The sequence below is a fragment of the Gobius niger genome (genome assembly GCF_951799975.1).
Source record: "Gobius niger genome assembly, chromosome: 10".
Classification (NCBI taxonomy): Eukaryota; Metazoa; Chordata; class Actinopteri; order Gobiiformes; family Gobiidae; genus Gobius; species Gobius niger.
Genome location: NC_136861.1, coordinates 19,556,593 through 19,687,319, shown reverse-complemented (window position 1 = coordinate 19,687,319; position 130,727 = coordinate 19,556,593). Strand labels below are relative to the sequence as shown.

The window sequence follows — 130,727 nt, the reverse complement described above, 5'->3', positions numbered from 1 at the left end:
CAAAAGTACAACAAAAAAAGTGGCGGCAACAAGAGGAAAAATCTTAGATCAGTCTTGTAGGTCTTAGATTTCAAATGCTTATAGGCTGTAAGCTCCAGTCGAGAAGCTTTTATATTTGGGTAAAGCTGAACTCGAGAAAATACGGGTGGTAAGAGGTTAACAATTATGCCTAAGCCCAGACTGTGCCGCTCCACAAAGAATATGAAATAATACATTTATTACTTCAAATGAATGAGCAACAAAGCAACTGATTCAGGTAAATGAGGACAATCTTCACTATTGAGCTGCTGCATCCTGATGTCTCTTTATCTTGAGCGCCCCTAGTCTGAATCGCTCCGTAAACACAGTAAAGTCAGATGAAAAGAGAGTTTGTTTGTTCTGGAGGGAAAGTGTGAGATGTGGAAGGCCCCGTGACAAAGTTCTCGCAAAGCACTCAGCTGTATCTACAATCAGAAGAACAACACTGCGACATTGTGGGATTTATTACTCTGCGAAGTGCCATCTATCCTCTGTACATATTCTTTTCTACAACATGTATCTAATCTTGAATTTAATCATAATTATGTTTAAATTCTTTAAAGGTGCATTATGCAACTTTTAATGTGGAAAAAACAGTTGATATTTGTGCTTATTTGACCTTGTAGTGACCCAGCGGCTGGAATTGTTTTGTAGGTTTTCTGGTTCAGCAGCAAACAATTGATCCTGGAGCGTCCTAGAGACCACAGTGATGGAAAGTAAAGGTGCTATGCTGACCACTCATGCAGCCGCTGGGTCACTACAAGGTCAAATACACACAAATATATTATGCAACTTTTTCCACATAAAAAGTTGCATATTGCACCTTTAAGCATTCTTTATTATTGACTTGGCATTCAGTTAAAAATAAATAAGTCACAAATTCAATTGTAATTGTAGAAAAATTGGAGTAGGTTTTCATCCAGCAAAATATAAGGGCAGTGAGATTTGCAATCGCATCACAGTTGCACCTTAAAGGGGCTAGATGCAAGTTCGCTATTTGATACTCACTACTGCCACCTCAGGTCATACGTGTAACTGCACCTTATTAAACTCGTGCATGACAGCACTTCGGACCCGAAGTAATACGTTTTTGAGTAACAGTGCAGGATTTTAAAGGCAGTTGTGGTGAACAGGTCTGGGCTCATTCTACACATTAGGACATTGTTGGAACTTGTAGGGGGAGGAAAATACACACTTTTTAAAATTTTGAACTCTGTATAGTCCCTTTAAATGGTTAAAATGTTTAATAGAAAAGGCCACAGCATTGAGAGCATATCCATTTGCTTCCATGGAGTCTTTTCATGTATAAAACCTCATTACCCTGTAGTTTGAATTGCGTCTGATTCTTGTATTAGTGTTTGCAGTTCACATTTCAATCTTCCCTCAAGTTTCCACGCACTGTGAACCAAATCTCGATATTAAACATGAATTTCTAATGGCGCTCTCAATGCTTGCTAGAAAAATGGCAGCTGAATAGATGTTGAACTTTCATACACTGTTTTGGACAATAATAGGCACAACTCCTGCGTGGTGGAGCTGATAACACATTTCATTGAGGACCACCCATGTGTTATAGTGTAACAGTTACTTTACACTGTCCTTTATGACCTAATGTTTTTGCACCCACACATCTTGAAGTCATTGTCATGCAAGGCAGGCCTTTTTCCAGTCTTGTAAATCGTAAAAAAAATAAAAAAAATAGCACATTTGGTGGCTAAGGTGTAGCTCTGGTGTCGGTTAGCACACTCCTGTAATGGCAGTGCTAACAGGCAGTGTATAAGTGGACACAGTGGTGATGACTTTACCGCGGAGGCCAGACTGATTTATGTGGGAAAGGCGCAGAGAGCACCCACCGAGAGTGTGGAAAGGATTAGAAAAAACCCTCTACAAAACAGCTCACGGCCAATCAGTAACCAAGACTCCCCACAGGCAGAAAATCTGGCCAATAACAAAGCAGCTTTTAGGACGGCCATTGTCTACTTTTCCTCCTTTCTTCCCCATCATATTTGTTTGATGTCTTTATTAACATTATTGTGTCTATCAGCAGAGTGGAGCTGTAAACTTGGACATTAGTTAAGGGTGTACTTGGATTGGAAAGCATCTTGCTGTTTAAACTTTTAAAAAAAAAGAGACTTTTGTTTTCTCCTTCATATGTTTTGAATTTATGAGCATGTTTTAACACAGCAAGCTCAGGGATTGTAAACCAGGTATTGTTTACCGACTGGTTACCCCCGAAAAATGAAATAGTTTATCGGGATTGCAATATTGGATGACGCAATATCCATATGACAAGAAGCCTCAATAAAAAACAATGTCTTCCATCTGACTGTACACGAATGGTAACTGAAAAAAGCTCACTTTCAGTCGTGATTGTGTACAATATTTTGCTTGAATTGAATAGAAGGTACTGTATTGAAATTGTTTAGCAAATAATCACAAAAATATTGTTCCTGCAGTATTCAAGATGTTTACCTAACATTGTGCTGCCCCGTACCCTTATGAGCATCTTTGTTGTTATGTTCATCGTCACCTTTCAAACTGATGTATTGATTGTCATCCCTAAACGGTAAAGCCCCGCTAAAAGCAGTCCTTTGACACTCATTTTTCTTTTTTTACTTGTGCAAATCACACAACGCACAGATTGAGAGGAGAGCGGGGCTATGGCTTTTTTAGTCTAAAGTAAACACGTGTGAATGATGGATCATTCTTCGGATTGTGGGAAAAAGTGTTTGACTTTCACACAAGCTCTCTAAACTCCCATTAAATCCTCTATGTGTACACACTTGTCTTGTTCCTGCACAGGACCAGAACAAAAGGAACAGAGAGGAAATTGTATTTTTAAGATTTTCAAAGCTTTTATGATCAATGTCTTTCTGCAATACCTTGAACCCTAAACAAGACTTCACTATGTTGAAGTTTGTGCTACAGTTGGTGAAAGGATAAAGCTTGTGTTAGAAGAACAGTGTGTGGAGACTTCGGAAAGAGGCATTTGTATAGCAGGGAGGTCAGGGAGTACATCCCCGAGCTGGAGGCTGGTCAGCTGGAGGAATTCAGAAAACGGTGGTGTTATTTCTGTGTGAAATGTCTGCTTAAGAGCAGAGTGAACAGCTGCCGGACAGTGCCCCTCCTCTGCCCTGCGCTCCTCCGCGGGGCTGTAAATCTGAGCAGGATGGAGGTGCTGCTGAAAGGGACGCGCAGTATCCCGGGGTCTCAGAGCGAAAGGTCAGATCTGTGCTTTGGGTCTAGTGCTGAGGATCTGAACTGTTTAGATGATGACCAGACGCACGCTTATGGTCAGGGCATGCAGCAGTTTGAGGGATCATGGATCATCTTGACCCTGACAGCAGTAAGTGAAGTGAGCACTAAAGGCCTATGCAACAACGGGGTGTATCTTGCCCAGTGCCACAGGGTCACTGTCACATGTGACAGAACCATGTTCAGATCAGTGTAATCTGGCTCACTGTGCACCCACTTCTCTCTGTTTCTCTTGGGGAATGTGGTCCCGACTCACTCATATAATCCACCAAACAGCTCACTAATAACACATGATGGAAAAATGACTCAATTAAAACTATGAGTGATCCCACATTTCCCTTTAAAGCCGAGCAGAAAAGCTCAGAGGAGTCCGCACCTCTCTGTTTGTCCTCTGTCCCTCCTGAGTCAATTGTTGGGGAAGCATGGTGTCAGGCCTGCGCCATCAATCACCTCCTTTCAGAGCGGGGCAGACAAGACGAGACCCGCCCCTTAGGACAGGGGGGTGGAAGTTCTCATGCCCTCCCCGCCTTCCGAAGCCCTGCGCCCTACAGACACTACTTCGACAGCTGGTCCGGCCATTAGGCCCCGGCCGGGTCCTGAGGGCCCCTCACAGCAGCAACAGCTGCCAGCCTACTGCCCCAGCCTCCCACCACAGCTCTATAAAATCTTTATTACAGCGCCAACTTATTGTCATTCCTTCACATCCCTCCAAAGGATGGGCTTCACGTCATAACCAGCCTCTTGAGGGTGGCAGGCTTTACTCAGACTTGAGAGTAAAAATATTGTTGTTTGTGACGCTCACTTAACTAACTGATGCTCACTGTTTCTTCAGCGCTTAACCAGGCTTTAGGAGCTTTACTCTCAGTGGGTGGCTTGGTCTGAGTTATTTTGATGCATATTTTAGGAATCCTCTTAGGTCCGATTTATTTGGTTATACACTGCATTGCACTGTGTGTCATCAGGATTTGGTGACAAATGTGTATAAAAACATAACACCTCAGAGCAGATTCATTCATTTGCATCAAACTCTGGAGCCAGTCCAATCAGGTCTGTCTGTGACTAAAGGCAAATGTGACTTTCCAAGGAGCGCTCATTGGCTGATAGTTGTTTACAGGTGACTTGAGTTCTCTGCAGTCTCTCCAGTGTGTTTACGTGTGTGTTCTTAAGGACCAGTGAGATTACCCCACACTTCCCTCTGGCTTCTTGTTACTCATGCACCAGTGGCAGCGTCGAGGTTCCCACACTTTTGAACGGAGGTGAGAGGAGCTGCACCCTCTGCCCCACCTGAGCTCCTGCGTGTCCCAGCACAGCCTCCCGGAGCAAGAGTCTCCCTGAAGAAAAAAAAGCAAGGAAAACGCTAAACCTGTCTCGTGTGCAATCTAAACAAAAGGCAGCCATTCACAGAGCTCCTGGGCCAATAAGGTGTAATTACAACTAAAGCGGCAACAATGGAATGATTAGCCTTCACCTGCCCACTATTATCCCACTACTCCACTTAACATTTCTTTTATTTTACACTTTTTTTTTAATAAGCATTAGACTAATGCCACACCTAATATCTTATTTAGTGTTTGCAAACAAAATGGCCAGGTAAACAGCCTTTAACCACATATTTTTAAGGACATGGGCTGGGACTGATTGCAGCAAACAATAGTGTGAAGCTAGTATTTTTTTTATAATGTTTTCAATGAACACAAACACAAAATGTACAATCAAAATACGTGCAGATTTACATGATATTGCACAAGTTATTTGTTTTAGTTTGTATTTATGGTCCATTCGGACATATAGGCAACTTTGGTCAAATTATTTTAACTGTGACGTCACAAAAGGGACAGCAACAGGTGAAAATTTAGGAAAGTTTATTTTTATTTATTGGTTTATTTGAATCAGAATCAGAATAGTTTTTATCACCATTGTTTGAGAACGGTGCAACACAAAACATATAACACAGAATCTAGATTTTTTTATAAAAAGCTATAAAACTTTAAACTATAAGGCTTTAGGGGCATGCATTAAGTATATTAAAATAAATAAGATAAAAAATAAAAAGTAAAATATGGTACAGTGGGATTATTTTTACAGATGTGTAGGTATATAAAGTGATATAAAGTGATATAAAGTGATAATGTAATAGCAGCGGATCTAAGTGTGGACACAACAAACAGTGCAACAGGGCAGATTACATCCATGAGTCTGTAACTAAGCTATTGGGTCTTGTTTTTGTTCACGAGTCTGACCGCGGTGGGGATAAAACTGTTCAAGTGGCGGGATTTATAGGTCTGGACCGTAGCCTCCTGCCTGAGGGGAGAGGGGTGAATAGTCCGTGTCCAGGGTGAGAAGGGTCAGCTCTGATCCGACCCACACACCTCCGGGTCCTGGAGTAGAACAGGTCTTGGAGAGATGGGAGCTCACAGCCAATCACCCTCTCAGCAGCAGCACAGTGTGTTGCAGTCCGTTTGGTCAGGACAGTGCATGTTAATGAACATACATGGGTCTCATGCATGTAAACATGCCACACCGGATGGTAGCCATGGGCTAATTTGCATCCGTTTTCGTTGCTTTTTTTGTCGCCTTTTTGTCACATTTCTGTTGTATTTTCATCCTTGTTTTCATCTCATTTTGATGCTGTTTTTTACAGAGCTTTTAGATTTGGGGAAAGTGTGCTCAGGTGGGGTTAAGAGGTATTATTTCTTCTTACCTTCTATGGATCTGTTCATGTGCAGTTGGGGGAGGAGGCGAGTTCAAGAAATCGATACAAACATGTTACAGCAGCTGCCTGAAGTTTTACAAATACGCTGTGGTGCTCAGTGTCCACTTTGGGGGAAGAAAACTTAAATGCTTTGTAATTTGAAAGGTGGGTGACACAGTCTTTCAGCTGGAGGCAGAGTGAGGCCCAGAGGTATGCAGTGATAAGGAGGACTGTGATGGGATAAGAAAAGGGCGGGCGCAGGGGAAGTGTTTGGGGCTGATATGGCCTAAGTGCCTAAGGGCTCAGTATACTTTTGTACTGGCCCAAAATGAAAGAATGATGATAGATTTATTAGATTTATTGGGTGTGACTAAATAATGTTCTTGGTTACATCAGCTCTTCTTCAAATAGACCTAAAAGTAGTTCTCTCCATGGGAGCGAATTAGCCTAAAAATATAAAGCAGGTCTGTTTTCTTGATTTTTTGATTAAGTTGCTACTCAAATGCTGTATCTACGCCTGATGTACTGCTTCTGCGCTAACTGTTCATTTGGACTCTACATTTGTTTTTTAGGATGATTTTAACACTTGTATGACCCCCCAGAGGGACTACGAAAAGGATTTATTAAGGTCAACAAGTACTGCTTTAAGGCATTATTTGTGCATAATAAATTGTTAGGTATTAGACAAGGCTTTTGCGAAAAAGCATTTACCCATGAACAGTAGCATCAGAGTTTAGTTCTTAACATGCAGTAGATCAGACTCTTATTCCGTTTTCTTTCATTATTGTTTATTTTTATCGTTCTCTAAAAAGTTATACGTTTTTTTTCAAATCATGAGACCACATTTTACACAATCGTTAAAGACGCTTCAAAGTAGTCACCGCCGCGCCGTGATCATAAAGGTTTTCTATCAGTTGCAGACATTCCTGACCTAACAACCCTAGGCTTGAGCGGAGAGAGGAGCGCAGGCCGTAATTCCACTTTTATTAAAATATATTGAAGAAAAACAACTTTCTGTGCCTAGAACGAGGAAGGAATTGACCCCCAAAACGTCATATTCATCTCTAGCAGACCACCACCACCGTCCAGCCACTACAATTTCCTTCCACATTATCTGTCTCTTTCCGCTTGTGTCCTCTTTATCTGTGTAGCACCACCTTTTGTGATTCCCTTCCAATGCCTTGAAACAAAAGTTTAGCCTTGAGCCAAATTTGTACTTCTCCTCCTCTCTGATTGTCTCCCCTTGTGTTTTTGTTTTCTGAGTCTTTAGTCGAGCTTTTATAACCTGGGTGGATACCAAAGGGCTGCTAATCTTTCCTGAATGACCACTACAGCAACTATTGAGATTTAGCAGTATTGTCCTGGTAACTTTATAACCCTGCCTTCAGCTGGGTCTGACCCCTCTGACCTGGTCACCGTCACCTAAGCAACTAATGAAGGAAGTGTGATAATGTCGGAGGCAGAAGAGGGAAAACTCTCCCTCCCCACTGTTCACTTTTATTGATTTTGCCTTTCTTTTCGGCTGCCTGTACACGAATGCTTTAAGTCTTGTCTTGCTTACTTTTGCTCACTGGTGAATGAACAGAGCGTGTTTGTTAGTGTGAATGTGGGATAATGTGTGAGGGCGACTTACTGTCCAGGCTTGGCTGACCACTTAAAATGGTAGAAAAAGTGTGATTGGGTGTGCTTTTGGTGGGATATGGAGGGGTGAGTTAGCGAAGTCTGTTATTTAACCTCTTAACCCACACCTGAATCAAGCACATTTTCTTCAGTTTGGCATTATCCTAAAAGCTTCTTTAAAAAAATAGAGACAAGCTTCGTCAAAATAGAGACAAAAACGAAAAGAAAACACAATAAAAGTGATTAAAAAAAAAAGGCTAAAAAATGTGACGAAACAACACATAACACAAGGAAAAAGATCCATTTTGTAGATTTGGGTAAAGCCAAACTGGAGAGAATGCGCTCAGTCAAGGTGAGTGGTAAGACTATGGCAGTGCTGGCCTGGCCTGGGACAGCATTGTGTCGCAACATATTGAAAACCAACTGAAGTTCACCATAGTTTGTACAAGAAATGAATTTCATTCTATAATACAATTCAAAGGGCACCAATGGTAGGTGGGATGGGCAAACAGAGACTGAAACAGCTGTGAAGTTCAACCAAAAGAGGTACTGGTCACCTAGTCCCAAGTTACTAAATAAATAAGTCCGGTTTAGTGAAGTTCAGGCTGAGACCTGGTTTATTCCTGGTTTGGCTTCGGTTTATTGCTGGTTATCTCAGGGAGTAACTTTTTTGTAGCACTTCGCCTCAGAAAGTTGGAGGTACATTTGTTTGTTTTATTCAACAACTTTTTATGAGATTTTGACAGTACTTTGTTTAATTGCTTGTACTGTATGTCTGCATACTGTTACAATCCGTAGTAAGTAACAAAAACCAAGATGGAAAAAGGTTAAATAAAGTTGTAATTTAATAAAATAAATGTAAAAGGTAATCTAATCTAACCAAACAAAGGCTATTTACAGTATTTACAAAAGGTTAATGGGACTAGATACAAGTTGGTCATTTTTATACTCGCTACTGCCACCTCAGGTCTTAGGCGTAACTGCACCTTCTATATTAAGCTCGTGGTCTGGGCTCATTTCACACATTAGGACATTGCTGGAACATGTAGGGGGATGAAAACTTTTAATTTTAACATTTTTAAACTCCGTATAGTCCTGTTTAACAAAACCAGTGTCACTTCATCTCAAGTCACTTAAAAGTGAACAAACCAAAAAGTGGCAGACACAACATGAAACAGTAACAGGAACGAGTGTCCAAAATTTAGCACTAACAATGAAGACAAGATTCTAAACACAGACTGGCACACTGGCCACAAAAGGTGGTCAATTGGGGCCAGGTGTTCAGATGCCCCACCAATGAGGACCAGGGACGATCAGCCAATCAGAACCAAGCTTGAAACCAGTCCTCCAATCGTAGGCCAGAGCCAGATATCCATGGAGGGAAAGACAGCATTAACCACACACACTAAACTAATACGAAAAGGAAGGAGACTGGAGGCCTGGTGTTTGTGAACCTGTTCACTAAAAATGGCAATAAAAACAATTATTCTGATTCTATTGATAACTGATAGCACCATTCCGCCCACTGTTCCTATTGATTAATTTTTTCCCCCCTTATTTGCACATTGCATGTACAATAATCCACCACGGCTTTACAAAGGAATGTGTAGACTCCAATGCCAGGAATGCACAGGCTTATTGGGCAGACTCATGAAGTGTAGATTTATCTCTGCTGCCTTCCCAGGATTCGGCGGAAGAGAGAGGCAGTCCAGACGATCCGCGCATTCCTGTGTCCCGTTGCGCTCTGTCCTTCTCTCTAATTTGGGAGCAGCTGTCGGGACCCTGCAGACCTGCGCCATCAAAGCTCACGAGGAGGTGCGAGTGAGGAGCAGCGATCCCTGTAGTGACACTTTCCTACAGGCCGCGGCTTAGACTCGGAACACCTGTGATGAAGGCGAGATTACAGAGCGCAGAGGAGTCACACTGAGCACTGCTGTTTCACCAAAGCAAGTCATTGGCTACGTTTAAATGGAGCCCAAAAATCTGATCGGAATCTGATTTCTGGAGTTCTCAGATTATTGAAGAGACATGTAAATAGCGCAATCTGACATACATTATCTAATAAAGATGTAATCTAATTTGAATTTAAGTTGGGTGAGATCAGTACAGTTATGAAGAAAAATCATGCACAGTTGACTAGTTTCTAAACCTGTGCCACATAGAGCCCTTTGACTCAAAGTTCAAATATGGAGGCGCAATCATTTTCATTGAGATGACTGAAGGGAGAGGTGAGGAGAACGTTCAGTTGCTCTAAAAATCCCAAACTGCTCTCATTTTAAAACCTAGAATTATGGATAATCAGATTTCTGTGAAGTGAATATAAACACATCAGATATGATTATTGGCCCATTATACCTAAATGATTGCTATTGTGAGATGTGAATAACAAACAGCTGCATAGTTGGAAGTAAATAAAAATGCAATTTGAAGGGTCACAATTAGCAAATCTCAAATAATAATAATTTAATACGGTGTAATGCCCTCTGCAAACAACAACACTTCTTGACTTTATGGGACTAAAAACCTTTAAACCTCATTGTTTAGGCCTTTGCAAACATGACCTCAAATGTGTATGTGTGATGCTTGGATGAGCTTACCAGTTCATACACATGCACCTTCGGGCGGCACGATAGTACAGCGGTTAGTGCTCGTGCTTCACAGCTAGAAGGTCCAGGTTCGATTTCCCACCTGGATGGGGCCTTTCTGTGTGGAGTTTGGATGTTCTCCCCTGTCTGCTTCGGTTTCCTCTGGGCACTCCGGTTTCCCCTACCACTAAAAACATAGGTGAATCCTCTAGCCTGGCTCCAGCTCTGGAGATGGGTCTCTACTGCTGCTGCTGCCCACTGCTGCCTACTGGTTGTCCAGTGGCGTCGAGGGATGGGTCAAATGCAGGGGACAAATGTTGTTGTACATTTGATGCATAATGACATCAATCTGTGCTCTTCCCTCCGAAAGTAGCCACAGTAAGTCATCTGCATTTGTTATTTGTTAAAAGATGTTCAAAAGTCATGTTTCACAATGTGCACTAGTGGTTCGGTCTTGCTGCACATTGCTTGTGCCGGTGTTGTGAGATTGATTCCCAGCTTTGCTGAATGCTCCCTCATCACTTCGTGCCTCATAAAACCAAACAGTCATACAACTTATTGGACAATCCGAGGTCTTTTTTTTTCACCTGTTGCTTTCTTTCATGCTTTGCACTTCTCCATGTCTGCACAGTGAGTTTGGAAAACTTAATTCATGATTTTTTTTTTTAGCTGTCTGATACTAAAACTAAACTAAAAACCCTCTCCTCATTGTTACCTGACAAGTATGCACATTCATAAATGTTTGGTCTGTGATAAGCTACTTTTCATTGCCCATAATACAGACAGATAATATTGACTCTATCAAAGTCTGACTCTACATTTTTACGTAATGATAATGATAATTTTAACATATTCAGTACCTGTCTGCAACATAATGACATGTATGAATGAATAGAGGGATATGAGTGCTTCCTGAACTCATTGTACATGTTTCGTGCCTCACCGGCATCTGTCAATGCAAAAACACCAACAATTTGAATGATTTTGAGAACAAAGACATGTGCATCATTGCATTTCACACAAAGCCGCCTTAATGCGTTGGTAATAGTAAGTGTGGCGCAGCTCTGTGTTTAGTGTACACAGGGGCTGAGGTTCTCACACTCCGCTGAACATGTTGGGACCTGGGATCCCCAGAGAATCCCAGATGTGGTCCACTCTCCGCGCTGCGCTAACCTCTAATTACACTATTGGCTCAGCTATAGCACGTAATTACTGTGATTCAAGCAGATAGCAATTGATTTATTTTCCTTTTTACGTACGCAATCTCGCAAGCAGACAGCCACGCAACAACCCAGCTTAGAATATACTGTTTATATGTGTTCACTTCAGTTCATTCATTTCATATCCAATCCTGGTTTCCCAGTCCTTGCTACAGTAACCATATTTAGTAGAAACATACTTGAGGGATGTTTGTTTGTTTTTTGTTTTTTTCACTGTCCATGGGTTTCCAAAAATGAGAACTGTTGCCATGACAATTAACACATTCACAACTAAATATTACATGTTGCGGCGTAAAATGACAACTTGAGTACATTTTTCAAGACCTATTTTGGGTGTGGGTGTAGTAATGGCGCTACTAGTACAAAGATGGAGGTTTTGAGACACTACATCCTTTTTATGCAGTTGATTTGTTTGTATAGCATACTCTATTCAATGAAGCACTTTTGAATATATTATGTCTTTCAAAATTACATCTTGAAAGTCTCCAATCTCCAACGTTTGACTCGAATTCTCGGTATTGCCATTGATAGGTCGGTTTTGCCGGCCAAAAGGACTTTTATCGATACCAATTAATAACATAAAATAAATATCTTATTGCTTTAGTTCTTGTTGTTTTGAGACTTAGCTGTGATTGGCTACTATGAGATTCGCTTGATCCAATCAGCAGCAACAATCCGGGGTCTTTACAGAGTGATATTACTGTGCTAATGAAATTTTTGCCAGTTCGAAATGACACTTCCTCAAATCTTTACAGTGTGTTTGTGTATTGGCAAAACTGCTTTCTTGATTAAATGTGCTCTAAATGGAAAGACGCTATGGGGCTTTGGACATTTCCCACAGATATGAGAAAATCTCCGGAGTGACCTGGGCTCTGAGGATGTTGTTTCGACAGCTTGATCCAATCGGCCAGTCTCTGTAAGCTCCTGTAGCACAAACACAGAGGAGGAAACGGCCCAAACCTACACTGCTACTAAGAGGGTAGCCTCCGGGGCACAGGGAGGAAGCGGGTCAATCAAATCACGACGGGCCCGGGGCTGAGGAGCTGGGGTCAGAATACGGCTTGTCTCGGGAATATGCCCTTTTCACATGGGGACAGGTTTTCAGTTCTCGGCCAATCACAGCTATAGAGGTGATTGCTCGGAAGGTTTATAGTGTACAATTACTTTTATCAGCCAAACCACCTAATGACAGGTTGGAGTTTGCCAGACCGTTGAAGAAATAAGTAAATAAGAGTGTAGAAGAGTAGAAGAGTAGAAGAGCAATGAAGATGTACGTTTAAAGTCAAATTATTACAAATATTGGTGTTATAGGACAGACAAAATTCTGAACATGTCTAAAGAATACACATGAGCAAAACAGTTCTTCAAATAAATAAAAATGAAATTTAAAAAATGGCTTAATTTTCATATGTCTACGTACACACAGATTTACTCACAGTGGAAGAACAAATAATTTAATAATTTAAGAGTTACTTTAATTTAAACAGTTAAAGGGGGGGGGGGAAGTACACCGTTTGGAATTTCTTACATTTCTGCCTAAATTGGTCACTAAATGTGGGACAGGGAGGAATAAGTGAGTACACCGCCTGAATCTCACTGAACTGCAGGAGTTTTGTAAAGTCATCCTGATCGTTGTGAGAGTGTTCCTCCCAAACTATTCGACTTTGGGTCCATCAGTCTACTGAATATTTTGCCAGTAGTGCTGTGGAGCATCCAAGAGCTCTTTCGCAAACCAAAGACACAACGTCATATGTGAATGAAAAATGTCATGACAACGTGCTTTCATCAATAGAAAGATACGTTTTTTTCCTCTTTACAAAACTGCTGCAGTTCAGTGAGATTCAGGCGGTGTACTTACTTATTCCTCCCACTGTACTTGAGTAAATGGCATAGAGCAGACTAATGGGGATTCAAATAAATAGACAAATAAACAAGTATTAGTCATAAACAAATAAATAACATAATGTTGTAGGTGAAGTACTAGTTGTTTTGAAAATGGCAGTAGAATTACTATTAGAAGTCGTAGTGATGGTTTAGAAGAAATGTTAGGTCTAATTAAAAAACAAAAAAAATCAGCAATAATTGAAAACCTATCCTTGAAACTGGGTGGCAAGACATTCTGAGAGCAGGGGAAGTACATGCTGCAGTGCCGACCAACAGCACTGCACCCTCCTCCTGTGGTTTTTGTAATTCAAGACCAAATGCATAAACTTGGGTCGGTGTTTAGATGGAGACTGTTTTGGATAACGGGGCAAACCAATCAAACAACGGCAACCTCAGCTTTTCCTTTGCAATCATTACACTTTTCAGAAAGTCCCCTTTTTGTCACTATTGCAGTTGCCAGAATGAGTCATGCCTGGATTTCCTGGACATCAGAGCTGCCCTTTTAAAATACATTTTCCATCTCGTTATGTCTTGGATGGAAAACTTTAATAACTGCTTTTAATTTGGATATTTTGAACTGGCTGTGTATAAAACATAGCTGTAATTGGGACTAATTGCAGAAATCTTCCACTGTTAAAACGCCATACTGCCGCCACACCTCCTGTTGTTTACTGGCATTTCGACAATATAGTTTGGACTGGACAGTGCAGAGTGAAGCATCGAAGCAGGTGCGCGTTCGAGAGGTATTTGACTGTTTAGGATTCTCTCGACTCATGTGTGGCTTTTAGCTTTCTGACCTTACTTTAACAAGGCCAAGCCCGTTTCATCTCTTCGTTTTGATGGAGGCCGTGGGCAGAAGAAATGTTTCGTTCAAAGCAAGTGAAAAGTCCTGAAGTGTCATGTGCGGCGGGTATACAATCCTCTTGATGACTGAAACACATGCACTGTGAGGGCCACCAGTGACTTTATGGACTCAAATGACAGACAAGAACTATACTGTTCTGTATTATAAACCCCTTTACTGTCAGAGCTGCAATAACCTTTACTTAAGTTTTTGACTGAGGTGCATTTGTATTTTAGCCTTTGTTTTAAGTAAGTAAGTGCGTGCTTTATTTGTCAATGTACAAGGAAATTGTGTTCAGGTGTTATTCCTGAGCCATGATGCCATTGTGGGCCAACCTGACCCGCAGAATCTGTTTTATTCTCCAGTGAACGTCCATTAGCCAGAACAATAGAAGGCATGTGTGGCTTAGCTTTGAGACTTGCACGGATACCTCCACTGTGTTACAGGTGTGGGGGGCTCCACACCTGAAGAGGCACCAACTCTTCAGTGTATCAGAAGAAGAAATGTGTAGGTCTCAAATGTCTTTAGCTCAAAAGCTGCTGTTTGTTTACTTTTAAAAAGCTGCTTTCTTCGGGACCATTATGGACTCTCTATAGTAAAACAATAAAACGAACCCCACAAAAACACGGCAAAGAGGGACAAAAGCATCCAGTAAAACAATGTGGAGCACAGAAACCACAAAAAAACAGCTGTACCGAGAGAAAGGGTGGTTGCTGCTTGTTTAATTGGACAGGAGTTCAAATCCCAGCTCCCACAGGTGTAGACTGTCCTTGGGCAAGACACTTCACCTGCCTTGCCTGTGTGAATGTGTGTGAGTTGTCAGTCGTAGGTAGAGATTGTGCAGTAGTGAGTATGGAGTGAATGGATAATGCATCTTTGAATATTTAATATTTATATCTTGGTCAGGAATGTCTATCTGAAGAAGGTTTTACATTGATGGGAGAATGCCTGAGGAAATCCACTCCGACTGGAGGAGAGCATGCAAATTACACGGAAAAAAGCCCACCTTCCATGAACTGTTCCCAGGACCTCATCGCCGTGAGGCGAGAATGCCGCCAATAGCCTTATTCGTTGTATTACTTAGTGTGTGAAAGACACACACTAAGTGACACACAATCGTGAAATGAAATTAAATGCATACATGATTTTGAACTGTTTTTTTAATAAATAAAAAACTGAAAAGTGAGGTGTGAAAAAGTTTGTGGAACCGCCTTTTGCTGCAATTACAGCTGCAAGTCTGTTGGGGTTTGTCTCTACCAGGCCTGCACATCTTGAGACTGGAATTTTTGCCCATTCTTCTTTGTAAAACAGCTCATGCTCAGTTAGATTAGATGGAGAGCGCTTGTGAACCGCAGTTTTCAGATCTTTCCACAGATTCTTGATTGGATTTAGGTCTGGACTTTGACTTGGCCATTCTAACACATGGATATTTCAACCATGGCTTTATGTTGCCCCATGGCTTCATGTTTAGCGTTGTTGTCTTGCTGGAAGGTGAACCTCTGCCCCTGTTTCAAATCTTTTGCAGACTCGAATATGTTTTCGTCCAAGATTGCCCTGTATTTGGCCCCATCCATCTTCCCATCAACTTCAACCATCTTCCCTGTTCCTGCTGAAGAAAAGCAGCCCCAGAGCATGATGCTACCACCACCATGTTTGACAGTGGGGATGGTGTTTTCAGGGTGATGTGCAGACAGTGTTACTTTTACCAAACATACCATTTTGCATTTAGGCCAAAGAGTTCCATTTTGGTCTCATCTGACCAAAGCACCTTCTTCCACATGTTTGCTGTAGCCCCCATGTGGCTTCTGCAAACAGCAAACGAGACTTCTTATTGTTTTCTTTTAAAAATGTCTTCTTCAGACCACTCTTCCATAAAGGCCAGATTTGTGCAGTGTATGACTAACAGTTGTTCTGTGGACAGTTTCCCCCACCTGAACTGTAGCTGGCCTTGTCTTGGTAGGTTTGCAGTGATGCCAAGGGCCGACTTAATCTACCCATAGGCCCCTGAGCTAACCATGAAATATAACTTTTATATCCACTTCATCAGATTTGATAAAATTTCAAGATGTGAAGTTGAGAAGTTGTATTGCATCTGTAAACTATAGTGTAGTTTACAGATGCAATACAAGTATGTGGTAGTGGTATACCATTACCACATATAGTTGCTTCAATTGGAAGTATATGATTTCCAATTTATATTTTGAAGTATAACACAACTTTTACTTTATTCGAGTACTTCTTTCACCACTGTTTGTGCTCGTTTGATGCCGGGCTATAGCTGCCTCTTTGTTCTCCTATGCTAGAGCCAGGTTGGTGTGTGCAGCTTTACCCTGAGCTGAGCCTAAGCCTGGGGTATGTACTGAAGCTCCGCGTGCGCTGGTGGCCTTCCTGATGTTTATGCTGCCAGGCGAGCCACTCTGTGGGAAAAACTCCTCTCCACGGTTGGGATCGATGCATACGAGATAAGATTGCTCTTTGGCCTTGGCTGAGAGCGCATGAAAATTCTTGTTCTTGTGTGAAAAATTGCCTTCTATTTTGTAAATGAAGAGCAAGGGTAAATCAGTTATTTAAAGTATCCCCAAACTGCCTGTAGGTTTATTCTGGGGGCCAAAAGCAAAGATTTGTGGTTGTGAATGTTCACTGTAACCATGGACATCGGCACAGTTTCCAAAACAGATTGCAGAGTTGAGAATGCCCCTCGCAATGCAAAGCATCATTTGATGCACAAAACACTAACCGCGTATGCCTGGAGAGTGCATTTTTGCATATACAAAAAAGACAATATTTCAGAAAACATTTGATTCAGAAACACCAAAAATAATGTTTGTTCTAATGGTTGGACTCAATATTTTTTTTTTTATCAAGTTAATTATGGCCTTTGTGATGAATTCTTAGTCACATCTAGGCATCATTTATTTAGGGGTTGCACTTATTTTTAGAGGTATATTTTAGAGGCTTCTTTGAGTTTTCTTACATTTTAACTTATTTGAAGTGGAGATGTGAGGCCTGTGTATCATTTCAAACACTTCAAAGACAATCGCAGTTTGGTTTATTTTTGGAGAATGATCTTTTTGAATACGTTTATGTCGGCTTAACTGTGTGAATAAACAAGTTTGACAGTAATGTAGTTTTTGGCTTTACACAGTGTTCCTGAAGCAACATCTTGCAGGAAAAAGGAAAAAGTGTTGCTTAAGTAAAGTGTGATTATTTTTGATTAATATCTTTAGTCGCATTCAACCTTTTGCAATTTATTAATCAGAATGAATCAGAAAAAAGTCCCAGCTCTAGTTTGTTCACAACAACATTCATACATTTATGCGACTATCATAGAAAACTGTCGCTCTGCAGAAATGAGAAAATATCCTAGGATGAGCATGGGTGGAGTAATGTGGGAAAAAGCCCTGACTGTCTAAGCCTCCATTTAAAAGGGACGTAAATTTTTGTCAATCAAACTCTGCCCTTGTACAGTTGTCATCTCTGAGTTCCCCGAAACTCAATGAAAAACGTACATGTTTGGTTAAGCCTTGTACATGTCCGAGCTTGATCTTCCAATTAAGCTGTACTACACTCCGATCCGAATCTCACACTCTGTCATGCTGTCTTGCAAATTCTCTGCTGCAGGGCTTCGCGGTGAGATTTACAACACAGATTTGTATCGTGGTTCCTCGACCTGCACTGAAAGATACCTCTGGGAACAGCAGCTCAACCCTGAACTCAACTCCTATTTGTATAAAGCATTAATGAAGGTCTCTTACTCTCTGCCCATTGGCAAATATACAGTATACCACCATGTACGTACAGACATTCCTCTGTTCTCACCATGGGAAATCCAAGCAGAGCTACTGAGATAGAGCGAGAATGTCATTGTTTGAAGCCGACAATCTCGCCAGAACAGCTATGATCTTTCTAAATGCGTAAGTAAAGATGTGGAGAGTTTTAACTAATTGAGATGCCTCTGAATTAGTGGGAGAAGTCGTAAAGACAAGCAGCCTGTGTGATTGTGTCAGCCTGTGCCCTGCTTCTCTTTTGTGGTGTCTAAATCTGCCTTGTGTGTGGTCTGAGCAGTTCCCGTCTTCAGGAGTGAGCATATCTCAGACACTTGAGTCTCTGGTGAGCGCGCAGCACACAAGAAGAGCTCCAATAAACAAGGCCCGTTTGATGGAGCCGCAGCGCAGCGCCTGCCAACATCTCTTTGTCTTTGAGCGGACACCACAGCCGACGCACAGACTGCTGTCTCCCCACTGCCCTCCGCTGTGGTGAAAGGCAGCATTCACTTTACAGACTCTATGTGTACCCTATACACTCAAACTTTCATCAGAGTTTGTGCTAGTGCGTTTGATTAATAGTCTGATGCCTGTCCATTTCAAAACTAAAAAGCACACAAGAAAAGTGCTTGCTACAAATGATTGCTCAAGTTTAAAGGTGCATTATGGAAGTTTTCATGCATGGTAAAAAACAAATCTTTTGGTGACAGTGAGTGTATGCGTGGTTAGTGTAGCGCCTTTACTTTTCATCACTCCAATTGTATTTAGAGTTTCTGGTAGGTTTTCCGACGGATGCGTCATCTGTGCTCGAATGTAAAGGTGCCTCATACAAGGGGGCGTGGCCTAGTCGAGGGGGAAGAAAACCTCTCATGGGAGTCACAATTTGTCACTCTTTTTAGCTGTTTTCTGGTGGACTATAAACATATTTATCACACACCAATAAAGTCACTGCACTTGTTGCTGACGTTAGCATATGTAGCATGAAGCTAAAGTTCGCTTCCTTGTTAGCATTGTCCATTTTTTAAGTATTTAGTACTTTGCTCCTCTCCATTTCTCTGTATCTTTATTTAGTACAAGAACATATTCATAATTTAGCATTTATTATAGTAATGGAAGAGAAATGGGTGAAAGTTTTTTCCCTTGTCTTCTCCCTCTGGCGGCTTCAAACACAACCATAGGGGCAATTTCGTACACTTTACATCGACCACTTACAGCATATTACTATATTTCTAGCACGTATGGTGCATTCCAGGCAACTGGTATCTTTCCCAATGGAAAATTTCGACTTACGACCTCAGAGTGCTTCAGGTGAATAAAGTTATATTTACAGCTAATGCTACAATAGCTCACAGTTTTATCATTAGCTGCGCTCCACCACTGGGGGCCGCCATTACTGTCTTCATCTCGTATATGAACTCGTAGCAGTTTTGAGGTTTACGAGTTCACAAGTTGTTTTTAACAGTTTGAGCGGTGTTCCAAGGCATTTTTCCAAGTGGGATGTGGGAAATTTACCAGTTACCAGTTGCCTGGAACGCACCTCGACTACTTCAATACCCAAAACTGCTTGTGCCCACTTACAAAAAGCTTTCTTTCAGTATTTAACTTTGCATTGAGCAAACTTGCCCACATACTGTAAGTAAAAGTAGGACAAGCATTTATGCATGTGTTCTTCAAAATACCTTTTCTCCTCCACTCTATTTTGTTCTGTTCTTTCAGTATGTTGTGCAACATGCAGGTGATTGGGAGAGGACTCGAGCACATGTTCTTCATCACTGCAGCTCCAGTGCTGAGGATTCACCACAAAAATGGTTCCAGACATCATTACACCATACAAGCAAAAGCGACGCAATAGGAGAGAGCCAGGTCCAGTAACTCTTTTATGATGCAAAACAGAAATCGGAATATACCATTGTTCTCAGGCCTCTGGGATATATTTTCATACTAGCACTGTAATTGGCCCGTATGAAAATATTAAGGGAGGTGTTTGCATCGGTAAAACGTTCATTTTGACAGCCAATTTTCATTTTTTATTAAAGGTACAGTCCTTTGCAATGGCTTCAAAAAACAGACTTAGTTCTGGGAGGTTTTGTATAGTTTTGGGGCATGTTGTTGAAATGAAAAAAGTAAAATCCTCTTGGCCCAGAGGTTAGTGCTCTCGCCTCACGGTTAAAAGATAGGTTTGAAATGTCAATGGGACAGGTAAAAAAGGGTTAAAGGTATGATGCTTTTTTCAATCACATGGATCTTGTTTCTATTCAACCAATTTGTTCAGATATTAAAAAGAAACTATGCCATAAATTAACACAGCATCACCACCCAATTCACTAAACGAATGTTCAGGAGCACTTGGAGTAGATTGAAAGGTACAATTAATGAAATGTCCCTTTCTGCCATTGTGTGTCAAAGATGTCTGCATCCTCGCTAGAAAAGAGGAAACTTTAAACTGAGCCCTGGATCAGGTGCAACCAGAAAGTCTATTTCCCACAGTCCGGAGCCTTGGCAGCTCCCGGCAGATATCTGACACTAATCACCCATTAAAAGAGTAATGCTGCCAGACCAGAGAGCGACAATGACAGCTGCTGGTACTACTTCCAAATGAGGGATTCGAGGAACACAAAACCTCTTTGAAATGAGTGCTTTTCTTGTTTTGAGTTTAAGAAATTGAAAAAGGACTGGAAAGGAAAGGAAGTTTTTCAGGCACAAAATATTATAACACACTTTACAATCTTTCGAATTCTGTTGTGGACTCAGATCCCAACAGTTGTAAAGCTAAAGGGACTCTATATAATGTTTTTTTTGTTTTTGTTTTGACCTTTTAGTTTTTATGTTGTACCCTCAGGAAAAACATACATGGAGTGTTGTTTTCTTTCATTTGCACGTGTCAGTAATCCTGCATGCCCCTTTGCTCTCTCAAAACGCCGGCCCGCACTCTGGCAGACGTCACACAGAGATTTCTCTAAATTTGAGTGCCTTTTTCTTATTGTGTCTTGCTTAGGTTTTAGCTTTGTTTTTTTGCTTATTTTTATTAAGTTTAGTTTTGTAAGCTGTCATTTCAAATCTCCTCGTCGTCTGTGTGGTCGTAGTGCTGCGTGTTGCTTTTCCGCATTAAAATTATCGACTTTCTTTTCCTCCTTTCCGCCTCCATTATTAGTGTGGAGACCTCTGTAGACGCAATTCCTTTCAGGCCTGTCACACTTTGGCACTAGGTTTAACAGCGTGCCAGGGAATGTGCCATTCCATAGGCGTCTGCTAGGGGGGATCAAGTCTAAGCCAAACAGAGTGGTTTTGGGGCTCTTTTAATGCCCCACCTGTTGGGTCTAAACTCCTGGATCTTATAGAATCCGGCCCGCACAGCTGTGGGTCAGATCTCAGTCCGGGCCAGGTCCTCTTCCCTCTTCTCTGGACGCGGATCTAACGGCCCACTCAACAATGGAGCTCCTCTGTGCTGCTCTGACCCCAGCAGGCCTGTAATCTAATGATATGGAGAGTGGCTACGGTGATCTAGTGGTCCGCGGAATGCGACTTGCACAAGAACAGTTGGAAACAAAAGTGAGTTATGAAGCGCAAGCGTCCAAAAGGATGTCTCTGAGGCGCACAGAAAACCATTGTTCTGCCCTTCTGTGTTGTGAAAGATATAGTTGCTCCCATTATTGACCATTGTTCTGGTTCTTGTTAAACTTACAAAGTCACACAAGTATTGGTGCATGATTGGCAGAAGTCTGTTGATTTGGAACATTTGGACTTGGTTTGTTCTTTTGGAGGCATGTTTGGACAGCAATGTGCATGTGGGCCTAAATAGTTGAGGTATATAAGGTGCAACTGTAGTCGTAGTAGTAGTAGTAGTAGTAGTAGAGCAGCATGGTAGTTCAGCGGTTAGCGCTCGTGTTTCACAGCAAGAAGGTCTCGGGTTCAATTCCCACCTGGACGGGGCCTTTCTGTATGGAGTTTGCATGTTCTTCCCGTGTCTGCGTAGATTTCCTCCGGGTAAAAAAACATGTACAATAGGTCAGGATGAATAAGAGTGTGTTTGATTCTATAAGCATGGGGGATGATGGATGGAAATTAGCTCAAGGCTACAATCTTGTGTGGCTTGTTCACTACCCAATAATCTTAAAGGAATAGGCCACCGTTTTTACATACTGAGATATGTTCTTACCTAACCTTAGTCGAGTTAATATATCCCCGTCTGGTCTTTGTCCGTGCGCTCTGTCACGCAAACAGAGCACATACGCAGCCTCTCCCACATGTCATATAACTCCAAAAAAGCTCACGATAGAAGCTACCAAGCTCTTCCACGTGTTCCCTATTTAAATAAAGTTACGTGAAGTGTTTTCATGCAGTATATTTACACAGAAATGTAACATGTCGATTTTATAAGCAGATAAAAGGGGGTACTATATTGTGAGGCGTAATGATACGAGGAGCACAACGTCCGTGCAGTAACTCCCAAAGACTTCCCCCCGCTCACTTCCGTCAATAACCTTTAGGAGTAGTAGATTCAGGGTGCATATGTGTGTAGCAATTTAAAGCACTCTTTTATACCATCCTCAATCCGTTTTGCTGCTATGGACTGTTGAATGTTTGCTGTGAATGATGCAGATCTTCGTGTCCAGGATAAGTTTCCTTTTTGCGGGACAATAAAGTACACCTTAGAATAGACTTTGTTCTGGGCTGGGGCAAAACTAAGAGTCGTTGGGTTCTATGTGCATTAACAGTGCTTTGTGCTGCTACTGATTCAGGCCAAGCCCTGGCGCGGTATATGCGCAGTCCTGCAGACGATATTTGAAAATCACTACTGCTATGGACAATTCCTGGATGACTGAGAGCCTACACAAAGAGCAGTGGTAATAGTAGAAGTGTGTGAGAAACCTCGAGAGCTGTGACATTCATTCGACTCTTTTACAACTCTTTATGACATCGTTGTATGTACTGGAGTATTCTGGAGCAGTTCAGTGTCAGGCTATCACTGCTGTCACCGTGTAAACAATCCCAATGGTTAAAAATCTATCCCAAAACATTCCAGTATGTGTTTTGTTTTCTCTCGAGTGGAAAATGTTTGACCCCTGTTGCTCCTCTCTGCGGCCTCTTGAGACTTGAGTTTATTAAGTAGACTAATGTGACTGGCTGCCTGTGAATGTCCATTTTAAAACAGTGGGGTTTGAATAAGCAGTGGATGCATGAGCTACACTTTCCCACAGTATGGCTGTACTCCGGCGTACTTGCTCTTTATAGTTCATGACTGCATGGAAACTCTTCTCCCACTGAGGGGCAATGGGCGGACTGGCGGACCGTGGCAACTCAGATAACACGACTGACCAGCAATGAAACCGATTAGGCCCCAGATAAGGCCTTGTGCATCCACTGGCAACACGAGACGTTACAGAAACATCTCAGCTTTAAAATTGTTTTCCCACCACACTTAACTGATGACATAGAGATTTGCTTATTTTTTAGTCTGCAACATGTTTGTTTAGATTTGCTTAATGTGTGCCCATGATCCGGTGACTGCAAGTTTGTTTGTTGTTGAGTTGTGATGGGGGCGCTGACAGTTTGTGCCAGTCCACTGTCTGGGCTGCACAAGAGAATCTGGTTTAAAAGTGACAGTCTGGAGGTAAAGTAAGTAATAATATATTTAGTATATATTATTTTTTGTAAAATTTCTCCTTCTCAGCTACTTATCATAGTCTAGTGTCCTCTGGCGTTGACCAATGAAACAGCTTTTCCTGTGAACCAGCTCGTCAGGTCCAATCACGAGGAAGGGGGAGGAGTTTGACCATTTGCTATTGTAAATTCTGTTCCTGCTCTCCTCATAAGAAGGGCTTTGTGGTTAAAGAGGGGAGGAAATTCATTGTTTACTTTCAAATTTCACTCTGCCTCTCCTGACTTTGCAAACTTAGAGACTATTTAACACTTTAATTAACATTTGTTTTATTAATGCACACGACATCAGAAGGTAAAAGAACAAAACACATATTTTAATGACAAATTGGAGGCTAATTTGCAATGGACCATATGGCAAAATTGTGTTTTAAGGAAATTAAAGGCCTTCCTATTAAATATGTATGTATACGTTTGTTAAATGGTGAGTTCATAGCTCTACTTCCAGGTTCGCAGATGTGCGAGAAACTGCAAAAAAATTCTTTAATACCACAATCAGTATTTCTGAAACTCAACAGAGAGTTACTGAACATAGTTATCTATCAGGCCCATTAGCCAAAAATGCTGTACCTACTGCTATAAAAGTAATAAAGTGCTAACGGCGCAGCAGCTATGCTAACTCCGGAAGTACGGACTTTAGTAAATAATACTTTTTTAGTAGTTGGACTGGTGCAGCAGTTTCAGAAATATTGATGGTTATTTTTAAGACTTTTAATGTTTTTTCCCGGCCTGCTAGTGCCCGGAAGCGGAAGTCATGGCGTGACACAACGTATTCAACCTGCTGCTAAAATATTATCGGTTGCTGACGAAGCCCGAGATCAGATGTGAAACACTCAACACTAAAGCACCCCCTCACAGATGATGGATTGCAGCTTCTTTTATTAATAAAGGGGGGCATTGAAAATGTGGTTCAAACTGTTATAACTTTGATGTAAGATAAATATTCCAAAAATAATTGTGTGTTTTCTGGTCAACAGTTTGATTTCAACTAATTTTTAAGATAATGGGAAAAGGTTATGACAAATGTTATTTTGGGAGTTTTTGGACCTGACGAAGAAACTCTTCAAACGTTGTCTGAATAAATGCAGTTTTATTGGAGTAAGTGTGCAGGCTTTTTCACTGTTCACTGGACACCTGGTGATGTGCGTATATTTATACTGCTTTAAATGTTCTTTTGGTAACCATAGTGGTTCTCTGGATAATCAAAGCTCTTGTAATTAGCGGATGAAGATAAATAAATGGTTGGGCCAAGGCTACTGCTGCTGTACGCTCTAAACCAGTAGATATGGTTATTGTCTTTATGGCTACAGCAGCTTTGGGTAACACAATCTGGTTGCCACCTGCTATCCCTCCTCTCTGACCTCCACTATGGTGCAACTGAGGTCCCGTGCGCCACATGAGACTGGACTCCTCATCTGCCCGCACGCATCTTTCAAACCCTTTTTGTGTGTTTTTTTTTTTTTTTTGCGTCCGGGTATCGCCTTTCTTTCGTTGCAGCATGGGGCCAGAGGCAGCGCTGCGGCGTTTTCGTTCTGCCTTTTAAGACTTCTGTAGCCGGAGTCTGCGGAGGTCATGACCTTTGTGTGTGTGTGAGTGACAGGAAGAAACAACGTCTTTAAAAGGGATTTACTGTGAATTAGCACGCTGATTTGATGCTCTTTTTCATTGTGATCCGTTCTGCCGAGAGCAGATTGCTTCGGGCACACACAGATCAACAAATTGTAACTCAGATGAGATGTTTTTGCCAGGGCAGTGGGGCAGTGGTCAATTACTGCAATCGCCTTACACTGTAGTTACATTTTTCAAAACAAAACTTGTCCATATTTCACTGCCAATATACAAATCTTGCTTTCAAGCATCTTTTATATGTCAAGAACAAAATCTTAAACAGACACTGACAAGCTTTACCTTGTGGTTTGAAAAGGAAATGGGAAAATAAGTGGAGTTGGTCGCTGCCATTGTGGACACTGGCAACCGCTTTTCCTATGACTTAAAATGCACAACGAGACATTAGAGTAAAATTTCCCAAGACCATAGTCACCATGATTCTACGTAAGATTTTGTTAAAGATTTTACCCACTTTTGCCTATAGTTAGGCAAAAGTGGGTATAGTTTGACATATTTTGTGATATTTCTTATTGATCCTTAGGCTATCTATCTATCTATCTATCTATCTATCTATCTATCTATCTATCTATCTATCTATCTATCTATCTATCTATCTATCTATCTATCTATCTATCTATCTATCTATCTATCTATCTATCTATCTATCTATCTATCTATCTATCTATCTATCTATCTATCTATCTATCTATCTATCGATCTATCGATCTATCTATCTATCGATCTATCTATCTATCTATATCTATCATATGCACTCTCATTTCATTTTGAGCTGAGGTGAACACAATGTATATATCGAGTATTCGTCTTCCCTTTTATTACTCACATATGATTTATCTTGCACAAAGGCACAAAACTTCAGTGTGCGTCATTGGTTGACTTGAAAAAAATAAAAAACAGAACAGAAAAATAGCAACAGGACTCCAGTGTTTTCTTCTTGGATGGGCTTCAGGGAACAATGGCCACGCACTGGTGAAGTGATCCAGCTCTCTCTAATCACGTTGGAGGGCAGCTGTGGACTGCCCTCCAACTGGCTCCGACTCTGGGAACCGGCGAGAACAGCTAAGACGCACTGTGCACCAGTACAACCCACTGCCCAGGACTCTCTGGCTTTTTTCTGGACACCGTGTACCCTTTTCTTTCTCCACTCTCTTCGCACAAAACCAATTCACTCCCCTCATTTGACTTTATATAGTGCAGAATATACGGTTAAGTGTATTCTCGCTATAGGTTATGGTGTACTCTGTTGACCCATCCTTTGAAATCAATGGGGCAAACTGTCAATGGGGCAAACTCCACACAGAAAGCCTCCACTCGGTCCTTGAGTCAAACCTGTGACCTTCTTGCAAATGCTCTACTACCACGCTCCTGCTGACTAATGGTTTGATGTCCCATTTTTGTCCATATTGCATTGACGCATACATCGTTCTTAAACTTTTGCCCAGCACTGTAAATTCTAAGGCTTCAGTTCTAGGCCTTTTTCCAGCAATCACAACGTCATGCGGTGGAGAATTCCCACATTATAGCGATCCTCATGTGGGCCGCGTGTTCCGTTTCCTGCAGATTAACTTTGTACTCCTCTCCCTTTGACTCTGACAGACTGAATCGATCTAATATAAATAAGCATTCCTGACTTTCAACAAACCTATGCCCCCTCGAAACCAAAAGCCCCCCTGTGTAGAAAGTGAGAGAATTCCTTCAGCACATCCAAACTTCCCTCTCGCCCCCAGATCTCCGGAGCGGCTTCCCACAGACGCCGCGGGCTCAATGACTCTGGCTTCCCACATGTAAGAGTGACTAAAAAAAGAAAGTTGAAATTGCATCCAGAAGTTGTCTCTCCTCGTGCTTGTGCTGCACACTCTCTGACAGTCCTAATGGGGGGGCCTATACTGGAACGACTTCAGTAATTCCCTAATTCCCCGATGACAAAGGTTGTAAGTTTTGTAGTTGAAGTTTTCCAAAGCGGTGTTTGTACAACAGGATTAGCACCAACTAAGTAAGATGTCTATTTTACGACCTCCTCGCTACAACAGCAACCACCAACGATAACAACAAATGTGTTAACATACATCATTCAGAACCAACCTCTCTCCCCTGTAATTAACATTGTTTAGTGCTTTCTCTGTTGATTTGGCAGAATTTGATGCTGTTTCCCAGTCCTTTTTATTAGTTATTTTTAACTCCTTCTCTCAGGTAAGTTGTCATGTTTGTTTTTAGTGCTGACGTAACATGCATCTCTCTGATTGGTTAAACTTCCTGTCAGTCATTCCCATCGGAACTTGCAAAGATTATTGCCAGTAGTGTATTTGTATAGTCCATTTGTGCTACTACTTTTACTATTGCAGCCAGTACCACTTCTGCGATTTCTACAATACTACTCCCAATATGCATGATGCAGTCTACAAAATCATTTTAGATCAGCCTCTTATTAATCTAAAAACTTCTCAACTGAAGAGCAACAGTATAATGCCTTATTTGAATCTTTTATGTAATGTTTTTGCTACCTTTTTGTCACTTTTTTGTGGCTTTTTTTCCCATTGCTTTTTTTGTCGCATTTTTGTCAGGCTTTTGTCTCGTTTTGTCGCTCTTTCGTCACTTTTTGTGTCTTTTTTAGTAATTTTTTTGTCACGTTTTTGTTGCCACCCTTGTTTTCGTTGCTGTATTGACGTTTTTCAAGAAGCTTTTAGATTTGGAAAATGTGCACGGTTCAGCTGAGGTTCGAGAGGTTAATATTTTTGAACATTGCAATTATCACTCTGCTGCTATCAAGTTTCTATCTACTGTATTTTTATGTATCTTATAATTATAACACAATTTGTAATTAAAGCTCATTATTCCTTTAGACTCTTCTAAAAATATTCTCAACCCAAAAAGTTTACTGAAGTCAATTTATTGAGTCAAAGTACTTGCCTACAGTTTCGTCAATAGGAGTGAGACCAACTGTCGAAACTCGTTGGAAAGTAAGACTCTCTTGGCCGGCGGCGCAGAAAGGTCAAAGTTTGTCTCCCTGAGGAAGTGTGGCGCTGACTCCTCCACACAAAGAAATGGATCCACTTAGTGAAAACACTTCCTGCCGCTGTTTGTGGGGTGGTAGGAACTCAAGGCTACAATAAGATACAGGCAGCCGTGATAAACTTTGAGTGGGTTGTGTGATATACAACTTTCCCCAAACATTTAGCTGAGCTGTCAGAGGTTCACGTGATAAATCTATGAGTGAAATACTGTATCTCTCAGTTGTAGGAGCATTATCTCCTAAGAAGAAAGTGTTTTGTATGGAACCTGATCCCTGTGAGATAGCGGGACAGTTTTCCCCTCACACTCGTCTTGCAAAGAGAAAGCCAATGGACTGTGTTAGTTGTGTTATTGTTGCACTTTAGTGAAGCGATGCCGGCAGATTCACAGGGCCTCTATGATCAACGCAACTTCAAAAACAATCCCCGTCTTATCTTTGAAGAAGTGGAACCCACATCGGGGCTTATGGAAGTGTGTGCAAGCTTTCAGGGTAATCCCACCAGTAACAGTAGTTCTTTAAAACAGGGGAAGAGGAGGTTGACATTTTGGATAAAGTGCAGCTGGATGAGCCTTGTGAACAGGAAAAAGAAAACATGTTGGCACACTATCCACAGGTGTCTGGGGGTGCAAAAGTCAACTTCCCTTCCCATTGCAATAACTGACGGATGTTATACGTGATTGTTATGAGCCTAGAATAAGACGTACAATTCTGTTTAGGGACTGTTTAGCCGATACTGAAAAAAAATGCGATATATCGGGTATGAGCTACAAATATCCGATACTGAACTCGTCTAAAACACTACTTTTGCCACCTAAATTTAAGTGAATATGGACATGCTGTATATCATTGCTAGAGGGAGCATGCTAACGCTAACGAAAACTAATCAAAGCTGGGACAGAAACTATGATAGAAATAAAGTTGCCAAATAGAATAAAATCGGCCACTGCTGAAGCCAAGTGTTTGTATTTTAGTTTAGGAAATAACTGATCTAACAAATTTGTAATGATCAGATCAGTTAAGTTGTTTATATTAATGTAACCTAAAGCCTGTCATACACCCAAGGATATTTAGTATAAAAAAGTCATCCTTGTTAAATGTTTATCCAAGAGTTTATCAATAGATATAATTGATAATTTATCCGTAATATCATGACAATAAAATATGACTTTATTGATCTTACATTAGAGAAGAGTAAATCAATTTTTTCACTCTTTTCAGAAAGTCTCTTGGTGTCGGTAAATATCGGGTATCGGGAGATACTCAAAACCCAGTATCGGTAGCAAAAAAGCTGGATCAGTGCATCTCTAATACTGATGATATGTGAATTGATATTTCATGAATGATGCTGAATGATGATGAAGTTCATGGCATGTGCAACGTGTGTGTGAGTACCTTGCCTGTATGGAGGTGTTAGTCTCATATAATGTCTTTTATAATGTCACATGGACCGTAAAATAACAACCACTTCTGTCTGTTTGTCCTGGAGCCCTTGCTATTACAGATGTTGCTTTCAGACTGTGGCGTGAATTATCTGTAAACCCACAATAATTGTAATCTCTTTATATTATGGGGTGCTCATTGAGTAAGTAGTAATCTGTTTAGGGTTACGAGTTAGGGTTAGGGTTAGCATATCAATCATGGCCTGTTAGTATGGTAGTTGATACAAAAATCAGCAGCTTATTTATTTTTAATGACCTACTCGTATGTTAATAGATAATAGTATAATAAGCAGCTTATTATTCCTGCGGGTGCTCCAGTTTCCCCTACCACTAAAAACATCATGTGCAATAGGCCAGGATGAATTATGTGTGAATGAATGAAAGGTGGTGGTCAGAAGGACCGTTGGCGCACATGTGTGCAGTCGTGCTTCTTCTTGCCACCACCGTGTGTGGATTTAATGAAGTACAAATCCCCTATACTACGTAAAGCGCTTTGGGTGACTTGTGTCATGTGGAAAGCGCTGTACAAATAAGCTTCCATTCCCATGTCTTTACAAGCATACAGTGTCATTCATGGCCAATTAATTGCTATTGCTTATTAATACCCTATCAAAAGCTCCACATAATATAGAACATTAACAATATTTTTTAATATTAGGAAAAGCTTTTGCAAACTCAGTATAGAATTTTACATTTTCCCACTATGTTTTTACAACCATTCTTTTGTCCAAGGGCGTAGTTTGAAGTGAACCCTGGGCCCCAACACTTTTTAACCACTTTATTTTATGTCTCTTTCACATTTTTTAGACAGCAATCTTTCAGTCCATTTGCTCCCGTTACATCAGGTTGCATGTTTACGAGCTGAAAAAACGAGGCCCTCTGTACCTGGAAGTTCGCCTGGCTTTTCTTAAAGTGGCCCAAGAGTGAACACGCATTTTGTCTTCACACTAAACCATTGCCAGATAGGGCAGTACACTGCAGTGCGACTTTCTCTTACCGCTTGATTCGTCAGATTGATACACTTTTTGTCAGCACATTAAAGTAGCTTTTTAAATGGTAAATGATCTCCACTTATAAAGCGCTTTTCTAGCACAATAGCACAATTACTCAAACATTTTCACCAAGGAAAACTGCAGGCATTGAGTGAAAATGTGAACAAAATCCCAGACTACAACCCCATTCTTAGATTTGTGGCATGGGGGTTATGGGAGAGAAGTATCTCTCCCACGGTTTCCCCCTTGTCTCCACTTCCTTTCTGCTGGACGGTATCTGAAAAAAATGTACAATGTAAATCAATGCCATATTCAGATCCATGCTGTATCCCAACACTCCAGGGTATATACAATGTACATACAGCATGTTGTTGCTGAAGATATTTGTGCTGCAGATTAGACAAATGTTACTAAACCAATGATATGAGTTACTGCAGGAGCGTGGTGTGATCAAAGCTTCATAGCTCCCAATGCTCTGATTGTCTAAGCCACACATACTCACAGACGGCATGTCCAGTATTAAACACCCTCATAACCTCATTTTGGCATTGACTTGAAAGCCAAAAACAACGGTTCGTCTCTGGGGCTTCATTAGACGGAAAAAAACATACAAGATAAATAAATGAACTAACCCCGAAATTGTTGCGTTTGCGTGGGAGAACGGAAAGTGCCCCAAAATAGCCTTTACTAAGACCAGAGGAATGAGGGTCTGCACCGTTTCACCATACAAGGGCCTGTTCAGCGAGACGCGTTCCCATCTGAACACCGACCGACAGCTTGAACAGTGCCATCGAGCCCAGGCCACTCTTCCACACAGGCCATTTTGTTTTGTCAGCTGGAAATGTCAACAAAGTCAGTTGGTTCTATTAATAAGCAATACTGCTCGTTTATGTTGCCTATCAAAGATGTTATTAGGATTGTGTTGTCAAAACGAACAGCATTCTGGGAAAAGAGGTACCCTTAATAGTAACAAATGATTCTAATGTAAAAATACTGGGGCATCATTCATAGTGAAGCATTTGGACACTCGCTCTTTTTATTGATTTCTCTACTTGATTATATTGTCAGAACGTTATGTCGCTACTTGAATGCAACCTTTTCAATATCATGATGTTTTTATGGGATTCTTTACCATTATCATTAAAAGAAAGGGAAAGTATTACTTATTCTATATAATAACTGTCAAGAGTTGGATTTGAAAATAAGGGCATTTTTTTTGTAGCCTCCCGGGACACTTGACAGCTCTGTATAATGCAGAGAACATTTATTCACTTCTTTCAAAGCAGAATTGTTTGTGTGGTACATTGCACAACCTAATTTCTCTAGGACTAATAATACATCTAATCTATCTAAAGATTTCTCCTGTTTTCCCGGTGTATTTCAACATACTATATGGGTTGGGAGAGTTTCGATGGGATAATGGCAGTTTGGTCAGGATAGGGCCTGTCTGTGTCTCAGCATGCACACGTTTAAAACAAACACTGGCACGGATGACAGTAGTGTAGTATCAGTTGTAAAAGGGGGAAAAAATATATAGAGGTCATATAGAGAAGCATGCAACTGGGTTATTTAAGGAGTAAAAGCTGATGACCTCCATAAAGCAGAAGTCAGTGCACTGATGTGCTCCCAAAACGTCACACAAAAAATGACTAATGCGCTCACACATGACAAATCACCAAATGGCCTCAATTCAAGAGGAAATATGCATGTTTATGCTTGGTTTTGTTTTTTCATTTCCATCTCAAAGGTTGACCCTGTAAGTCTTCCTGCAGTAATTGCATATTTATTTGACCAGCTTTATACAAGATGCCCTCCCTTGCTCTACATTGTTCCAAGCTTTGGACAGTCATGAAAAGCATTCTCGCTTTTCCTGCTGGCTTTGAGTCAGGGCCTTCAGCATGCGCTGGGGTGGTGTGCGGCCTCACCTCAAAATCTGAGGACATGGCTGTTTGGTAAGGTTGGCCTTCCCTCTCCAGGTCAGAGGAGACACCGCACCGTGGAAGAGTTCAAGTATCATGGGGTTTTGCTCTTCAGTAAATGGTAAAATGGTAAATGGACTCAACTTTTAGCGCTTTTCTACCTTTATCAGGCCCAAAGCGCTTTACAGTAAGGAACCAGTCACCCATTCACTCTATCATTGATACACCAATGTACACAGACACTGGAGGCAAGTAGGGTGAAGTGTCTTGCCCAAGGACACAATGACAGTGTGTATTTGCACACTTCAGTGAATGAAGGTTTGAGCTGTTGTATTGAACTGTTGTGGTGAAGAAGAAGCTAGGAAAGATGTGCGGGTGAAGCTCGAGAGGAACCTGCTGAGGTCGCTCTGACGTCTGTTGATGCTTCCTGGGCAGCTCCCGAGGGAGATGTTTTGAGAATTTAGTATTTTCTGTTTGGTGGTTTAATAAAATACTGTATCAATGGAGAATATCAATGCAGGATACAGCATTTTTTATTCTCAGCCCCATTTTTCAGGATAATGCTGAGCACATGCATTTCAGGCCATTGTCATCCTACTTAACCATGTTTGTTTGTCGTTTGTAAAACAAATATAAATATGGTGATCTACTCCCAAAAGTGACCAGTGACTATAGACAAATCACTGTGTGGCCTCATTGCTGGAGCCTTGTCACTGCTTGAGTTGTGATTACTGTAAACACACTCCTTTTTGTAAACACGCAAAAGCCACTTGTTTTCATAAGTAACAGACTGATGCCAACACTGGTGCCAACTAACCAAAAAAATAGCTGTATGTTCCTCATATCGGAAAAACAGCACAAGATATCCTTTTCTTGTTAAAATAAGTCAGTTAATCCATCCTGCCAACCTCTCTGAATCCCAGTCGTTTAGCAGTGTTGGCACGTAACTGGAACTGTCAGCCCGGCATCTATGGGAGAGAGCTGTGTTTAATTTACAAAAGTGCTCCTCGCCAGAACGGGGAGTAAGAATGGAGCGCGCGAAGCCGAGCCAAGCCAAGCCAAGCTTTTTGTCAAACCGGCGCGGCATGATGAGACGAGTGAGCTGTATGTGTGTCATGGCTGTAAAGTTAGTTGGGTGCAAGTGATAGTTGTGAAGAAGACGAGTTTGACACAGTAACATGAATTATTGAATCTGGTTCTAAGTCACAATTGGAAATGTTTAGTCCTATATATATAAAAGCAACAGCTGAAAGAAAAAAAAAACTGACAATCTATCAATATGACACAGGTACTTTGCTGCTAATTTTCATTGACTCTCCCCACTTGCCGTAATAACACGCTGCCATATTTCCTAAGATGAAACCTACCGTAAATCACTGCTTTGTTAATGCTCTCTATGCACCGAGAGTTGTTTTACCCCTAGTTTCGGCGCACATGTGTCCGTACTTGCGCAGAGGGAGTGTGTGGAGTTGTAAAGTCTGGGATATCGGTGACAGGTAACGGTGAATCCTGTCAGGTTTTTCTGGTTCTCCGCTGTGACGGAGGACAGTCAAGCTCAGGCCTGTACCCCCCGCTCTCTCTCTCTCTCTCACTCTCTCTCTCTGCTCTTGGATCCTGGGAACCGGAGCAGAGGAAAGGCTGCTTGCTCAAGTGCCTGGCTGCTCTCACTGGGAGCTGTTCCCATTCACCTCATCTGTTTATTATTTTCCTGTGGGGACTTGTGTAGAATGGGAGGGAAAGGAGGGGGTGTGCAGGTCAGTGTGTGGTTTAAGCTCTCCTGGGTCTAATTGTGAACAGCAGAGTAACCGTTACCACACCGGGCTGATGAGGTTGTTGCAGTAGTTAGAACATGTACAATTTGGCGCTAAGAAACTGTAGGTGAATAAAAATGACGAGAAAATCCCCTCACTACCCTAATAACAGATGACCAATCGATACAACTTAGAATTTGGGCATAAAACAGCCTAAAATGGTTAATACGGGGCAATTATATGGTTGAATATAGGGTACACGATTCTTTGTAAATATTTAAGAGACATGATCTATTTGTGTCCCCTGATATCGAGTTAACATGTTCCAATCAGATATGGGTTTACTGATGACAACTGTGATGTTGATTTATTCACTAATACATTAACATTACATAATGTAAAAGTCTTTCATGTTTACATTTAAAGGAACAGGCCACCGTTTTTCCATACTGAGATATGTTCTTACCTGAGCTTAGACGAGTTGATGTGTACCTGACTGGTCTTTACACATGCGCTCAGTCACGCAAAAAGACCCAAGATGTTGTTAACAGTAAAGTGAAGATATTACAACGCGGACGTCGAGGTGTTATTAGGCCTTACAATATAGTTCCCCTTTTTATCCGCGTAGAAATCAACATGTTTAATTTTGTGTAACTATACTTGGATCATGTAATTACTCGTGTAACCGTATTTAAAGGGACTATACAGAGTTTAAAAATGTTAAAATTAAGTATTTTCCTCCCCCTACATGTTTCAGCAATGTCCTAATGTGTAGAATGAGCTCACACCTATTCACCACAACTGCCTCTAAAATCCTGCACTGTCACTCAAAAAGGTGTTAATTCGGGTCCGAAGTGCCGTCATGCACAAGCTTAATATAGAAGGTGCAGTTACACGTATGACCTGAGGTGGCAGTAGTGAGTATAAAATTACCAACTTGCATCTAGGCCCTTCTTGGTCGCTTCTAACTTCACCCCTGTTTGGCCCCATAGCGGAGAGGAGGGAGAGGCTAAATGCTAACAACATCTTTGGTCTTTTTGCGTGACTGAGGGCACGCACAAAGACAGACAGGTACACATCAACTCATCTAAGCTCAGGTAAGAACATATCTCAGTATGGAAAAACGGTGGCGTATTCCTTTAAAGACGATTGACCAATCAAAAAGCAGATTGAGGCCCAAAATTGTTGCTATGTCCCGTGGCAGAACAATTTTCTTCCACGATCCCTACCCATGTCCCCAATCAAGAACAAGAACAAGAACAAGAACAAGAACAAGAACAAGAACAAGAACAAGAACAAGAACAAGAACAAGAACAAGAACAAGAACAAGAACAAGAACAAGAACAAGAGCACATCCAGCAAACAAGACTTTCAATTTTACGATACATTTAGTTTTTGTGGTTTTAAAGGATATACGCTGTGAATCAAAGCCATTCTATTTAGCCATACTAAGCAGGAATACTTTCTGTTAGTATGTACCATTGGCCTTTTCAGTGTGGGGACATAGAATTTGCCCTGGAGGCCTGTGGGACAGAGTGGCCACATAAACGCTATGTTTTGTGTGCCTCAGCGTATGGGCACTGGCTACACTTGACCCTTGACTTGTGCATAGTTTCAGAAGGAGACGTCTTTTTACTGAGAAAAAGGGAAGACCCTGTACGCTGGTCCCACACAGTGCTCTCAAAGTCACATTCCGAGGGACGCGTTTCCCACCGAGACCCAAACACCGGAGTCTGTTCTGGGGCTGGAGCTGGTCCAGAGCAGTGGGCGATCACATGAGAGGGTCCTGCCCATTGCTCCGGATTGACCTGACCTTCACTTGCGTCACAGAGATTGCTTTCTTCACAGGTCAGGGGAAAAGCCAGTGTTTCTCAGTGCACAATTACATAATGCAAACTTATTGGAATATTTCTCTCAAACAAACGCAGTCACAAGTTGTCCTGCAATATATATATCATAGTCTACCATTTTTATTACCTGAGAACTTACAATTGAAGAAAAGAACATTTTAAAACTGGCATACCTCCAACGATATCTTTTATCTATTTTCTTCAAAACATAGCAGCATGATATTATGTATTGAACCGTCTTTAGGTCAATGGTCCTCAGGTGTAACTTCGGGCTGTGACACAAGCTCGAGGTCATGGCCTGGACTAACTTCACACATTGCACAGACTTGGAACATAGAACTAGACATTTGCATCCACTCTTTGCTTATTTAGGCTGTTGCCAGAAATCTCCTTGAAGGTTTGACAAACTTTGTCATCAAGTCATCCTTTTGTTTCTATTCCAAGTCTTACCACATTAACGCACTCTCCAAAACTTTGTTGTACTCTTCTATCGGTGATTCATCGATGCACTTTTCACACATCACAGCGCCTGCCTGCAGCAATCGACTGGAGACTCTGTTTAGACTAGTGGTGCTAATAACGTATGCCAGGGATGTAATGACGGCACCTGAGGGAGACCCGCAATATGCAGATTACACATGTGCCGAACAAGTAATGAAATACACAACATAACTTGAAACGGGGACAAAAGAAGAGGACAGATTTGAATAGACAGACTGCACTTGGAAGTTAATAAGCGGCTGAATGATAGAGAGAGAGACAGAGAGAGAGATGGACCATAGCCAAATGACAGAGGCGTGTTTGTGTTCTGATTAGGCCTGAGCCAAATGGAGGCGGCTCACCAATGGAGATAACCAACAAAGACGTCTCTTCATAGGGGCAAATCTACCAACATCTTTTCACGGTCAATAGGCGAGAGCACGCTTTTGTTTTGATGGACAAAAAAAGCAGCCCACAAATAACAAAACATGTACCGAGTGTGACAGAGAATAGTTTCGGTGAGTACTATCAAGTTTTTACTACTTTACTACAACTTCTACTACTGTTACAAAACACAGAATAAAAGGTGTCGACTTTATAATGATGCATATTTCTATCACTTTCGCCTTCTTAATTGTTTTATTCTGATTCGTAAAAGTACATTTTAAACTCGGGTATCTTTATAGTTAAAAATTGTTATGTACAATTCATGCAGAAAATGTTGGTAAAAGTGGAAAAAAAAAATCTGATTAATTTATTTACTACTTTTAGCTGCTACTTTAACACTAGTTGGACTCTGTGTGTTTTGCTATGTACATGCAAGTGAACAAAGAGTGAGGAGAAGCTTCTTAAGATCGAGGTGAAATGTCCTCAACTCAATCAACGCAGTCCAGTTCACGATATTCAAAAATGTCACGAGAAGAAAAAAAGAACAATTTTCTTCAAGATTATATATTCCATTTGGGCTTATTTTTACATCATAATTTTAATTCACAAGCGGTAGTCTCAAACCGAATGAAAAAAAAAAAAAGTCATACATTTGGTATATAACCAATACCCGAGATTATGCTATGCCATCTAAGCTTTATATCAGGAAGCAGATTATTTGCTGTGGTTACTTCGGGAAACTCAAGGTATAATTTTCTTGAATACTTGAGATCTTGACAAGGGACCTGGTACTGTATCTACTCATTATTTGCACTCTCACCCAAGCTGCCAAGATCTGCAGCACTCAGGCTGAATAAACAACGATGTGGGCTCGCTGGATGGGATAGGCTTCCTGGCAGTGGGTGTGTCGGGGGCCGGGGCCCTGTTTGTTACTCATCTTTACAGACAGCGGCGACAGTGAATGGATCAGAATCATGGCACGGCTGCAGAGGCCAGGGCAAGAACTTTGGCACAGAAGAGGAGCTGAGACAGAGCCAGGACTGGGACAAACTTCACAATAATTGACCCTGAAACCACATCATTGTTTCGCACACAGGCTTCAGAGATAGTAGTGAAAGCAGAATAGAATGGTATTGATAACACAGCTGCTGCTTCTTCTTCTCCTTTTTCTTCTTCTTCTTCTTCTTGTTCTTCTTCTTGTTTTGCCTGTCCTTCTTCTTCTTCTTCTTCTTCTTCTTCTTCTTCTTCTTCTTCTTCTTCTTCTTCTTCTTCTTCTTCTTCTTCTTCTTCTTCTTCTTCTTCTTCTTCTTCTTCTTCTTCTTCTTCTTCTTCTTCACTTCTTCTTGTTTTGCCTGTCCTTCTTCTTCTTCACTTCTTCTTGTTTTGCCTCTTCTTCTTCACTTCTTCTTGTTTTGCCTCTTCTTCTTCTTCTTCTTCTTCTTCTTCTTCACCACGTCCTCTTCTCTTCTTGTTTTGCTTCTCCTTCTTGTTTTGCTTGTCCTTCTTCTTCTCCTCCTCCTTCCTCCTCTTCCTTCTTCCTTTTCTTCTTCTTCTTCACCACCAAGCCGCTTCTCTCCTTGTTTTGCTTCTCCTTCTTGTTTTTCTCTTGTGTTTCTTCTTCTCCTCCTCCTTCCTCCTCCTCTTCTTCTTCTTCTTCTTCTTCTTCCTCCTTGTCTTCTGGTTTTGCTTCTCTTTCTTCTTATCCTCTTTCTTGTTTTGCCTTCTTCTCCTCCTCCTCCTCCTCCTTCTTCTCCTCCTCCTCCTTCTTCTCCTTCGTCTCCTCCTTCTTCTTCTCTTTCTTTTCCTTCTCCTTCTTCTTCTGCTTGCCTTTCTTCTTCTGCTTGTCCTTCTTCTGCTGCTTGTCCTTCTTCTTCTTCATGTCCTCTTCTCTTCCTGTTTTGCTTGTCCTTCTTTTTCTACTTCTTCTCTTGGTGTCTCTGCCTCTGGTCTGGATGGCGGCATGGTGGCACCCCCATCTAGACCTTCTAGTACTGCTAGCGGTTTCCCCTACCACTAAAAACATGTACAATCCGGCATGGCAAGTTTACATGCATGAGTTCCATGTGTGTTCATTAACATGCACTGTTCTGACCGAATAAACAGTGTATAAACAAATGTGCCCGTCACCCCACATGTTAAACAACAAGCAGTGACACTTTTACAAGAATGATGACGATGTTTATGATTCAAAGCCGCTGTTGAGACTTATATGAGAGAACTGTTTGACTTAACTTGCAATTACTACACACTGGTACACTGTCATAAAGCATATCATTTCTATCTCACAGTCTGCCTGAGGGTTACAAGCAACACACAAACAACCCTGGGAAAGCACATTAAAAACATAATTATGCCCTTTTTAAAGAAACTCTTCCCTCCTTCGTGTTTGTAGCCGAAACCATAAAACGACCTTATTGTTATTCCCCTGTACATTTAAAATCCAAATATTTTTCTCATCATGCTCTCAGACATTTAATTACAACTCGGAAAGCGACGGGCCCGTTATCTACGGTCGGAAACCCGAGCAAAGATGATACGTTATAGAGAAAGAAATATGGTGAGAATGCTAGATTATGTTCAGCTAAGATGTCTATATTTATTGTTGTTTTCTTTTTGCAAACAGGCATTTCTGGTTTTGGTCAGAATGAGAGGTTTGGCATGGGGCTTAAGGAATCTCACACCGACCTTACCTCATCGGCCACGACTAAAACAATCGGATCATGTTTCTTCATATCGTGTTTCCAAACCTGTAAACCTACCATCTTCCTGTTGAACATGCATAATGCTGGTAGACTGCCCTAATCACCGAGTTTCACTATGCGACACTGGTGCCATGTTGTGAGAGAATGCGGCGCAGTGGAACAAAACACGATAGCAGTGCCCAAAACACAATCTTGCTCTGGAAATTCCTGGCAAGTTGTTTATGCTCGAGAAAAAGTATTGCCGAGAAGTAGGAGAAGGGCTCTTGTTGTAATCTTTGCAACAATGGCGGTTCTGTGTGCATTTGACTGAAACAATGGGAATGGCTATAGTGAACATATGGGCCAAGATTTCTTTTGATTATGCTCCAGGCTCAAAGTGATCCCGAATAGCTGTGAAAACAAGCGGCGCTGCTGAGGCCAAGAGATGCAGATGACCCCCTCTCCATGTGTGAATAAACAAAGTGTGAGGGGTCATGCTGCAGCAGCCAGGGAGGAGGCAGACACAGAGACTCAGACAGTGGATGGATTGTGTGATACTGGAAAGAGGACTGTAACATGGGACTCTCAAGCATATTGTAGAAAATGTATACAAGGGTGTCAAACCTGTTGCTCTACTAGCAGCTCTCCAGCCCCTTAAAGTGTAAATGTGTTTACTGTTATGGCGAAATAAGACAGTACAAGTTATATGTCTAGATGCCAACTTATAGTAGAGTATGTTTTGAAGCATCATCTTGGCAACAAGCTGTCCATCCAAGTCCAACAGTTACTCAAGTATCCACAAAGCATAAGTAGCTCTTGGCTGTTTTTATTTTGTAGTAGCTCATGGGAAATATTGTTTCTATAGTTGCAAGTATGAAACGAAAGGGGCAGCAATCTTTTTTTGTAAAATCCATTTTATCCCCTTGCATAGCATACAATCATGCATGAAGAGACAGGTGTGCCCAAGTCTGCAGTGTACTATGAACTATGTTTATTGATTGTAAACCTGAAAGTAGCACAGATGGTAAAAAGTTGCTGGTGAGTGTTCTCTAAAAACATGTACAATAGGCCAGGATGAATGAGAGTGTGTTTGAGAGTGCGCATGGGGGTCGACAGGCTATAATCTGGTGTGGTGTGTTTACATGCATGAGACCCATGTATAGTCATTAACATGCACTGTCTCGACCAAAAAATAAATAAAAAAAAATAAAAAAAAATAAAGTTTTGACTTCAATTTGTTTAAAATAGATGTTGATGTTTATTTAGTTGCCTGCAGGCTAGGCTTTATTTTTTCTTTATTTTAGACGAGGCTGATTAGCTGAAAGAGGTTTAAGAGGAAGGAGAGACATTCAGCACATTATCGGGGATGGGAATGGAACCGATGACGTTGTTCATGTCTCATTATCTCATCAAAATATCTCCTGAGACTCGAGTAATTTTTTGTCCCAGTGGTTTTATAAAAACAGCCCTATGTGCCTCCCAGCGCTTGTAGGTTTCCCGGGAAATCAACAGTTCTCACAAAGTGCACCTCTGTATTTTGGCTCGGTATTAGTGGATGTAATAAAAACAACTTGCAAAGGTGTTGATCTGTGACTTGGGATCAGGCTCAAGCATGCTGTCTAGACAGCGGCCACAATGAGCTGATCTGCAGGCATCTTCCCTCTTGATCTGACACTCTCCCTTGTCTTCTCTATATTGTCATTTGGCCTATTTTCTTGGATATTAAAAGTGCATGACGACTGCAGCTGTCTGTCTTATAAGATGGTTTTGTCATTGCGAGGTGTGGCTGGCTGTTGGCACTGGCTGTAAAAAGAGGACAAGTTGATGAAATAATTGAAGCAGCAGACGAGTAACACAGTAAATGGCTCGTCTGTGGTCTGAATACTATCCTTCTTTTGAACATTCTGAACAAAAACAAAACATTTGGGGACAAAACTAACTAACTTGACTTTTAATCATACAGTGGGTTCAGAAAATGTTCAGACCTCTTTTAACTATTTTTCTTTTATTATGAATTGTTTTGAAAAAGGAAAAACCCTATTTACTAAAAAAAACATTCCATTACACTTGATCATAGTACCCATGGCACAGAAAGAAAAATCATGATCTGAACTTTGTTTTGGATCAGACACCAATGTATAATAACTTTAAAAATTGAGGGGTATGAATTCCTGAACCCTATGCATTTGCAACATCATTATTCTCTGTACCTTCACTTTTATGAAGTGTTACAAGTGTAGCCATTGCCAGAAGAGCTTGAGGCAGAGACCATCTTGTCTGGATAGTCTTACTACATAGTCCTTATAGAAAACCGTTTTCGCATTTGCTTAAACTATTTAGTTCAGAGATGTTGACCTATGCATAGACGTAGTTGGATAAGAAATTATTATTATTAAGTTTGCAATAAAAAGCACCTAGACGAGGGCACTAACCACTCTCTTCCACATCATCATCTATAATACATTATACTGATTAAATTGTTTCGTCATGACAACAATCTTTACATTGTAAAGGTAAACAATGCCCTGCCCTATAGCTTAAGGACATTGTAAAACATGCCACTATAGAAAAAGACACATACAAACTTTGACTAGTCCTATATCTAACCGTGTCCCTAAAGCAAAACAAGGGAGTATACAAACAGACTGTGAGTGTTCCAGTTAAGGCAAGACCTCATCATGTCATGCTGCCCTCATTATAAACCCATTATGTTCTTGATTGTGAAACAAAGGTGCACAATAATGGTGTGAGACCTCTTGCTGAATGAGACTTTGCTGTAACTCAGTGTTCGCTCAATTAGTAAACAGATCTCCCATTCAAGGCCTATGCGCAGCCCCGATTCTCATTTTCCAAAATCCGACACCCCCCCCTCAACCTTCTGCTCTACGGCGTCCCGCATAGACTCCCCCTATCCTCCGCTCGCATCCCGGGGACCCCGAGCCCTGCACCCACCGCGCACACACCCATTTTGATTGTGACTGACAGTGTCTTTGTTCTATTGTTGCTGAGCTGTCGCCTCTGATGAAGATACATAGAGTGAATATGCACATAAGCAGCACGTATGCAACAAATGGTTCAGGGTCCAACATCAGTACACGCCGTTCAAACTGCAGATGCAAGGGAAAAGTTTCTAAAAAAAGCAGACTTATCAAGCACTGTGCTGACCAAGGGAACCTAAGGGGTAGTGGCAAAGGGGGCCAGCTGGTGAAGGGAGTCTCAATGCTGCCTGATGGGACGTCTGGGGAAATTGTCATTGGAGTTGGCCCCTCCTCGTGGATGGGAACCAGGTCACATTCTCTCACATGGTACAAAGCAGGGGGGGTATGCGAGCGGGCTGGGGGTTCAAGGGAGGAGCAGGCCATGACCTCTTTGTATCCATCAGCACATCACTAACTTGGGCCATGCACTTGAGGAATCAACAAAACCGGTGCGCAAAAAGTTCACTCATCTTCAAAACGAGATGTGCAGCTTATGTGCATCAGTGTTATTTTGACTGGTACATAGACAATACTAGAAGCTTTAAGGCAATCCACAGCTTTATCGCGGGCCACTGAGGACACATTCCCATACACTCACTGGCTCTGCTTGTCAACAGGTTGGTAGTGAGTCAGAGATATGGGCTAGCTAGGAGAATATTGCCCCCCGTTGGTCACTACGTGGTATTGCATGCAGAAAAAAAAGCCCAAGGGGTAATTATTATACCAGGCCATATATTTTATTCTTTCAATTAGGCAGTAAAACAACAACAACCACAAATAAACAATGTTCAACTTTTGCTTACTCAAAAGATACAACTTGGGTAATCGATAGAATCAAAACAGCAGTTATGACGACACGATTAATGTAAAACAAAGCACAATCTTTCAGGGTCACACCACCTGACCTGCCTGAGTGCACTACATCATATTATTACTTCTTTAAGTATGATATCGCTCAGTTTGATATAATTTTTACGCTATTTTAAACTTTGCTAACTAAACTATTTGATCTCGTCTTATTTAAACTGGTGAAAGACAAGGCTTAATGTTAACTTTATTGCTCACAGTGGCTTCTCTGATTCAGAAGTTACTATCCAGTTAACAAGCCACACTTGGGCTTTAGTGTATACTTTTTTAAAATGTAAATTCATTTTTGTTTTAAGGTAGAAGATTGAAGTAGCCACCTGAATCCATCACCTGGATGACTGAGAATCTATTAAATGTACTGCATTAGCTAGAAATATATTAGTTAAATATATATATTTTGGTCTCACAATCAGTATTTTATTGTAGTTAATGTTTTTTTGTCTTTCACGTTTGTATAGCTGAATTTGGTGTGCTCTCAAGTAGAACAGCAGAATAATAGGTTCAAGTCTAAAGTTTCTTTTTAGGAAAGCAATTTGATGAATATGCTGGCAGCCAAAATGACCGGCATTTGCCTGAATCTCTTGTCTTAAAATCCAGCCCTGTATATGACATTACTTTATTCAACACTGTACAGTAATTACATTTAATGAAGTATTACTTAAGCTGTTAGTTCATCATTCACAAAGCAATATCTCAACACTGTTAAAACACCAAGTTATTAATACTGTTAATATTATATTGTAGGGACTGGGGGACTGCACAGATGCTACAATGTAGAGTAAAAGCTCATGTAAACCAAAGAAAAGTGAAAAAACAGTGAAAATTCAGAACCTATAACTGCATCATCTATTATACTTTCTTATCTACTGTTGCCCAATGTTGGATTTTTTTTTGCAATTGTAAAATAGCAATGACAACAGTGGATTTATAACGTTTAAGTATTGCTTAATAGGTGACTCATTTCAAAATGTAATCTTTTATAATAATATAAACTTTATCTCTGTGTCCATACTGACAGAATGCATTATTGTCATGTTTATCTCAATGACAAAATTGTGCAATTATGCATGTTTGCTCCGAAGCTTATCTTGGTAACGTTTACTTAAAGGCACATCTTTATTTGCTTACTCGTTAAAGCCACACTGCGGAACATTTCAGGCTACATGTAGCGATTGATGTTGAAATTCAAAACTGAAACAAACATGTCAGTGATCCTAGTGATCAGCTAGACCCCGACGAGGCTATATTTGTATTTGGGTTTTCAAAATAAAGCATTTGAGAGAGGACTTCATGTATTTAAGCCTCACATTTGGCTAACTGTAATTCAAAGCAAAACAGGAACATCGCTATGGAAAAAAGCTGCAGCAAAGTTACAAGTGAGGTCTGAGGAGAGCCCACTTTATTTCACCAATTAAAGCACGCATAATGAAATAAATTCTTGTATTTCAGTCCATCTATTGGGTGAAATGCTACGCAGTGCGGCTTTAAACAAGTGTACCTGCTCCCGAAACCATGACCGTAAAAGGAGCCTGGCGACAACGGGCTTCAAAGTGAGATAGTGGTATAGCTCTTCAGTTCGGGGAGATAGTGCGTCGTCTCAGGCAGCTGCAGGTCAGGCACTTGAGGATGCTCATTGTGATGTGCATGAGGGGCCCAAAGTTGAAGAGCAGATTATAGAAGGTGTTGACAGACAGGCCCCCGGTCTCGTCCGCGTACTTCAAGGCCACAATCGGAGTGTACAAACTGTTGGTCAGGTTCCTAAAGCGTGGGCTGCTCGACTCGATCACTTTCTTTGTGCACTGGAAGAGAAGTGTTTTTTTTAAGATTATAAATGAAGTGAGAAGGGATAAGGCTGCTGTACATAAGATGTTTATGTAAAATTGTTTAGAGGAAATTTCCTTTGAACTAAAAGATATTTACAGTATAAGTGAGGCCAAAGTTCTTGGCTCTTGGGACATCACTCTGACAGGCCTGTACCAAATGTTTCCAAAATCGTTATGAGCCCATGATCCCATGATCCCATATCTAGGTAAGTAACTTGCTAACCTTAATAAATCCTTTTCGTAGTCCCTCAGGGGGTAATACAAGTGTTAATGGGATAATTGGGGGGTCTTTCATCTGCCCCTGGTGTCTCTGGCCAGAAAACCATGCATGCAACTTTCCCTGCTCCGACCCGGAGATGCAATACACACTAATGGAATCATGAAGAAGAAGCGAACAGGCTAACAGGCTAAGCTAACTGTGGGAACGCCACTTTAGCCGTGTTTACAGCCAAGTTTGATAGAAAAATATTATCTCCATTGTGTCATTGAGTTGTGACACAATGTACAATATCCCTCTCTCCCTTTGTCTTTTCTGTCAGCGTAGTCTTTACTCTCACGGACAATTAATGAGTTAAAAAAAAACGCAACATGCTACTGCAGGTGTCGTAGCATGCGTTTTTTTTTAACTCATCAATTGTCCGTGAGAGTAAATACTACGCTGACAGAGAAGACACAGGGAGAGAGGGATATCCCACATCCAATTACACAATGGAGACCATTTTTTTAATTCAAACCTAGCTGTAAATACTGTTTAAGTGGTGCTAGCCCACAGCTAGCTTTGCCTGTTCGCTTCTTCTTCGTGATTCCATTATTGTGTATTGGTGACTCCGACCCGGTGCTGGGGTTGTGATTGTGCTGCGATTGTGGTCTTCTGGCCAGAGACACCAGGGGAAGATGAAAGACCCCCCAATCATCCCATTAACACTTGTATTACCCCCAGAAGAAAGAATATATTAAGGTAAACAAATGACTTACTTCTGCTTTAAGGCTATCAATCTTTTTTGTTATGTGACTATGCCTAGTTCGTGGAGGGGACTAGTCTGTGTATTTTATGCTTTTCACTGAATAAGCTAAAATTATTTGACTTCCCCCCATTTCCCTTTGTCTTACTTTGGCTATGTCTTCTGGTGTCTGGCCCATGGCTTCAAAAATATCTATGGAGGATGGGAGGTAAACGTCTTTGAAATATCGAACTGTGTCGGCATCTGCTCCTGGATACTCCATCTTGGCCACATCATCCATCATCTTTGTCTCAAACTCTGTGTGCACTGGGCCGGGCTCAATCATGGACAACCTGTGAACGGTCAAATGGAAAAAGTCAGATCGGTGCTGCAGAGTAAATTGCAGAGGAACTTACCGGACATTGAATTTCATCAGCTGCACTGCCATACTCTCACAGAAACCTTCCATTGCAAACTTGGAGGCTGTGTAAATGTCATTGAAGACCACACCTGAAAAGCGATTCATAAAGTTTTATCAATAGACACACATGATAACTTATGCGCTTGCTTTTTCATAGTTAAAAGAACAGGCTGTTGTTACCTTGGAGACCCATGACACTGCTCATGACCACGATGTGTCCCGATCGCCTCTTCTTCATGTCGGGCATCACTTCTTTAATCATTCGCACCACACCAAAGAAGTTGGTTTCAAACACTTTCTTCATCTCCTCAATGCTGATGCTTTCCACAGGCCCAAGCAAACCCACACCAGCATTATTGACTAAAAAGGAAACATGTATCCTTTAATAATTGCAGTCAAAGTCCAACACACACAACGGTCTCCAACTGTACCTCAGGAGCAACAAGAAGCTTTCTAATATGTTTCAAGAAGCTCCCCGAAGGTTTTCTGTGTTTCTTACCCCCAGCCTTAACCGAGTGCATTTTCTCCAGTTCGGCTTTACCCAGATCTAAAAGCTTCTCGACTGGAGCTTAGCCGCATTTCAAAGCTAACACCTGCAAAATTGATCGTGACTTTTTTGTTGTTGCCGTGTTTTTGTCACATTTTCGAAGTCATGTTTTTTCTCTTTTTTTTTGCTTTTTTTTGTCTTGTTTTTGTCCTTTTTTTTGCTTTCTTCATAGCTTTTTTTGTCGTGTTTTTGTCTCTTATTAGTCGTGTTTTGGTCACTTTTTTTTCAAGAAGCTTTTAGATTTGGGTAAAGCCAAACTGGAGAACATTTGCTCGGTTCAGGTTGGGGTTAAGAGGATAAAATGACTTGTGATAAGTTCTTTTGACTATGATTTGAGTTCATTGTTTAACTTAAAATACAGTATCTTAAAAGATTTTCAACTGCAAAGTGCTCTTATTTGGATTACAATTTGTAATCCCGGGTTGATGGTGGGTCCATACCAGCTGAGAACTACTACTCTAGTACAGTCAACAAAAGCTTTATTCCTTTTTTTTTTTAGAGCAAAAGTCAGAGACCCCTGTAATACCACCGTTATAACAGAAATGTCTTTACTGCACACTGCCACCAGGGGTCAGCAAGTAACAGCGTGGAAAATGAGAGTGATGTAACATGACCACAACATGACTTGGGTCTTGTGTAATCGGATAAAGGGTCGATTGGGGGGCAAATAATTATTCCCGACTTAAAATCCATTCTAATTTCAACGTAAGGCGCTGCAGATAAAACCTACAAATACTTATTGTTGCACAAGTATTGAAGCTGTTTTCTTGTCCATGACTGAATAATAGTACAAGTTAGTGGACTTTGCCTTGTTGTGAAGACAAAGTAAGTTGCTCTTACTTAGGATGTCAATGTGGCGGCCTTTAATGCTGTTGATGCAGCTCTTGACTGATTCGTCGCTGCACACGTCCAGTGGGAGCAGCGTCAGGGTCTTTCCATAGGCATCACCAGTCGCTTCAACCAGTTTATCCTTCTTTCTCAGGTCCCGCATCGTGGCTATGACTGAGAAATGAAAAGATTATTGTATGGTGTGTATCAACAACAGTTTGTCTTTAATGCTTAATAAGACATTTTTTGTGGTTGAATTGTTGAATTGAACTCACTACAACCACCTCCACCACCATACTTCTCAAAACCCACCTGTTCAGACTTGCTTTCACTTAACAATATTGTTCTTTTATGTTCATGTCTTTGAATGTCCAATAAAAGCACTTAATCTTATGCATTATTGTTTCTCTGTCAAGTTCTCCACATCATCAGTCACCACATGTAGGCAGTGATTTGTATCCTATTAGATGCCTGATGATGATTCAGGCTTGAAAGTGGTATAAGGGTAACACTACCCTCGCCAATGGCCATATATATTAAATGATAATAATATGACAATTTGTTTTGGTCACTTTGAGGTAGTTTGGATTCCTTCTTGTCTTGAGGTAGATTAGTCATGAAAGGAGAAGTGTCTCTTCACTGAACTGTGACACATGGGACAGTGAAACCTGATCTGCAGAAGTGCCACAGCATGTCTGCACTGTGCTGGTATGAGCTCAGAGGCTCCATGTGCCGACTTCATTTAAACCCCAGACTTTGAACTTCACACCAAGAGTAGGACTGGTCCTCTATCAGGAACACCCCAGTAGCTATCAGCCGATGATGACCTGGCTCTATTCGACACATTCTGGTAACTCTTACTATCAGTGGGATGAGCTGGCACTGTTGCACAATCGCTGTGCTGGTAAACAAGTCATTTGTACATAGTCTCCTCTGGACTGAGGGACCTCTACCTATTTCCTGTGTAAACAGGATAAGGACAGAAGCTCTATGCCCCACTGTGAGTGTACTATGACTGAAGTAAGAGACAGGTCAAAGTACTTTAGGGGAAAATAGAATGGCCATGTGCAGTGCAGCTGTGTCGCAAGAAACTTGTCAAGGCCTTATGTTACCCAATAAAATATAATTAAGTCTAAGCTTAAGATTAACAAATGCTGTGTCTGTGGAGCAACAAAGAGATTTACGCATTGGTTGAGAACTGAACAAGAGGCTCATTGTTCCTGGCCTCCTTCAGGAATTGCTCCTGGGCAGCTTTAAACATTCTTGAAAGAGCCATTGCCTCGCACTCAGAAAAGTATTCTCGAGGTTTAGTGCCTTTTACAGCAACTTTTTGACCAAGATCAATAAAAGAAATGATTGTCTCTTACAGCAGCCCTTCACATTCACTAGAATTAACCAAATAAATGGTTTCACGAGACTTGTCTCAACATGTTTTTTTTTTCTCTCTGAAATGTAGGACTGTCTAAGCCCATGACATGACATAGCCCGAAACCCAGGTGATACTAATGACGGCCTGGAGGCACCGAGGCAGCCGAGGAGACGCTCAAAGCCTGAGTGTCAGAGAAGGACATCCCAGCGCAAATGAGCAATAAAGACTTAAACCAGGCCCTGCTCCACAGTGAACCCTCGCTTGTCCAGGTCTCAAACTTTGTCCCCCCTTCAACACGCTGCGTACTGAGGGACTATGGGCACATTAGACACGGTACTAAACCGGAGCGGGCGGTCTACAATTCAGGGCCATAAAAAGGGGGCTTTGTGCGGGAGAAGTCACTTGAAAGAGAACTGACAAGCCTCCTTTTATGATTCCGCCTGTGCGCGGGCATCCTCGTAGAGTAGCAGCCTGTAAAGTTTGCTTTCATGATATAGTTCAAACAAATACAAATGGCCCTATTACAAGATATCTCACTAAGTTTAACCGATTCAATGATCTGTAAAGAAGACTCATTTCATGCGCTTTAACACGACTTCGCACATTGCACAGGCGAAGTATGTGCGTAAAAGAGCCACGGTGCAATTAACCTTTGCACAGAAGGTAACTAAAGATCGGGTCTGCAAGCGCGATTAATAGGCTAATTCTCATTTAGGAATCAACGCAAAAGAAAGCGCTTTACCATGGTAACGCTTCTTTTCATCCTTGGCCAGCGTGACGGCGATCCGTAACCCGATGCCGGAGGAGCAGCCGGTGATCAGCACAACTTTGTGGTCGCTGTTCGCCATGATTTATCCAGAGCTGTGTTTCCAGCGGCCCTCTGCACCGGATGGTCGCTGCTGAGAGAGCTACCGTTCCCCGGACTTTAAAAAACTAAAGCGGATCATGCAGCCACTGGCCATGTGAGCTCCTAATTCAGTCACATGGCTTATAAAAGCATCCAAAACGGCCAGGCTTCGATAACTCACTGAAGTCCACGTTTTCAGGATGATAGGTCGCAGCCAGGCAAACAAGGAAAAATCTTTAAAACATGTTGCTCTGCGTGCGTGCACGTACGTGCGCGTTACAAAGGGGGCAGTGCTTGTTGTATGACTGATTATACTGTGACTGAGGTCAGTGATTCTGACACTGTGTGTTGGAATTGGATCACAGTGCGCATAATGCTTTACTCCGACACTCATCCAAATCAATGTTTACACTATCAAAAATGTATAGTGACTATTAACCAGCAATGGTTAGAGTAAATTAAGTAGCCATTATGAGCCATTGAGTGTGGACTTGGACGTTACTTTTTTATTGTTATTTAATTTCATGCAGTTAGAAGTTTATAAATAACAAATATGCGATTTCCTCAAGACTGGAGATCATCACTTTACATATGGGAAAACCGAGAGAACTGACTCAATACACTGCATGACACTGCCATCTCGTGGTGAAAGGCCGAAGTAACATCCGTAAAACTAAAGGTAGCCTGTGGATAGATAATGTCTATGGATGCTGTCTATAGATAATAAATAATGTCTAGAGCAGGGGTCACCAACCTTATTTCAGCTGAGGGCTACTTTAAGAGCATTAAGTTGTTCGAGGGCTACTAGTTAAAAACAAATCCTAAAGACTTATACGTACACTGTTCACTTATAGGATATTGACCCCATATTATATTAAAATAGCTTTATTTTAAACTCATACTGAGTCACAAGAACCGAAATAACTGTAATTTTAAGAATTAGATTCAAGTGTTTTACACTCCCAAGGGCTACTGGACATGCCCCAAAGGGCCCCTGGGTGCCCGCGGGCACCACATTGGTGACCCCTGGTCTAGAGGCTACTTCATCATTTCAGTTAGATATGACGTCATGACATCCATCTGTGTTACATTTTAGTTTGTTGTTGCTGTTTTTGTTGTTGTTTTGTTTTTACAAAGCATAGACATAGACATGATGATGTTCAAGATATGATAAGAGATAAGATAGCCTTTATTGATCTCACAATGGAGAAATTTACTTCTTACATTCAGCTCTTAGAAAGGTGTGCAAATAGTCAGGAAATGTGAGGGGGAAAAAACAATTAAATAGTAATTAGTGGTATCTTATATACAATGACGACCGAGGACTTTGTGGGGACAAAAAGTATAAACAGGAAATAATAAGTAAACAGACTATAAAAAAACGTGTTCTAGTCAATCATAGTGCAAGTGGTTGATTAAGTGATGCAGATAAGTGATGTAAATACAGGGATTATTGTGTGTATTCTGCAAAGGGGTTATTGCACATGTTATTTTACAGTCTTATTATATTGTATAACAGCAGTGGGGATGAAGGCCCTGCTCCTTCTTGCACTGAGGGTGCCTCAGTCTGCCACTGAAAGAGCTGCTCAGCTCCTCTACAGCCATGTGTAGTGGGTGGGAGGTGAGCTTGGCTAATACCCTCCTGTCTCTCACCTCCTCCAGAGTCAGGGCAGCCCAGGACAGAGCTGGCCCTCCTGACCAGATTGTTCAAAAAGTGAATATGACGAATTGAATGAATGTAAAACAATCTACATAAACTTACTTTTCATGCCTATAAATGGTCATTTCTAATATGCTGCACTCAGTAGTTGACGTGGACGTTGTATTTGCAATATTGAAAGTGAGCGGTAGGCTGTACTTTAATGCCATTTGAATGCAGAGACTTTGTTATATCAATATTTTAAGCCAACGCTTGGCCCCAATGACTGACTCGTTTTTTAAAATCAAGGTCACATAAAAGAATTGTTGCGACATATTTAGAATATTTCTGCTGAAGCTTATCACTGAAAACAGGCCAGAAAAGCCAAACTGATGCAAGACTCAAGCAAAGCCATTTTCTCTTCTCGACAGCTCCCAAAGTGGAGCCTGTCTTTGGTGACGAGATTGCTCTTGTTGTGATTGGTTTTTGAGCTGTTCTCTATAATCTTTGTCATCATCACTCATTCGTGTCAATTTAAGGCTCCAGTCTTTTTATGAACATCTGATCCTTGATGTGCAATGTGGGTTTTAGTCAGACATTCACTAAAATACACTAAGTTGAGTAACTTTTACTTGAGTATTTAGCATTTGTACTTGTACTGGAGTAATGTTACTTTAAGTAACAGCAAAACATTTTGGCTACTCTTCCCACTGCTAAGTTTGTGCGTATTATTCATTAGATTAGAGTCTTTTTTGGCTGTCTGCTTATTGAATACTTTGAATTCCACATTGATTCATGTTTTGAAAGTTGAAAACATCACTGGTGAACATATACCAAACATTTACTCAGAACTTTAATCGTGTGTACTCACCAAATACTTTATTGCTGTAACTGCAGGTATATTTTGAATTACTTTCACTTGAATAAAAATGTTTAAAGGGGGATTTATTTGTACAGGTTTCAAGAAGCATCATTGATTCACTTTCCATTCTTGTGCCAGTTGTCTGAACACTAAGTTTTGAGAACAACATGAGTCTGCAATTGACAACTTTAGGAACCCTCTGTTGCTCTGAATCTGCTTCAACTGATTTTTTAGAATTTTTTTTGTTTGTTTGTGTAATACTAGTCTGTCCTCAAAATGTTCATCAGCAGAGGACCAGTAAACATAAAACAACCAATAAACCAAGATAAACTATGAGACATATTTTCAAGACATAAAAATGCTGCCATTTAAAAGCACATATTACAAAATAGGTTTAAAGCAAACAACTTTGCTTTTATTCTTGATATTGGATTCAATAGGATTCAGTGAGTGACAGTAGCTCAGTTGGTGAAAGTGTCCAGCTCCCGCCAGGTTACAGTCGTTATGTTATTGTGCATCTGAGGCAAATTAAAGCTTGCATTAAAACCTAATATGTTGTGAAAGTTTATCAAAGATTGGAATGTCTGACACTTCTGCTCTGTTTTGCTCAGTGAAGATGAAATTCAAATGTTATGAGAATACAAACAAAAGCTTGTCGTGAGCCTGTGGATAGAAGCTGAACATGTGTCAGAATAAGTACATATAAAATGGTACAAGCATTTGCAAATAACATGTGTACTGAAAGATAAATAGTGAGCAGCCACTTCAGAGAGAGCTAGCTTCAAAACAAGTAGTGGGTCCAAAATGAAGTGCGAATCTGGCGGCAGCTGCAGACCACACACAATGGGCACTCGACAAAGAGAGCTTTCAAAAACAGACGACCAGTGACCACCATAAAACGCCATTTAGACTTTCCAGGAATGAACGAAATGCATTGAGTTTGGGACATAGCGTGGAAACATTCTCGCAATTCTTCAAGAGAAGCCAGAGGACAAAGGGGCAACGTTCAGGAAGTATTTTTACTTCATACATACAACAAGTCTGAAAATGTTCAAACTGTTTTTTCATATCTCTTTCAAAACATTTTAAATTGTGAATGTATTATTGTGGGTCATTAGTCACTTTTACCAATAGAAAACATAACAGATTTTATTGCCAGAGTGCTACACAGTAAAATAGAAAAAGCTGAAGTTTTTCCTTATTATTATTTTGTTGTAACAGAATTGCTAGGTGCAGATAGTTATTATGTCTCCCAAATACAATAAATTAGTTTGACATTCTTTGTAGTTTTTTTTATCTGTTGGCTTAATTCAGGCTTGGAGCTCAGCGTGACTTTGAGTGTGCCTGCAGCCTGGGTGTATTTAGTCTATTTGTTTGAGCGGGTCATTTAACAGACATGGTCCTTAGATGTTAATTACCTTCGTCCACCCCCATCTCTAATCATTATAATTATCACTGGACTGGCAGTTCCTCTCGCTGTGCAAAAAGGCAACACGCAAAAATATAAAAGAAAGAGAGCGAGTTCACATTTTCAGGTTAAAATGTAACGAAGAGAAGCTTTGCTCGTGGCACGGAGCATTAAACCTCTAAGTGAGCTCCCTGTGATGTATGGCCCTAATATATAGTCCTGCTTCATTGGGCATGTTGAAAGACTTGCCAAGATTGGTTTAACTTATTCAGAGAAACAGACAAGCACAGCACTTAGCAGATCACTTTGTGATCTTTGAGATGGAGGGGCAACCCAGGACGCATTATAGACAGAAGAGAAAGATTTTAGTCAAAATCAGTCCCTCTAGCTTATGTTATGTATAAACCACTGAGGCCACTTTATAGAAGAAAGTTCAATCCTGACAAATGTATATGTGAAAAATACAAATAGTAACAGTGCATTGGTTTTATAAAGTGCTTTGCTCAGACACTCAAAGCCTCTTTCATTGTGTCATGAATTTGTATCATACCGGTGGTAAGCTACAACAGTAGCCACAGCTGCACTGATGGAAGCGAAGGCTGCCAATCTGCACCATTGGTCTTTCCAACCACTGGCAACCACTCACTTCCACCACATTCACACAAACAAGGCAGGTTAAGTGTCTTGCCTAAGGACACAATGGCAGTCTGCATTGTGGCCAGAGCCATATTGATATTACAGTAACATTTGCACCGTCATCAGTCTGGGACCGCGCCGGCTTGAATTGTTCGGGTCGAGGTCGCACATTTGGAGCAACATTTGTGCTGGTTGGATCAAGGACAACTCAAACCCATTCAATGTTTATTTTTGTGTGTTTGTGTTATGTGTTGCAGCGCCGTTGTTAATGTCTTTTTTTACCAGAACCAATTTTGGTTCTGTCCAAACGGTGAAGGAAGAGGTTCAAGATGGATTGGCGAGTGTTTTTAAACTCACAAATACCGCGAGAATTCAGCTACAGGTAACCGTAGTGTTGCCATAGTATTCAAATTAACTTTGACAAAACCTAATAAATAAACAGGCATGTAGCTGACCTACATAAAGTACGAGCATAATATTCCAGCAAATGAAGCTGTTGTTATTTTTGTCTGACAAGGAGACAACTTCAGGCAGATGAAGTAAATTGTTGGAGCATGTGGCCCACTGTGACCACAGCTTCACTTTGACAAGTTATTGCACGTCTTGTCAGACCAGACATGTCTCCAATAATTGGATACAAACCCCTCACGCTTTTACACAGTGTTTCACTAATTTCTTCCTCGACCCACACGTGACCTTTCTTTAAAGTTCCATTAAAACGTAAACATTGCTGTTTAGGTCGCTAACACTTTTTCTTTTAATCTTTTTTTTTTTTTTAAGTACTGGGCAAAATAAAATTGAGACTTTTTTTTTTAAATGATCGATTTAAATTTCATTTAAACCAAGTGAATTCTTAAATAACAGACACTAATCAAATACGTAGCTGATACATGACATGCCCACAGGTAACTACAGAAGAAATAACAAATACAAGAGCTCATATCCCTGTTTGCGCTTATTAATCATCCCAGACATGAAGAAAGACACTATGAAACTTCACTTGATTTTCCGCTGCCACTGGGTCTGTGGTCTTGTCCAAACACGTACCGCCATGGGATGGACAGTGAGGAGAGAATTAAAATACCACCTGAGAGGTTCCACTATATCCCACATGCTTTGTTCTGAGCATCATAAAGCAAACAGAAACATTCCTTTACTTAAATTAGGAGTATAAATCTTTATTTTGATGAGTCGTCTACAGTCAACTTTATCTTTGCAGCATTCGAATAATCTTTTACTGAAACTGTCACGTTTCAAAAGCCAGAGTTTTTTTTGGTACTTTTGTCAGGGGTCATTCTCTGCAGTAATAAAATCTTGTCTTCTGTCATGGCTGAACGGGTTGAAGATGAACTACCAGTAAGGCCAGTGTTTGGGAAAAGCATATAACACATGCTCTAGAAATATTTCTCACTCGGAGCTCAGACTGGCCCTGCACTCTTGGTAACTATCTGCTAAAGCCGGAGGAATGTGCTCCTGTTTTCTGGGACAGGGGGACAAGTGATGGGGTCAGAGGGACTTGTGTTTACCCAACGGATCAACACCAATTGTCCTAAGGCAGCGCAGCCTCGTTCTGTTTTGGATACCTTTTCATCTCTCTTTTGAGAAATTAAATGGTCTGGCTGTGTTTCCCTGAATGTTTAGCCCTCAGTCTTTCACAAAGGCCTGTTCAAGCTTGGACTGAAAATATTATGTGTGATGATTTTCCAATTAGACTAGTCTTATCTCTGAGCATGTCTCAACTGTACCAAGGTCCTCCTGAATTCATTATACTTGACTGTAATCGTTTCTCTTTTTTTTTCATAGCTGAAATTGTTCAAATGTATGTGACCATATTTAGTAATCCATCCAACTCTACACAATTCAACAATCAAGAATAAGAAGGTTAAGTCAGTGGACAGCTTTGATTGGACAGCGGACATGTAAAGGTAAATAGACCGAACCATAGATATCATATAATAAAGGCTAGATGTCTCGTATGTGCTGCTGACCAATGGAGGTCGAGGTCCACATATGGCGGCCATCTTGCCACAGGGAGCTTGCTCACTCGTAACATTGCGTTTCATGGTGCATGTACTTTTTAAACACGCATAAGTTTAGTTTAGTTTGTTATAAACGTCAGAGATTTAGCTATGACACACTGACACTGTATACATATGAACATGAACATAATCAACATGTTGCAGAATTCAGAATTGTAGCCACGTTAACAACGTTGGTAAGAAACCAAATCGTTTGTAAATCCGTCAAGATTTCAGCGATAAGAGGATTTGTGTTTGTGCTGAAAACTCACTTACCAGAAAGCTTCCCTGTGGCAAGATGGCCGCTGCTTATGCCGGAAGTGACTCCGCCTTAAGACATCTAGCCTTTATTATATGATAACTATGGAGCGAACCATCTAAATACAATAAAATCAGTGGAGACAGATTTATCAGTGTGACTCTGTGGTGGGTTAAATCAGCTGAGACCAATCCTGAGGGGCCTGGGCTACAGCTTCACTTCATTCATTTGAGTCCAATATAAGACCAAATGCTTCTACAGTAGTAAATGGTGCGATGTCTGGCACAGTGAAGTCGTTATGGCCACATGGGAACACGGTTTTGTGTAAAACAACAATTATCACCTCGAGGGCAATAATAATCGCAACTATAAGTCATCAAATAATCATGTGTGAAAAGGGATTCATGGGCTGCAACGCGCGACACAGGAAGGGGGCAGGAGAGGTGGAGAGCAGAGAGAGGGAGGGATGCTGAGAGGGAGAAACTGAATGAGTGGGGCAGAAGCAGCGTGGGGACCATCCACTTACAAGAAAAAGTTCAGCAACAAGACCAACCAAGTGGAACTACTTACGGCTCTCCTTTCTTCACGCATGGCCGCTTAGCTCCCCGTGTGTTGCACTTGTTCCAACTAAGTCAACTTTGGCGGAGTCCCCTCCGCGTCTGCCCTCTGAAGATGGACACTTTAATAAGAAGGAAAGGGCGCAGGAGGATACTGGTGCTAGTGTACATCCTACTCCACATCACGTCGACCCTCGCAGGTAAAGTGTCCACAGCAACGAGAGAGACAGACAAGAAGAAGTAATAAGTCTGTCAAGCGAGTTGTCAAAACGTCTTTCCTTGTCACGTTCAAGTTACTACGGTATTTATTTCACCGCAGTTTGAGTCTCTGACAAAACATATTCTGTCTAAAGGTTTTCAAAATAACATGAAGTGTTGCCTACTATTGTAGCTACTCTGTCATAAACATACTTTGTGCCTGGCGTAAAGATACTGCATAATTAGAAATAGCCTAAGTCCAGAGGCGTGTCGGTTTTTGCGGTGAATCTGTGTCTTATCAATGTCTGTAGCTGTTATGTTGACGCGTGGACGCTGCGGTCAGATGGACGGTGATGTCATGTTGAAGTTTGCTCGTGACCGGCGGAGGTTTACTGTGAAAAGGTTTATCGTTGGTTTGAGAACGAGGTCAATGGCTGAACACTGGACCAACTGAGTAGATTAACATTCCTATCATGGGGCTGTTTGACGTGCCCTCTGCGGACATGACCTATAGGCCTACAATAGCCAAGATTTTTTTTTTTTTTTTTTTTTTTTTTTAACAGCACTGTTGTGAATCGACCCATTAAGTTTTAAACATTTGATTTTGATTCATTGGCTTTCACTTGACATCGCCTCTTTAGCAAACTCAGGAACACACACGCTTTCGCATCTAGACTCGTTCGTGATCTTTTATTGGGCGCGTGCTGTCCATCAGAGAGCAGCGCGCGCGCCTTCACTTGTAGCTGTCTCGTTTGCTGGGTGATTTCCTCACAGGTGCTGCCGTTTACGGTCTGCTCCTGATAGAGAGCTAACGCTGTGGGCTACAGAAGGGCTTTAGAAGTGCTTTACATTAACAATAATGACTCTCCACACACGCCAGACACTTTGGAACAGGAATTGGTGAGAATCCAGAAAGTTGTAACGTCAGGAAACAGGCAGTTAAGTAATCACATTGGACACTGTGCTCTCTGGAGGCATCTGTATTGTGACTGCTCGGATGGAGTGGACTAGAATGCAAAATGCCTTGACGCCAGTAGGCCATGGAAGACTGAGATTAGTTGAATTTTGCCATTTTTTCTGTACTCATTTGGACTGTAATCCAATCAGTATTTGGCAATAGGGTGCACATGCTTTCAATGGATATGCCTTATCACTGAAGTCGCATCACTTTTCTCCTCTCTCTTGTTGGTTGTGTGCATAGAAACTGTGCAGGCAGGCAGCCCCCTCACTGTGTCCTGTTTGATCCATTCTTTTTTGCCAATCGTTCACAACAGTCTCCCCAAAGGATGCTGCCAAGGCTGGTTCCTCTTTGATTCTGCTACAAATTACAAGCAAATGAAAACACCAGAGAGTGAGAGACGCAGTGGATGATTTAAACACGGCTCTTGTAAGCTTCCACGGTTGGGTTTTCTTGCAAATATCACAATAGGGGCGTTCGACATCAAGAGTGGAGAAGTTGATGAATAAATCACTGCAAATGTGTCAAGAGTTTGATGGTGTCTGACGTATAAAAATGAAAGGCGCATCAGCAGCACTCTCTGGGAACTGTAACATGCTACACATCTGGCTCGCAGAACCCAACCCGTCTCAAATCAGTTTAGTATTATTGGTAAATAGCTATGTCAAGATGATTTGCCTTTGAGTTCTGAGTAGAATGATATTTCAGTGACACGACAACATGGAAATTCTCTTTGCTATTTAACAAGTGTTTGATTAATGCATTGGCTGGTCACTGTCTTATTAGGTTCAGCGTGTTATTTACTTGTATGTGAAGGAATATTCCAGGTCATGTGTTGCAAGAGAAATTGTAAGTGTGGTAAAGCTCAAATCATACACATGTCAGCCATAATAAATATGCTCATAATGATCTGCTAGACACAGACGATGCTATTTCTGCAGTGGGTTATCAAAATAAAGCCTTTGGAAGGGGGCCAAATGTATTTAAATATCTCTATGGAGGCTAGCTGGCCGCTCCCAGGTCTGAGGAGAGGCGTGGCCACTCACAGTAAACTGATTTTTTTGGAGGGATTTTTCCCCTAATCTAATTTATTTTATTGCGTTTATTGGGGGAGGTGATACACATTTTGGCTTTAACCAGGAAAGTTCCACTGAGATATCAAGATGGGCGGCACAGTAGCACAGCAGTTACAGCGAGAAGGTCCCGGGTTGAATTCCCACGTGGATGGGGCCTTTCTGTGTGGGGTTTGCATGCTCTCCCTGTGTCTGTGTAGGTTTCCTCCATGTACTCCGGATTCCCCACCACTAAAAAAAAACATGTGCAATAGGGGAATCCTCCATCCAGGTGACTCTGACCATCAGCCCTTCTCCACATCTGGATATAGGGTCCCAGGTGCGGTACTGCCACCGCCCACTGCTCCTTACGGGTCGTCCCAGCGGCGTCAAAGCATGGGTCAAATGCAGAGGACAAATTTCATCGTACAGTTGTTTTATAATGACAAATTAACCATAGTGTCCCTTTTAGGGGGGTCCTGGTGTTAGGGGGGGACCCCATTATATCCTGTTTTAGTGGAATAGAGGAAACCACAGCGCCCATGTCCACAGAAAGGTCCCCACAGTTCAGGATCAAACCCGGGAAAATATTGAATATAGAAAACAGCCTTGATTTGTGAGTGGGCTTTTGGGTTCAAATATCAAAGTAAACAATGTAAATACATATTCCCTAACCACATTTGTGAGCATTTTTGTTTGATATTGCCCATACTAAATATTTGTTTTCACAGTGGGACTGTTCACATGGCAATTTTGTGGGTCGTGGCCCAAAAAGTTTGGGAACCCCAGGTCTAGATCCATATAAATTAGTGACTCTATTTTTTCCATATCCAATGTAGGCCCATGTGTGAGCAATGGTTGCCTGTCTCTGTGTCAGACTAACTAACGGTGACTAACAGTCCTCTCTCCGTGAGGTAAACTATCCACCAAGGCCAAAAGATGCTGACGTGGGCTTACATCACTAGCAAGAAACAAGTTATAGTGCCAGTGGGGAATTTGTTTCTCAGCATTTGACCCAATGCCACCGGGGCTGTCACTTTCAGTGGGCGACCTCAATGCAATACATAGAGACACATCAGTAGAAAGCAGGCTAGATAACCCATAATATAAGAATGTGCTACAAAGTGGATTTTTCATTGGGTCAAACAGTGGGACAGCTGAGAAAGGCAGAGACATGGCGAAGGGTGTGTCCGTGTAAGCGTGGGGTATAGTTTTGATGCTTTGGTAGTGCAGCGTCTTACAGGCCATAATAGAAGCTTCACTGTTATGTCTGAGAGCCTAAGTAAGGGCTTGCTGTGTCAAACTATTGGGCTCAGTCAAATGGTGTCTGAAAATGCAAACATATAGAGGCGCGGAAAACTTTATTTGTTTCGCATTCAACAGCGGCTCTCCGATTGCATAATATGTATCACTGAGCTTCTTCCTGTTTAGTCCGACACTACACTAAGGTGTTTTCTGTGTATACACAAACAAAGTCATGGAAAAAGTCCATGTTTCCAGCTGTTTTTGCTCAGTTTTAGATTGGGTTCAGTCCGAGTCATGTCTCGGTTATTATCTGGGAGCAAATGGAAAGCCAAATGTTTTATGAGGTGTTACTGGGTGTGAAAGAACATAGAGTGCTAATTTGTTAAAAGTTCAATCCAGGTGGTGAGAGATGCAATTGTCTGCGATCAAAATGCTTATTAATTGAAAGTGTAACTGGGGACGCACACCAAAAGAGGCGCAGTCAGATGTAGAAATGTGAGGCTTCTAAAAATACTTTTGTCTGAAAGCAACAAACATAAAAAAAAAAAAGCCACTGTCTAGCTCAATTATTGTGCATAAAGGAAACGCACTTCATTGCAGTTTTCACTCCACCCTCTGTACTTCCCCTCATTTGGCAAACAGTCGACAAGTCGGTGTCTTATATCAGTGGCATAATTAATGTAACCCATAAATACATTTTAAAATGAGGACGGCAAAAAAGTCAGAATTTGTAATGAGCCAAAGCAGTGCTGCAGATGATTGTGTTTCCTTTAGCAAGTTAAGTCATGTCGGCTATTCCTCTTCCTGTCAGGGCCCTTTGCACTTCCAGCACCAGACACTCATATTTCCTCTTCCCTCCAGAGATGGCCCCATAAAATGCATTACATCCACTATTAGCTCTTGTCAGCGTGTCTGTGTGTCAAGGGGAAGATCCATGGATCTTCCTTATTGTATATATCGCATGAACCTTGGTCATGTGTGTTTTGTCAGTTTCTTGTGCAATATAGTTTTTGCCGATTCTCTGAGACTTTTCACAAGCGGGATGTCAGCAGTTGCAGCTTAAATTGTTCAGATGTTTTAGAGAAGGCGTGTGGTAAGATTTTCTGTGTAGAAAGAGTTGTGCATGCGAGCTATAGGCAGGCTGCTCTATATGAAGATATCAGTTCAGCCAAGTTTCAACATTCATGTTCTTGTTTCATTCATCTGCCGTCTCCCAGGAGTTCATTACATTTGATACGATCCTGGAAAATGTCTTCTCTCAGACATTTCACATAGTATTCCCAGGGGGTTTTATGTTATAGATTTGTTTACATTTGTTGCACTCGGGTCGTTTATCATTAGTTCCTCTCAAATGTAATAGCTCAATTGTGCTCATTCACTTTTTCTGTATAATAAGTATGTCGAGTTTAGAGTAAGGTTTTTGGCTTCATGTTTGGCTGAAATTCCCCTGTTCTCACGAGCGTTTATGGGCAGTGTGCTATGAGGCCGGGAGTGTAGGAGGCGTGAGTCATGCATGCTGTCAGTGGAGACATTGAGATACAGAACACTGGTGCGTGCACGTTTTGAGGAGAGGATGCAGTGGGCTGGAGTAGGCTGCAGGACATGGAGAGACTGTGTCACTGTGACAGGCCAAAAGAGATACACAGATGGAGCTTTGTGGCAAAGGAAGAAAACAGCATATGACGGAGTGGGCGCTGCTCGTTCTGTCAGGGACGCTCTGTCTGCAGACACAGCTGGCTCCTGAAGTACTGGGGAAGCACTGCGCCTCATGTCATGTACGGCATTATACACCTGCCGTGCATGTCAGCGAGTGAGTGTTGAGAAATCGAGGATTTTTCAGTTCCAGCTGACACCATCTGAGGTTCACGGTTCATAAAACACACCCTGCTTTCAGGGGAAACAGACCCTTGATTAAACCACATTGTTGGCCTGTTGCTCATCAGACTGAATCATCTGTGACCATCGCATTTTTCCGAATGGAAGATTAGAGATTAAGATTAGGATTATGTTTCAAGCACCCTATTTTAAATGAACAGAAACAGCAAAACACAAAAGCAGACCGTGGGACTTTTTTCTTGTTTTCGTTTCTTTAGTTGCACAAAGTTATGTGACAGTGCGGGGGTCAGTTCGCGCCAAACATTGGTCGTTCTCGCATGCTCATTAAGTCTTGGCCAAATGAGGAGTTTATTCTGCACACTTGGTTGTGGGATGCTTGTTATACCGTGCATGTTTAACTTGAGAAAGCACTTTGTTTTCTGGGAGGAATTTCTGCAACAAGTCTCAAATTTCTCCCTGTGGCATTGTTGCAAAACCAAACTGTCTGCTGTTGTTTGGAGCAGGTCAGCTAAGGTCCGGCCGTAGTTGGAGGACACACTGGAACGGGAAGTTCTTCTGAATAGACTTTAGGGCAATAGTGTCCATGGTAGCATCCATCTCCATTACAGACACAGCTCATTAACCACTTCAAATTGGCTTATTGGCAGTTTGCGCTGATGCCATGCGATTCGTTTTAATTAGCAACTCAATTCCTATCTTATTTTTGTTTGTCACTATCCATATACACTGAGCACAAACGTGCGCAGATATAATTGCACGCACATGGCTTTAATTTAGCACATTATTCAAAGCAATCCAACCAAGACTTCTCCATGACCTCTGCGCGGATATGTGTGAGAGATAAAGTCAGACCAACAGGAGAGAAACTCTGGAAAAAAAGGGGGGATTTTCCTACTTTGACAAAATGCAAACTTTCAACTTTGCTACTTGGAGGAAATTGATTTGCAGTCATTGCCTCCCACAACTTATGAAGGATGAGGCATAAAAATGAGGTTTTAATTCAACACAGACATTATTAAGCACCGCACCAGGGCAGAACGTTAAATGTTAAGACGTGTTTGTTGCCATGGGTTCAAATAAGGTTTAGGCTGATTCTGGCAAACTGTCATTCATTTTGTTTAGAGGGGGAGCGCTGTTGTCGTTCATATAAGAGAGGGGCAGGTGTTATCTAACTACGAGTTCTCTGGTGATTTTTCTGACAAGTTGAGCCAATTTTGTTCCCTTAGTGGTTTTCTCTTGTTTAAAACTGTTTAAAAGTGATGTTTTTAGACCCGATTTAGTCCAAATTTGGAGTCCTGTAGTGGGTCTCAGAGTTCTAAAGCAGGGCTGTACTGTTTTGGTCAAAATTTAGAATCACAATATCTTGGAGCTTATCATTTGATATAAGACTGGAAACTTATCAGAATGAAATGCATTTTGAAACATATTTGTAGAGCTTTGACCAGCTTATATGCAGAATAAGGCCCCAAGACAGGAAACATTTGTAAAAGATTTTCTGCTGCTTAAAATTCATTATAGTGTTTCTCAACTGGTGGGTCAGGGACTCAAAAGTGGGGCAGGTGCATGGCGGGACCAGTTTCAGCCTTTGTCAAAAAAAATAAAAAATAATAATAATAATAATTATTGATGGTGAGACTGAAAATGAATGCATTTTTATATTTTTATTTGAGTGGTGGCTTGTGAGGAAAAGGTGGGTACAAAGCTACGCCTGTTGGGAAGTAACTTGTTTACCTTAATAAATCCTTTTCGTAGTCCCTCTGAGAGTAATACATGTGTTAATGGGAAGATTGGGGGGTCTTTCATCCCCCTGGTGTCTCTGGCCAGAAAACCATGCTTGCAACTTTGCCTGCACCGGGTCGGAGGCGCAATACACACAAATAGAATCACGAAGAAGAAGCTAACAGGCTTACGGGCAAAGCTAGCTGTGGGCTAGCGCCACTTTAGCAGTATTTACAGCCAAGTTTGAGTGAAAAAAATGATCTCCATTGTGTAATCGGACTTACAATATCCCTCTCTCCCTTACAATTTTCTATCAGTGTAGTATTTACTCTCATGGATAATTAATGAGTAAAAAAAAAAAAAAGGCAGCATGCTACGACACCTGCAGTGGCGCTTATGGCCTCTAGGGGCATGAGTTACTTAGTTCTGCTTGAATTTCAATTTCGATTCAGTTGCACTTACCCGTGAAGCCCTTTGACAACTGCTGAGACAGATAAGCAGCATCGACTTCTCTTTTTAAAACCATCCCAACAATCACTCGCTGTCGAAATCCTGTGTTTTAAACTGGGTCTATTTGAGGCCAGGTGTGACCTACTTGGTTAGCATTAGAATTCTGATACTTACATTACATAAGGGTTCATCACTCTCGCTCTAAACTTCACTCATGCACCTACAGAAATTCTCAACCTGACCCATTTACTTGGAATAAATTGGCTCTTTTTTTTGGTTAATGAATAGAAACTAGAGGCTCCAGCATTTCCTCTGACCCGCAACGTGATTTCGAGAAGGATTTTTACACTCAGTATTGATCTACAACAAACTGAAGCATTGTCGATTCCTTAAAGACCCCCTTTCATGTCTGTGTGATGTACAATTGTATAGAAAGTGCTCACCATGGGGAGGGTTGGCCCTTCATTGTTTGACTCATAAAAAATTGGCCCACCACGATGCAAACTTGCCCACCCCTGTACTATAGCCTCAGGCCACATGATTATGGAAAGAGAAAGCTCTAATTCACATGGGAAGTTTTGCACTCCGAGCTGAGATTTCGCAGAGCACATTTTAAACATGTGTCCAGAAGCGTTACACTTCTCCTTATTGTTGAACAGATGGCTCAGTTACACCTTAGAAGATCAGATTAGATTTCCTCCCCCCCACACTACATTCAAACACAAATCCATCGAAATGAAAGTGAACTCAAAACTGGAACCATTTGTAAGGATTGAATGTGCAGAGTGGCTAAACATGTGTTGAGATCAGCACCCGGTTTCACATAATTAATTCTAAATCCAGCGAATTAAAGACAAAAGCATTTTAGCTAAATGGAGTGCGGAGTGTGATTTGACCAATTTGTGTTAGAAGCAGACATATTGCCGCAGCGTGGTGAGCTTTGTGCACAGGTGTCAGCTGTCAGGTGTGCTTCTAGGGGATTATGGGTAAGTCTGAGTGCCACCCCTTCACCGTAATAACAGCCATCACGGCCTGGACACCTGCCGGCACTTGGGGAGGACGGGCCCTTCCGACTCCAGGAAGTGACTGCGCTCTAAAACTCCACATCTTACGCACACTTGCGCCTCACTAACAATTAACCGTGGCGGAACACAAGAGTCTATTTTAGTCCACAGCAAAGCAAGTGAAATAAATAATAACGTGCTGTTTCTTTCTGTGTTTTTCCTCCATTCGCAGCGGATCACATCGATGTCCTCAGGGAGCTGGACCTGACAGAATACTTGGAGGGTGTGTCGCTGGAGGCGGGGATTTGCAGGAGCAGACCGGGTACACAGGAGACAGACCTGGCCTACAGAATAGACAAGAAGATACAACTCAGTGCCCCCACCAGGCAGCTTTTTCCAGGTATAATTCACTCATATTGTAGCTACTTTGTTTGAATTGTTAAAGTGCATATGACACATTGGACATAATCTTTGCTAAAACATAGTCAACACAGTTATATTTAAGATTTTGCTAAAGAGTGTACCCAGCTTTCTTTAGTTTGTCCATTAAAAAAAAAAAAAAAGTTTCACTTCCTTATAGGAGGTGACATAGATGCCGGCAAACTATTTTACACTGTTGCCGTGCCGACCATGTTATGTCAATGGGAAATGAAAGAGTTAAACTGCTACGGTTACTTTTTTCTATGTCACTTCTTGTCTGTAGCTTCAAAAATAAAAATAAAATTACTTTTCAGCCCAAGAGTGCTGCTTCACTGAAATGAAATGATCATTATGCAACTGAAGAACTTGCAACTGATGTTATCCTTCTATATCCTTCTAAAGTTACACCTGGATGTAACTAAATGTTCTGATATGTGGTTGCTGGAGTTGGTCAGGTCTTGGTTTAGCAACACTACATACCCAAAGAATGAGATCAGCTGAACATCCTGAATGACCAGGTTATTCCATCAATGGATTTCTTCTTTCCTGATGGCACAGGCGTATTCTAAGATGACAATGCCAGGATTCATCAGGCTCACGTTGTGAAAGATCGGCTCAGGGATAATGAGATTTCATTTTCACACATGGATCAGCCGCTACAGAGTCCAGATCTTAACCTCTTAACCCTTGCCTTGACGGAGCGCTTTTCCTCCAGTTCAGCTTTGCTCAAATCCAAAAGCAAAAAAGTGGCAAAAGGGCGACAAAAAGGCGCCGGAAAATCAACAACAACAACCCTAACATCATAGAGTGATGAAATAAGCAACAAAAAAGTGACAAAAATTAGATGGATAAAGTGACGGAAAAATGACAAAAAAAGTGATGAAAACACAATATAAAAGTGACAAAAACGCTACAAAATGTGACAAAAGTGCAGCTAAAGAATGATGACAAAGCAACAAAAACACAGCGACAAAAGTACAAAAATACAACAAAAATGCTTAAAAAATGCGACAAAAAGCGGCAGTCATTTTTGCAGGTCTTTCAAATGAGGCGTTACTATTAAACCCCAGTCCAGAAGCTTTTCCATTTGGGTAAAGCTGAACTGGAAAAAATGCACTCGGTCAGGTTTAGAGAATCTTTGGGATGTGCTGTAGAAGGCTCTGCGCAGTGAGCCAAAGGCGGTCCAAAGAAATATTAGTGTGTGACCTTTTTTGTGTGGATATGCAGTTTAATAATATATATACTGTATATATATAATGTTTACTGGCAGACTTCTAACATATTTGCCTGAGTCATATTTCAAGGTTTTTTGGTAAACAGAGAGACTGCTTCAGAATCCCAGTTCAAGGTGTTTCTTTAGTTGCAACAGAATGAAAGGCAGAGGTCATTGTCAGTGTTTCCTTAAAATGGAGCAGAGTTTGGAGTTTCCAAGTGCTGACAGGTGTTGTGAGCTCGAAAATGTAGAATAGTCAAATACGGGCATGATGTAATGCAGTTGAAAAGGTCCAGATAAATGTAATGATTAAAGTAAATGGCTATAACCCCTGTTACTCTTGTTGCATTTTATTTATTTATTTTATTTTCATTTAATATTCGGGCAGATTCACAATTCCCCGAGGACTTCTCTCTAATGGCCACCATTCGAGCTAAAAAGGGCTCCCAGTTCTTTCTGCTGTCCGTCTATGATGACCAGGGGGTGCAGCAGGTCGGGCTTGAGGTGGGACGCTCCCCTGTGTTCCTCTATGAAGATCAGAACGGGCGACCGACAGCTGAACTCTACCCCACCTTCAGGAACGTCAACACCGCAGATGGAAAGTGGGTATACAGCAGTATTTACAATGCGTTGATGAGATAGATTTATATTCCTCCTCATCGCTGCGCACGTTGTGTTGTTTCAGATGGCACAGAATCGCCTACAGCGTTCGCGGGAAGTCTGTCGCTCTGTACTTGGACTGTCAGAGGATTGAGACCCTGAGCCTGCCTCGTGGGGACAGTGCGGTGGTCAGCACCGATGGAGTCACTGTGTTTGGAACAAGACTGCTGGATGAAGATGTATTTGAGGTATTTATACAAAGTCCCATATGTTAGGCAACAATGTATACATTTCTAGAGAACTCCCCCCCAACGTTCTGACAGCATGACTAAAGATGTCAACATAAATAACGGGCTTGTAAAGTGATAGGGACAAAGTTACATAGTAATACTGAGGATAATTAGTCTTTGTAAAATAAGACGATTGGGTTTTACCTTTTGTATTTTGAATATTTCCAATACCATACAATCCTCTTGTGAAACGGAAAATCTCCTTAGAAGATTTGAAAAGAAAATCACAGTTCAAGAGGTTACGGGGTGATAGGGGCTCTGTCAGTCAAACGTTGGAAGTGCAAAGTGAAGAAAAGAAGAGGAAAAAAATAAATTGAAACGGCTGGGAAGGGACTTTTTGTTCAGGCATGTCCACCACCATCCTTTTCAAAGCAGAGAAAATATTTGTTCTTGCTCGATTTGTTAGAGTGCATCTACTGCCTACAAAACAGGCTACAGCCCTGACCACAGTCTGCTCATGTCCACAGAAAATGTGTCTGTCAGAAATAGCTTCTAATGCTATAAGACGACACCCCGCACCATGACATTATAGGACTTTTACATCAATAGAGAATGAAATGCAAGGCCAAATGAAGATGTAAAATGTTATTCAGGAAAGCTTCCTTTTATTTCCGAGTGTCCAAAGTGAACCTTGTCTGGAGGCTGGGAGAAAATGTCCCAGTATAAAAACAGTCAAATTGGCTAATGCTCTTGATTGATGCAACGTCCTTAACCTATTAGCTTGTTCACCTGCACCGACACTAACCAGATGTCAGTGTCAGAGCTAACCAGCGAACGCCCACTGCCCAGGGTTATTCAGTAATCACAGACTATTCAAAACTGTCCACCCTTTAACACCTTTTACCTAAGGTCAAGATCCTCCCAGGCCATCACCCTGATCCTGCTGCTAACCAGAGTTGAGTCTAAACATGTCCATATAGTACATTTAAAACAGACAATTTGAGTGAAAGTACGATAATAATAGTGTCACTAAGATATGACATTGTCCCTTGTTGAAATGATTTACTCACTTTCTCTATTTTTATCCAAATGACATGAGTCTGTGCGTGAATAAGTGCCATTCATATTACACATGGGGCGTGGCTGGTACCAGGGGACAGCGGTTTATCCCGGCTGACCTCGGGGTCCCTGTTCCCAGGCCCCGGTTCTGGGAGAGGGCTCGGTCTTTCCGGCGTGGGAGCTCGAGCCTGGGAGCTTGTGTTAGGACTGTGGGCAGCCGCGAGCCTCTCTATTGCTTCCAGATTGCTCACAAATGAGTTGCAAAGTTGGACTTCCCAAACTTCACACTGTGCTCGCAAACAGAGCTAAGCAAACTGTCCACAAATGGGCTGTGCTCCTTCTTGGCTCCGTGCGCAGATTTGTGCTGCCAACAGGCTAACTGCGAAGACGAGATCCAAGGGAAGATTATCTGTTAACTTAAGGCATTTCGAACATTTCCATCTTGACTAGCAGCTGAAGTGCAAATTGTTTTTTCACAGTAGTGCGCTGCAGCGGTTGATCGGGCCGAATTAACCAATCGCCAAATTAGAAAGATGGCAACTATTTCTGGGACTATCTTGTAGGTTTAAAACAATGCTAAAGGGCTGCTTTTGGACAGATGCCTGGTGTTTGTTTGGACTGTGCATGTTGAGGACCACACACACATGCAAACACTGGATTGTAGCCATGGACTAATTTCCATCCATTGTCCGTCACTCGCATTTACAAACGCTCTAATTCTTCCTGCCCCCAGAGGAGACCCTGTTGTACATGTTTTTAGTGATTTTAGTGGAAAAACTACAAGCTCAGGGATTAAACCCATACTAAATGTATACTCCTCCTTTACTCCAGTTTTGAAGTTCAAAGAAGAAGAATATGAACATGAAAAGGCGTGCTCCTCCTTTAACCCCTTAACCCCCACCTTAACCGAGTAGATTTTCTCCAGTTTTACCCAAATCTAAAAGCTTCTCAACTGGAAAGGTAACGCCTTATTTAAAAGCTAAGACCCACCTAAGCCTCTTCCTGGTTTTTGTTGTATTTTTATCACGTTTTCCTTGCTTTGTTGTCATGTTTTTTCCACATTGATCACATTGTTTGCTTTTTTTAGTGTAATGTTACTGTGATCAAGCCACTAAGCTCCATTCAAGAAGCTTTTATATTTGGATAGAGCCGAACTGGAGAAATTGCGCTCAGTTAAAGTGGGGGTTAAAAATCAATTAGGTATTTTTCCACATGTGTGCTGTGTATTCGACTTGAATGCGTAAAACAAAATGAAGACATTGTTTGTAGAATGTTGTAGCTGTTAATTCAGCCACAAGGAGTCGCCACTGCGCTCTTTGTGAAAGCCCAAAGCCTAGATAAACTGGGGAGGGCATCTTGCATTGACCTCTTAAACCCCACTTGAACAGAGCACATTTTCTCCAGTTCGGCTTTACTCAAATCTAAAAGCTTTTGGACTGGAGCTAACAGCCTATAGGCCAGTGTCACGCCTTATTTAAAAGCTAAGACCTTTTTTTGTTGCTTCTTCATCGCTTTTGTTTCGTTGCATTCTGTCATGTTTTCATCACATTTATGGTCGTGTTTTTGTTGCTTTTCATTGTGTTATTGTTGAATTTTTTTGTTTTTGTTTTTTTAACTTTTTCATCACTTTTTCATCATGTTTTTGTCACTTGTTTATTGTGTTTTTCTGCTATTTCCCCCCCCCCCCCGTTTTTTGTGGCTATTTTGATGCTTTTTTCAAGAAGCGTTTAGATTTGGGTAAAGCCAAACTAGAGAAAAAGTGCTTGGTTCAGGTGGTGCATTTTCTCTAGTTCAGCGTTACCCAATTCTAAAAGCAACACCTCATTTGAAGGCTAAGACCTACAAAACTCATTTAAACTGATATTTTTCCCCTTTTTATGACACTTTTTTCTCCATTGTTTTCTTGTTGCATTTCAGTTACTTTTCAGTCGCTCTTTTGTGGCTTTTTTGTTGCATTTTTGTCACTTTTTCATCACTTTTTTTGTTTTCTTCACACATTATCGTCATGGTTACATCACTCTTAAGTCGCTCATTTGTCACATTTTCATCCATGTTTTTATCACTATTTTGACTTTTTTTTTTTTCAAGCTGCTTTTAGATTTGGGTAAAGCCAAGACTGGAGAAAATGTGCTCAGTTCCGGTGGGGGTTAAGAGGTTAAACATGACACCAAATCCACCTGTTAATCACTGCACACTGAGACAAACTAGAAGGCGAAGCATCCGATAATCAAGCAGCTGTGAGTCTGAGAAAAGTCAGTGTTCTGTAGGTTGAGCCTCCTATTAAAACTTGGACATAATACAGCGTAAAACAATTTCCCTGTGAGTGTGCTATAATGATGCAAAGGCTCTACAGAATTGCAGTGTTTTGTAACAGGCCCATTGGTGTGGCATTGAGCTCGATAGAAAATAGGCAGAGCGCTTTGTGAAAGTGGTGCTTTTGATCTAGAATCAAGATTATATTTGATTGGATTACCTCCCCGTTGCTTTACTCTGTCTGACTTGCCTTTCTTCTGTCACCTTTGTGCGCATTAATTTCCTGTGCTTGTCTCTGGCTGCGGGCCCACACCGTGAAAACAAACGTGATAGATGGAAAGCAGCCTCGAGAGCTCACATATTAAAGTACAAATGACCAGAGTGAATTGAAATGTGTGGCATATAGTCATCGCTGATTGATTTACATTAGGGATGTATGAGCTGCGAGCAGGTGAAACAGGCTTTTTATGTGTTAAGATTGATTTCACCTCTGCCCACTAAACTATCATCAGGAAAGATTTGAATTGGATTGTAATTACGGCAGCATCAAGCGTTTTAACTCAGCTTAATTGATCGCAAATGGCTCTCCAGATGTCCCCGGGATCACATTTCATCCCACAATATGCAGCAGCCTGTCAGTTGCTTATGCTTCTGATCACTGGTGCAATATAAGCTTTCCCAAAAACACGGATATGTTTGCTCGGATGTGCACAACTCAATCCAGTCACAATCGGAATCAGTTGCAATTTGCGATTATGTGAGGATTTCTTTTTAAATCAGAACTATGTAACTCATGCCCCTAGAGGCCATAAGCGCCACTGCAGGTGTCGTGGCATGTTGCGTTTTTCTACTCATTTATTTCCATGAGAGTAAATACTACGCTGACAGAAAAGACAAAGGGAGAGAGGGATATTGTACATCCAATTACACAGTGGAGATATTTTTTTTCTCTTAAACTTGGCTGTAAATACTGTTTAAGTGGCGCTAGCCCACTGTTGGTTTTGCCCGTTAGCCTGTTAGCTTCTTCTTTGTGATTCTAATAGTGTGTATTGGGGCCTCCGGGTCGGAGCAGGGAAAGCTGCAAGGGTGGTTTTCTGGCCAGAGACACCAGGGGGGATGAATGACCCCCCATCATCCCATTAACACTTATATTAAGAAGGAGTTCTCTGCGTCTCTCTGTGGACATTTTATTGCCTAAAGCAGCCATTCCCAAAGCACAGGACATCGCGGCCCCCTTATCGATCAGAGATTCTCACCCCAAAATAATCATTTACCTCATTCAAAGTAATCTTACAGCTAAAATGACATAAAAAGCAACAGCAAGCAATAATTGTCTGCTAAATCCTGGTTTAAAATAGTATATGTTTGTCAATAAATGTGTTGTTCCTTTTAAAACCAATATTTTTCAGTGAACTTGTTTTGTAGACAAACTTTGGAGGCCGCCCTGTAGTGCCTCTGACGCCCACCAGGGGGCCCTGAACCCCACTTTGGGAACCACTGAAGAAATAAAGCCTTCGTGATTTGCTTCTTGTGAGCTTTCAAATTGAGATTTCTAATTGTGATTACTTCTGCAGCCTTAATGTGCGCATGGAGTCCTACAGAGTGCATAATCATTGTGGCTGTTTACTAAACTGTGGCTTGAGTCAAGGAGGACATCCGATGAAAAAATCTATCCTAATCAATTCCTGTACATAGGAAGCAAGCACTTTTGCTTTAGTGACGCTGCAAGAAAGGAGGGAAGACTCTTGAATCAATGAGGGATTTGTAAATGTAGCAAGTAGTGTTTATAACAAGGGTATAGGTCAAAGGAAACAGCTTGAGTGTAAAAGTGGTTTGTTAAGAGTTGTTGTATTTTTATATTATGAGGAGAAACTTCTGCTTTGACAGAAACTAGACCTAATATATGACCTAAATACCGCTCCCCTTGATACTGTTTTGAATTAATATGTTATCAGTATTCTGGATGTGTGTGTGTTTATCATAGGGAGACATTCAACAGCTGCTGATCTCCATGGACCCTGAAGCTGCTGCCAGTTACTGTGAGAGATACATCCCAGACTGTGACACCGCTCTGCCGTACAGCATTCAGAGTGTGCAGGTTAGTAAACTCAACAAGGAAATATTATCAGCTCACTACATATGCTTTTATAATGTTATGTTAACCTAATGTCTCAGCTCACTGCCAAGCAGAGGTCAGGGAGACAAGTGTTGCCTATGAGCTTGATACACTGATGCTGCTCAGGCTCAAATAGTTGTGAAGTCCAGACATTTTAGGCACGTGATGTAAGAGGCTCCCCTTGTTTTATAATTGTATCATATTTTATTGAATTATTGATGGTGTATGTTTTACATTGTTGCAAGAGAAAGCCAAAGAATGTTTTTGTTGTGTACATTTGGGTCTGGTCAGTGCTCCTGGGATGGGTCATTATTGCATGTGTGAAACGCTTGTACTTGGCTCGTACAGAGCAGCAGCTGAGCAATATGGGCTAAAGCCAAGGCATTTCGACATCTGTCAGCCCACTGACCTACTTCCCATAACATTCGCATACAAATAAGTCAGCTGGACCCAGTCACAATGAATTACAAAGAGTTGATCTTAAAAGTGTTGCTTGGCTGGTGCTTATGTATATTTGTATGTAGATTCTTATGATGAACAATACTTTGTGACTTAACCTTTGTTCACAGTTGTGTTTATAGGTCCTGCATCCTCTTTTGTTTCTAGGAGTAGAATTTGTTTTGTATATTGAAAAAGCAGTCATTTCTGGATGAAAAAGCCTCATCTAATTATATAAGTGTTTTTATTGATTGTGAACTAGTTTTTTGGCATTACGGTGAGACTAAAGCTCTAGTTTACTCCCTGAAAGCTGTGAAACGTGCTCATAGTCTCATCCCTCTGTAGAATTGGGATGTTAGAAATGAGGAAAGGTTGAAATGAGTTTGCACCACGACTAAGGGGGCCATTTATCAAGATAGGCACTATAGAGTGAGTGCAAGTTAGAAAGAAGAAAATAGCTTTTTGTGGCTGTTTTGCCCCTAATTTACCATTTGAACTCATGTGTATTATAGAGTTAGGGCTCCAAATGAGATATGTAAATGAGGGGATGCTGCGTGCGTAAAGAAAATTACGTTCTCTTTCATTATTAGTAAACCAAAAACGTTTGGTAAAAGGCCTTTAAACTCTAAAAACTCTTAAAATCACAATAATAGTACTGGTCTGTTTTGTTTTAAATTGTTATAATTGTAACTATTGCGTTATTAAATGGATTTTGTCTTCTTCCACCTACAATCCGTCCCCCAAATCTCCATTCTACCTTCCCAATAAAAGAACTCCTCGAAGTCAGACGCCACGATGCAAAATGAAAAACTCCAGACGCAATCAAAAAAGGAGGGGAAGGGCAAAAAGGACAGAAAGAACAAAAAGAAGCGGGACAAAGGGTCAAGGGGCAAAGGCAAGCGTAAAGGCAAAGGCAAGGGGAAGAAGAAGGAATCCAGGAGGAAGAAACACCAGGAAGAAGTGCAAGATGTCTTCCTCCAAGCCCCTACACCACTGGCTCTGTATCTGTCCCAAGAAGCCTTACAGCCCACTCAGGTGCCCCTAACCACCTCTACAATAGAAACGACCACATCTACAGTCAGTGCGACGCAAGAGAGCGACAAGAGCTGGTTGGAAATGAGCACTCCGGAGTCCGAACTCACCTCCAGGTCCTCCACGGCGGATCCCAGTGTAATACTAGTGTCTGAGATTACAACGGAGGTAGATATGTTCCCCCAGTAGCTGTTCTTAACCCCCCATTGTCACACCTAACAGCTCCCCCCCACACCCCCGAGAATGTTGTTTCGCAATGCCCTGAAAACCAATGCAATCCACAATGTTGTGATTTATGTCGCTGTTCTAATACTTCTCTGCATGCATCCTATGAAACCTGGCTCTATGAACTGTCTTAGTATGTCTGTAATTGTTCCTATTTCAAGTATAAAACAAGGAAAAAAAAAAAAAAAAGATTGGATGTTGCATTAAGCAAAACAATAGGGTAAAGAAAATACAGGTGCTCGTCATATAATTAGAATATCATGAAAAGTGCATTTACTTCCGTTATTATTGATATGCATAAGACTTTATGCCCTCCATGTCAGAAATACTAGTATTTATAACTGATTGACTACATTAAAGATGCATTATGCAACTTTTTATGTAGGAAAAAGAAGTTGATATTTGTGCATATTTGACCTCTTAGTGCCCCAGCGGCTGTAAGAGTGGTCAGTATGCCTTTTATTTCCATCACAGTGGTCTCTCGGACGCTCCAGGATCAATTGTTTAGAAGGTTTTCACTGCTGACGGATCCTCTCACAAGAAAACCTACAAAACAACTGATCCCGGAGTGTTGTAGAGACCACCATGATCGAAAGTAAAGACCCTGTGCTAATCATTCATACAGCCACTGTGTCACTATACTCAAATACTCACAAATAGCAACTTTATTTTTACATAAAAAGTTGCATAATGCTAACCTGGCTAACACCAGGCTGCTGTGTGCGCTCGAATTATTTCGAACTGCACAACAGCCTGGGGACCATGGCCAAATCTCCGGTGGATTTGGGAACCAATCACAGAACGAGGAGGGACGGCAAGACGATGACGCACTATTCGATATACGGAAGCTTGTAGTTTATTTACGGATAATTTAAAAAAAAGTTTATTTACGGATCCAACATGACAGCAGCAGACACGATGGTATTTTTTGATCAAGCTTTAGACCTTGTTCTAAATAATTTAGCTCAAAAGTTTACAGCGGGTACGTCATACGTCATCTCATACGATGATATGATTGGCTGGGGCTACGTGCAGACGCATGAGACTTTTTTTTTTTTTTTTTCGTATCGCCCAATAAACGACTATGGACGATCGTAAACCACACCTCTCCTACGAGAAAATGAATTGGTGGTCCCCAGACTAAATATCACTTGTGATTTTAGTCTGGTGTTAGCCAGGCTAGCATAATGCACCTTTAAATTCAGAATATTGTGGAGAAAAGAAACTACTTTTGCAGAACCACAATTTACCGGATAAATTTACTACATGGGCAGTTATGCAAAACTCTACTTAACCTATGTCTCCATATTTCGATAATTCTCACATGAATAGAAGCATGCCTGTTTCTTATACGTATGGCTCACTCAGAGTAGTGTCATAGTGTCATCAATTGAGCAGACTAATTCCCATCCTTGTGTGCAGCTACTTGAATCTATTGCGTTGCTGTGTGCATCTGTTTTCATCTAATTGTGCAACACATTAACCACACACCTGTCAAGCTGTATCCTTAACACAAACAAATGTCGCCTCTTTGTCATCACATTCCTCTAAACCCCCTTTCATTTCGCACAGACCGTTTATGCAGCCTTTAGATTTTCTCATATATATGCTGTGTTGGCCTCCAGAAGCCGGAGCGTGTGCAGACAGCAGTCGTGGAGGGGCCTGATGATGACCTGTACGATGCTCTGTCGGTTTCCACAGTAACAGTGGCACCGAATCTGACCGACTATGAGGTAGGCTTGTTGTGCGGCATAACCCTCAGACAGGCAATGTTCTCATAATGGACTGTATTTTCATGACAGGTCCTTGAATATGACTACTTTAAAAATGACACAGACTTCGACGAGTATGAGATTTATGAGGATGGCTATGATTTTGCAGAACGAGAAACTGCAGGGACATGGGATGGACAGGTATATTGCAAACATGAAGTAGATGGGAGTATTGACACTTAGGCATGTAATGATAAGTGACTTCATTTGATGTGCTTCTGTTCCTCAGGGGGCTGCCAGAGGAGAGAAGGGCCAGAAGGGAGAACCCGCTGTCGTTGAGCCAGTGAGTCATTTATTAAAAAAGGACAAGCTATCAGAGTGTTCGAGGGTCCTAATTTTTTCTGTTTATAGGGAGCACTTATTGAAGGGCCTCCAGGTTTACAAGGACCACAGGTTGGTGGGAGAACAGTTCATATTTGGAGTTCTCATTTACAGTTAGTTCGGACACAACTGAATTAACAGAGACTTGCATTGTCTTTGCAGGGGATGAGTGGTCCAGCTGGACCTGTTGGGCCCCCAGGACCAAGAGGCGATCCAGGTGAAGTGGTGAGTTTGATCTGAGCTTATTTCCTAATCTGAATCGTCTTAGATTTTGACGAACGAAATGGATCAGTACACACGTGAAAGCCACGACTAAACTTGACTAACGCTTGTGATTTTGATTCATATCTTAATTTTGATTATTTTTGTTTAATATTTTTCAGAAATTCAGACTGTATAGTTGCTAATTAGGGAAAATAGTGAATAGTGTTATGTTTTTTAATAAACGCTATTTAATTTGTTCCATGATTCTGTCCATCTGTCCATTAGTTTCACACCACATCACTTGTGATTTGAGATAAGGTGTATTGGCTGCTCGAGCACAGACCGTCTGTCTGTTTCACTCAGTTTTCTCATTTACCAAAACACACTCTCACACAAAAACACACTTGGAGTATATTTTCAGTCTAACCCTATTATCCCTCCACTTTTCAGGGTCCTCAGGGACGACTGGGTCTACCAGGGGCTGATGGGATTCCAGGTCCCCCGGGAACAGTGCTGATGATGCCAGTAAGAACTCTGCTCCTCAAGCACAGCCTCTCCCGCTGCAGTGGCCTCACATGGCCACAAGGGGGGGTTATGTTGCTTCTATCTTGCTGCATGAATTCACAGGCCACTGCAAAAAGCACTGATGGTTTTCATCTGCTTATAGTTCCAGTATAGAGGTGATTCACAAAAGGGGCCTGTTGTGTCTCCACAAGAAGCCCAAGCACATGCAATTCTTCAGCAGGCCCAGGTATAGCAGAGTCTGTTAATCAGGACAGCATTAAATGTTATTAATCCTTTGTATAGAACTGCAAAAATACTGCAGTGTTCATTATGTTTATTTAATATAATTAGTTTTGTTGTATTTTCATTCTAGATTTCACTGAAGGGCCCTCCAGGGCCATTAGGTCTCACAGGACGACCAGGTCCCCAGGTAAGACTCTTGGCACTTCATTTGCAAAGCAGATACGTAGAACATATGCTCGCAAATTTCTCTTCACATAGCAGTGTTTTTCAATACCAGGTGTTTCCGTGCCGTGAAAAAAAAAAGTCACTTGTTCTTAATCTAATTTACACAACTTTAGCTTCACAAGTGTCATCTGTAGAGCACAGTAACAAATATCCAACACGATTCTGAAAAAAAAGAAAAAAGATCAGAACAGAGATACCTGCTTTTGCAAATTAACTCTTCTAGTGTTCCCTTATGAAGATGACAATTTTTATTAACTTTTCCTATTTTCAGGGTGCCCCAGGACCAGCTGGAATTAAAGGAGACAGTGGAGAGAGTGGTCCTGCTGTACGACAAGTGTTAATTAGCCACTTCACCATATTTATTTATAGGCCTAAATGATTGACTCTTTGTCGTCTTTCATATCTAGGGGCCTGTTGGTTTGCCCGGTCCTCCTGGTCCACATGGAAAGGCAGGAAAGAGAGTAAGATGCCACCTGAAGTTAAAATTATATATTGTGACAAGTCTGTGATGAAGAATAGCATGTAAACGCAGGTATTATTTAAATTTACTAGGGCCGTGCAGGAGCAGACGGAGGACGAGGAGCGCCAGGTGAAACTGGTGTTAAGGTATGTCATACATTCAATTATAGATGGGAATCATTTTGAAGAAAAACTTGATTCTGAGGAGAGAATAAAACAATGCTTAAATATGTGCTGCAAGTAAGGCACATTAAAGTTTCCAGTTTACAAAACATGTGTCTTCAGTGACATGAAGCTACTTACGGCTTAATACTGCCATCAGATCTAGTAAATAAAACAGAGCCAATGTGATTGAAGTGTATTCACTATCAGTGCAGCCAGTGCAGCGCTGCCACTCTGATACACAGACAGCAGATGGGGAGCTCTGCCAGGGGAGACTTTTTGTACAATTGCACTAATGTTTACACATTACCATATGTGAGTTCTGGGTGTAATGCTTCTCTGACTCCTCAGGGCGACAGAGGCTTTGATGGTCTGCCAGGTCTCCCGGGAGACAAGGGCCACAGAGTGAGTGGATTGATCATGTGACACTGTTTTATTTCTCATCATTAACACCACATACCAACACAGGCTTTGTAGAGGCATGACTCGCTTTGTGGCAGATGTTTATTTGCATAAATAATATGATTCTGACGATTGTGTGATTCCTGTAATGACATGATATACCAAAAGCATCTGCTTGATGCTGCTTTGCCCTGAACAACACTGTCTGCATTTTTTCAAAGATTGTGGCTAATCCCTTTATCATTTAGGGTGACAGAGGGAAGCCAGGTCCTGCCGGGCCAGTTGGAGAATCCGGGGAAAAGGCAAGTTTCAACTACACAATGAACAAACTCTCCAAATAAATGTATAGAAATGTTCAAAAACACAATCTCATGATGCACACAGAATCACACATTAAAGCTTTCAGATAAAATAAAACAAAATTGTAATATGCAGCCTGTTAATATTGTTTCACAGTTTGCAAAAGACAAGAAAACTCTGTAGAGCAACAGTAAGAAATATGACAGAGAATGTGACAGACTGAAGCTCTTGTCAAGATTGTATCAATTTACACAAGAAAATGGGTGAATTTGGAGAGCGCAGTCTATTAGTCTTTCCTTGAAGGGAGTCGGGTCTTATCTGTCAGCCAGAGCCAGTGAATTTTTTTAATGAGCTGTTTTCACAGATTATGTCTGTGTGGATTTGAAAGTGAACGGCTTGTGTCTGATTGAATGTGTAGGTTTTTTTATGAATATATTTCATCTTTCTTTGTAGGGATCTGATGGACCTGTGGGACCAAGAGGACAACCAGGGGAGCCTGTGAGTAACAGCGACCAAACAATTGCTGCAAAATATATATATAGTATGTTGACCTTCAAACCCAACCGCACAACCAACTTTATCAAACCATCAGATCACTTTATTCATCCACACAAGGCAATTAAAAAATATGTTTGTGTTCCAGAAAATTATTTTTCCCCCTTTGAGTTTTCGGTTTCTAATTATGTAAAAACAAGAATATTGAAACATCCAGGTAGACGAATAATCAGTCTGGTGAATCAATATAGCTGGACATTTCTTGACGGAGTAGAAATTCTGTCACAAACTCGGCTCTGGAGAAGGGATTTGTTTAATCTCAAAATGTCAACCGTTTCATGGATTCATTGATTTTACAGGCTCTGATTGTTTCTAATAATAGTTTGTTAGCTTGTTATTTCATTTATTGTCACCAGCAGAAAATGTGTTTTCACAGTTGGACAGGAGAGAACACCATTACACTCTCACATGCACATTACCAGGGCCAGTTCTTCCTATACGCAGACTCTGCAGGTTGTGTAGGTTCCCCGCAGCCACAAGGGTCCCGTTTATCAGGCAAATCAAGGTTTTGTTTTGCTTGTTAATCAAAGCATTGTTACGACGACAACCACATATTATCACCAAAATGGAGCAGTCTGTTGAAGTGGATTTGCAGGAAAGACCCTCCGGCTTCCCCCTGTCACCCCCAAGGCACGAGTGCATCTCTGCTTGCGTCCCTCCTCACCCGCTCGGCTGTCTCCCGTCTCCCAGGTGCTGCTCGCCTCATGACACTCGTATCAGGACAGTAGTTTGGTTAATAGAAGTGAGTAAAGCTGTATTTGTCTCAAAAGGGACTTGAATCCACACTGACAAGTTACTTTCAGTCACTGCACCTCGCTTCTTTGAATGTGCATGGACTAAAACGTATTGGTCTCTAGGCTAAATGGGGATAAGATGGAAATAACCGTCAGGTGCAGGTTTCAGTTAGTTTTAAATCAGTGGTTCCCAAACTGTGGGCCAGGGATCAGAGGTGAAGGAATGTGACCATTTAGCATTTTAAAAAGTGGTGAAAATAGTGTAGTCCTAACACCAGTCAGACAGTAGAAAATGGTTGGTGGTTCTCACACAGTAGGGCACGGTTCAAACTGAGATGCGTGTAACAGTTACCCTTAGCTTTGGGATGTGTTATGGTAAACATTGAGACTATATTAAATGAAAACCGGAGAGAATTTGTCATGAATCAAGCGTGCAGGTTTATTTAACATATGCATATGGAGAGACATACTGCACAGGTTGTACAAAGATTCTCTGTCAGTCCAGAGACAGGACATGGTATTTATACAAACAGACTGTATAACATCATACAATCAGAGTAGACCAATGGTGTGACCAATGATGTACTGGTCAAAGTAGTCTTACATTGTTGAGATGCAAAGATGAAATGCACAGATACAGCAGATACATAAGGCACCATGGACAAGGGCATCTCTATAGATTAGATGACTGGTTATCCAAAGAACAAATGAAGTTATCTAGAGGGAACAAATAAGGGAATGCTCACTGAATATAGGGCACGGTATGTAATGGTCAAATGTCCATAAAGCATATGTGTCATGATGAGAGCAATAACCAGTTAATGGTTCAGATTTCTATAACAGATGCGTACTGTAGGTACTGCAGGGCCCTTTAGTAGACTTTTCCTTAGGGCTCCAGAATGACGAGCACTGGCTCTGCACATTACATACACCGACAGTATAATCTCATATTTGTGACAATATACAAGTATCAATTGAAGGGTGAGATGTACAGATGGTTCAGAGTATTGACGCTTATCGCTGTAGGGACGAGACTGTTTGCTGTGCTCTGTTGCTGCATCTGAGAGTCACCATCTGACAAAAATAAACAAGCCCAAAATATAATTCACATGAACCATCGTGAACAACAGTGATGCGCGGGTTGGCAGGTCAAGTCATGAAATTATAATTTTACCGCAGGGCGGGTTGAGGCTGAACAAAAGACTCCTGTCGTCTCCGCTCATCTTCGCCGTATCATTGTGTTGCGCTGCGTCTAGTTGCAACATCTTTACAGCAAGATTTTGACGGAAATATGAGGCAATCTTCATAAAACAAGCAGCGTTTTGCAGCTTGTGATCCAGAGAACGCTTTTATGGAGCCCATTATTCCCTGTGTCCATAATCTGTCTAGCTGAGCATGCGTTTGCGTTACCGTTTGCGTTGCCAATGGACATTGTTTTGGAAAGAGTTGCAAAAGATGTATATAGTTGTGAAACATCACCGACACCGCCTTTGTTGATACAGGTGGCATGTATTTTCAGAAGCACATTTCAAACATCAAAATGTGTCTTTATGTGTCTCCTTCTCATTGCTTATGACTCACATCCTATCTCTCTGGCTGTGGTTGAGGTCAGGGCTCAGCGGGGTCCTGTCCCTCCAAATGGATGTCTGGAAGTAAGAAGAAATACCCTTCTCCACAAAAAAGAAGTAAAAGAATGTAGAAAACCACGTCAAAGGGAGAGGAGCAGAGCAAACCTAGAGGCAGCATTAAACAGATAGAAGTTGGGTTAGCGTATAAATGCGATAAGAGACACGTTAGAGGAAAGATGCAGAGACGAAGGGAGAGAAGATAAAATCCTGGCCTGAATGATTATATTTCCATATCAATCACCTCCCAGGAGATCACAGATGTGGCGGTGGAACAGGTGGCTTGGACAACCTACAAAGAGAAAAAAAACACACACGAATGCAACACACAAGACTGTCATAGCTTTCATACACAAAGCCGTACCCGAGCGCACTCATTTCTGTGATGTTTTCCTTCTTTTTTATTCTAATTTGTAGATTAATATTCAACAGACAAACCCACCTCTCATCAGGTATGCTGGTTAAATGTTCACTGTTTCGTTTTGTTTTGTCTTCAGGGAGCGCGAGGTCTTGTTGGGCCAAGGGGTCCACCTGGTCCTCCTGGCCAGCAGGTGAGTCTTTCAGTCCAGCAGCAATTCTCCCAGGTTTGAATTTAAAAAAAAAGAAAATACATTAATATAGTTCAAATTTGGCATAGACATTGGAAAAGTTGTTGCAGTCTGTTTGGTAATATGCCATGCTAATGTTTGCACAGCGGTTATTTATGGGGTTGGATTTAGCACCACTTATACACTTTTCTCCATCATTGCTATGCAGCGCTTGATGCTTGAGCAAAATGTCCTTGTTATTTATATGACAATGACAGTTAAGTATTGAACTGAATAGATCCACTTGTGTGTTGTATAATCATTTATTGTGCATTTGTAGGGCGTCTCTGGAACTGATGGAGTTCAAGGGTCAAAGGGCAATGTGGTTAGTCCCGTCAATCACTATTTGTTTTGCTGTTTTAATGTTGTATATTGCATATTGACACTTCACCCACATTGCCTCTGAATGATTGTAATGTGTGAGTAAGTGGCTGATAGTGGTCGGAGCGGCCGATGGTGTAGATTGGCATCCTCACTCCTGTCAGTCTACCCCAGGGCAGCTATGGCTACCAACAAGTGTAGAATTGAGTGAATGATGAATGAATGATTTACTGATTTGAACATGACATGATATAACGCAACGCACCACATTTTTTCCATTTATTTCAGGCAGTGGCACAGAGGGATACAAGGTAGACAATAATCCAAATAGTTACGTCAAATGACCATATATAACATATAACTCACCGCCTTTGCTCAGCCCGATCCCGTCAGACCTCGGAAGTTAAACAGGAAGGGCCTGGTCAGTACTTGTATTGGAGACCGTTTGGGAACACCAGGAAGGCTGGGTGAATGTAGTGAGTGAGTGGTGGTCGGAGGGGCCAATGGCACAGACTGGTTGCCTCAGTTCCGTCAGTCAACCCCAGGGCAGCTGTGGCTACAATAGTAGCTTACCACCACAGAGTATGGAGTGAATGAATTATGACTGCAGTGTAGCGCTTTGAGGAACTTCTTGTAAAGCGCTTGTAAAGCGCAATGCAAAGTGCAGGCCATTAATATTATTATGTATTAGGTAGATTTAAAGTTCAATTATGCCTAAAAGGGAAGATTATGTATTTAATACCACCCCCAATTCCCATTTAGTAATTGACATACTGAGCTTCACTGTTACTTTGTTCAGAGGTTTTTATACAGATGTTATATCACATAATTAACTGATGTTATATCATATAATTATTATGCCACATAATTATTACATTGTAACAACATTTTTTACCAACAATGGTAAGGAGAATTAACAATAACAACAATGGTAATGGACAATATACCAACAATGGTAAGGGAACAACGAGCACATGTTGAAGACCCTCCTCTATATATTTTGACCCGCTCAATCTACCACTACAAAAAAAGTAAGGCTAAAAGCTGTTACAAATCAATAACAACAAAAGCAAACTCGTGAACTCTCTTTCTAAGCTTAGTTTACAAATTCACATGTCAAAAGGAGTGGGGAAGAAGTGGTTTATTGATAAGAAGTCATTTAACCCCACCCTCTATTCCGACCACGATGTAATGACACACATTTCCTGTTCCTTTGTAAAGTACTCAAATGTACTCAAAATACTCAAAACAATAAATAAATTATCATAATATAATAAACACATTTTTGAAAAGAGAAACAATATAGAGATAATGACTACAATGTATCACTTTGAGAACCAAGTCAAGCTTGTAAAGTGCAATACAAAGCCTTGTTATGTCTGAGGGATACAACTATTAATAAAAGACACAAGCTTAAAATAATGTCAGCAACAATTAACTTTTTTTTCCACAGGGGCCACACGGAGATTTAGGCCCGCCAGGTCAACAAGGAAACCCAGGAGCACAGGTAAAATGTTCATTTAATATGATTAGCACAATTGTATTAGTTTGAAGATAGAAGATTTTAAGTGACAGTAATTCTATCTACAGTGGCTTTAATGACACACAATGCACACAATAGACAGACTGTGCACCCATTCTCCAATCTCCCAGCTCTGTTGTGACCTGATTGATGCTTTGTTCTGGTTCAGGGCTTGCCAGGTCCTCAGGGTCCCATCGGATTGCCCGGAGAGAAGGTAGGTAGCATGTCTCTCACTTAATTTAGGAATTAAAGCTGTGACCCTGCGACCCCTGTCATCACACGCCCCGAGGAGAGCAGAACTGTGCAATCCCACCACTTTTGGCCAGTGCTCAGACAAGAAAGAGTCTGACAGGAAATCAATACTCAAGCAGCACACGTAGCCAGTGACGGGCACTAAAAGACCTTGGCTGGTGCATTGTCTGGTCTGTGCCGTGAGAAATAAAGAGTTACCGGCAATATATAGGAAAAAATATTTTGCTGAAAAATAAATATTTTCTTCTTTTTTCTATTTCTTCTTTGTATTACAACTTATATATGGCATCTATATAAGATCTAGATAATGGGAATACTTTTTAAAATTGTTTTAATTTTATATTTTCATCTCATGCAGGGTCCTCAAGGAAAACAGGGAATGCAGGGTCTACCAGGCATCGATGGTCCACCTGTAAGTATACCTTAGCAAATAAACAATGGAAATATTATAAATACTCACGTTTATAATGTGCTTTTATGTAAGGCAATCCCATTCAATTCAATAATACACTTTCCTCTATAAAACAAGTAAAATGAGCTACATCGGCTGCACTATATACAGGATCATATAACATTTAGGCTTCAGAACAAAAAGTAAATGAGTCGAATTGTAATAAAAGCAATAAAACTGTTCTCCATGAGAGACCTTCAGCTGACTGTACCAATGTATTAGTCACATGCCAGTGCTTTTCATGTAATTATGCATTTATGATGGATCTTTGACTAAGTGCTTTATGAATCTTTCCATTTTCTACAACAGGGTCACCCAGGACGAGAGGGTCCCTCTGGTGAGAAGGGTGTCCAAGTGAGTACAAGGATATTGAGATTGTGATAACGTCACTGTCACTTCATGACAGGCAAAAAGACATTATGTGAACATGGGCAGTGCCTGCCTTTTTCGCAGTCAGCTGTTTTGCACATCATTTTCCACTGCTATAGGAGCCCATACACATAACAGGTAGACGTGATAATGCAGTCCAGGATGTTTTCATCATTCTCACAGCATTTTATCCTGCTCGTAGTGAGCCTTAGCCATCAAACATTGCAAATTGTTTATGATCCAAACACTTTTCGGCTGCCAGCGACCATATTTAAGTGAGCCGGTTAATTAATTAATTAATATATTTATGGACATATTTTGAGGATCAGAATATGGATCAGAATATGGATCAGCCCCATGAGATGCATCATCTCGTTTTCAAGGGGGTCCCCGGGATCACATCCACAGATAATTACGGTGTCATTGCTGCTCACAGACCTATTGGCTATTTATTTTATAACACAATTTGTGTGTAAAAGTGGATCTACAAGTGAATTACGTAGCAACAAATGATTTCAACGGAATTTATGAAAAAAAGAAAAATGAAGCAGTGATCAAATATATATACAGTTCATATATAATAAGAACAGTGTTGGGGGTAGCGTATTACAAAAGTTCAGAGTTCAGAGTGAAAAATCTCTCAAATCTCTGACTGCACTTTTGCTTGGTGGCATTATTACTAATTTTAGTTTATATTTTTTGCCAAAAGTAACTCAGAAGTAACTCAAAGTAGTGTAGAGTAATATGGAATATAAACATATTACATTTTGTAACTACTAATATAGAACATATTACAATTTTACGGTAACTTGCCCAACACGGGATCTGAGTATTTAAACATTGCTTCAGTTGAGAAAATAATCAAACATGACATTTATAATGAGTTTTTGTTTCCCGCTCCTCTCTTAGGGTTCACTCGGTGCACAGGGTCCTGTTGGATATCCTGGAGCCCGTGGGGTCAAAGTAAGTGTCATTAGTGTAATGTCCAGAGTGATTTTTATTCCTTTACATGCTTCATGCTGAACTGTATCTTTCTGCTGTGGACAAGTTGTTTCAGTGCCTGACTGACAGCTGACAGGTGGGGGGTAAGGAGGATCTCAAGGGAGAAGCTATAAAACGAACAGGAACATTTGATGGATAAGAGACATGTCAGGGTCAGCGGGTGTGCAGGAGATTGAAGGAAAAGTCTATTTTGGACCAAAGAAAAGTATTTGTAGTGCCGTTGTACCATACCTGTTTGCTATTGGTGTAAAATCCATGTTAAGCGTCTGATGTCAATCATCAGTTTAAGTGAAAGCAACGTCAATAACTGCTCTATAACAGAGCATGGGGGGGTCGAGAGAAAATCAATGCACATTTATAAATAGCCTTTTTGGAAACATTTGTGCTGTATTGTGAATGAGACGAATCGCAACAGAATCAAGATTACAATTAGCAAATCGAAAGAGCTGCAATCATTGAAATCAGTGTTCCCCAAAACGTTTTGCAGTTGTGTTGCCTTTCAGTGAACAGTCACCTACCTCTACTCCGACACAAGTGAAAAACATGTCCATGTGAATGAAATACACATGAAATATAATGACTAATTAAACTTATGTCATCCTATGAATGAGACATGAAGACACGCCAGGCTGTTTAGTCGTGCAAATCTCATGCTTGCTGTTTCATATGTGATTGAGCTTGTTTTTGTTTAGTTTTTTTGTGTTATTTTTTTCTCAGAATTGAGGTAATATCTCCTGTAATATTCCATCATGTATAAAAGCTGCCAACCTTGAAATTCAGGCTTCTGTGAACGTGGTCTGAAATGCTTGCGATTCTTACGTATTCGTTATGCAGTTAATATTCACTCAGCTCTTTGTAGTAAACGATTCAGTATCATTCCTGAAATGTACAGTCGTAAAAAGTCCCATCATTGTTTCCCCAAGTGTTTTTTTTAAACTGATAAACTTACTCTGTTTCAGGGAGCTGACGGTGTTCGAGGTCTGAAAGGAAACAAAGGGGAGAAGGTGAGTCCAACACAAAAGATTGATGAAGTCCATTTTAATGACATCATTCATCATCAGAGAGTCATCGATACAAATGATCTAATGTGACCTGAACGCACCGCAGGGAGAAGACGGCTTCCCCGGGTTCAAAGGCGACATGGGGCTCATCGGGGACAGAGTAAGCGCTGAGCGAAGGCCGTGCTCATCGGCTTGATGACGCATTTTTATTGTAAACTTTTCCTTTCCCAAGGGTGATAACGGACTTCTGGGTGCCCGCGGAGAGGATGGACCAGAGGGGCCGAAGGGGCAGCCGGGACCAAACGGCGAATCAGGAGCGCTGGGAATTGCCGGCGAAAAGGTAGAGCGATAATCTATCATGCAACGGAAAACGAGCTGATGAGCGTATAATGAAGAAGGCTGGGGGAAAACCATTTTGCGAATCCCCTTTAAAGCCAGGCATATGCTGAAATATTGTTACTTTTATGCTCCACATTTACATATAACATCCTGAGATAGCTCCTTGTTAAAGCTAAACGGCTGCTCAACCCCAGTAAACGCTGAAGCATTTAATCTTTCTGTCATCACTGTGTGCAATACATCAGAGATAGCCCCCTGTAATATCATGTGCGCAGTCAGCAGTGTGGCATAAAGACTTAATTAAATGGTTATCCCGCACTTTTACTTATTTCACATTTCTTTCATAAAGTCCTCACTTTATTGCCTTGTGCTGCTCCGTTTCTAGGGTAACCTCGGCGTGCCAGGGCTGCCCGGATATCCAGGAAAACAAGGACAAAAGGTGAGCACGCTGCAATGGCTACGTGACCGTGTGTCTGCTTAAGTAATTAACATAAATACAGTGTCGGACAAGTTCGAATGAGAAATGGTGAGATAAATACAAAATTAGCATGTATGGTCATAGACAAAATCATTGATTTTTATTTCAAAGTGATTTGATAGAATGGTCTTTTATCATTATGAGATATTATACTTTTGTGCAACGTGTGGAATGAAGATTTACAGTTCAAAAGTTTAGGGTCACTTAAAATGTTTTTTTCAATGAGGATAACAGGAAAACAGTCTAGACATTGTTACTGTGGTAAATTACTTTTCTAGCTGGAAATGGGTGATTTTTAATTAAATACCTACATGGATGTACGGAGGCGCGTTGTAATTTGCTAATCGTGTTAAAAGGCTGAAGATTAGAGCACAGCTGGAAACTTGTGCTGGTGAGATGAGCTATAAAACTGGCCTTTTTTTAAGCTCGATTATCTGGAGAATCCACATTTGTGAGTTCAGTTATACTCCACAATGGCCAGCAAAAGGGAACTTTCTTTCGTGACTCGACAGTCTACTCTTGTTCTGAGAAATGAAGGCATTTTGATACGAGATTTCATAGAAAACATTAAATTGTCTGGGCGACCTCAAACTTTTGAACAGTATTTGCGCCTCTGAAGTGGAATCTTGGAATCCTTCAGAGGGACAGTGGCAATTCAATTTCACTGATAATATGTGAGTAAAGGTCAAAGGAATAGGCCACCGTTTTTACATACTGAAATATGTTCTTACCTTAGCTTAGACGAGTTGATGTGCGCCTGTCTGGTTGTTATGCGTGCGCTCAGTCACGCAAATGTTGCTAGCATTTAGCCTCTCCCAGCAAAAGGTATAGGTCCAGACTGGGGTGAAGTTACAAGCTACCACGCTGTTCCACGTTTTCCCTATTTAAATACAGTTACGTGAACCGTTGCACGATCCAAGTAAAGTAACACAAAATTAAACATGGCGATTTTGTAAGGAGCGAAGTGCTCTTGAGGAGTTATTACACTTTACAATATAGTGCCCCTTTTTTACGCTTAGAAAATATATTGGAGAAGAGGAGAGGCTAAATGCTAACATCAACTCGTCTAAGCTCTGGTAAGAACATATCTCAGTATGTAAAAACAGTGGCTTATTCCTTTAACAAATTTAAGTTCACTAAAATGCATAAATGTACTGTATATGTTCTACTACACCTTGTATTGGAATTACTACCTGTGTCCTGAACAGTTGAACTGTTCTATGGAGAAGAGGCTAAAGTGTCCCTCAGTAACAAACAAAAGTCTGGAGAGTCACTTGCCGAACTATAATTCAGTTTCCTCACCATTGCGAGACAGGACCAAAGCCTTGGCTGAGGTCTACTACTTCTTCACACCATGATGAACTTTCTGAAATAGAGCCTTTGCCTCGCACTGTAGATGTGGGTTTTGCCAGTCTGTATCCTGTCTAATTAAAAATAAATTGTGACAAATAGCTTATTAAAAAGGTAATTTTATTAATAGTTCATCAGCGACATCATTTCATTACAAGTTGATGAATGGTGTGTTTAAATAATGCGTTGGACTCTTGGGTTCGATTTGCTGCAGTCTGATTTATAACACATCGTGGATGATGCGTAGCGTATGAAAAGTTGGTGCCGATTGACCTTTTGTCTTTAGGGATCACTTGGATTCGCTGGTGTGTTTGGAGCCTCGGGAGAGAAAGGACGAAGGGTAAGGACAAGTCTGCATCTGTAATGATGGCCCATGATGATTAAATGTATGACTTTGAGGATAACGTTTAACCTTTCCAATGCAGGGTCCAGCCGGTCAGCAGGGGCAAGGGGGCCAAAGGGGTCCAAATGTGAGTGTTGAACCGATGCCCTAGGGGTTTCAGCCACATGACTTTTTCCTCTAATGAATGTAATTTTGATTATTTATTATGAATAATACAGTATTATTTTTTACTTGGTTTGGAATCAAATGTTATTAATTGAAAGTTAAAGGCAAAATCTGCCATAGAAGGTCCATACATACATTTGGATTAGTGAGAATGATATAAAAACAATTACACTCATGTTACTCTCAGTGTAACATGCCTGATTACTCCTTCTAGAAGTAATCTAGTTACTTCTTTGATTACTTTAATACAAAAGCAATCTGATAATTACTATTTGCATTAATTATAAAAAAATATTGTCTGTATTTCCTGCCAGACTTCGCAGTTTTCATTAGATAAATAATACGATATTTTCAGCTGTCAAAATTTTGCAAATGTAATCATAGCTACTACTATTGCTAGTAACTATAATCTAATCTAATTACCAGTTTTGCAATTGTAATCCCCTGGCATTACTTCATTACTGATCTAATTACAACACTGCTTACCCTACCATGAACTGGTAAATATATACATTATATATCTAATACAGTCGATTAGTGTTTAATTACTTCTATGTGACAAATAAATCCAGTAGTTTAAATGTTAAAGACTCCATAATGTTATTCATGTTGACTGTTCAGCTAACTCCAGGATACTTGCTGAACAACAGAAGCTCTATTTTTCATCACTTGAGACTAGAAATCAGCCTGTGCCACATATGGGTAGAAAATCCTCTTAAGAAATATCCAAACTGAACATCTCTTCACACACTGAATGAAACTATCTGCAGCAGCAGTTAAAGGAAAGAGAGGAAAAAAGCAACTATAGGACTCATGCCAGTATTTCTGACACTTGCTGAAACCATATTAACAGATTTTACAATTACCTTGCGCTTGCCTTCTTCCCAAAAATTGAACAGCAGTAATTAGAAATGTGGTTACCATGGTGAGTGGGAGACAGCCATGTTGTTGCATCACTACAGTGCACTGGCAGATAAGTTATGCACAGACACTTGTTTGTTTTCTAACAGGGAGCTCGAGGGGGGAGAGGTGCGAGAGGCTCTACTGGAAAACCAGGAGAAAAGGTGACAACATCACACACATCTGAGCGTAAACAAAGTCATATGCACATACAGTTTAAACACACACCTGGTGGCCTCATGAAGTATGGATGAGTGAACAGACTGAGTTGGAACGGGGTGTTGCTGTTCACTTCTAAATGACAGACCATCTGCTGCAGTCAGGAGCTTGTGTCTGGCAGAGGATGCCTTGGTTTACACTGCCGCCCTTAAAGAGCAGCTTGGGATGAAAAAAAAAAAAAAACAACTGTTGCGTGAGTAAAATAAAATGTCTGATATCCATTCATTCAATAGGGTTCTGCTGGACAAGATGGGCCCCCTGGATCTCCTGGTGAACAGGTAATACATCAATAATACTAAATAAACATCCTGTGTAATATATGAACGTTATCTGAAATGTTCACACGTAACTTGACATGTAATTTTGTCTCAGGGACCTCAAGGACCGCAGGGAAGACCAGGTGAAACAGGACAAAGGGGACCTAATGTAAGATATCACACCACCAAATGTGTTTCTCTATTATATTTTGCTCTGGCTTATTTTTTTTTTGACAAAAATGTATTTTAGGGTCCACCAGGGAAAGATGGACTTCCTGGACATCCCGGACAGAGAGGCGATCCTGTATGTGACCTCTAATGGAGATAACAAAGTAGAATCTTTCTGTACTGATAATCTCACATGTTTTATATTGTAGGGCTTCCAAGGCAAAAATGGTCCCCCTGGCCCGCCGGGTGTTGTCGGACCACAGGCAAGATTACAGATACAGCTTTATAGTTGTCATTCTCCGCTGATTCTGATTATTGTGATTTATCGCTGCATCTTGACATAGTGCAAACTGCGTTTTTAGGGTAAAACTGGAGAGACTGGCCCAACAGGAGACAGAGGCCACCCAGGGTCACCAGGACCACCCGGAGAACATGGTTTACCTGGAGTTGCAGGAAAAGAGGGTGCCAAGGTCAGCTACTTTTGTCAGGGTCCTATCTGACTCATACATACAGTACTGTACATACTTGCACTAAAAGCGTTGCAGAAACAAACAGTTTAAGATTTTCATTTTCCTTGGTTTTGCATATATTTCCCAAACTGATGTGACATCCGATGAGCAGCAATCAAATCAATCCATTTATCTATCCATCCATCTATCCATCACTCGTTCAACTCTGATTTATAGAGCCCTTTACAAACAAAGTGATTTCTAGTAAAAAAAAACAATGCAAAATCAGCTGCAGTAAATGTCTTCTTCTGTGAGAGCCTGCTGTCTACTTGCCTCATGTCTGATCACTTGTGTTTTTACAGGGAGATGCAGGTCCATCAGGTGCACCAGGAAAAAGCGGCCCATCTGGGCTTCAGGGCTTTAGAGGGAGCAGAGGAAACCCTGGTGCTGTGGTAATGCAATAGTTTCTTCTGTCTGCCCTGCATTCAGCTCCAGCCCCAATGCCTTCATTTTATCTTTTTAATGCAAGGTTTTTGCCTGTTTCTACAGGGTGCTCCAGGGTTGAAGGGTGGAGAAGGTCTACCTGGTGTTGCAGGAGCAATTGTAAGTTATTAAGTAGTATTATTAAGTATTAAGTAGCAAATATTGACCTAAGACAATAAAGTTTAAATAGTACGTTGTATAGCCTTCAGCTGAGCAGCAGAACGTATGAATGGAGGCTGTTTCCATGGTGATGTGTGATCTTGGACCAAAGCACTAAAATCAGAAAGTGAATCATGCTCATCTCACCTCTCGCTTCATTTCAGGGTGCCACTGGAGAGAGGGGCCCTGCTGGGCCAGCTGGTGCTATTGGAGAGCCAGGACGGGCTGGAGGCGTGGGGCCTGCTGGGCCACAGGGAGAGAAAGGAGATCCGGTATGGAAAAATACTTTCTTTGGCAATAAACTTTTGATTCACTGTTGGTAAAGAGAAAAAAAAACAGTTGAGAGAGACAAAAGAAAGTGACATAATGAAAATTAAAAACAGTAATGCTTGTTTTATGATTTGCTGTTCTTGATCTGTTCTCCAGGGAGAGAAGGGGCCTGTAGGGCCAGCTGGGTCGGATGGGGAGCAAGGGCCTGTTGGACTACCTGGAGCTGCTGGGCCTTCTGGACCTCCAGGAGAGGATGGAGATAAGGTAGGTCACTAAAAACTGCTGCTTTTGCGATGCTAACAGTCCAAAGGTGGCTTAATTGTGTATTCATGTTTTTCTCAAAGGGAGAGTCAGGAGAACCGGGCCAGAAGGGCAGTAAAGGAGACAAAGGAGAAGCTGTGAGTAATTTTAGCAATTTCTTTGGCGGTTTTGAGTCCACATCATTGGTTCATGCTGTCTTCTAGTTGAAACTATTAATAGATTCACTAGTGAAGTTGTGAGGTTATAACCAATTAATTTACATGTTGATCTGGTGTTTGTCTTTTAAATCTTAAAATATTTTATTCTAGGGTCCACCAGGACCTGTTGGAATTCAAGGACCTGTAGGTCCACCTGGACCAGCGGTACGTCCATTGTATTATCTATTATTCTACTAACTTTGTCTATTGTCTATAACTTCATAGACAATAGTTTGTTGCTGATCGTCTGATGTGTGTTTCTGGTGCAGGGTGCAGACGGGGAGCCTGGTCCCCGTGGACAGCAGGGAATGCCCGGGGCCAAAGGAGACGAGGGACAGAGAGGCTTCAAAGGTGCATCAGGTCCATCTGGACTTCAGGTCAGACAGGCAGACGTTTAATGAGAGACACATTTAGATCTTTCCAAAGTCTCACCTTACTGTGTTTTAACTGTGAACAGGGGATGCCTGGTCTGCCTGGTGAGAAGGGTGAAAGTGGACATGTTGGTTCAATGGTAAGCACTCAACAAAAACACCTGCTTTAAGTCTGCCATGGTGTGGATCTGAAGTACGCTCCGAAGCGCATGATAACATTTTGATATCTTTTACTTTGAATTCACTTTTTTCTTCTGATACTAAAATTTCAAATAAAGATGGGCAGGGCAAAGAAGTACAAAATCTAATTGTGATCGATTTTTTCTGTTTAGTGCATTTCTATTTACCAGCTCATACTTATCCACTTTCCCTATACAATTCTCCTATTGGTCACTAACCCCACACATGAATACAACTGAAATTGTGACGTCTGCTCCGAGAACATTGTGATATATGATACTTCTGTATTGCCCACCTGTATATTGTGAAATAAGATGCTTGGCAGCGGACACCGTGGAGTAGAGCGATGGCGTGGAAGACTGTGCGCAGGAATACGGTGTGACAGCTGTTAATCAGATTAGCCTGAGCCTGTGCTGTCTAATGAGCATCGTCCTTTGTGACAGTCATCTCACACAACGCCGTCAACCATGAACGTGCGCTCCACCAGATCCTCTGTAGCCTGCGTTCTTCCAGCAGCCAGATTAGGGAGCAAACGCATCAAAATGGAACTGAAAACAAAAGCGAGTGCAGAGGGAGAGAGCGCGAGAGACACTCAGGACTCAGTGGGGAAGTATCATTCATGTGTGAGTGGCGCGGATCACAGATTTCTCCTCTCTAATGCTCAAGCAGCTCCCCATCAGAAGATATGTGTTTCCTCCACTCCCTTGCAGTGTCTAGCGGGCCAGAACGCCGGTCTTTCGAGCCTGTTAAAACACAAGGCCCGCTCAGAGACATCAGAGCAATAACGCACCGCTCAACATCTACTCAGCTGAAACCGGAGCTGGGGATGCAGTGAGGATTAATTGCTGGGTTGTACTTGAGCAGCGTCAAAATCTGATGTCGTGGCTTGGTTTGAGAACAAAAAAATCTTTCACATACCAGACAAGATGTTTCATATTAAGTGTGAAAATGAGTGGGAGAGAGGGTTTTGGAGAAATGAGAAAGGATCACAGGCGGTGTCATTTTGAGGGTAATGACCTGTCTGGATGTCTTCATCATGTCACTATTGTAATGATCATTGATGTGAGGGCCATAGCACTGTATAGGCTAGCAGTGTTCATTCAGGAGGAAAACCAACCACTATAGGGTAAAATGCCTTTTCTGCCGTATACCACGCACTATCTGGTTTGGCACTGGAATAGGGTGACCAGATTTTTTACATGAAACACAATGGGACACAATGGGAAGTTTGTGGGTGGAGCCAAATGTTTACTTTCCTCACTGACATTGAATTGGTCATACTTTCTGTTTGTAAAAGTCTAATGTCAATTAAATGGACCAATCACGGCCGAGGTGGTAGACTTTTAAGCTTTTTAATTGGTTCAGTCACAACTTTGTACTTTTCAAGTACAAAAAGTGGCTTTAGGCATGGTGCTGCTGAAAAACACCTGGGACAGAGCTTGTGTAAAACTGGGGCAAATAAATGGTTTTGGAAAAATCCACTGGGAGATAAGATAAGATACAACTTTATTGATCGCTGCGGCACAGTAGCGCAGCAGTCAGCGCTAGTGCTTTGCAGCTCGAAGGTCCCGGGTTCGATTCCCACCTGGACAGGGCCTTTCTGTGTGGAGTTTGCATGTTCTCCTCGTGCCTGCGTAGGTTTCCTCAGGGTACTCAGGTTTAACCTCCCACTAAAAACATGTACAATAGGCCAGGATGAATGAGAGTGTGTTTGAGAGTGCACATGGGGTACGACAGATGGAAATTAGCTACATGGCTACAATCCGGTGTGGCGTGTTTACATGCATGAGACCCATGTATGTTCATCAACATGCACTGTCCCGACCAAATAAACCGTTAAATAACATTGAGGTTATTGCACATGGTTTTGCAAAGACGTTATTGCACATGAGTTACATTATGGTGTACAGTCTACAGCAGTGGGGATGAAGGACCTGCTGTAGTGCTTCTTCTGATGGTACAGAGGGCTTAAAACTGCTGTCCCAGGTTAACAGGGACGTCTGGTCAGCCTGCACTGGAATAAAATAATGTAACTGTTCACACAGGGTCCCCCAGGACTGCATGGACCAAGAGGGCCACCAGGTAACATTGGTGGAGAGGTAAGTGTCAGTCATTTTGCAAATCACTGAACTCACTACTATGATTATTAGCTACAAAGTGCATTCAGTCGGTGTTCCCAAAAATGTGGAATTTCCTTCCTGGAAGTGCACCACTTCCAGGTAGGAAGTCAATACACCATAAAACTATAATTACTACTGTGTAGTTGTGTACAACAACTACCACTACAGCTATAAAAAATAACAGTATTTTAACAGTAGTATTATTACTATGAACTCTAATAATCTACTAGCACAATGTGGACTAATCAAGTATTATTGTGCATGTCCATGTATTCCATAAAGTGTGAGACAGTCTGGCACTGCTCCATTGATTTCCCGCCGGTTCACTCTGTCCAAAGCAAACATATTGCACGGGGCTATGGACAGGCTGTAGAGACGTAGCAAATCCAGCGCCTGTATTTCTGAAACAAGAACATTCAAAATGCCATAACGGGTCTTTTTCTACTGTGCACCCTGGATAGTCGACAGCAAGGGACTACCCCACTGCAGAAAATGGTCACATTTCTCTGCGCTTATTTGACCTGCCTTGAACATTTATTCAATGAAACCAGCACAGATAGTCTTACTCTGTACAGAATGTATGGAGGCTGCTTGGATTATAGTTTGGGAAAAACAAAATGATGTCACACATTTTGCATACATTTATTTCTGTAAGCAATTTTCCAAAAATTGCAGCCTACTCTTCTTGTGCACAATTGCTGTTCTTTCCTGAAATTCAAGTGTGTTCTTTGAAAGGTAAATTATTTAATAGTATGCAATCCCACAGAGAGAGTTATATATACCATTCCATGAATCATTAAGCAGTATTAGACTATCATCCCCGAGAGCCCGTTATATTTACCCCTGGTAATGGCTGGCTCTCTGCAGCCTCTCACTCTGCTCAATTATTCACTGCTGAGCTGGGATAGTGCTCCATCAGTGGAAATACAGTCATGGCGAGAGATGGCAGGATCTATAAATGGATTGATACAGAAATAGTGGGAGGGAACTGAATCAGGTGGGAGCGGTTGACAGCTGGAGTAACAAAGTGGTTGTAGTGAGCTCTCGTGTTCTTGTGCACGGCATTCATCTCGTCTCAAAACAGAAGATGCACATTTCCATCGAACATGCACTCTCAGAAATATGCACGCACAACTAAAACTGATATGACCCACTTGACTGACTATCCACCTGAGCAGAAGAGCTGACAAACAACAGCAAATGAATATTTCAAAGTGAGCCCTCTTTTGTCTCCCTCACTACAGGGCCATGCTGGATTGGCCGGTGGAGTTGGTCAGCCTGGACTCGTCGGAGAGAAGGTCAGTCATGGCCATTAGCAAGTAAACAGCGTGCGTTTGAACCGATATGATACATGTTTGGCCTGTTTTAGCTCATTAAAGGCCTCCTCTTTCCTAGGGTGAGGATGGAGAGGCAGGAAACCCAGGCTCCCCCGGTGAATCGGGTACTTCTGTGAGTCATAAATGCTGCACTTTTCCCGTCACTGTCCTTTAGATTGATGACATTTTGTTGTTTCTTCTTGTTGCAGGGAACTAAAGGCGAGGTTGGAGAGAAGGGTGACACTGGTCTTTCCGGTGCGGCTGGACCCCCCGGAACAAGAGGAACGCCGGGCGAGGACGGGCCCAAGGGCCACATTGTATGTATTAGTATTAGCATTAGCATGTATTATTATTATGTGTGCCTGTAGAGGTAGTTGATCTGTTACCTTCAGTTCATTCACTGGACTTTCACTGATTATATTACAAGGGTCCCATTGGCTTCCCTGGAGATCCCGGCCCCCCTGGTGAACCTGGTGCCAGTGTAAGTTTGATAGTTTTTACTTTTTTTTTGTTTTTTGTCATAAGTCATTTATACTCTCTACTTTTTACCAAGGGAGTAGACGGTGTCACGGGGCCTAAAGGAGACAATGGAGAACCAGGATCAGCAGTAAGTGTTTTTCTAAGTCACTTATAACCAATCCAATGTCTTTACACTGCCTAAAGTTTTATTCATTTTGTCATTTTGTAGGGACCTCCGGGAGCCTCTGGGGAACCAGGACCTTCTGGCCCTCCAGGACGACGGGTAAGAGTTTTGTTCTTCTCTGTGAAGTGATGATTTCACGACAGCAAACTTCCTGACTTCTCATGAGCTTGGATTGTTCTTCCAGGGTCATGTTGGTCCAGCCGGAAAAGAAGGGAAGCAGGGAATGAAAGGAGCCAAAGTAATAATATATTCCTTATTTTCATAATTAATACATATGTTTAATACCTCCGTATAAAATGGTTTACAAACTGTTTTGTTAAAGGCCTTACAAGTTGTTGTTTTTTTTACTCACTGCAGGGTGCAGCAGGAACCCAGGGCCCTGTTGGAAAGACAGGCCCAGTGGGAGCCCAGGGGCAGCCAGGGAGAGACGGTCCAGAGGGACTACGAGGCATCCCCGGACCTGCGGTCGGTATTTTTTTTTTAAAAGAGGAGTAAAAGTGTAGCGCATATTTTATTTATATTTACAGTAAATGAATTCATAATTGAAAACACTGAATATATGAATAATTGTCTTCAGGGTGAGCAAGGGTTGAATGGACCACCGGGACAAACTGGCCCACCAGGCCCAGCTGTAAGATTTTTCATTACCTTAGTACAAATTGATTTATACAGTATCAGTATAGGCTACGTAACATGAAACTCAAAGATGCTACGTTTCTAGGGCCCATCAGGACTTCCAGGGCTGAAAGGAGACCCTGGGACAAAGGGAGAAAAGGTTGGTTTTAGTCCTGAGACAGACTGAGCACCAAATCCCTGTGAAGCAATGGTCATGGAGCATGTCTGTGTGCAGGGTCACGGAGGGCTGATCGGTCTAATTGGTCCACCAGGAGAACTCGGTGAAAAGGGAGACAGAGGCTTACCTGGGAGTGAGGGTGCTTCAGGGCCTAAAGGAGATCAGGTACGTAATGGACTCATACGTGCACGATGAACAGCAGAGTCTCAACATGAAGTAAAAATGTGAAAATAAGTCATTTATTATTTATTATTATTTATTTATTTATGCAGGGTCTAACTGGTCCAAAAGGTCCCACAGGCCCACCAGGACCACCTGGATTATCAGTAAGTTTTGTGAATAACCCAAAATGCAGGATTCATGTTTGTTTGCTACAAGCGTTGTGATTCTTGGCTTCGGTCATTCAGTCAAGCTGATGTTGTTGTTAAAATGAATTCATTAATGGGTTTTATTTCATCCATATTTAATCAGTTCAGCTGTAAAAGTGTAGTATTTTCTGACAGACTTTTTTTTGGCTCTCAGGGTCCAGCTGGTGAGAAAGGATCAAAGGGAGATACGGTGAGTTCAGTAATCCATCTTATTTTGATGCTCACACCTCAGCTTGGTCAGCAGCTGCTCTGAACATATGCTGTGTAAGAGGGAAAGGAAGTTTGTTGGATAAATGTACCATGCCTTGTAATTGTGCTTCAGTGTGTGTGTCGTGCACATCTTTGGAGCTAACAGCCTGCTGCACTGCCTCACTCAGCTTATGAGCAATTTTTCCATTGGGCCTTTTAATAGGATTTGGTTCTGGTGCATGTGATATTATGAAAAGCAGTACAATGTGTCTTGAAAGCCAAGGCTTCGACCATAGAGTGCTGATGCACACAGCTGGGTAATCCTATAAGCAACCTCATATCTGGCTGGTTGAAGCTGGGGTTTAGCCAAACGAGAAGGAGCATTCCAGGTGTAAGAAGGTTGATACGAGTCGCTTTGCTTCTTTTTACAGGGACTTGTTGGCACCAGAGGAGATCGAGGCCCAGCGGGACCTCCAGGAGCCCCAGTATGTTCCAAACATTTAATTTTATCGCTCAATGTCTGTGTTTTTTCTTGTGCTCACACTTTTCGCCTCCCGTTTCAAGGGACAACCTGCCACATACATCGAGCCCTTGCCGATCAGAGAGGGCAGGCGCAAGAAAAAAAGGCATACAGGACACGCAGCAGCGCCAGCCCTGCCCAGTGAAGACCACTTCTTTCAAGCAGACGAGGCTCTGGAGGATGCAGAGGGCATGGAGGAAGTCTTTGCGTCCCTCGCTTCGATGAAAACAGAAGTGGAGCTGATGCGGCGGCCCTTGGGAACCTTCGAGAGCCCGGCCCGCACCTGCAAAGAGCTCATGATGGTCCAGCGGAACTACAAAGACGGTAAAGCCATTTCATTACCTGTGCGCTCACTCAGCCTATTAGCAGCAAATGAAGCAGTAATCCTATTATCTTGAACGTGCCCATTGTCAAACAGCAGGTTAATGTTGATTGATGTGTCTTGTGTAGGAGAGTACTGGATAGACCCGAACCAAGGGTGTCACAAAGACTCTATCAAGGTCTACTGTAACTTCACGGCAGACGGGGAGACCTGTCTGTATCCTGACAAAAGGATTGAGATGGTAACTATCAGCCCTTACAAAGCAAATGCTGTCATAGAGTGTTATATCATTCATCCACTGCATTTGTGAGACAGAATCTATACTCAGCAGGCTGTCTCTCCCTACTCTCTGTGCTCAGGTGAAATTATCGTCTTGGAATAAAGAGAAGCCAGGGAGCTGGTACAGCCAGTACAAGAAAGGCAAGCAGGTATTTACCAAACAAAACCCACCTGCACACCTTACATTAATCTTTGCCTGGTTCCACAGACAGTCTATTTCTGAAAAATGACCTGCCCTCATTTCTACATGGCATTAATTATGAATTTGCTCTGAGCAATATTCACATCGGTGTGCTAACCCTTGTGCGCACTATATATAATGGTATTTTGCCAAACACAAAAACAGTAAAGATGTCTCGAATGCATGTCGATTACTTTTAGAGGTAGTAAACTGGAAAACACTAATCTGGCTAACTGTGGTATATTAATAATTTGGTATTCATTTCAACATGTCACAAAAAGAAAAGTCAAAAGCAGCCGGACTCATGCAGCTGGATCGAGGTCAAAACGTCGGCATATTTAAAAACTAAGTCCAGCTGCTTTTGACTCATCTTTTTGGGATTTGTATTCACCACCTTGATGAATTAGAATCCGCATTGTGTTTATTTTAAATAGGAAATCAATACAGTGGCTAGATTCAGTGTATTTGAGAAGTAAATGTAACTGTGACTTATAGGAAAACACAACGAAAGTACATTTTAGCAACCGTCCACAAAAATAAAGGTTTGTTGCTGGGCAAGAAACGCATAAAGCAAATGTGTAGCTCTTACTGTCCTTGCACTTGTACTTTTCTTCGTCTACTACCTGGCTGTCCATCTCACATGATTCCCCCCTCCCCCTGTGCGTCCTTCAGTTCTCCTACATTGACAGCGATGGGAGTCCGGTGCATGTGGTCCAGTTGACCTTCCTCAAACTGCTCAGTGCCACTGCCAAGCAGAGTTTCACCTACACCTGCCAGAACTCGGCGGGATGGTTCGACAGCACGTCCCTGTCCTACCAGCACGCCCTGCGCCTCCGGGCCAGCAACGAGGAGGAGCTGACCCAAAGCAAGAGCCCTTTTATCCAGGCTGTGTATGACGGGTGCAAGGTCAGTAGTGGGAGATAATACCGTCTCTATTGGATTGTGTGTTTAATATGAAAAATTTACAATTATTTCCTATTTGTGAGGAAATGTTTGATAACAAAGGGTGTCCTATTTAGTGTGTATAGAACATTGCATAAGCTGCAGAATGTTGAATAATGAACATGTCTGTGACTCATTATGGCTAATACAAAATAATGGAGAGGAAAAATGTTGAAGTTTAATCATAGATTTAAAAAATAGTTGAGAACACTTAGAAAAAGCACTTGCTGTCATTGGCGTGCTTCACAATTTATTGTATGAATGGGATAAAATGACCCTCAGTTTAACTACTTATCATATTTTCTGCGGTGATATACAGTGGGAGGAAACAGTGAGCACAATCTTTGGAATTTATTATATTTCTGCCTGAATTGCTGTTTTGAGCCATTCATGGTGCACATCAGACGATGCTTAACCAGTGTGTTTTTCAGTGGCAAGGGAACTTTAAGCCGCACCTCAGTGATTGGACTTCGGGTTGGCTCACACTTGACTCTAAATGTCTGCAAAACTCGTCAAATTAGCTCTTGGATGAGCCTCAGCCAGGGGGTGTACTCACTTATTTCTCGCTGTCCAGTGAATGTTTACATGTTATGAATAAAAATATGCTAAAATGTAAATGTCTGGTGGTATTAGATTAAGCTGACACTATTTATTAATTATGGTGATTTTATTTAAGATCAGACCACATTTTATGACCAATTTAGGCAGAAATGTAAGACATTCCAAAGGGTGTACTTACTTTTTCCTGCCACTATTTTTCATTGTGAAAGTTTTAATCAAACACAACAATGATTAATGATTGGCACATTTAGGGAGGAAACAATGACACTGTGAAAAATAGTAAACATATACATTATTTGTTAGTTAGATTGTGTAATCCTATCAGTTACTCTTATAAAAAAAAATGTGCTTCACTTCCTTCCCCCCTTTCACCACGTGCAGTCTCGTCAAAAAAAGCTTACAGGCCAAACAAAAAAACTTGAAAAACAGAGTTGACTGTAAAGCAGGATTAGTTTTGTTATGCAATGCGATTATTGTTGGCTATTGCTGATTCCTCAATAGAAAGCATTTATTTGAAGTTCATGTAGCTTTGCTTTAAGCTCTTGTACTTATCATATTTTTTGTCTTTTTTTTTTTTTTTTTTTTCAGATGCGCACAGGCCAAGAGAGGACAGTCTTAGAGGTCGACACTTCTGCAGAGCTACTCCCTATTATTGACTTTGCTCCTGTGGACTTTGGACGCAGCAATCAGAAGTTTGGATTCCAAGTGGGACCCGTATGTTTCAACGGATAGCCACTTTCCAGAAAAATGCACAGAAGAAGCCAATGACTTTTTTTTTTACCACTAACAATATTTATTATTACTTCTACCATTGTGGTGCTCGAGGTTCTTCAACAGTTTACAGCCAAGACGGACACGAAGAAACGGCACATGCAGCAGTGAAAACGCCAAAGGGAAATTCTATGTTGAATTGTACGTGTTTTTGTCTTGTTTTTTCCCACTCCGCTTTTGAGTGTGCTGTAAATTGCCCTCCATAACTGCACTGGCTGACAAAGACCACTGAATCTAAGCTGTTATTCCGTGAGGTGGCACAGTTAAGTGGGGCGTTCTGGACATTGAATGGAAACTACCTAATTTAAACGACGCAGGGACTGAGCGAAACCAGAGAAGGTATTTCATTTTTTATTTTTTTTTCATTATCAAGACCATTGTATAGCAATCATAAACTCGGCTCGCATATTAATTACGCACCAGCAACATTATTAATTTTCCAGTGTTGTTGAATGTGAAATTGTCCTTTCATACCCTTCACAACGGAAACGGCTTGATTAGTATTCAATATGCGTACGTAGTTATTGAGCCTTACTTGAACGGATAAGGTTGTTTCCCCTCATTGGGCAGCTTCACTCCTCTCTGCAAAGCTTTATGGTTTCCTTACTAAAGAAAACTCTCCTGCATATGAACTGTTTAGTACAAGTCAGCACTGAATAGACTCATTTATAAAGATTGTGCCATGTTTTTTTGTTTTTTTGTCGCAGGAGTTGTGCATACACTGTTAAGGCGTTATGACCACTGATACAGGGCTGAGAATATTTAAGGGGGGGGTCCGTCTTCTGTATCGATATTGATGGGATTTTTGCATGACCACTTGAGAGAAGCTGCTGAACAAGAGTCACATGCATTTCTTGTTTTCAACGGCATAAACTCAAAGGTTCTCACATTATTACCATGACTTTTATACGGTCTCATTTGCTGATTCATGATGTATTGTTATAATATGCTTCATCTGTGTTTCTTTACAGTGGTGCTAAAACTATTGTGTCTGTAAAGGGCACGAGGCAACACACGTTTCCCCCCTTTTTGCTATATTTATTTTATAACATCACCGTGTAAGAGGTACATAGACATTGCAGTTAGTTTTGCGTTTCTCATGCTCCACGTGTGCCATTATGCATTTGTAACCTTTGTACAAAATCGCTTGAGAAAATGAATGTATTTTTTTTTTTTTGCCTTTTCAGCAATAGGCTAGTTATGGTAATTATGTGGTTCACTTTGGTTTTATTTGCTTCGTGGCATTTAACCATCGAAAATAATGAACACCTCTCCTCCGGTCCTATGCACCTCTTTTGTATAGTGTTATTTTGTTCTAATTGTATGCGCTGTACAGTTATTCTGTTGTGGAAATTAACATGTCTGAAAGAGTAAAGTGGATGTGAATTAAAAACACAAATGCAAATCCTTTCAATGAGTTGTAAATAGAGGCAATTAATGCGGGTATCTGCGGAGCAATTAAGCTCATGTGGTGCATTCAATAGAAATACAGCATCGTCCATAGACAGTGACATGAAAATAAAAAATATGAAAAAGAATTATAGACGTGAAGCGCTCCAACATGGACCAATGATTCAAGCATTGTGTCCGGAACTGGGCGCATATATGGCGGGGAAAAAAGCTCAAACTATTAAACCAAAGATCTCCACATTTTTATCCCCTGCGAGCCACTTTCAGAAACAGCAAGAGAGCTACTTATGCTTTGAGGCCACTTGAAACTATGGGACTTTGGCGGAGAACACCCAGGAGAGCAACCAAGCGGATATCTCAACACAAAGAAAGAGCATGAAAGTAGATTCAGTGTTTTACTGTATTTACACAAATGTTTGTTCATAAGGGGAAATGCTTCTAAAAATGTGAATTAAGGTGTTTCGCCGGGACATATATTGGCAATATAGAACGCCTTTGAAGAGCTTTAAAGGACTGGGGACTCACTTGTGGTTGGAGTCCCCTGTGATTGAACCACTAAGCTCTAAACTCATTTTGGAGAGAAATCAAATTCATAAACTGTCGATATCCTTGGTCTTTTTCCGTAAAGGTAAAGACTTTTCATGATTAACCAAATCAAAAAGTTCGTAACCAAGTTCCCACAAGATTACAAAGTGGGGAAAGGTGGCAAAGGAGAAGCCTGTTTTTACTCTTACTTCCAACATCACCTGCTTGCACATGCATGAGTTGTAAATAGACACAAATAGTGAAGAAATGATTAAATGTGCCTATGCTGCATTGGGCTTTAATTCATGCATATTTCCTCAGCTTCTTATCTCCTGGCCACACGAACACACATGCACAAACACACTGAACGCCACACTGCAGCTTATTGTCTACTGTAGAAGACGTCCTTCCCTTTGGGGCCCATTGCTCAAGGTTAGCATCAATGACAGTGTAAAGGTTAGCATGCGTTTTCCTCCTCTTCGTTCCCTCTTGTAAGCGAATCTTAACCACAACAAGTTTTCAACCAGGAAAGGTCAGGGGTTTGCAGTACCTCAGAATAATAAACGTAAAGGTTGCTGAAGATGTCAATACAGAGCCTCGCCTTACATTGCCTTAAGGCCTTTTTTCATTGATACACTTACTTACAGTGGCTTTGTCCTGGAATCTCTCTCAGTGTGGGATGTTGGTTTTACCCGGCTCGTTGTGTGACAGAGATATGATTAGAAAAGTTCCATGATGCTTTTAGTAGTAAAATAATGATCCTTTTTATTTTAACATCACTTTTGGTTCAGTTCAAACGTGCAGAGAGCAAGAGATGAGGGTATTTCCAGTAATAACAGATACAGTAACTACAACTCAGGTCAAAACATCGGGATTTTGACATGTCTACTGTAGAATTATGATCGGAATAATAAACTTTTTTTCTATATTGTTGGCCTGAAGATTCTTATGCTGTGAAAACCTGGCTAAAAAGGTATATATTCTATTTGTTGTACTAAAACTGCATATCAACACGACTTGCTAAATGGAGCTAAAATTATGGTTGCACTTTACTTACAGCACAGTAATAGCATTGTAATAGGGTGGGAATCTAATATGCATGAAAGTGTAAAAATATAATAATAACATGAGAACAGGATACACAGATAATTAAATTCTCATCACAATTCCTAACTGCAGGCCTACCCCAGTGTAAAGACACAAACAAACATGGAAACAGAGCTACACATTTCATTACCCTGTGTTATACTTTGTACAGTGTTATAATTGTACTGTGAAGTAAAGTGCAACCAAAATTGTAATTTGGAATACAGAAGGTTGTTGACATCTTATCTTCCAGATGAGAAAGCAGCATGTGCTTTTGGACAGATCGTTGGCGTAGTGTCAGTGCTCTATGTGCTGAGCATTAGGATTTGTAAAACCCAGGAGTGCATTAGTGCATCTGTGCGACCAGGAAGAAGATATTCCATCAAGCACTTCCCGTCATAGGCCTCCTTTAATTTAAGATGTGGGAGTAGTACATTTCCCACAAAGAAGGAGAATTAGACTCTCTCTGAGGTTGATGATAAAACTCATACTGACACTACACATGCAATGCCATAAATAGTTTAAAATTATATTAAGGAAAATGGAAAATGATGCCTACGAAGGAATAATAATGATATATTTTTTTTGGTTTGCATTAACCCTTTAATCTTATCCCCCTACACGTGTTTTTAATCATTATTTTCTAACCATTTGTCAGACAATGTTTTTATTTGTATTTTTTTGATAGACCTCCTAGTTATCTGCTCTAAACCAGTCCAAATCTGATCTAAACCAGCATAAACCAGTCTCTCCAGACCTGATCTAACTGCTCAAAACCCATCCAAACTTCCGCTAAACCAGTAAAATCCAGGTCTACATCAGTCAAAACCTGTCAAAACCAGCATGAACCAGTTCTAAACCGATCCATAACAGGTCTAATCCAGTCCAAACAGGTCTAAACCAGTCCAAAACAGGTCTAAACCGGTCTAAACCAGGACAAAACCGGTCCAAACCAGGTCTAAACAGGTCCAAAAAAGGTCTAAACCGGTCCAAACCTGCTTTAAACCAGTCCAAACCTGCTCTAAACCAGTCCAAACCCTGTCTGAACCAGGTCTAAACCAATCCAAACCTGCTCTAAACTGGTCCAACCCCAAACTGGATATTTGGAGTATTACAAACTTGAACCGAATGGTAGATAGGCAGAATTAAAACAGCACATGATTCAATAAAGTGTGCTCGACCAAATGATTGAACAAACTATTAAAGGGTAAATAGCTATTTTTTGCAGACTGTATAGTAAACATATAATTTCGACATATTTGATTCATGCATCAACATTTATTTGAATGGAATCTTTTGCTACTGAATATAACCTGATATTCTGAATTCTTTTAAGCGTGTGTGCAGCTTGCCTCTCAGCGCATAAGCCTACATGAATGTCAGAGACTGTGAAATCATTGCAGCGAGCAGGAGTCCTCTTATTAGTGTGCAGGCTGCCTCCTCTCCCGCCAGGTCCTATCCACCGCCCCTTTATCACACGCAGGGCGGGGGAATTATTTCTGAAAATGCCTTTTCCGTCAGAAGCCCTTATCTGCAAAGCTAACATTAGCTGACCAGTTTGAAAAAAAAAAAAAAAATGACTCTGAGATGAGGCACGATGATAGTGGATGGATGGAAGGTTTGGTAGACGCTCTGACTCCCCAAGGTCCCAAGTGTCGGGATGATTGTTTTCAGAAGACAGAACACATGATAAAAGGCTGAAAACCGTCCTCCCGCTGCCACATAACCCGTTGTTTCGGACAATTTTCAAGAACATCTTTTTGCAATACATGTTTCTTGTAATGAATTGTCAATTGAACAAAGGCCTTTATAAACAAGACAAGGCATTCGAACAAACCTGATCTCTAAATATCTCCGGGCAGTCCCTTAGGAGCGGAGAGTTTGACTTAGCGTGTGCATGATTTGTTAGTGAGTGAATTTGAGCTTGAGAGTGGACGCCATACCCGACCCCATCGCTCAATAAAGATGATTTTCCCCCCATAAATCAGGCGCGGCAGCCGAGAAGAGAGCTTTACACAGACGGAGTGCATCAAACCGCGAAAGCACTCCCGACTGGCACGGACCTCCGCTTCAAGTCAGAGAAAGTAATCATTCCCTTTCACCTTTATGTGACTGGTTACTTGTGTCGGCCATCTTGAATGCAAAGGAAATCCTTAACCTCTCCTCACCTGTGCTTCGCACGCTCCATCCCTCTATGTCACGAAATGATCATTGCGCCTCGCCCCTAATAGCGCCGGCGAGGTTGTTTCTCAATGTCAGAGAAAGTGACACGCGATTTTTCAATGGGCTTCTGGACAGTTATGAATAGTGCTTGGCAGAGGTGCGGCGTGGAAAAAGCGAAGGAGGAAACATTTTGCTCTTCAAAGCCTCATTTCATGCAGACGAGATTGCAGCCGCTGACATTGTGCAGCTTTTGGAGATGGATTTTTCAACAACCAGGAGGCTGCGGTGTAATCCGTGTCGTTGAATAGGAGAGACAGATAAGGCCCAGGTATCCGTTTTAGCCCAACCAAAACGTCTCATTCCCTCCACTTGTTGGGGGCCACCGTTTGAATTATGCTTTCATATGTTTCCCAGTAATGAGTACAGCCGCGCCTGACTCTCAGATCCTTTAATAATTCAAAACTCCACCTGAGACATCAAGCAACACTTTTGCATTTGCAACTGGGAATAATATCTGAAGCCCCGCGTTTTTTTTCAGATTGATCTTCCATCATTTTATCATGAATTTCCTGAACCTTTTCATAGAAAGGAGCACATTTACATGACACTGTACTACATTACTGAAGGGTTTGAAAATATGAAACTTCTCAGCATACTTCTATTCATAACTTCATAAACTTTCCAGCACTTTTTATCGTTTCTTCTTTGAGAACAAATTGGAATCATATATTCCCTTTACATATTCTCTGACGCTGCCATTTTGGCAGCTCCCTCCAACATTCATTTGTCCAAACATTAAAGCAGTACTACATAACTTGTTAACCCTAATAAATCCTTTTCGTAGTACCTCTGGGAGTAATACAAGTGGATGATTGGGGGTCTTTCATCTCCCCTGGTGTCTCTGACCAGAAAACCACAATTGCAAGTTTCCTGCCTCCGGGTCGGAGCCACCAATGCACACTAATGGAATCACAAAGAAGAAGCTTACTGTGGGCTAGCGCCACTTTAGAAGCATTTAAGGTCAAGTTTGAGTGAACAAAATTTATCTCCATTGTGTAATTGGACAATATCCCTCTCTCTCTGTGTCTTTTCTGTCAGCGTAGTATTTACTCTCACGGACAATTGAGTAAAAAAAACAACGTAAAATGCTATGACACCTGCAGTGGCGCTTGTGGCCTCTAGGGGCATGAGTTACTTATATTAGTACTGCTTTAAAGCCACACTGTAAAATGTTCCAGGTTATGTATTCGTATGACACTAGCAACTAAACTGTGGTTTAGAGGCCATGTTCCATCCATCCATCCATCCATCCATCCATCCATCCATCCATCCATACATCCATACATCCATACATCCATACATCCATCCATCCATACATCCATCCATCCAGAGGGTCGCGGGGGCAGCAGTCTCAGCAGAGATGAGACTTCCCGATCCACGCACACCTCCTCCAGCTGTTCTGGTGGGACCCCAAGGCGACACCAGCCAGCTCAATAGGACATGCCTGGAACACCTTCCGCGTGCATCCGAAACAGATGAAGGAGCAGCGACTCTACGCCGAGCTCCTCCCGGGTAACTGAGCTCCTCACCCGATCTTGAAGGGTGCGCCCAGCCACCCTGCGAAGGAAGCTCATTTTGGCCGCTTGTATCCATGTTCCACCAATAAAAATATCTGTAATTAAATAAATGCTTACTATATTTCCTGGGTAAAATGTTGCATAGTGAGGCTTTAATATTTAGCTTTGTTTTTGACTAATTTCTGCAACCTCTATTTTTAGTACAGCGGCTTCACACAAAGAACTTTCTCACAACTTTATTCTTTGTTTCTGAAGCTGAACTCTGCCATCTTTCAAAACAACTGACTACAATTTCATAATTAAATGCTGGCAAGGATTTTGACACCTTTTTACACCCCTGTGAGACCACACACTTCCACATACCACACGTTTTTAATGGACAGGGAGCGTTTAATTGTGTTCTCAAATGTGGACGAGACACTGAGATGACTGTTTACTTTCGGCTGTGCATTTCAGACCTATAATTTGAGAACGAACGCTACAGTGCGTTGAAGCGGAGAGACTCTAGTACTGAGACCTAAAGTAAAGACTGGGACCGATATGGAAATGAAACTTTAAAAAGGAGTTGTCACGAGTGTTTATAGATTGCACGGTCGGAGACGGAGTATTTCCACAAGGACACATCAAGCAGCTATTTGTAGTGAATCTCTCCGGACTTGAGACTGCAGCAGGATCAGACAAAACTAACCACGTGAGGAGGTCCTTGAACTGCGGCTCTTTTGGGTTAAAAATACTCTTTCTCTCTCTCTCTCTTTGTTCATGCCAATTCAGAAAAAATGGCCAATTGTTCAAGCAATGTTGGAGATAATAATGTTTAAAAAAAAAAGGTTGGGCAAAAGAAAACCGCTAAGTGTGTCTCTATGTACTGTAATTATACTAGTCTTTTCATTCTAGACCACCATTTTCTCCAGACTAGTTGGAAATAAAGAGAACATAACTGATTATCCTCCACTGTGACTCTTAAGATGGACATTATTTCGAAAGTTCTGTGAGAAAATGTAATGATATCTTGCCACTGCTTGTTTCACTAAAATAAGTGAGATCAAACAACGTGGCACTCTTTTTGAAGTTGTTTTCTACAAATTTGCCTTTGAACGTCTTTTGTTCCCTTTAAGCGAGAGAACAGAAGTGTATTTGTCATTGTCAGGTTAAAACAATGAAAACACACTAGTCCAGCAGCAACTATAAGCAACACTGTTCAATCCCCATCGTTATTTGTTGTACAGTATTGACAGTGTCTACCTGTGCAGTATAATGAGAGGGGTCTTCTGGTTTCGGCGCCGGGGCAGAGAGCAGGTGACTGACAGGGTTCATGAATAGTGATAGCCGACAGCTGCTCATTAGCCAGGAGACTGTCAGGCGCAGACTGGAGCAGCCCTTCCCCTCAGTACACACCAGTACATACTTACTGTGCTTTCTGGAATTCGTCATACGCCTCTAGTTATTCCTATGATATAACGTTGAAGTCTGAGAATGTTCAGATTATAATCATTTGTCAGCCTTTACACTCACCTTTCAGCATAATGCTTAATGTCTTGGAACAGGATGAAAACAAGATATAGCTACAATCTGGTGCAGCGCGTCTCTGTGAGCTTCATGTCTCTGTACACTGTCCCTTAAAGGAATAGGCCATAGTTTTTTACATACTGAGATATGTTCTTACCTTAGCTTAGATGAGTTGATGCATAACTGTCTGGTCTTTGTGCGTGCGCTCAGTCACGCAAATATTGTTAGCATTTAGCCTCTCCCAGCAAAGGTAAAGTGCTAAACTGGAGTGAAGTTAGAAGCTACCAAGCTGTTCCACGTTAAACCTATTTAAATGTACATGAGCCTTTACACGATCCAAGTATAGTATAGTTACACAAAACTAAAACATGTCGATTTTCTAAGCAGATTAATATTGGTACTATTTTTTAAGGCATAAAAACACAAAGTGCTCCTGTGTTATTACGCCTTGCAATATAGTACCCCTTTTAACCCGCTTAGAAAATCAACATGTTTAATTATGTTTAACGTTTGCGTGACTGAGCGCACGCACAAAGACCATTCAGTTACGCATCAACTCGTCTAAGCTCAGGTAAGAACATATCTCAGTATGTAAAAACAGTGGCCTATTCCTTTAAAGAAATAAAGATTCTAATGGAATTTATCCTCTTAACCCCCGCCTGAACCGAGCACATTTTTCTCCAGTTCAGCAATACTCAAACCCATAAAAGGTTCTTGAAAAAAGCGTGAAAATAGTGAAGAAAACAAGACGGAAATGAGGATGAAAACACACAGGATGAAAAAAGCGACAGAAAATGTAACAAAACGGGTGAGAAAAAAATTACAAAAATGCAACAAAAAAGCAACCAAAAAATTACATATAAAGCAACAAAAATGCAGGGAAAAAGTGTTGAAAATATGACTAAAAAGTGACAACAACAGGGTAACAACGCAAGGAAAATGTTACATTAATTTAGTAGGTCTTAGCTTTCAAATGAGGTGTTACTCATGGCCTATAGCAGGGGTCCCCAATAGCAGACCTGGGACCAGATCCAGACCTCCAGAAGCTTTAGTCCGGATCCCAAAGCCTTTACATCCTCTCTATATACTTGATTAATAAAAAGATGGGAATATTTTTGACTCCTTAATCAGTTCTGCTTTGTAATTAGACAACCTGTGCTCATGATTTGACATTTTCAGGCATTTTCATGACTTCGTAATGTCTGGACCCCGGACATATGTCGAAAGTTATGAAAGAAAGGTTTGCGGTCCTCGAGCTGATTTAGTTGGGGACCCCTTGATCTAGAGTCTGTAAGCTCCAGTCAAGAAGCTGATTTGAGTAAAGCCAAACTTTGAATGTTAAAAAAAGGAAAACAATGAGCCTGCAGTAAATTATATGTTTAAAGGCCCAATCATGGATTTTTTTTTTTCTTGCAGTGGAAAAAAATTAGTCTTGTCCATCAGTAAAATATTTTTTTTAACGGTGCATCTAATGATAAAGCCTAATTTTTCATCGTGAACTAGCAGAAATAGTGACAGTGTTGCCCTGGGAAGGTTGAAAGTGTGCCTTAAATGTATGAACCCTCTCTTACATTATTTGTAATGAAAGTTTAGTTATTACTTATTCATATTTTTGAAACGGATTTAAATTTCTTCCTCTTCTTTTTACATAATCATTGAATATATTCTGTATAGTAGTTAATTCGTTACCAATGGAAAAGTAACTAATTTGATTTTGCTTTCTAAATCAAAGAGTTCTGAAAACTGTCTGAGCCCGCTGTATTCTCTCCATAAGCCCCGACACATGCCATGCCTGCACCAACTAACATACACCATGAGCTTGTCTCGCTTTCATCTGCATCCCCCCCGGGCCCGCCGCACATCCAACGCCCTCTCCTCTGTGTGCCTGTTACTCAAGTTCTCCCAATGGGCCACGACCCTGCAAAAAAAACAACCAAAAAAACCACCTGGCACATGTAAATATTGAAGAATCTGCGATGAAGAGGTTACAAAAGACGGCGGTTTTAAAGCAGAAGCAGCAAAGGAATATTCTCTTCAAAAGTTTCCCATCACTGGAGTTTGTCTGACTTTCTTAAAATTTAACAACCCGCGAAGATTGTTAAAATTCTATTACGAGGCGACCTAGTTATTGTGTTGTGCGCACCTCGGTGAATTTATGCGGCACTTAAAACCACTATCCGTGTCTGATAAGTGTAAGGGGAAGACTTTTCACCATTATTTCTATTCAAAGCCGCGCTATTGACGAATTTAGAGTGCCAAATGGTGCTTAAAGCAGAACTAAGTAACTCATGCCCCTAGAGGCCATAAGCGCCACTGCAGGTGTCATAGCATGTTGCTGTTTTTTACTTATTAATTATAGAGTAAATACTACCGTGATAGAAAAGACAAAAGGAGAGAGGGATATTGTACATCCAATTACACGATGGAGATATTTTTCGTCACTCATACTTGGCTGTAAATACTGTTTAGCACAGTTAGCTTTGCCCGTTAGCCTGCTAGCTTCTTCTTTGGGATTCCATTAGTGTGTATTGGTGACTCCGACCGGGTGCAGAGAAAGTTGCAATCATGGTTTTCTGGACAGAGACACCAGGGGGAGATGAAAGACTACTCAATCATCCCATTAACACTTGTATTACCCCCAGAGGGACTACGGAAAGGATTGATTAAGATAAACAAGTTACTTTGTAGCCTACTGCTTTAACCTCTGCCTTTACCAAGCACATTTTCTCCAGTTTGACTTTACCCAAATCTAAAAGCGTCTTACAGCCTATAGGCCAGTGCGTCATTTGAAAGCCAAGACCCGCAAAACATATCTAAACTGACTTTTTCCTTAACTTGTTGCCACATTGTTGTCACTTTTGGTAGCGTTTTTGTCATGTTTTTTTCCTTTTTTGCTGCTCTTTTGTGGCCTTTTCCCCTCTTTTCCCCCCACTTTTTTGTAATTTTTTGCTGTGTTTTTGTCACATTTTTGTTGTGTTATTGGTACTTTTTTGGCACATTTGTCACTTTTTTTTTTTTGCGTTTTCATTCTTTGTTTTGTTGCTCTTTTGATGCATTTTTCAAGACGCTTTTAGGTTGTGGGCAAAAGCCCTACGGGAGAAATTGCGATCAGTCCAGGTGACGGTTAAGAGGTTAAAAAACTTCAACAGAGTCTGATAGTTCCAATATGCTTGAGTTGTAATTGAATGCAGTGATCTGTTCAACTAAATGAATACTGTATATGTTTCACAATGGAAATGGCAAACTGACCTCGAAAAGCGTGTTGAATTTTAGTTTTCAAACCTTTTTCCTCACTGAATTCAGCTAATTTTCTGCAGTGAAACAAAACTGATTTATTAATGAATCGGCTTAGATGCAAAATAAATAAAGTGCCATCAAATATGCCCAATAAACCAAATTATTTCAGGACCTCCATGTCGTTCCTCCAAGGCCTCCCATGTTGACCCATGCTTAAATTACTATTTCATTTGCAGATAAAATTGATTATGTTAATGTGAGAAAGTCTGGAAAAAATGTGAATCTTTTGACAAAAACGCTTGGTTTTAACTGTAAAAGGAATAAATATTGTCTCTAAACAGGAAAAACCTTCTTGTTTTCATTCCGAGCCCAGGTTTCCACATAAATAAAAAGTCAATATGTTTTGATTCCTCTGCACCAGCTCTATTTGGAAAACACTTTATTGACAGACACAGTGCAAACCTAATGGTATAGAGGCAGAGCTTTATCAGTAACTGGGGAACAACGAGCTTCTTTCATGTCTGCCCAAAGTCAGTGTGCATTTTCTAAACATCAGCTTGTAAAACTTACCGCGTACAGTAGAAAGGTAATTGCAGAGCAGTTGGGTTAAACGGCACCGTCTGTCAATAACATCTTAGAAGAAATGCTGACTTCTTTTTGGAGTTTATTTATCTGCTTGTCACGATAACTACAGGCGGAACACAAATTCTACTTAAGCGTTGACAAATGACTTGACCGCGAGGCGTGCAAGGCAGTGTAGCATAGACAGGAAATTATAGGCAGCAGGTAATAGACAAGGACACAGCGAGGCTTCAAGAGCAACGGCACACAATCACAGGTCCTTCACAGCCGTTAAACGTCCGCTTTGGACACTTGCAAACATACAGTATGATTGCAAGATAATGCAACGAATTCTAAAGCATGGAGCAGACGTTGTTGTTTTTTTGCACAGACAATTTACTTTCACTTGTTTATAGACGAAGAACAGAGGCTTACAAAATAGCTATTAGGATTATGCCATTATTCAAGATTATAGAAGAACTTGTTTACCTTAATAAATCCTTTTCGTAGTCCCTCTGGGGGAAATACAAGTGTTAATGGGATGATTGGGGGGTCTTTCATCTCCCCTGGTGTCTCTGGCCAGAAAACCACAATTGCAACTTTCCTACCTTCGGGTCGGAGCCACCAATACACACTAATAGAATCACGAAGGAGACGCTAACAGGCTAACGGGCAAAGCTAACTGCAGGCTAGCACCACTTAAACAGTATTTACAGCCAAGTTTGAGTGAAATTTTTTTATCTCCATTGTGTAATTGCATGTACAATATCCCTCTGCCCCTTTGTCTTTTCTGTCAGCGTAGTATTTACTCTCACGGACAATTAATGAGTAAAATACCGCAACATGCTATGACACCTGCAGTGGCGCTTAGTTGCCACGAGTTACTTAGCACTGCTTTATCACATTTAATCAATCTTTTTTACAGGGAAAGGCCCAATGAGAGCACAATACTCCATTTTTATCGAGGGCCCAGTTTCATACTCAAAAAAATTGACAAAAACAATTTTACAGAATAAATATGAGTTAAAACAACTACATTTCTGTTGGTGAATTTCACTCAGTTGTGCCTTTATATGTGACGGTGGTGCCAATGAGTTCAGTCTCTTAAAAGTCTTTTGTATTGTTCCATTTCTCAGCAGCAAAAAAGCAGAAGCAGAATTAAGTGTATGGTTAAACCAAAAGAGATGTAAAAATGCCAAATCCAGGAGATAGCATCCATGCTAAATTGATTCCGAGCCAGCAAATAAGCCAGCGGTAAGACAACCTCTCCCATAACTCTTTTCTGTACTACTTTTATTTTCACTTATGTTATTCTATAGGTGTTGTTGACTGGTTGCACAGTGTATTTTACTTGTATATTTAATTTACAACATTCGATCCCAAACTGTGTAAAAAAAAAAGCTGCATCAAACATTGTGGCCATATTGAAAATGCATCTATTATAAGCTTTTTAAGAACTGAAAAGTATGGGGCATAAAATAGAGCAGACGACTTCAGACTGTCTGAGAGTCGATTCCATTGTTTAACGGTTTGATATGAAAAGGCGTCTGTGCAAAGGCAGAGGATCTTTTCGGGATGGCACAGTTTCCGTGAGCAGTGGAGCGGGTTGTTCGGGTTGTTTGTTCAAAGTAAAGTTTTATGAATTCTTTCATTGGGAGTGGAGCGGTATTATTAACAATTTTGAAGGGGGTTCTTAGATGTATTGCTGTAAATTGTCTAAACTGAGCATTTTATATTTATGGAGAATATTGCAGTGAAGATAACTATTGATCAGCTTTTTTGCTACCCATGCATATTTACTGATACCAAGAGACTTTCTTATAAGTGGCTTTCTCTGAGTAAAATATCAAATTGACTCTTTTCTTCATTTTAAGATCAGTAAAGTCATAAGTCAAAGTCTGTTGGCTTCAACAAACCAGGACCTTCAGCACGCTCTGGGGCGGTTTGCAGCCGAGTGTGTAGCGGCCGGGATTTGGATCAGCACCTCCAAATCTGAGGCCATGGTTCTCCACCGGAAAAAGGTGGCTTCCCCTCTACAGGTCGGTGGGGAGTCCTTACCTCAAGTGGAGGAGTTCAAGTATCTCGGGGTCTTGTTCACGAGTGAGGGACGGATGGAGCGTGAGCTCGACAGACGGATCGGTGCGGCGTCAGCAGTGATGCGATCGCTGTATCGGTCTGTCGTGGTGAAGAGGGAGCTGAGTCGGGGGGGCAAAGCTCTCGATTTACCGATCGATCTACGTTCCCACCCTCACCTATGGTCATGAGATTTGGGTAATGACCGAAAGGACAAGATCGCGAATACAAGCGGCCGAAATGAGTTTCCTTCACAGGGTGGCTGGTCGCACCCTTCGAGATCGGGTGAGGAGCTCAGTTACCCGGGAGGAGCTCGGAGTAGAGTCGCTGCTCCTTCACGTCGATAGGAGCCAGCTGAGGTGGCTAGGGCATCTATTTCGGATGCCTCCTGGTCGCCTCCCGCGGGAGGTGTTCCAGGCATGTCCTAGTGGGACAAGGCCTCGTGGAAGAACCAGGACACGGTGGTGGGACTATGTCTCCGAGCTGGCCTGGTGTCGCCTCGGGGTCCCCCCAGAACAGCTGGAGGAGGTGTGTGTGGATCGGGAAGTCTGGACATCTCTGCTGAGACTGCTGCCCCCGCGACCCGGCCCCGGATAAAGCGGAAGAAAATGGATGGATGGATGGAAAGTCATATTTTATTGTCATGATGTTACAGATCAATTATCAATTATGTCTATTGATAAACTCTATGGATAAACATTTAACAACAATGACTTTTTTACACTAAACATCCTTGGGTATATGACAGGCTTTAGGTTACATTAATATAAACAACTCACATAAAGTGATCTGATAATTACAAATATGTTAGACCAGTTATGTCTTAAATTAAAACACAAACACGTGGCTTCAGCAGTGGTTATTTTATTTCATCAGGCTACTTTAGGCGTTTCTATCATAGTTTCTGACCTGAGCCTTGATTTAGTTTTCGTTAGCATTAGCATGCTCCCGCTAGCTTTGGCATACAGATGCTAACCATGGCATTTTGCGTGGCGATCAAAATCCATTCTCAGAGCTAAAAACTAAGTTTTGTTTTTAAAGGAATAGGCCAAGCTTTTTCTACGCACTGAGATATGTTCTTACCTTAGATAAGTTGATGTGAATGTTGTTAGCATTTAGCCTCTCCCAGCACAGGTATGTTCCAAGCTGTCCCATGTTTTCCCTATTTAACTTTATGTGAAAAGTTACACTATCCAAGTCTAGTCACATGGAATTAAATATGATGATTTTCTACGTGGATAAAAAGGGAAACTATATTGTAAGGTGTAATAATAGGAGCTAAGGTAAGATTATATCTCAGTATGTAAAAACAATGGCCTGTTTTTTAAGGTGGTGAGAGCCAAAACTGGTACCTGTTAAATCCGTATTTGTAGCCGATACCCAATATCGTATTTTCTCCTGTATCGGCTCCGATATCCGATACCAGTGTCGGATCGGATCATCCCTAATGATAACAAAGGGCTTTTTTTGTCAAGAACATTTAGCGCCTGATTATAGAACGATCTGAGTGGTTTGAGTGCAGTCTCTTTGGCCAACAGGACAAACAGTAAGTGATGTATCTTGAGACCGTGGCACTGAAATACATGAAAGATGCTTTAATTATCAGACTATTCCTGATGTGTCTAAAGCACATCAACGTCATTTGGTCTCAGACTCAAAGACAAAATTCCTACCACCACTGATTTCATGACTGTTCATTATTATGACAATGTCACTATTTTAAGCAAACATAGAGGAGAGACCTAACCCTGCTACGACCACATCATTGGCGTCACATAATGATATTCCCCTCTGCCCTGGTTGTAGTCTCCAGTAACGCTCAGCAAACAGCCAGCCTCTGTACAGACCCACTCGATCCTGCTGCCCCTGACTTCTGATGAGCCTGGGACTGATTCGAGGCGCGCTGGACTGCTGCGAAATGAGCAGTCACTTTGAATAGCCGAGTGTGTCGTGTAATACAGATATGAATGTCGCCGGAATAATTGAGAAAGTGTTTTATATGTAAAAGACAGTGACGGATGGAACGGAATTGAATCTCAGAGAAAATTAGGCGTGAGTTGCGTCTCGGGGGAGTGGCTCAGTGTTGCAGAATGTTTGAAGAAAATGCCGGATAATTAGAGCGGTCAGTGACACACAAGGCCCTGTCACAAGGCTCAGCTTCTCTCTTTATCTGTCCTCGCTGAATGCATCTTCCTCTCGTACAGGAGCAAATCATCAGTAAATCTCCACTCTTACCTGTTCTGTTTTTTTTTTAATCATATTCAGCTTTTCCTCCATCTCTCCATCATTTTCAAAACAGGATTGCTTCTACAATGCAGGAGTTGATCATATATTCCTGGCACATAAAGCTAGAGATGACAAGCGTAAATCATGAGTATTTTTGAAGTACCTAAAGCGGAGTCATTTTTATGGTTCGGCCAGCAGAGCAAATTGTGTGAAACCTGTAAAACGTGAATGGTATTTTAGCATTGTCTTGAAAGTATGACGATAGATTTTCCAGTGAATAGAAATGTGCCATGTTAGAGGGTATGACAAGCAGCAATTTCCATAGACTAACATTAAATAATGAGAAGAATAGAGAAAAGAACCATGGGAAAACTTTAGATATAATATAATATAATGAATACGGCTAAAGCTCCATTGGAAGTAGAGCGATGACATCATCAGTAAACAAACATATTCAAGAAAATCCACTGTTTGCAGCTGTTTGCATACATTTTCCATAGACTAACATTAGCTAAAAAAAATTGTGTTTTGAACAATAACTCCAGTATTTTACCTTTTAAAATCTCCATTAGTTTATTATTACTGCAAATCCCATGACGCGAAGCGATATAACATCACAGTCCTGAACTCTATAGCAGTATCATGTCATCAAAAGCTTTCAATATTCCTGGCACATTCAAGATTTACAAACGTAACACCACGTGGACACTATATGGTAAATCTCTCTATTTATATATAGTGCTTTTCCCCCATATCAGACACTCAAAGCGCTTTACATCAAACAACCACTCACCTATTCACACTCTCATTCTTGCACCAATGTACGCAGACACTGGAGGCAAGATGGGTGAAGTGTCTTGCCCAAGGACAGCAGCATCCACCGACCGGAGCCAGGATTTGAACCGCCAACTTCTCGGCCAGTAGTGTACCAGCAGTAAACAAAGTCCACGCCTTTTTTCTCAAAATTTTCAAATAGTTTGGACATGTTTGTGATTCTCGCCTAAAATGGTGTATATTTAGCCTATGGTAATGGTAATGTTAGATCCTGAATCTTTTTCTTTGACCAGATCTCATAAACTATTTAAAATAATCTCTTACTCATCTTTGTATTCATGGTAGCATCTGTTAACAAAGCAGTTTGCAAATGAGGATAGGTCATTGTGGTGCCATACAAATTGACTGCAACTTGCCCTTATTTTTATAAGACAAAGAAAGAACAAAAGCTGGTCCCAATAAATGTCAAGCATTTATTGCTGGTTTTCTTTTCCTATCAGCTGTAAGTGTCATCATAAACAAAGAATACCTATGACGAACCAATATCCCGGTGACATTTAAAATCATTACAAAATCAATGGAGGTGCTGGATAATCACAGGGGAGACTGGAGTGCGTCCCATAAGCATTACTCTTGTTGTGTGTGGCCACAGTCCGAAGGCAGTGCACATAAATCTGACTGCTCACTCTGTCCTTGTTCTCTCTGCGCTCTGACTCTCTACACTTGGCTTGTTTTCTGTCCGTCTCTCCCACTCCCAGTCTCTGATATCGATTGAGACCCACAGGAGGGAACAGGCAGAAGATAAATAAAGAGTCGGTGGTGGCCATGAACTCCTCTCTCACTCGTCTTAACATGACAGCCGGAATAATTATGTGCCACACCTGAGAAAGTCTGTGTCCACACATCACTTTCAGTCAAATCAAACTAATGAAAGCTTTTGTCATCACAGAGATCAGCTTCAATCACACGTTCCCCAGGCCCAGTGGACTCAGCTGCATTTGAACAGTAGTTTGAACTTTGAAGCAGGTTTTGTGTGCCTGCACTGGGCCGGTGCGGCCAGAGGACTTTCTGTGTTACTGCTTCAGCACAAATTGATCACATTGCACTGAAAGTATTGATACCACCAATACAGTATAAGACTGATGGAAAAGCTCACTTCACACACAAAATAAAGTAACTTTCAACAATATCAAACCTCTGTTTACTTTTTTGTGAGTTTGTGCTCATCAAAGCTGATTCCACTAAAGGATCATTATGTGTTTTAAATTCATTGCCCTTTTATATTCTACTCGTGTGGTACCATCTTTGCTCATTTAGACAAAAATAATCTGCAGATTTGGCAGGTTTAGCATCAGAAAACAATACCTATAAACAGTGGCCCGTAGTACTTCAAATGAAACGAGACATTCAGAAGTATTAATCTGCTATTATGCTGCATGTCACAGCCGGCCGCAATCAATCACACCAGATTTCATTGAAATGCACTAAGCTGATTGATCGGTGTAACCAAGAGGAGAAGGGCAGTATCTGCACAGAAAAAGCCAGGCATTAGTGAGTGGTGTGTACACATGAAAACACAGAGGGGTAAATAAGTGTGATATCTGTCAGCGGAGGGAGCAGTGGAGCGAGGCTTCCCTCAGATTCTTAAAGCCCTATCTGTATCAGGAACAGCACACTGAAAAAGCAATTTGCTTTGTCACACACAGACATGCTTGACTACACTGAATAATTGCACTGCAGCTCGGAAAGAGCTGTTTTCCTTTTATCTAATGAAGGCCTTGAGGGGAGGGAACGTGCCATGTGTGCTTTGTGTCTGTATGTGCATTTTGTTTATGTGTAAGAGGTGTGATACTGTAAAATACACTTCTTAGGACATCCCATCATCAAGTGAATGCGCTCAGTTTGAATGCATCTTTTAGCAGCTAAAGGATAAGCAGCTGAGACATTCATGGGATAGTCATTTTCATAACCCATGCCTAATCCAATCAGACCCCTGTTCTTTTGCTCCATACTGGTCAGCTGAAAATACAGGATCATCAAATCTGCATGTTCCCCCTGGCCGTGTCCAGACTGAGGTTTAGAGGTGATTCAATAATGCAGAGATATAATCCCGGTGCCAGGGCTCACACTGGTGAAGTGCTGAGTCCACATCCTGCTCTGCCTGCAGCTCCTGTGTGTCTCACAGAGGGCTGACAGAACTGGAGGACCTGCACCGTCTACGACTTGAGGACAACTCACACGAGCGGAGGTTTGCAAAGGGTTTTGTACAACTATTATCAAGTAAGACGTAGCCCAGAGGAGAATTTGTTACACACGTTTTTAAAGTATACAATTACACAATTACAAACACGCATACACATCAGATACCAGCACAAGTTTTTAATCATTCAAATTGAAATGACGTTTATATACAGTATTCTCCAATATATTGTTTCCAAAATAATGCTGGATCTACAATATTCCCCAATACCAATGGTGAGAAATCCTGTTTTGTTGCTGATTAATCTTTTATACCAATCCTGCATATTGTATGTGGAAGCCTAGACCTCATTTAGATTTGAGGAGTGTCGACATCTCGTTGTCTTGTGGCAGAGTATTGTTTTGTGTAAACGGTTGCGACGGCGCTAAAGCACCGGTTCCACAGTGAAACTGTAATTAAGCTATCAGCGACAGTTTGTAGTCTTTAACTTCATAATGAGTCTGAATGTGCGCAGTTCGTGCTCTGTGGATAAGCCGCTGTAATCACTTCCATCTGTTTAATTATGTAAAACCATTCTTTTATCCCACTAGTGTCTCTCTTGCTCTTTCCCACTCTGTCATGGTGTCGTCGTCTGAATACAACGGGCTCCACAAAAGCACAATAACACAGTAGTAGTGAGGGAGGAGACACCAACTATGAGACGGCTGTGCAGCCAATTCTCAGAACAGAAAGGATGGAGTGAGATAAAGTACAGTGAGAAGAGTAGGTTAACAAAAGGCCATGGTACAATGGGGGAGATGTGCTAACAGCATCGCTCTGCAGTCGACCGCCCCGTCACAGAAAGGTTTGGCGCACGCTGATGCACTGCAAGTTGAGCGTTTTCAATGACTGCTGAAGCTCGTCTCAGTGTTCCATATTATTGGTCCAATTTTAGCAAGAAATAATACAGTAGCAGTAAAACATTCTCGTTTTCAGCCAAGCGAGTGTCAAGAAAATGAAGAAATGTCTGTGGAGCTTTGTATTATTAAAAAAAAAATCATTCTCTCTCTCATTTCTGATTGATTCCAGGTTTACAAACTGGTGAATGTCGATTTAATTGGCCTGATTCCACAGCAATAATGACCTTTGCTCAAGGCAAATTCTCTATGCCCTTCTCGCAATGTAAAACAAAAACCAGTGGACTAGCCTAAAAGAAAAGAATAAAACATAACACAAGTACAATGGAGATCTTTTAATTGAACAAAGGCTAGAACACATTAGTCATTTGCTTATTGAAAGAAACCACGCAGCGTTCCAGATCAACAGAAACCGGTGGTCTGTGGTCTCCAGTTTTTGTATTGGACACATTATTGCTTCGAACAAATGTAGGAAAATGTCCCTTATCTTACCCAATACAACACCATCAAAACACTATCCAGTTCTTTCAAAGATTCGCATTCATGTGCTTACAAACCGTGAGATGTGCACTAACTTTTTCAGCACGTCTTTGTGCGGGAAAACAAAAACACATGCACGCATACAAACATGAATGTGCCACCGTTTCAATGGAGCAGAAAAACAGCGGGGAAAATGTCAACAACAAATGGCTGCTGGTTTTCCATTGCCGCGAGCGACATGGACTTCAGCTCGCTTGTGGGTTGTTGTTTTTTTAACTTGCATTGTGCATCATCTTTTCAACCAATTAAACCGTAAATGTGGACTATGAAGTATTAAGCATTGGTGGTGCGTATTGAAGCGGAGGAGACAAGGGGATAAAAAATGAAAGGCGGAAGAAAAAGAGGATGTTTTTTGAAAAATTCATGTTTTTTGTTTTGCTCCAGGTGGCCTCACTTAAAAGATGCACCTCTTGGCATAACGCGTGTGAGTTTCTGCCAGTCTGTTAGTGTTTATGCGAGTCTTTGGAGGCCAGCGCTTTGCTTTCGTTTTGTTGCTTTCCAGCCACCTGATAACATGCCATGCACTTTGCATAAACGGGGATTGATGATGTTTGTCAATTTATGTCTGAAGTAGGCAATGTCTTCTGTAAATAAACATGGCCAAAGAAACTCCACCAAGTAGGGGTCAGTGAAAGCCTGGTTTTACCACATTGTTTCGTTTCGTACGAGGGTCTGGGCCTTCACAATTGAGCTCCGTTATCAGGTGGGAGGGGTGAACTCCTTTGAAACGATTGGATCTGATTTTCTCTAGCGTTTGGTCGTGACGTATGTAATGCGCCTGAGTGAGTGAAGCAGCTATGATAACTCTTGGGGGCATTCCTTGCATATTCCAAGGCTTCAATTTCAATATCTGGATATTTGGGAGCCGAGCCAGAGCGGATTGAAGAGCTTCCTTTACTTTTGTATCCGCCGCCATTGCCGAACCACAACCCGCAAATCGGCGCAAATGCTTGACGTCACCTACAACACCCGCCTCCACCGCTCGCTGAATGGTAGGTGGAAATTCAACCGATGTAACGCGGCCGCTGAGATCAAGCCCAGACGTACATGTAGGGAAATTAGAATTGACCGGAGTTTACGGATGGCTAAGGCCAGGCTAGGTTCAGTGAAGGAACAAAAGATAACTTAATTTGTTTGGGTAATATAAAATCAAATAAGAAGACCCTTTAGTTCTTTAACTGGGACTATCTTTTATCATTTTTTTTTTTTTAGCTCTGCACGCACGTTGTTAAAAACCTGCTATATTTGGTAACTGTCTCGACGACAACACTCCAACAATACTATTGCAATACTTTACTCAACCATTTCAACACAGCAAAATTGTAAAATTGTATCTTTTCTCAATTTCTCTTGCCATTCTTACGCCATGATGAAAAAAAAAATGAAAAAAAATGGAATCAATAAGCATGTCGTCGTACATTTCATCCAACTGGAGATGGATGATGCTTGGTGAATAACAGCATGAGCCTATCTTTTGTGTGGGGGGAAAAAAAACTTGTCTTAGCCCTCCCCCTGTTGTCCTTGCCCCTAGTTGCCGTGGATACGCACAGGTACAAAGAGTCAGTCGATTCAAAAAAGAGGGCGCAAAAAGCCGTGTTCAATCCCTTCTTCAGACACATGAGCCTTTCACACCTCCGGCCACCCAGAGGAGCATCGCCATGGTAACGGAGCACACTTAACCTCGCGACCCCGAGGACTGACTTCTGCGGGAAAATACAGAGTGGCCCTTTTTGCAGTCGGATGTGATATAATTGTTCAATGCCTTTTCTATGTCCATATTTTATTTCCTTAACAAAGTGCACGCCTGTCAAAATGTCAACAACAACTGTGCATTGTTGGAGAAGCTACAGAAACAAGACCAAATGGGATAAAATAAACACACATACTTTCTCAATCCCTGAGTGCAAAATTAATTGGATGCTGTTTGGTCCTAATCGCTATATGTATGTTTTGCCTCAAGCTATAATAATAAAAATGGCTAAATCCAACAATGCAATCCTGACCAAGATCATGGCTCAAGGTCTGTAGACGCTCCCTATAGGTGCTGACAGGCTGCCCGGAGGCACTTCATGTTTGAAGGATGGGGTCAAATAATGCAGAGGGCTCATTTTTTCTGCCTGGAAATGGAGGCATGAAGATATTATCTGAAAATAATAATCAAGCACCTTTGTATTTGGAGCCGATTTCTCCAAAGAGGTTTTGTTCCTGCGCCCTCATGACAAAAAGGCAATACGACAGCAGCTGACCATAACCGCCTTGAGCTTTAACACTGGACGTCTACTCTAGTACTTATTAGGGCTTGATTGGGGACAGGTACTGGGATTGTGGAAGCAGGAGAGCTCGCCTTTATGTAGCCAAAGGATCTGGCAGCTCTAAGTGCAGGGTTTGTTTGGGTAATCGTTTTGAACCTGCACATGTCTATCTCAAATCTGGGGACAACACTAGATCACGTTTATGAAATATTTACACACAAAAAATCTTTCATACCTTAGTAATTGAGAAAGTAAAGTTCAGCTGCATTCTGTACAGTGAAATATCGCACATGACTGAAGAACGCCATATGATGGAGACCAAACTTGGTGCAGTGGGAAACAGCTCAGCGGGACTCGTGTGTATCTATGGCAGACCGTGGGCTTTACATAGCCGCTCTTGGGAACACAGAATGAGGTGTAACATGCTGTTTACACAGGCACAAGTTGATTAGAGAGTCATCGGGAAACATGGCTGTCGGCGATGAGGAGCATGCTGGGAATTGTTTGCATGTGGCTTTTGCACTAAATATCTGCGTTACGTGCGAGTGTCGGGGTTAACACTCCTCCATCTGGCTGTTTATCGACCATTTAGAAATGTGTCCGCTGTGTCACAGAAACATTAAGCATTACAGTTCATTCCATAAATTACTCACTGTAGGACCACAAATCTGCAATATTATGTACACTGTCATAAGGACAGCTGTGGCGTCATAACTCATGAGCAAGAGCAGAGACATTATGGAGATCGATAATAATCAGAGGCAGTAGAAGATGTGCAGATGTACTAATACTCTGTGAACTCTGGGGTAATGACCTTCATGTCAGGCCACTCATCTTAAACTATCAATAAGAACAAGGTTTTTTTTTCTTTATTTATGATGGCTTTCATGATACATCAAGAACCCAGAAAAAATGAACATGAAGGAACATAAAGGGACAAACCCACCTGTACCCCATTTCTCCTTAGAGCTAGAGCATGCCTCCAATAAGTAAAGCTCATAAAATGGTGGTTTTCTAATGAGGATATTGTGAAACTTAGGCTTGTGTCTAATAACTTCTGTTGTGCGTCATACTGATATGCAAGCCAAAACAGACTCAAGTTTTGCCTATACAAGAGATGGTAGATGATCGTACGGCATGACTCAATACGATAAATGACTATGTAATTTTATTCTCTTACACAGCACACACAGCCACACATCAAAAACATGTGCTCTTTATGCTGTTCCCAAACCTAGAAAAATATAAATCTTCGCACATGGAGTTTTTACTGTGGGGAGTCTATGAGCCTCAAAATATTAGCAATTCTGTTCAAAGCAAAAGGAAAGCAAGAGATGCTGGATTAATGCACAGCTGTGTCCTTCTCAAGTGCACTCACACAGAGAGGTGGCGGCGAGGGACAAAAAAGCCTCTCCAGACAACACCCCATCCCCTGCAGGTCCATCTGGTTCTTTCTCTTGGACATGTGTAAGATAAGAGGAGGTGTTGTATCTCTGACAAATGGGGCATACTTTGTGTTGTAAACATTTCCAAGACACCCGGCAGCACAAACAACGCTGACCGATTGCAACAAGGCACGACAGAGCGCAGACCTGCCCGATTAATCAGAGGTGCTGTTCACATGTCAAAGAAAAGCACCAATCATGTGTTAAAACGGCACCCAAGGAAGCTGGGAGAAACCAGGTATTCTTCTTTCCATTTCCTTTTTCATCGCTTCCCTTCACTGACTCGATTTACCTTATTCTGTTTTTGGCCCAACTGGGAAAATCGCGGGTTGCGCACTGTGCCACTGTGGGCAGCAGCAGGGGAGGAGCATGTCAGCGATGTGCTGAACCATAAAGGCTTCCCGAACTACTAATGTGTTTTCAGCGCACCTTGAACAGATCCCGCCGTTCTGGGCACTGCGAGTCAAGCAGAGACTGTGGTTGATAATTATCTAACATATTTATATTGTCTACGTCAGTACAGAAATATCTCTATGCAGCAAAACCATCAAGCTGTATATAATCTTGCATTTGTAAAGCACCTTTATGGTAATGATCTTAAAGGATCTGTGTCATGCTATTTTAGCCATCCCAAAATAAACTATAGGCATTTATATGAAATATTGTACCCCTACCACTATGGAGTACTATTTTTTGTGAGAAATATAAGCATTTTCTGGGAGTATTTGGCAAACCCGGAAGACACAACGCTTCGATTCAGTTAACTCCGCCCCTCTCTCCACCCATGCATTATTAGCAGTAAAATAAATGTATACATCACACAATGCAGTTATAAAGAGTTGACATTTGCAACACAGCTTCGTAAATGACTAACACACAAGCTAACACGCGTTTTGATTGACTCACCGCTCTGTCCTGGCCGCTCCATTGAGTGTTTACAATATGGGACTCGCGTTGGTTATAGAAGTTAAACCACTTTGATTCTGGCCAAGGTTCACCAAACCATCAAGAGACAGTCCCAGACAAACACTATTTTGGCCGATAGTCGCCGAATCCCGGAAAGAAATTCCAACTTCTGGTGAGTGGCCTCTTCTTTAGGAAGGTTGAGTAAAGTAAAGCCCTGCACCTCTCGTAGCCAAACGCGCTTTTCTCCGTGACATAATCGTGAGGTAAGAAAAAAGAACAGGTGTGTCCAGAGTAGGTTAGAAAGAGCTCCTTCTTCACAACTTGACATCTGTTCAGATGCTCAGGGGTGCGTTTGTTTTCTCCGCAGAGGCAGCGCGGACAAAACAAAGGGCACAAGTCACTCGTTTTCCAGGAGAGAGCAGGATTCAGGAGGATTGCTTAGAACTGCGTGAATGAAGCAAAGTTTTTGATAAGGAAATAGCATTACAACATGGCTGTAAGCTCCAACAAGTCGATTTTTTCATGATATAGGTCCTTGAAGGTTTTTCATAATAATAATTTTAAAAAAAAGCAAAATAGGCGAATTCTCCTGCAGTGCTCTTGACTATGAACTTTGCTCAAGATCTGGAGATAGGCCCCATGTGCTCCTGGTCTTGATGTTGCCAAGAAGAATAAATCGGACCAATAACATCTTGTCAAGTCAAATCATTGCAGGCTTAGAAAGACACTGTATTTGCCATCGCCACCAGAGGAAGCCGAAATGAAAGCACATGAAGAAGAAATCCCCAAATGTGTGCAGGCTTAACTCTGTATATCTGCACGAAAAGAACGGCTTCGCTGACCTTTAAACAACGCTGCAATGCAATGACAATTTGAAACAGTGTCAAGATTCTGCTGTAGTTTATTTTAAACCACCCACGTGAGTTACTTTGCATTCAACTGATTACATGGTAAAGATCATGGGGGAAAAAGTGGGCTCCGCCATCACTGATCCATTGTGGGAAATGATCTTAAATTCT

General features: G+C 41.4%; 2 protein-coding genes across 2 annotated transcripts; one reads left to right on the top strand and one right to left on the bottom strand.

Annotated features, from left to right (window-relative positions):
- Positions 1 to 42,251: 42,251 nt before the first annotated feature.
- Positions 42,252 to 50,620, bottom strand: rdh8a (retinol dehydrogenase 8a). The gene is made up of 6 exons (XM_079564573.1): positions 50,195 to 50,620; positions 48,096 to 48,257; positions 46,889 to 47,068; positions 46,704 to 46,797; positions 46,457 to 46,640; positions 42,252 to 45,322 (listed from the first exon to the last, which is right to left on the bottom strand). The coding sequence occupies exons 1-6, from the start codon at positions 50,298 to 50,300 to the stop codon at positions 45,095 to 45,097; spliced, it is 954 nt and encodes a 317-aa protein (XP_079420699.1). The 5' UTR covers positions 50,301 to 50,620; the 3' UTR covers positions 42,252 to 45,094.
- Positions 50,621 to 57,590: 6,970 nt separating this feature from the next.
- col5a3a (collagen, type V, alpha 3a) lies at positions 57,591 to 104,668 on the top strand. Its single transcript, XM_079564650.1, has 67 exons — positions 57,591 to 57,878; positions 66,373 to 66,540; positions 68,162 to 68,375; positions 68,459 to 68,621; positions 73,900 to 74,013; positions 75,241 to 75,669; positions 77,352 to 77,459; positions 77,529 to 77,639; positions 77,728 to 77,781; positions 77,850 to 77,891; positions 77,982 to 78,044; positions 78,474 to 78,548; positions 78,691 to 78,774; positions 78,901 to 78,957; positions 79,267 to 79,320; positions 79,403 to 79,456; positions 79,548 to 79,601; positions 79,968 to 80,021; positions 80,267 to 80,320; positions 80,772 to 80,816; positions 83,730 to 83,783; positions 84,100 to 84,144; positions 85,594 to 85,647; positions 85,832 to 85,876; positions 86,273 to 86,326; positions 86,675 to 86,719; positions 87,644 to 87,697; positions 88,696 to 88,740; positions 88,844 to 88,897; positions 88,970 to 89,077; positions 89,462 to 89,515; positions 91,191 to 91,244; positions 91,330 to 91,374; positions 92,423 to 92,476; positions 92,765 to 92,809; positions 92,904 to 92,957; positions 93,039 to 93,092; positions 93,166 to 93,219; positions 93,319 to 93,426; positions 93,768 to 93,857; positions 93,955 to 94,008; positions 94,212 to 94,319; positions 94,474 to 94,581; positions 94,662 to 94,715; positions 94,887 to 94,940; positions 95,045 to 95,152; positions 95,233 to 95,286; positions 97,372 to 97,425; positions 98,691 to 98,744; positions 98,842 to 98,895; positions 98,972 to 99,079; positions 99,190 to 99,243; positions 99,316 to 99,369; positions 99,451 to 99,504; positions 99,590 to 99,643; positions 99,763 to 99,870; positions 99,983 to 100,036; positions 100,127 to 100,180; positions 100,256 to 100,363; positions 100,471 to 100,524; positions 100,721 to 100,756; positions 101,187 to 101,240; positions 101,320 to 101,599; positions 101,726 to 101,838; positions 101,957 to 102,025; positions 102,730 to 102,963; positions 104,149 to 104,668. The coding sequence occupies exons 1-67, from the start codon at positions 57,794 to 57,796 to the stop codon at positions 104,290 to 104,292; spliced, it is 5,586 nt and encodes a 1,861-aa protein (XP_079420776.1). The 5' UTR covers positions 57,591 to 57,793; the 3' UTR covers positions 104,293 to 104,668.
- The last annotated feature ends 26,059 nt before the right edge of the window (positions 104,669 to 130,727 follow it).

Coding starts and splice junctions, on each gene's coding strand:
- rdh8a (XM_079564573.1), bottom strand. CDS start 50,300: ATGGCGAACAGCGACCACAAAGTTGTGCTGATCACCGGCTGCTCCTCC. Junction 48,258..50,194: donor TGAAAAGAAGCGTTACCATG/GTAAAGCGCTTT, acceptor TTCATTTCTCAG/TCATAGCCACGATGCGGGAC. Junction 46,641..46,703: donor CTGATGAAATTCAATGTCCG/GTAAGTTCCTCT, acceptor GACCGTTCACAG/GTTGTCCATGATTGAGCCCG.
- col5a3a (XM_079564650.1), top strand. CDS start 57,794: ATGGACACTTTAATAAGAAGGAAAGGGCGCAGGAGGATACTGGTGCTA. Junction 80,321..80,771: donor TTGGAGAATCCGGGGAAAAG/GCAAGTTTCAAC, acceptor CTTTCTTTGTAG/GGATCTGATGGACCTGTGGG. Junction 80,817..83,729: donor GAGGACAACCAGGGGAGCCT/GTGAGTAACAGC, acceptor TTTTGTCTTCAG/GGAGCGCGAGGTCTTGTTGG.